We start from the raw sequence: 126,834 nt of genomic DNA, 5'->3' as shown, positions 1-126,834 counted from the left end.
GTGGCTCTGGCTCACCAGATGCAGCTTTGTCACGCTGGCCACGTGACCCGGAAGTGTCTCCGGACAGACCTGGCCCCCGGCCTCTTAAGTGAGATGGGCGCACAACCCTAGAGTCTGTCAAGACTGGCCCGTATGGGCAGGGGTACCTTTACCTTTACCTTTTTAAGGATAATAAGATGTCCAGAAAGACGTCTACTTCTGCTTCATTGACTATGCAAAAGCCTTTGACTGTGTCGACCACAGCAAACTATGGCAAGTTCTTAAAGAAATGGGAGTGCCTGATCACCTCATCTGTCTCCTGAGAAATCTCTATGGGGGACAAGAAGCTACAGTTAGAACTGGATATGGAACAACTGATTGGTTCAAAATTGGGAAAGGAGTACGGCAAGGCTGTATATTGTCTTCCTGCTTATTTAACTTATTTGCAGAATTCATCATGCAAAAGGCTGGGCTGGATGAATCCCAAGCCGGAATTAAGATTGAAGGAAGAAATATCAACCTCAGATATGCAGATGACACAACCTTGATGGCAGAAAGTGAGGAGGAATTAAAGAAACTCTTAATGAGGGTGAAAGAGGAGAGTGCAAAATACGGTCTGAAGCTCAACATCAAAAAAACTAAGATCCTGGCCACTGGTCCCATCACCTCCTGGCAAATAGAAGGGGAAGAAATGGAGGCAGTGAGAGATTTTACTTTCTTGGGCTCCATGATCACTGCAGATGGTGAGAGCAGTCACGAAATTAAAAGACGCCTGCTTCTTGGGAGAAAAGCAATGACAAACCTAGACAGCATCTTAAAAAGCAGAGACATCACCTTGCCAACAAAGGTCCATATAGTTAAAGCTCTGGTTTTCCCAGTAGTGATGTATGGAAGTGAGAGCTGGACCATAAAGAAGGCTGATCGCCGAAGAATGGATGCTTTTGAATTCTGGTGCTGGAGGAGACTCTTGAGAGTCCCATGGACTGCAAGAAGATCAAACCTCTCCATTCTGAAGGAAATCAGCCCTGAGTGCTCACTGGAAGGACAGATCCTGAAGCTGAGACTCCAATACTTTGGCCACCTCATGAGAAGAGAAGACTCCCTGGTGTTGGGAAAGCTGGAGGGCACAAGGAGAAGGGGACGGCAGAGGACGAGATGGTGGGACAGTGTTCTCGAAGCTACCAGCATGAGTTTGACCAAACTGCGGGAGGCAGTGGAAGGCAGGAGTGCCTGGCGTGCTCTGGTCCATGGGTCAGACGCGACTAAACGACTAAACGACAACAACCAGGATAATAAACTTCAAATGGTAAAAAATAAATAAAAATACTTCTTGACATAGTGCACTGTTGAACTATGGAACTCACTGCCACATGACATGCGATGGCCACCAACCTAGATAGCTTCAGAACAGGATTAGACAAATTCACAGAGGAGAATGCTCTTGATGGCTCCTAGCCAAGATGGCTCTGTCCTGCCTCTCCAGACAGAGGCAGCAACGCTTTGGAATGCCAGTCGCTTTGCGTGTGCCCCATGGGCATCCGGTTTTCCACTGTGAGAAGGGGGTGCTGCGCTAGATGGGCCTGATCCGCTGGGCTCTCCTGATGCCCTTAGGAAGATGGGCGTTGTCAACATCTGCAAACAGAGCTGCTTTTCGGGTCTCTGGGAGCAGTGGAGCTGTCCGGGAGACTCAGTGCCCCAGCGGTGCAGTAAAAATCATGGTTATCATTTCCTATTGCAGTAAAAATAAAAGGGCCTGCACTTGTTAAGAAATTCTTTCCACGAGTACTAGTGGTTTCCAGGCTCTGTGAGCTTATGACAGCTGCGTCCTGAATGAAGCTACTTCAGGAGATGGTGCTGGGGAGGGGAGGGGGGGTCCAAGCACACCCAGCCCCTCGTAGATGAGGAGGAATGTGGAGGATGATTTGCAGCAAAATGGAAAGCGGGAGAGGCACACGCAGCTGCAGCAAAAATATTAAAAGTCTAAAGAAGTGGTTCGCAAGGTTTGTGGTGCTACCCCCCAGGGATGACCTAGGGGGGCGCTAAGAAGCAAGGGGGCGTTGGGGCGGGATCAATGACTACCAGACTTTGAAAATCTGATTTCCCTGGATCAAGTCCACCAGCTTTGCTGAACTGATGAGACTAAATACAGTGGTACCTCGGGTTAAGTACTTAATTTGTTCCGGAGGCAGAGCTGTCAAGCGTCCCTTATTTGGCGGGACAGTCCCTTATCCCAGCGCCATGTCCCGCTGCTGTCCCTTATTGATGATGTCCCTTAAATAAGCTACTGAAGTTAATGGGGCCCTTTCTATGTCCAGCTGTCCTTTGTCAACAACAAATTATTGCTGTTTTTTTGTGTTGAATATATGCTATATGGTAATTTATGGACCTAATATGTATCTAAAGCCATTTGCATGCAACAAAATATGTATTTTATCAAAGTAATTGTTGATCCCTTATTTTGGCTGCTGATCCCTTATTTTCAAGGCTGCTGGTCCCTTATTATCAAATCTGTAAGTTGACAGCTATGTCCGGAGGTCTGTTCTTAACCTGAAACTGTTCTTAACCTGAAGCACTTTAGCTAGTGGGGCCTCCTGCTACTGCCGTGCAGATTCTGTTCTCATCCTGAAGCAAAGTTCTTAACCTGAGGTACTATTTCTGGGTTAGTGGAGTCTGTAACCTGAAACATATGGAACCTGAAGTGAATGTAACCCGAGGTACCACTGTAGTTTTAACTGGGTTTTGAACCAATGTGCAATTAATGGTTACAGTTTTGAATTTTATTTTATCTTCCTTGGGGGTGTTGTGCAAACCGCTCTTCTGAATAATGCTTTTTATAGGGTCAGGTAGAGGGTACTAGGGATGTGGAACAAAGGGGGAGGTGACCCGGAAAAGTTTGGGAGCCACGGGCGTGAAGTCTGGTTAGTGGCAACCAAGCAAGCGTTACGGTGGTGGCATTTTGTGAAAGAAGATTATTTTAGTTGGCTTCTCTGGGGACAATGGAAGTGTGAGCCTTTGGGGGTAGAGTCAAACCGCTGGAGATTCAGCATGATAAAATTAATTAAAACATACCTGGGATCTCTTCGGCAAGAGGGATGATCCAACATGATGATCTTTTCGGTCAAAAACGACATTAGAATATTTGCTGAGAATGTGGTATTTGCTGAGAAGGTCCACTGCAATGTTAATTAATAGCTTTCTCCTTGCAAGTTCTGTCTCTTTTCTTGCTCCCTGTTCAGCACCGCTGGGGGAGTTTTACGCAGAAAGGCTTCTAAGCAGCTCACAAAATATAAAAACCAATGACACAACATCACAGCTTAAACCTCCACAATTAGAACCACAATAATACGCGTTTCACAGTTCTAATAAATAATTATTTCAGTGTGGCAGCACTCCCTGCTTATTGACATCAGGCAGAGTCCTTCACCGCTATAGACATTTTTGTTTAGGCATCCATTTAGAATGTTTAAATGTCTTTTATACTGGTTTTTACCTCATTGTTGATTTTCACGTTTTATGTTTTGAATAGTTTTTTAACTGGTTTTAATTCATTGTATTCTTTTTGCAAATCCCTTCAAGGTTTTGTTTTTACACACAAGCAGCATATAAAGATCAGGCTTGCTAGCTGCTTTGCTTCTCAATATTCTCTGGTTGGCCTCTGTTATCTTCTCCTACCAATAGGGAACCTACGCAAGGACTCTATATGGGCTCTTGGAGACCCCCTAAGGCAGGGGTCTGCAACCCGCGGCTCCGGAGCCGCATGTGGCTCTTTTACACCTTTGCCGCGGCTCCGGGGCGGATACTAGCGAGGGGAGGAGGCGCATTGTGCGCCCCAACACTCCCCACTGTGGCAGGCGCTGTACTGGCTGTGACGTCGCATGGGGGCGGTGCGTGCGTTAGTCACACACCGTCCCGACGTCACCTTCCCGCCCACTGTCAGATCGGACATTAAGGTAAGAAACAATATATGCAGTGTTATATTTGTTTTAAATGTCGCAGTGGTTTTGCGGCTCCCAGTTGTTTTCTTCGGAAACGGGTCCAAGTGGCTCTTTTTGTCTTAAAGGTTGCAGACCCCTGCCCTAAGGGAAAAGGGCAGATTTTTGTTTACAACAGTGGTGATGCAGTAAAAGTGTCAGATCAGGATGGGGCAGCAAGCGGGCGGAGAGAGACCCACATTCATGCAGACAGAAGAAGAGCCTGTTGCAGGATCAGGCCTCCCCTCCTGTGGTTTCTAGCAACTGGGATTCAGAAGCGCCGCTGCCAGAGCCATCCTGGCTAGCAACCATCGATAACCCTCTCCTCCTCCACAAATTTGTCTAATCCTCTTCAAAAGCCGTCTAGGTTGGTGGCCATCACTGTGGCAGGGAGTTCCACAGTCTAACTGTGCGCTGCATGAAGTACAGGCGCCAACCATGCTGCACAACTGCCAATTGATGTGCCACTGCCAATGCCCGGGCCGATTTCAGCCACACAAGAGGGCAGAATGGGGCTCATGCACAACAACTGACGCACGTAATGAGCCCAAACAAAAGACTCGTGCGAACGGGAAGTTGCCTATACTTTCTCTCATCTGTCCTAAACCTTCCAACCTTTCATTGGATGTTCACTAGTTCTACCTCGGGTTAAGAACTTAATTCATTCTGGAGGTCTGTTCTTAACCTGAAACTGTTCTTAACCTGAAGCACCACTTTAGCTAATGGGGCCTCCCGCTGCTGCTGCGCCACCAGAGCATGATTTCTGTTCTCATCCTGAAGCAAAGTTCTTAACCCGAGGTACTATTTCTGGGTTAGCGGAGTCTGTAACCTGAAGCGTATGTAACCTGAAGCGTATGTAACCCGAGGTACCACTGTATAGGAGGGAGAAAAAAAATTTGCTCTCCTCTTTCTCTATCCCACGGATAACTTTCTAAACGTCTATCATGCCGCCTCTCCCTTGCCTTTTCTCTAAAAAGTCCCCAACTATGCAACTTTTCTTCATTGCTCCTTGCTCCTTTGAGTTGCCTTTTTCTGAACGTCTTCCAAATCTACAATATCCTTTTTCAGGTGAGGCGGCCAGAACGACACACATTATTCCAAAACTGCAGTTGCACCACAGATTTGTCTTTTTTTAAAAAACAACACACCATTTTTATTGATTTTCAAATAAAAACAGCCCATCAACATATCCACTTCATAATCCAATTAAAAACAATAAACTAAAATTTAAAAAACAACCAAATTACAGTCCAAATTGTTAATTACTAATTTTTCCGGGTGCCCCATAGTCTGGACCTCTGAAGAATATCTCCAATATTCCTGCCTCTTCTTGTTGCTTTCATATTTTCCACATTCTGATCTTAACGCTTTAAAGCTCTCTGTCCCTGGCTGCACCATAGATTTGTCTAATGGCGTTATGATTTCGGCAGTTTTCTTATAAATTCTCCACTCAGAGGGTGACCCTGGACCCCCCCAACCCCTTCCTCTCAGCCTAGGGTTGTTGTGAAGCCGAGACGGAGGGTGGGGAGAACCACACTGAAAAGGGGGTTGGATATTTTTGGGGGATGCCAAATGACTGATGAAACTGTAGAACAAAGCCCAGTTCTTTTCTGATTATGGGCCAACGCCCTTTTCTTTCTCCATCTCTGCTCCGACCTGGGATAAATCAGTTCCCAAAAGTAAGATATTCCTCCAAGACTAATTAGGTATTCCAGGCTGCACCCAGGATAAAGGGGGGGGGAGGGGATGATGGGAAATTCCACAGGATTCCCCCCCCCCCAGATGCTAAAGCCAGTCCCTGATATAGAGGAACAAAGGGATTCCTTTTGCAGGAAGGGCATGCATACAGATGAGGCCGGGGCCTGGGACATCTGGAAGAGCCTTTCTCCTGAGGGTGAAGACCACAATACTGTATGCATCTTCTCAAGGAAGATTAAATGAAGCTTCAGATAATGCTACTTATTTTTACAAGCCTGAGATGCAAAGCTGTCATGCAGATCCACATATTGCCCAAGGTGATCTATTTTACTTTTGCAATGCTCTTTCAGTTCACTGTTGCTGTTTTTCAGAAAGGGGGAGGTGAGCTTTGCAACATCCTGTTTTTTATTTTTCATAGTTTTTTTAAGGTTTCCACCTTATTACAAACAGAGTTTTGCCCTGTTGGAAGGATCCCCAAGGGAATCACAGGTAAAAATCCTTGACAGGTGACCATTCAGGTAAAGGTAAAAGACCCCTGGATGGGTTAAGTCCAGTCAAAGGCAACTATGGGGTTGCAGCACTCATCTTGCTTTCAGACTGAGGGAGCCGGTGTTTGTCCAGAGACAGCTTTCCAGGTCATGTGGCCAGCAGGACTAAACTTCTTCTGGGGCAACGGGACACCATGACAAAAAACAGAGCGCACGGAAATGCTGTTTACCTTCCCGCTGCAGTGGTACCTATTTATCTACTCACACTGGTGTGCTTTTGACCTGGCAGTTTGGCAGAAGTTGGGACAGAGCAATGGGCGCTCACCCCATCACGAGGATTCGAACCGCCAACCTTCTGATTGGCAAGCCCAAGAGGATTAGTGGTTAGGCCATAGCGCCACCCGCATCCCTTTGACCACCCAACCTCTGCTTCAAGACTTCCTCTTCTTCTTCTTCTTCTTCTTCTTCCTCTTCTTCTTCTTCTTCTTCTTCTTCTTCTTCTTCTTCTTCTTCTTCTTCTTCTTCTTCTTCTTCTTCTTCCTCCTCCTCCTCCTCCTCCTCCTATCCCACCTCTTCAAGTAGCGTAGCTCAAGGAGGCTCACATTTTATCCCCAGGGCAACAACACTGCGAGGTAGGTCAGGCGGTGTGATAGGAATTTCGAGGTCTTAGATATATGTTAGATGTTCATAAGTGTACCAACCAAGCACGTACATACATAGATCAGCACAGGAAGACTGACCTGAAACCATTTTGATTCCCAAACTGAGCAAATGTTTTCTCTGCAAGGTCAAAGGAAAATGGAAAAGCCTCCCCATTGTCTTTTCCTTCACAATTCCTGTCTTAAAGGCACATTTAAGATATGAATAGGGTGTGAGGCTGTGACCTGGTTCAGGAACTAAGTAAGACTAAGACTGGCCAGGCTCCCCAGGCAATTCAATCAAGTGACCATTAAACAGGTAACCTGCCAGGCAGGAGGTAAACAAAGCACTCAGATTTCTGCTGTAGACCGCCCTTTCTGTGATGTACGTATGATGTATCTGGAGAGGTGGTCTTGAGCTCCAGGGCAGGGAATTTAAAATGTCTATATAAGGCCTTGCACGCCATTGTTCTGGGTTCCTCCTCCCTCCTGCGTGTGGTGAGTGGGGATTCGAACCCTGGTCTCCCAGGTCCTGCTCTGATACCCTAACCACTACACTAGCTCTCTTATGTTCACATGAAGAAGGGACAAAGCAGTGTTACCCTACTAGTACAGGAAAACCTTCAACGACTTGGGACTTGTTTATCACCCCATACGCACCCAATCAGCTGCTTTGATTGGTGGAACTAGCACTCTAACGGGTGCCACACAATTCTCGCTTGTATTTGTAAGAATTCAAATTTTTAGCTTGGCAGCACCCATCCTGTGGAACTCCCTGCCTCTTGACACCAGGCAAACTTATTCTTCACTGTATGCTTGTCAACATTTTTTGTTTAGGTAAGCCTCTCCAGACATGTAGAATGATGGCAGGTGTTTTAATCTGGTCTTAGCTTATAGCTAATTTTAATTATTTTCTTAATGTTTTAACTTTTTGTTGTTGTTACTGATACATTGATTGGATGATTCTTTCTGTAAACCATATAATGCTATATAAATTTTATCAATCAGTCTATTAAAAGAATGCATGGGCTCAAAGTCGTGAAGTACAAGAGTTAGGCCCTCTGAGACAATTTCTGCAAATTTCAGATATACAAAAGATAAACACGGAACTGGTAACAAAATATTGGCGATAAAAATCTTAGCTGTTGCTGTGGTCCCATTTGCAGCCTGCAGTGGGGGGAAAGAGAGGGGAAAAGCACTTGATCTCCACTGAATCCTAAACATATTTGCTAATTAATTCTCATTCAGTAATTTCGCCACGGACCTCCTTTTGAAGACCTTTTATTGGAGAATGGCGCCTTTCACAATGTCCTGGGGAGGCAGAAATTCAATCTGCAATGAATGGGCACCAGCTAATCTCCCAATGTATACATTTGAGCTTGGAAATTTAAAAGACAAAAGAGAGTCGATAAGATTGATTTGCCGGGGGGGGGGGGGGGGACCAGGAAACAGGGATTGTCCCTTAGGAGAGCTGGACACTTGGAAAATATATGCCTAGGGTTCTGCTGGGAGGCACCAGGAATTAATTACCACCAGTTTAAGCACTTAGTAATTTAAGAGTGGCGCTGTGGGTTAAAGCCTCAGCGCCTAGGATTTGCCGATTGAAAGGTCGGCGGTTCGAATCCCCGCGGCGGGGTGCGCTCCCGTTGTTCGGTCCCAGCGCCTGCCAACCTAGCAGTTTGAAAGCACCCCCGGGTGCAAGTAGATAAATAGGGACCGCTTACTAGCGGGAAGGTAAACGGTGTTTCCGTGTGCTGCGCTGGCTCGCCAGAGCAGCGATGTCACACTGGCCATGTGACCCGGAAGTGTCTGCGGACACTGCTGGCTCCTGGCCTATAGAGTGAGATGAGCGCACAACCCTAGAGTCTGGCAAGACTGGCCCGTACGGGCAGGGGTACCTTTACCTTTACCTAATTTAAGAGTGATTGCATACAGTCCATAAAATTCTTTGCTCATATCAAGCCAAGAAGGCAATATTTTATTTTATTTTTAATTTTCATTGGTTTTTCACAAAAATTTAAACAAACAAATACACACATATAAACAAACAAACATAGATCATAGTCTTTATAAACCTTGATTTAATTAACATAGTTTAGTGACTTCCTCAATATATATCATTTTAACGGTTTTCCAAATCAGTGTTCTTATAAAATTAACTTTATCTCTTGACATCTTTCTTTCTTCCCAATTCCGTATTAAACATAATACGGAATACATATTGTAGTCCTAAGCCTGTCCGGTATTTGCAAGGTTTTTCCAACTAATTTAACTTAACACATTTAACTAAATAGTCATTAAATTTCTTCCATTCTTGCTGGAACTCCTCCTCCTTTCGGTCGCAGACTCTTCCGGTCAGGTTGGCTAGCTCCAAAAAATCCATCATCTTCATCTGCCACTCTTCCACTGTTGGTATTTCTTGGGTCTTCCAGTTCTTAGCTAGTAAAATTCGAGCAGCAGTTGTGGCATACAAAAATAATTTAACACCTTTCTTGGGCAACTCCAAACCTGTTTTCCAAGAAGAAAGGCCTCTGGTTTCTTTATAAATGTATATTTCAACATTTTTTTCAATTCATTATAAATCTTCTCCCAGAAGTCTTCCACCTTGGAGGGCAATATTTTTTTAACAAGATGATTAAAAGGGTGCTTGAAGCCTTATTTACCTAGGGATCCATCAGCCACGCCATCCCCGGACCTTGGAGGGAACAAAAGTACCAGGAAAGCAAAATCTTCTTTGGAGAAAAAGTTTATTGAAATCTGTGTACAGAGACATTCTGTACACAGAGACAGCCAGCTAGATAGCTCCTGAAAATAAACTGGCTGTAAAGCAAGACACTTCAGCAGACTTTCTTATACCCCCAGACTTCCCCAATCGGCTAGCAAATATTGCTTGCTTAACACATTTTATTGCTTGCTAAACATTCCTGTCTTTCTGCTAGCTAAGCATTTCCTCCTTTCCTTCGTACACGTGTCTTCATCTTTGCATTAGTAAGCATAAGGCAGGAAAAGGGGCCTCTTTAAGCAGCTGGGTAGGAAATGAACTTTTGACCTGCCCGCCAAATTTAGTAGGTCTGGTTAGTTACTGCTAACAGCAGCGGTTTCTTGCTAGCTGACTAGGCAGGAAACGACCTCCTGACCTGTCTGATTAGAAATAGCAAGAAACTGCTGTCTTTGCTAACTGTCTGGCCGAAATTTGCAGAAGTAAGATTAGCTCAGAGATTTACTTAGGAATTTACTGCAGATAGTATTCACAAAGTACAGAGCTTAGAAAATATTGAGAGAAACCTTTCCCATCTCCCTTTAATTGAGAGAAACCTTTCCCATCTCCCTTTACTCCCTCCTCTTCTTTTGAACAATCTATTACTTAGATTCGTTCTGGGGTAGGGGTCTATATTCTCTCATAAAAACAATCACACACAGATCCATTGTGCGAGACATCATCTTTTCCATCATATGTTGCAAGCATTGCATCAAGCAGGGTATACAGAAGCAGAAAAGCAATAGAAGCATTATTGGGCCTATCACCATAGTAAATATCCTCCCCATCCATCCACCTGGGAAGATGCCGTCCAACCAAGACATATCCCAGCCCTCCCAGGTTTGTACAGGGACATGTGCTACCTTTTCAATGCTTGCTGCCAGATCACGGATAGCCTCGCCATGGTCTGAAATGTTGAAGCAACATGCTCCATTTCAGCCATTTGTAACTACCTATTGTAGGGGTTATGAGCACCCCACTCAGTCATCAAACGGGAAATGTCGGCAAGGGAGGTCGGGGGACTTTTTCCTTCCTGTGCCAATACACATGTGGGCTCTCCAACTAAAAAGAAAAGGAGAATCATCAAAGGTATAGATGGATTACGTTTCTTCCCACAAATATGATACCGTTCATGCCAACAAAAATACAGGAGCATCCAAACAAGCAGGCCGGTACATATCACTCCTACCCACCATCCCCAATATCTCCATGGTTCCTCCCACCAATATTCAGTCATGGTGGGTATCGTGTCAGTCACTCAAGGGTATGTGTGTAACTACCTCTAAGGCCCACTGGGTGTATGGTACTTCGATGAGTGGGAGAAAGAGAAGCACCTCCTGGAGGGGGGTTTGGTGAGAAATAAAAAGCAACACACCCACAAGAATAGACTGCTGCTAAAACTCTAGCCTGGTGAGGAGTCAAATGCCCAATGGGGTGGTCCCCTTCCCAAATTATTGTAAGTCTCGCTCTGTCCCTATATTGTGGTAGGATATTCTCAGGTGGGTGAGTTCGTAGAACAGGTACGTTGGGAGCGCTGCCCGCGGGCGCCCCTCCCATCCAATTCTCCAGCTGTGCGTAGAGATATCAGTTTCCGGTGTGATATCAGCAGAGCGGTCGTCAGCGGAGGGTCTGGAGATGGTCAGCCGAAGGGGTTAATCAGGATTTAACTGCACAGTCCAATCTGTAGTGGTCACTCTGGTGTGGTGGACCCAAGGGGTGATGCCGGCGAATTTCACGGCAGTGGGTGTGGAGAGCAGGACGATATAAGGTTCCAGCACGGTTGTAGCTGCGTCCGTGCCCAATCGTTTACCCACACTTCATCACCTGGCTCGAACTGATGCAGCCAACACACAGGGGTTGCGAGCCTGGGTCCACCTGTTGAGACAAAAGAAAACTCGGAAGAACATCTGGACTTAATTATTCAATTGCATATCTTGGCTAGCATATGGAGTTAACATTCTAACATATGGAACTGGTCTTCCAAACAGAATTTCAAAAGGTGACAGGTGGGTTCGCTTTGACGGGAGACTGCGGACCCTGAGTAATGCCAGAGGTAACATTGTCACCTAATTAGACCCAATTTCCTGTGTCAGCTTGGATAGCTGATTCTTTAGAGTCCTGTTCATTCTCTCTACCTTTCCAGAACTCTGGGGTCTATAAGCAGTATGCAGCTTCCAGTTGATCTGGAGCGCTTTTGCCAGTCCCTGTAGGACTGCATGAACAAATGCTGGTCCATTGTCAGATCCTATGGACCTTGGCAATCCATAGTGAGGGATGATTTCCCTAAGCAGGCACCTGGTTACTTCAAATGCTTTTTCAGTCTTTGTTGGCCATGCTTCGGCCCTCCGGTGTAGGTGCACACTGCCACCAGCAGGTAGCGGTGTAGTCCACAACGGGGTAATTCAGTAAAGTCCACGACAAGATCTTCCATAGGTGCAGTTCCACTATGCTGAATCCCTGGGGGAGCCAGTGGTCCGGCTCTGGGATTATTCTTTTGACACAGCAGGCATTTCCTGGAAATCTGGGCTGCCAGTTGGTAGAGGTGGGCTATATAGAAGCATTTCTCCAGCTGCTTGGTTGTAGCATCTGGTCCTATGTGGGTTGAATCATGGTATCTCTGAGTAACCTGCCGAGAAAGAGACTCTGGAATCCATATCCTGTCATCAGGGGTAAGGTACCATCCTTCTTTGGACGATGTCAGCTCCTGGGCATCTGCAGTGTCCCTTTCCTGCTTCGTGTAAGCTGGCATGTCAGTGGTGCTTAAAATCTCTTCTGGGACTAGTGCTCCGATAACCGAGGTGGGGGCTAGTTCCCGAGCTGCTTCCTTGGCCACTCTGTCTGCCAATCGGTTTCCTCTGGCCACTTCTCCTGGTCCAGTCTTGTGTCCATAACAATGGATAACTGCCACTGCCTCGGGTTCCCATACAGCATCCAGAAGGTTCAATAAAGCTTGTGGGTGGGCCACCTGGCTTCCTCTGGAGGTAAGCAAACCTCTTTCTTTCCATAAGGCTCCATGGGCATGTAAAGTCAGGAATGCATACTTAGAGTCTGTATAAATGTTTATCTTCTGTCCCTTTGCCAGGTTCAGGGCTCTGGTAAGCGCAGTTAGCTCTGCCAGCTGGGCCGATGTTCCAGGCAGGAGTGACTTTGCTTCGATCACCTGGTCTTCCAGGGCTACCACTGCATAGCCTGCTTTCCGGTGTCCAACCTCAATGAAGCTGCTTCCATCCATAAACCATGATGGCCACTAGGGGTCTGCTTCATCTTTAAGGTCAGGTCTGCTGGAGTACACCTCATCCATTACTTCAATGCAGTCATGCGTGGGCTCCTCACCTACTCCTACCGGTAATAGGGCAGCTGGGTTGAGGGCTGTGGTAACCTGGAACTTCAAACGCGGGTGCAACAATAGCATCTGGCACTTTCTCATCGTTGCTTGGGAGAGGAAATAGGTACCCTTCATGTCAAGCAGAGCTGGGACTGCATGCGGGGTTACACAAACAGTGTCTTGGCCAAAAGTAAATTTGTCTGCTTTGTTCAGTAGGGTGGCTACTGCCACAACTGCTCTCATGCATGGCGGTAAACCTTGTTCTGTAGGCGTCAGGCGCTCAGATAGGTATGCCACGGGCTGCTGCCAGCTTCCCAATTTTTGGCATAGCACTCCCTTCGCTGTTCCCCGGTCTTCATCCACAAACAGGGAGAAAGGCTTCTCAGGATTTGGGATACCCAGCGCTGGTGCTTGCTGCAATGCCTTTTTCAAATCCTTGAAGGCATGCTGTTGCTCTTTTCTAAGCGGCCTCGCCCTCCTCTTCTTCTCCTAACGGTGGACTTCCCGTCTTCAGGGCCATCAACTTCTCTGCCTGGTACTTCTCCTTTTTTTTTTTTTCTGGGTCTCTTTTTCCCTCTGATTATAAATGGTCTGGGCTAATTCCAACATCCATTCAAGGGTGTGGCCCATAAAAAAACCTTCATTTTTCTTGGTGGATATCGGGCGCCGCTTGGGCTACAAAGGCAGTTTTTATGATAGGGGCATTGGCAGCCTCATCTGGGTCCACAGGGATATACTGGCGGTAGGCTTCCTTCAGCCTCTTTAAGTAGGCTCCAGGGGCCTCCTCTGTCCCTTGTACTATTTCTCTGGCCTCCACGAAGTTGGTGAGTTTTCTGGCTGCCCTCCTCATGCCTTTTAAGACATTCTGGCGATAAGTGGTGAGGGTATTTTGCCCTTCAATGGTCTGATAATCCCAATTCAGTGTAGTTTCAGGATATCCTGTTGCAACAGCTTGATCTCCTGCCCCCTGCGCTCTCATGTGTGCTCGGGCTTCAGCATGAATTCGCCTATCCTCCTCTGTAGCTAGCAGGGCATCCATCAAATATTGCACATAATAAAAAGTGGGGTTGTATGTTTTAAAAAAAATTTCCTCAAACAGCTTAATTATTTTGGCAGGGTTTTCTTCAAATGAAGGGTTTTGGTTCTTCCAATTACAAACATCTGCACTAGAGAAGGGGACATGTTGAACTGTATGAGTTCTATTGGGCACCACCCCATTAGGTCCCGCGGGGGTCGGAGGGTCATACACTCTATGGAGAGGCATCACTCTGGCCGCGCCCTTCTCCTGTGCTTTATGTGCCCTATGGAGGGTCACTCTTTTCACTGCCTTCCCCACTTTTTCTGCCACTTTCTTCTCTGTTCCCCTATACATCCCGCTGTTTTTAACATATGGGGACTGACGTCCACTTCTCATAAAGTTCCACATACTTTTTCAAACGTTTTGCCTGTTCCTCTGTTCATATCTTTCCATCACTTGTCAACTTAATCAATCTTCCTACAAATGCCTCATCCTCATCATCCTCTTCTCGTTCCTCCCTTTCTCCATCTTCGCCCAGGTCTTAACAATGCATTGTCCACGGGATTGGGGCTGGGCCATCTGCTCCCTGTGGCGGGGGTGGTGCCAGGGCTGTTGCCGGGGCATAAGGCGGTGGGGCATCAAAACTTTATCTTCTTCCATCTCTGAATCCTGGAGGACTGGGGGGTTGTCCTCCTGTTTTCCTGACTGAGCAGATACTGCTGCCTGAGACTTTTTGCAGCATGACTTCAGCCAGGGGGGGGGGTTTCTGTTCCACATTGGTCTTCCATGTGGAAATGTAGGGGATTTAATCAGAACGGACATTCAAAATGTTCTGATATAATGGATTAATGAGTTGCAAATCAAGGGTCCTGATGGACGGCCAATTTGTTATTTTGGGTGGGCCAATCTAATTCACAATGTCCTCATCTTCCCCTCTCATCAGCTTGAATCCCCAAAAGCATTTCAAAGGGGTACTTTTACTTTGGCCAGAACCCATTTCTTCCAGATCCTTCGCTCCTATTCACAGTAAAAATTCTCTCACACTACAGCCCTACAATCGCTCGGCCAAGGGGACACTAAGCCCTGGCCCACACTTGACAACAATTCAGTTACTGGAATATCTGACATGCAACATAACAACATACAACATACAAATCACATCAATATAATTTCAACATGTAACACACTAAACACACCAAAATAACTTCAGCATGCAATACACAAAACACACCAAAATAATTTCAGCATGCAATACTCAAAACACACCAAAATAACTTCAGCATGCAATACTCAAAACACACCAAAAAAATCACAACATATATATATCCCTCCCTCTTCTGTTCCAAATTTTTGCTGGTGGCACTCTCCTGCACAACCAGTCCCCTTTTTACCAAACCTTACTGGTGGCATAACACTGCCACGCCCTTTTTTCCCTTCCTGGCTGCACTCTACTGCATGACCAGGTGAGGCTGATCAGGCCTCGCCTTTTTTTCCCTTGGGCCCACGCCCTTTCCCTTGGGCTTACCGTTTTCCGCTGCGGACCTGTCCCCTCGGCGCTGTCCTCTTTGTTTTTCTCCCTCAACAAGATGTCTCCACTGCAGGACAGTGTGGCCGGCTTCCCCCACAAAACAGGTGGGGTGCGCGCTGAAGCCTGCAAACGCTGCTGAGCTGTTCACCTTGGTTGAGCCTGGCCCTCCGGTCCGTATTGGGGAGGGGGCTGATCCCGGCACGAGCCCCCAAAGAAATGAAGCCTTATTTACCTAGGGATCCATCAGCCACGCCATCCCCGGACCTTGGAGGGAACAAAAGTACCAGGAAAGCAAAATCTTCTTTGGAGAAAAAGTTTATTGAAATCTGTGTACAGAGACATTCTGTACACAGAGACAGCCAGCTAGATAGCTCCTGAAAATAAACTGGCTGTAAAGCAAGACACTTCAGCAGACTTTCTTATACCCCCAGACTTCCCCAATCGGCTAGCAAATATTGCTTGCTTAACACATTTTATTGCTTGCTAAACATTCCTGTCTTTCTGCTAGCTAAGCATTTCCTCCTTTCCTTCGTACACGTGTCTTCATCTTTGCATTAGTAAGCATAAGGCAGGAAAAGGGGCCTCTTTAAGCAGCTGGGTAGGAAATGAACTTTTGACCTGCCCGCCAAATTTAGTAGGTCTGGTTAGTTACTGCTAACAGCAGCGGTTTCTTGCTAGCTGACTAGGCAGGAAACGACCTCCTGACCTGTCTGATTAGAAATAGCAAGAAACTGCTGTCTTTGCTAACTGTCTGGCCGAAATTTGCAGAAGTAAGATTAGCTCAGAGATTTACTTAGGAATTTACTGCAGATAGTATTCACAAAGTACAGAGCTTAGAAAATATTGAGAGAAACCTTTCCCATCTCCCTTTAATTGAGAGAAACCTTTCCCATCTCCCTTTATGCTCTCTAGAAGGCTAATAGTGAAGGGACACAGCTCAGTGGGTGCAGCAGCTGCTCTGCATGTGTTGTTGTTGTTTAGTCGTTTAGTGGTGTCCGCCTCTTCGTGACCCCCTGGACCAGAGCACGCCAGGCACTCCTGTCTTCCACTGCCTCCCAGTTTGGTCAAACTCATGCTGGTAGCTTCGAGAACACTGTCCAACCATCTCATCCTCTGTCCTCCTCTTCTCCTTCTGCCCTCCATCTTTCCCAGCATCAGGGTCTTTTCCAGGGAGTCTTCTCTTCTCATGAGGTGGCCAAAGTCTTAGAGCCTCAGCTTCAGGATCTGTCCTTCCAGTGAGCACTCAGGGCTGATTTCTTTAAGAATGGAGAGGTTTGGTCTTGCAGTCCATGGGACTCTCAAGAGTCTCCTCCAGCACCAGAATTCAAAAGCATCAATTCTTCGGGAATCAGCCTTCTTTATGGTCCAGCTCTCACTTCCATACATCACTACTGGGAAAACCAGAGCTTGAACTATACGGACCTTTGTTGGCAAGGTGATGTCTCTGCTCTGCATGTAGAAGGTCCCAGATTCCCAACCCTTCATGGAGCTGAACCTGAGGCCTTCTACACTCAAGGCAGCTGCTCTGCCTTCCTCAAGTTCAGGAAGGGCCAGAGCTCAGTGGATGAGCCAAGGGGCAAAGACAAATTCAAGGAGGACTTGTCAAACATGTTCAGCAACATTTGCCGTCTGGAATCGGCATAGAATTGTAGAATTTTACACTTGGAAGGGACCTCCAGAGTCATCTAGTCTATCCCCCCAAAAGGAAGGAACCTGAGAGGGAGAGGAGAGCTTCTTTTTTACAACCAAGAGTTAGCATAAACCAGAAAAGTTCAGAAAAAGGCATGCAGCCTGCTGTAAACCCCAGGAAGCTTAACCATCACTGTAATGGCAGTGAAAGAAAAATTTTAAGGTCTTATATATATAATAGGTAAGGGGACCCCTGACCGTTAGGTCCAGTCATGACCGACTCTGGGGTTGCAGCGCTCATCTCGCTTTACTGGCCGAGGGAGCCGGCGTACAGCTTCCGGGTCAAGTGGCCAGCATGACTAAGCTGCTTCTGGCGAACCAGAGCAGCGCACGGAAACGCCGTTTACCTTCCCACTGGAGCAGTACCTATTTATCTACTTGCACTTTGATGTGCTTTCGAACTGCTAGGTTGGCAGGAGCAGGGACCGAGCAACGGGAGCTCACCCCATCGCGGGGATTCGAACCGCCGACCTTCTGATCGGCAAGCCCTAGGCTCTGTGGTTTTAACCCACAGCGACACCCGCGTCCCCTCTTATATATATATAATAAATGTTCATAGATGTACCAAGCACGTACATAGATACGTGGACCACATGTCTGGAGCATGGCTGCCAACTGTTCCCTTTTCTTGCAAGGAATCCTATTCAGAATAAGGGAATTTCCCTTTTTAAAAAGGGAAACGTTGATAGCTATGGTCTGGAGTAGCACAGGAAGACCGTCCTGAAATCATTTTGACACCCAAACTGACCAAATGTTTTCTCTGCAAGGAGGGAGGGGGTGAGGGAGCTACCCCATTGTCTCAGGAATTTGGTAATCACCATCTCAAAGAAATGACCAGACTACCAGGAAAGGCAATCAGATAAGACATTATCAGATAACCTGGCAGACAGGGAAAACTACATTCAAATTTCTGTTGTAGACCACCTTTTCTGTGATGTAGGTATGATGTTTCTGGGGGGTGGTCTTGGGTTACACCCCTTCTGTGATGTATGTATGATGTATGGAGGAGTGGTCTGGAGCTCCAGGGCAGGCAATTTAAAATGTCTATATAACGGCAGCCACACCTGGGTTCTGGATCCTCCTCCTCTCCTGCATGTGAGGGGAGCATCCTGTTACAACAGATCAATAAAGATCAGGTTTATGAGCTGCTTTGCTTCTTAATATTCTCTGGTTGGCCTCTTGTTATTTTCTCCGACCGATGGAGAACCTACAATGGACTCTATAAGGGCTCTTGTGTCCCCCAGAAGGCAATAAGGGCAGATTTTTGTAGAAGACACCTGAAGGCAGCTGATATAAGCAAAGCATTTCCTTCGACCTTGTAGAGAAATATTTGAGGTGACTGAAAGAGTCAAAATGGCTTTAGGATTTTTCCTATGGATTTCAGACATGAGGTTTATATATATATATATTTATGTATGTGTTTGCTTGGTATATTTATGAACATTTATTATATACCTAGACCTTAAAATTCTTATAACACAGCCCTGTATGGGGAAGTTTTTAAAAAAAGGTTTAATATTTTAGTATGTTTTTATATACATTGGAAGCTGCCCAGAGTGTCTGGGGCAACCCAGCCAGATGGATGGGGAATAAATAATAAAATTATGATGATGATGATGATGATGATGATTATGGAATAGGACGTCCCTATTTGAGGAAGATATTTGAGGAAGCCAAATAATATGTTTATGAAGATGGATTTTAATTAATTAATTAAGTGATAGTCAAGTGATGATCTGTTGTATTGCATGTTTCATATTCTTTTTTCTTTTTCTTTTTCCCGTTTCATTCTTTTCCCTTTATTATTGTCAATTTTTTCTTTTTCCATTATGTTCATGTATGAAAAATAATAAATATTATTGATATATATATATATATATATATATATATATATATATATATATCTCAAGCGTCAAGGGCCATGGCAAATTCTTACGAAGAAAACTGCAGAGTGAAGGAGCCAGACACACGTAGTGGAAGGGAGTTCCCCAGATTAGCCAAGTTCCTGTGGGTGGTGGAACTGCCGGGTCCCCCGCCACCTCTGATGATCTTATCTCACGAGGGGGTCTGTAGGGAGGGGCCTGTGACTGGGACAGGTGTGCGGAATGTACTGGGTTTGATTCTCAACATGGCCAGTTCATACGCCCAGGAAGCAGGTGTAAGATCTCTTCAAAGCATTCATAGAGCTGTGCTCATGCTAATCCTCTTAACTTATTGCATTTCTCTTATTTCCACTGACCCATAGCATAAGCATGCTTTGCATTCATAAGGTCTCAGTTTTAATCCTCAGCGTCATCAGTAAAGAATCTGGGGGAGTCCTTTGCGTATCGCCCTGGAGAACCACTTCCACGCAGAACAGGCAATCCTGGCTTATGCGCAGCGCTGGCCTCACAGCTTTCTGTACTCACAGCCAGGCAAATGTATTTGCTGCTGGACCTCATGGAAAGGAACTCTGCCCACGCTCAGAGAAACTAAGCTCAAGGTGCCAATTTTTGTGTGAAAGAAAGATGGCAGCCGTGTTTGGTTATGCTTTCTAGACCCTCACCAATTCCCACCCACAGAAAACCTTCCTGCAAAAATTATTATGAGCAGAAATTAAAAACATGGCATTTAGTTCAGGTCTTGGAAGATGCTGTCCCTCCAGATGTTGTTGTTCTGGCTGGATGATGGGAGCTGATAGCAACAACATCTCGACTACCACAGCTTCCCTGCTTGTCTTAGTTGTAAAAAGGTAAAGGTACCCCTGACAGTTAAGTCCAGTCGCGGAGCTCATCTCGCTTTACAGGCTGAGGGAGCCGGCATTTGTCCACTTCCACAGACAGTTTTTTCCGGGTCATGTGGCCAGCATGACTAAGCCGCTTCTGGCGAAGCAAGAGCAGCGCAGGGAAACGCCGTTTACCTTCCCGCCAGAGCGGTACCTATTTATCTACTTGCACTTTGACATGCTTTCGAACTGCTAGTTTGGCAGGATCGGCAAACCACAGCGCCACCCGTGACCCTGTCTTAGTTGTAAAGGTAAACAGACCCCTGGCCGTTAGGTCCAGTCGTGGCCGACTCTGGGGTTGCGGCGCTCATCTCACTCTATAGGCCAAGGGAGCCGGCATACAGCTTCCGGGTCATGTGGCCAGCATGACTACGCCGCTCCTGGCGAACCAGAGCAGCGCACAGAAACGCCGTTTACCTTCCCGCCAGATTTATCCACTTGAGCTTTGACGTGCTTTCGAACTGCTAGGTTGGCAGGAGCAGGGACAGAGCAACGGGAGCTCACCCCGTCATGGGGATCCGAACCGCCAACCTTCTGATCAGCAAGCCCTAGGCTCTGTGGTTTAACCACCCGCGTCTTAGTTGTACACCTAAGCTATTCAGAGTGTGCTGTTAAAAAAAAGCAACAACAAATGTGACCAATGCAGCAGACGATTAAACTGCGGAACTCATGTCCACAGGATGGCTTTGAAAGATAAGAGAAATTCACGGAGGAGAGGGCTATCGAAGTCTACTAGCCAGGACGGCTATTGCTCTGCCTCCACAGTCAAAGGCAATAATGCTTCTGAATGGAAAGCCCAGGAGGGGAGAGGGTTCTCATGCTCAAATCTTGCTTGAGGGCTTCCTGTTGCGCCATCTGGATGGGCAGCTGTGAGAGAGGATGCTCTGAGTCTGATCCAGCAGGGCTGTTCTTCTGGTGTCCTAGATGTGGTTCATACAGGGGAGCTGTGATCGACTGCCTCTCTCTGCTGAGTCAAACCAAGGCCAGTTTTTGCATACTGTGTGGTGTGATAAGAATTTTAAGGTCTTAGATATATATTAAATGTTCATAAATGTAACAATGTACCACATGTCTGAAGCAGTACAGGAAAACAGCCATGAAGCCATTTTGGCTCCCAAACTCACCAAATGTTTTCTCTGCAAAGTCAGAGGAAAATGGAAAAGCCTCCCCATTGTCTCTTTCCTCACAAATCCTGTCTTAAGGGCACATTTAAGATATGAATAGGGTGTGAGCCTGTGGCCTGGCTCAGGAACTAAGTATTTATCATTACAAAAGATAAATTTACAAAAGGCTCCCCAGGCAATCCAATCAAGTGACCATTAAACAGGTAACCTGGCAGACAAGAGGTAAACAAAGCACTCAGATTTCTGCTGTAGACCACCCTTTCTGTGATGTAGGTATGATGTATCTGGGGGGTGGTCTTGAGCTACGTCCCTTCTGTGATGTATGATGTATGGAGGGGTGGTCTTGAGCTCCAGGGAAGGCAATTTAAAATTTCTATATAAGGCCTTGTACACCATTGTTCAAGGTCCTCCTCTTTTCCTGTGTGTGAGGGGAGCACCCTGTTGCAACAGATCAATAAAGATCAGGCTTACTAGCTGCTTTGCTTCTCAATATTCTCTGGTTGGCCTCTGTTGTTTTCCCCAACCAATGGAGAACCTACAAAGGACTCTATAAGGGCTCTTGGATAAGGGAATAAGGGCAGATTTTGTTTACAGCAGCGCAACCACCCTTTAGAAGGTAGTTGTTCAGCACCAAGTGCCTGCAATGCGCTTGTCTTGCAGGCAGTGATTTAAGAACTGTGCCTCCTTTGCTTGAGCTCTTAACCCCGTGCTTCCCTGCCCTTAATTCCTCACCCTCTCTGGGTTCTGGGTGTGCCTGCATCTGCAAACCCCAACACAGCAGTTCTCTCTGCCCTGCAGCCGCTTTTGCCCGTCTGCTTGAGTCATCTTGCAGAAGGTGCTTGGACAACCCCACACACTGCCTCCATTCAGCGGCGCTTGGCTCCGAACACTGTTGCGCTTTTCACAGCTTCGATGCCCCTGGGATCTCTCTGGCACACTCGGATAACACTAGGTTCTTTTTCCCCCCTGAAGCAAATCACAAGGAGTGCATAGTGTGTGTGTGTGTGTGTGTGTGTGTGTGTGTGTGTGTGTTTTGCAGGGGAGGGGCAGAGGCTTCCACAAACAGCTGCTCTTTCTCCTTCAAAGCCCTCAGTCCCCATTTTAATGTTTGCAATCAGCGCTGGGACAACCAGCCAACCGGTTTGGCGCTTCTGCATCTGCGCACCTTCCAACGAAATCCAGAAATTTGCTGACACGCATCCTGTCTGTTCCACCGTACCCTTGACAGTACAAGTCAAAAGTAGCCCAATGTTGTCCCCATCCTGCCTTCTCCCAGTTCTTCGTTCTCTGCCAAGCATCCCAGCTCCTCAAACAGGGTTTGGCTATTTTCTCTGCTTCAGATGACACAGCTCCGCTATTCCCTGAAACAATAAAACGGTCTTGGTTTTCTAAAAGCGAACGAACTGGCAGCTGCGAGGAGTTTCCAGAAAGTGTTATCACATAAGCAAAGACAACCTCCGCCCCACCCTGTCACAACCGCCATAAGCCAGTTGCCCCTTGGTAATTACAAATGGGAAAATAAATATGCCCGATGCAACAAATGCCCCAGTGTGACTTCAGGGTTTAGGAGGGAAACGGCTCAGTCTCAAAGCTTTATTAAAAGGAGAAAAGCTAAGCTTGTTAGGACAGAGGAAAGCAGTTTGGCTTGGAACGCCTTTAAAACAGCTGCAAGTGCAGCTACCAAGTGTAATAAAAAATTTAAGGTCTTATATGTATAATAAATGTTCATAAATGTACCAACCAAGCCTCACAGAAACTGGCCTTTTCTGGGATGAATGCAAGGGTCACCGTGGAAATCGGATAGATGGAGAAACTCCACTGGCCAGGACAGTTACTCAGCAGCTAATCGTATGGGGGGCTGGATATATATTTTTGGGGGGAAATGAACAAATTCCTTTGCCCCACAAATAACCCAGAGATGCATTTTAAATAAAAGCACACATTCTACTCATGTAAAACACGCTGATTCTCAGACCGTCCGCAGGCCGGATTTAGAAGGCTATTGGGCCACATCCGGCCGCAGGGCCTTAGTTTGCCTACCCCTGCCATAAAAGATAACTGCAGTGCTCTGTCACTTTTTTGGAATTTTTAATAAACCTGTTATTCTTTACCCCATTTGTGTGTTCCCTGTGTTCTACCCACCAAGTGCCTCGAGTGTCAGGAAAGAGAAACGCATTGTTACTTACTCAATTTGATATTGCTGCTGGTTTAACCCCAGGGAGGTTTAATCCAGCCATCTTTGGAAATTTTACTATGGGCCCTGGGTGGGGCGAGGGAGTTCTTTGACAGCAAAATTTTGGCTTGGACCTGGGCAGCCCCATAGACTTTCCTCCCCAGTTAATTTCAACTTTAGGACAGCTGCTTAGAGGACCTGAGTCACTTTCGCTCACTAAATGAGCAGCATCTCTCGAAGGACAAAAGGCAAATTCACATTCCGTGGCCAGAGAGCGGAAACACCTGATCTCCATTTATTGTCTTCCTAGACTGTCACAGGACAAATAATCCACACTCCCTTCTCGCCAGCGGTGGAAATTTATTGCCTACTAATGCATTTCCTCCTTGCTTGGCAAAAAGAGCCTACGCTGGGGCCAACCAGTTCTCGCTGCCCGCCCCCTTTACACACACATATTACAGATTATAAAGCAGAACGATTGCAACAAGGCATTCAGGGCAAAGGCAGCAGGTCTTGGGGCAGAGGGTGGGGTTGGTCCCAAGTGCGTAAGGGGCACCTTGAAGCATGTTTGCCAAGGGCTTGCCCAGAGTGGTTGGGTGCCAACTCTAAGCCCTCTTGCAAATTACCTGCTCCCCGTACCCCAGGAGAGCAGGAAATCAGAGCAACTGGTGAGCAACTCTTTCCCCAGAAAATCACTTTGCGATGGGAATAGAGGGTTTGCTGCAGGGGTCCAGCAAACTTTTTCAGCAGGGGGCTGATCCACTGTCCCTCAGATCTTATGGGGGGGATGGACTATATTTTTCTGGGGGGGGGGATGAACGAATTCCTATGCCCCACAAATAACCCAGAGATGCATTCTAAATAAAAGCACACATTCTACTCATGTAAAAACATGCTGATTCCTGGGCTGTCCGCGGGCCGGATCTAGAAGGCGATTGGGCTGGATCCGGCCCCCAGGCCTTCGTTTGCCTACCCATGGTTTGCAGCGCGTCCACACCTGAAACCCCAACCCTAAAGTGACCTGGTAGGACGTTCTTTAGCCATATTCATTCCAGTGCTGGGAGAGGGGCAAAGGGACAACAGGCAGCTGGATAAAAGCACCTTGGCACAGCTATGCTCTGCTTGCAAATAAAAGCAAGTATTACAGAGATGCCCAAAGTCTCCAGTGTGTGCTCTCAACCAATGCAAACTGATCTTGGGCCACGAGCTATTGTGGCATTAATTAAACGGGGAAGTTTTTAGTGTTTGGTGCTGTATTGTGTTTTTTTTACTATTTTGGGTTGGAAGCCTCTCAGAGTGGCTGGGGCAGTCAGATGGGAGGCATATAAATAAATTATTATTATTATTATTATTATTATTATTATTATTATTATTAGCTATACCTGCCTTTTTTTAAAAAAAAAAGAAGAAGCGGCTATTAAAAGCCTAGAGAGAGACGGGTGGCACTGTGGGTTAAACCACAGAGCCTAGGACTTGCCGATCAGAAGATCGGCAGTTCGAATCCCCGCCACGGGGTAAGCTCCTGTTGCTCGGTCCCTGCTCCTGCCAACCTAGCAGTTCGAAAGCACATCCAAGTGCAATTAGATACAGTGGTGCCCCGCAAGACGAATGCCTCACAAGACAGAAAACCCGCTAGACGAAAGGGTTTTCCGTTTCGGAGGCACTTCGCAAGACGAATTTCCCTATGGGCTTGCTTCACAAGACGAAAACGTCTTGCGAGTCTTGCCATTTTTCCCCCCCGCTTCCCCCCCCTTTTCAAAGCCGCTAAGCCGTTAATAGCCTTTTAACAGCTTAGCCGCTAAGCCTTTAATAGCTGCTAAGCCGCTAAATTGCTAATAGCGCTAATCCGCTTAGCGCTAATGGGCTTGCTTCGCAAGACGAAAAAACCGCTAGACGAAGAGAATCGCTGAACGGATTCTTTTCATCTTGCGAGGCACCACTGTAAATAGGTACCACTCCGGCGGGAAGGTAAATGGCGTTTCCGTGCGCTGCTCTGGTTTGCCAGAAGCGGCTTAGTCATGCTGGCCGCATGACCCGGAAGCTGTACGCCGGCCTCCTCGGCCAATAAAGCGAGATGAGTGCCGCAACCCCAGAGTCGGCCACGACCGGACCTAATGGTCAGGGGTCCCTTTACCTTATTAAAAGCCTAAAGCCAGCTGACCTCCTAAGCTCTGCAAATTCTCCGGGAACGAACGGATGTCTTGGGAATAAGAAAACCCTTTCATCATGAACGCTCTGGAAAAAGATGAGCTGGGACAGGGAACAAGTTGCTGCAAAGGGAGGAGGAGGAGGCGGCAGGAAGAGAGGCCAGCAAAGGCATTTGGCAGTGAGAGGGTCCCCCTTTCATCACCACTGAAGTGTGCTGCTTCCTGCTATTGAGAACAGCAACGCTGAAAGCCAGTGAACAACACCAAGGGAAGCTCCACAATGCACAGGTTTGTTCCCCAGGAGCTCCCAGGCTCTGCCAAGGTCAGAGCGCCTGCCAGGCCCAAGATAAAGTCTAGCTTGTGCCGTGCCACATCTGTCGGCACAGGGCAGCGACACCCGGGTGCTCGTGCCATCCGCCGTTATCTTAGCTGCTCCCTGTTCCCAACAGCTTCTGCCTTGGATGGCACAAGGGGCTCCAGAGTTCTTTGGGGGGCAATTCCTTTATTGTTGTTGTTGTTGTTTAGTCGTTTTGTTGTGTCCGCCTCTTCGTGACCCCCTGGACCAGAGCACGCCAGGCACTCCTGTCTTCCACTGCCTCCCACAGTTTGGTCAAACTCAAGCTGGTAGCTTCAAGAACACTGTCCCACCATCTCGTCCTCCGTCGTCCCCTTCTCCTTGTGCCCTCCATCTTTCCCAACATCAGGGTCTTTTCCAGGGAGTCTTCTCTTCTCATGAGGTGGCCAAAGTCTTGGAGTCTCAGCTTCAGGATCTGTCCTTCCAGTGAGCCCTCAGGGCTGATTTCCTTCAGAATGGAGAGGTTTGATCTTCTTGCAGTCCATGGGACTCTCAAGAGTCTCCTCCAGCAACAGAATTCAAAAGCATCCATTCTTCGGCGATCAGCCTTCTTTATGGTCCAGCTCTCACTTCCATACATCACTACTGGGAAAACCATAGCTTTAACTATATGGACCTTTGTTGGCAAGGTGATGTCTCTGCTTTTTAAGATGCTGCCTAGGTTTGTCATTGCTTTTCTCCCAAGAAGCAGGCGTCTTTTGATTTCGTGACTGCTTTATTAGGTCAACCAAAAAGCTTTCAAATCCTCCAAAGCTGCTCATTAGGGCTAGACCTGGCTGGGGCAAAGCGGCTGGAGGGGAGCAGGCTGGGGGAAGGCCGAGCTAGATGGTCAGGGAAGCAGCAGAAGGGGAACTGGGCTGGTCGAAACAAAGACTCCCATTCCAGCAATCACAATGTTTATTTGTTTTGCTGTTTTTTCCAGCTCTCAACTGGCTAATCTGGTTTTAGCATCCACCGTGCCCCAGTCCATTTATGGTTAATAATAGTAGTAGTAGTAGTAGTAGTAGTAGTAATAATAATAATAATAATAATAATAATAATAATAATAATAATAATTTTATTTGTACCCTGCCCATCTGACTGGGTTGCCCCAGCCGTCCTGGGCAGCTTCCAGCATATACAAAAAGATAAAAAGGTAAAGGTACCCCTGCCCGTACGGGCCAGTCTTGCCAGACTCTAGGGTTGTGCGCCCATCTCACTCAAGAGGCCAGGGGCCAGCGCTGTCCGGAGACACTTCCGGGTCACGTGGCCAGCGTGACAAAGCTGCATCTGGTGAGCCAGCGCAGCACACAGAACGCCGTTTACCTTCCCGCTGGTAAGCGGTCACTATTTATCTACTTGCACTTAAGGGTGCTTTTGAACTGCTAGATTGGCAGGCGCTGGGACCGAGCAGCGGGAGCGCACCCCGCCGCAGGGATTCGAACCGCCGACCATGCGATCGGCAAGTCCTAGGTGCTGAGGTTTTACCCACAGCGCCACCCGCGTCCCTTACAAAAAGAAAATCAAACATTAAAAACCTCCTTTAGATTTATTTCCCTCAGACACATTGAATTCTCACAGCCACCTAGACCAGGGGTCTGCAACCCGCGGCTCCGGAGCCGCATGTGGCTCTTTTACACCTTTGCCGCGGCTCCGGGGTGGATACTAGCGAGGGGAGGAGGCGCATTGTGCGCCCTGACACTCCCCACTGTGGTGGGCACTGTACTGGCTGTGACGTCGCATGGGGGCGGTGCGTGCATTAGTCACGCACCGTCCCGACGTCACCTTCCCGGTTTTGCGGCTCCCAGTTTTTTTTCTTTCTTCAGAAACAGGTCCAAGTGGCTCTTTTTGTCTTAAAGGTTGCAGACCCCTGACCTAGACCTCTTTACAAGGTTTTAAAATTTTATTTATTTATTTCGACTGCGTCAGACCAACACAGCTACCTACCTGAATCTACGATATTAATATGTTTATCCACGTTGCATGTAAAATATAAAGGAAAGTGAAATAACAGTCCATTTGCTGCTCCCCAAAAAGGTATACATCAACAAGTGTTTTCCCCATGGCCTCGTGGAAAGAGCCCCATCTGTTCTCCCATCCTCGGATGAGAATCACAACTTCTGGTTTCAGAACTTGCTGAGATTCCGCAGGGAGACGGATCTGCTCACTGTATGAAGAGAAGGGAAAGGGAGTGAGGGGGCCGGGGACACCGTGGATCAAAGAAACGGGCTTCAGAGGTCGTGTGCCAGGGGCAAAGCGATCCTGGCAGCATCTGTGGGCTTCCTGGCTTCTCCTTGTGAGGAGGAAACGCAAGTCTATGGCCCACTCATGGGAAAGCACGAGTCATCAGAAGGGTTTTTAAAAACAGGAAGAGGACGACAACAAAGGGATGGAAGGGCAAGGGAGGAGGAGACTTCTGAACTCTGCACTTTAAACATCCCCAAAGCGGTGCCTTGCTTTCAAGATGCTCCAGGGACTATTTCTAATCTCTGGATTAAAACAACAACAGCCACCCCATCACATTTCTCCTTCCCTACTCAACTTTCCTCCCTTGCCCAAAATGCAAGCATTAACTTGCTTACCTGCTCTCTCTCTCTTCCACCCTCACTCCGTCTTTACACACCTTTATACCCCTCTCCCGCCTCGCCAGATGGATCAGCCGCACTCCAGGTGTCAGGAACAGGCCAATCGCATGTCACTGGGCAGCTAAAAGGTGAGTCAGGCCAGCTCTCTCCACTAGTGGAGGCTGCCCAGCAGCCTTCCTTATCCTCAGCCCTCCAAATGTTCCAGAAGTGGCCGACTTGGGTACCATGCTGCCGTGTGCAAGGCCAAAATTTGTCCCCTACCTGTCCTCACCCTACCTTCCCAAAAACGGGTGCCTGGCTTTGGGGAGGAAGTGCGAGGACTCAAGGACCCCGTCAGAGCCTCACGCCACCTTCCCAAAGGCCAGCGCCTTGCTTACAACTCCTGCTTGGCTCAGCGCACAGTGTGTGGGCACCAAACACAGTCCAAAATCTGCCCTTGGTTCTGGGCTGCAATGGCTGGGGCGGGTAGGAATTGTAGTTGGGGAAGGCTGCCCTATAGTTTCATGCAAGATCATTCCAAACAGTCTCTGGTTTTGATTTAGGGGTAGAGACTAATAATAGGTTAAAGTATAGCTCTGTTGTGGCAGATATTTCTATTAGACCAGGTCCTCCCATGTGATGCAGCTGCACATGTCTTTTAATGAACTGAACATACTGAAAGATTATGAGGGCTTGGGGAGGGCGAGAGAAGTTTGTGTGCGTGAACTTAATAGTGTTTGGCTTATTTTTTGGTTGCTATTTTGTTAATAGCTTTCCAGATTATAAATGCCTTTTTGATTTGTTTATCATACAACATGACACATGCTGTAACTGCGATGCTTAACTTATTTTTTACAGCGGGGGGGTGGGGGAGTATTTGATCCCCTGCTAAATTTGCCCATTTGCCCTCTAACAAAGAAATGACCAGTCCATAATTTCAATGGTAGGTTTATTGTAGCTGCGAGAGACAGAATAACAACAGGAAAACCCCCAGAAACCCAGAAGACAAAAGTCAGAGATTGATGTGCATTATAATGAGTGAAATAAGTATTTGATCCCTTTGCAAAAGGTGACTTAGTACTTGGTGGCAAAACCCTTGTTGGCAATTACAGAGGTCAGGCGTTTCTTGTTAGGTGGCCACCAGGTTTGCACACATCTCGGGAGGTAGTTTGTCCCACTCCTCTTTGCAGATCCTCTCTAAGTCAGTAAGATTTCGAGGCTGACTTAGCAGGGGATCAAATACTTTCCCCCCTCACTGCAGTTGCTGTTTTGCTAATGGTGTTTTATGGATAGTAATGGCTTCGCCGATTTGTTAATGGTATTCTATGATGTGCGCTGTGATGTTCTTTATGTTTTTGTCATTTATTGTTTGTAAGCTGGCATTCGTTTGAATGGAAAGCAATAAACCCAAATAAAATCATGAGAAAGGCTGAAGGTGGATCTGCGTCACAGGCAGACGGACGGAAAGAAAGCTATGAGGGCAGGAGGCTGGGTAAATGCACGAACGACGTAAGACTGCAGGGTCTCCACCAAGGATGCAAACAGGAGCAGACCAGCTACTTGCTGTAAGCTCAAGTCCCTCAGGACAACGGGGTGGGCTTCCAGTCTGTGTCTTTTGGCAAAAAGCAAGGGACTCCTGGACTGTGCATTTGTGCCTGGAAGCAGCGATGTCCAAGGAATAAAATGTTCCTCCAGGCAGAATCCTTCGGCCAAGTTAAGGTGCATCCCATCAGATAGCGGCTGAATCTCAGCGCATCCATGGCCCTTGTGCTAATAATCTCCCCCTTGGCTCCGCCGGCTGCTGCAGAAGCGAGGATCCCTGTTACAGGAAGCTGGTCGAGTCTGTCCTTAAGCGCTCGCTCAGACAGGTGATTCCTGAGGAAAGGATCTGTCCTCACTTCCTGGAAGACTGGCTGCCTGCAGAGGAGAGAGAGGGAGGGAGGGAAGCTATCAGCTAAAGCAGAATTCAGGACTCAGCGCCTCAGCATTGGGGGTGAGGCTGTGCCCACAATGGCCACGTCCTCTAGGGGAGTCTGTGGTGCCAGAGGAAGTGGACCGTTTACTGTAAGAGTCACAGTCACTTTGTTATTTACCTATTACACGTTACTGCTTCCTCATTCATGGCTTAGTCTCTTCACCAGCTAAGGACATCCTGGATGCTCAAAGGGAAGGGCTGCATACTTAAGAACACATCTTTGCCCATCACTATGGCAAAATCTCTGGGAGCAGCAGGGTTGCAAGCTGCTTCCCAAGTTTGCCTCTGGGCATGTGATCCTCAACAGCAGCAGCCGAGTCCTGAGGTTGGGGAAGGGTCCCGCTGCTTCTTTGCCCTTCCTCCAGTTCATAGCCCCCCCGCCCCCACCCTGCCTGGCTCCTTGCTGTCTCAAGACTGGGACCTCCCCCCTCCCCAAAAACAAATTCGCCCCTTTGCATTGTTTGCTAAGTTTCCTGCCTTCAAAATGGGGCTGTGCCCCCTTCAATTTGAGAATTAATCAATGTCCGTGAAGCCTTCAGCAGATGAAGGATGACTACAGGAGCCGCTTATTTTTTAAAACCAGGCAAAAATTTGGAGTAAGGCTCTGCAGCCTCTTATAGTTGTTTTATCTGCGAGTCTTTTAGTTCTTATGCTCTTACAGCTGTTTTAACTGCGTGTCTTTGTTGGTTTTTAGCTCTTATCTGTTTTAATTATTAGTTTTTTATCTATCCATTATCTGTGTTTAATCTTGTATTTTATTCGGATGTTTTATGCCTGTTTCCTTGTCCTCATTTGCCCTAACAATTATCGGTCAAAAATCCCAACTGCTATTTTATCTATATGCTTTTCTTAATCCTGATCTGTGACCGTAATAAAGTTCATTCATTCATTCATTGGAGTAAGGCTGCCTTCAAAGAAGAAGAAGAGGAGGAGGAGGAGTTTGGATTTGATATCCCGCTTTATCACTACCCGAAGGAGTCTCAAAGTGGCTAACATTCTCCTTTCCCTTCCTCCCCCACAACAAACACTCTGTGAGGTGAGTGGGGCTGAGAGACTTCAGAGAAGTGTGACTGGCCCAAGGTCACCCAGCAGCTGCATGTGGAGGAGCGGAGACGCAAACCCGGTTCCCCAGATTACGAGTCCACCGCTCTGAACCACTACATCACACAAAGCCCCATGAGATCCCTGGGCCACTTCCACCTGATCCAATTTGTATCCTGGAGCGAAATTTCCCTCTTTAGGGCTAGCAAGCCAAAAAGGTTTGAGGAAACTGCGCTCAGGCCTTTCTCTTTTGACCAGCACAAGACTTGCTTAGTCCGGTAAGAAATCTTACTGCTTAAAATGTATGGAAGGGTTAGAAATGTGTTATCTTTAAGACAATGGAGATGGTGGCCCAAACTGGGAAGGGCAACCACAAAAACCAAGTCATGCCACTAACAGGCAAAGGAAAGGGGAAGGAAGAAACTCCAGCTGCTATCAGAAAACATTTCTTGTAAGCCTCAGAGCTTTTTAAAAAAGCTATAACGATGTGGGTTTGCATTATGAGAGTGCCACAAACTCTCAAGTTGACACTGTATGGAGGACTGGGGCTTCCTATTCCACTCATGTGCCCAGAAGTTCAGTTCCACTTTCCCTGGAAAGCGGGGAGCACGGGGGGCTTCAGGGACCGCTTTCTTGGCCAGTCTGCCCTTTCCGCATTTCAGTCACGCTTCCTATTCAGCGTGACAATGAGCCAGCGGCAGGAGCGAAGCAGGAAGAGCAGGAGGACTCGTGTGCGTGATCGCAGAGCCCTCTTGATCCAGGCTGGACAGAGCTCCTATCGCAGGAAACAGAATGCAGAGGCAACAGGAGTAAACAGAGGATGGGGGGCGGGGGCGGGGGGCTGCAGGGAGGCAGCAAGGAATGCTTGACAGAGCGTGAGGCCAGAAGAAAAAAGCATCGAACCTGCCTGGAAAGCAGATCCTCGTTCCTAGCACCAGCTGTGCTAACCTTCTCATTTCGTGGACATGACGAGGATGAGAACACTAAAAAAAATCCACCCCCTTTCCCGTCCTTCCGTCTGCTGCATGGCGAAGGAAGGTGCCGGCTGCCATTCAAGTTGCGAACTTGGGCCCCAGGCTATGGGTGCTCAATGGTGCCGCTAAATGGTGCCCGCGACGTAACATGATGTCATGATGTCACGTTGTGTAGGCATGCCGCAGCAGCGCTTCTGAGGCTGTGTGGTGTAAAGCCAGTGTGGTGTAGTGGTTCAGAGCGGTGGACTCGTAATCTGGTGAACCGGGTTCACTTCCCCGCTCCTCCACATGCAGCTGCTGGGTGACCTTGGGCCAGTCACACTTCTCTGAAGTCTCTCAGCCCCACTCACCTCACAGAGTGTTTGTTGTGGGGGAGGAAGGGAAAGGAGATTGTGAGCCGCTTTGAGACTCCTTCGGGTAGTGATAAAGCGGGATATCAAATCCAAACTCTTCTTCTTCTTCTATGCGGGTCCCTGGAGGTCACGTCCAAGGCCTCGCCAGACGTCGTATCGAACATCGCCTCGGGCCTCCAACGCAGCTTCCGGTACCAAACTGGAAGTTGTGTCTGAGCCCCCACAATTTTTTTGTGTGGGTGCCCAGGCACCCAGGGCCCCTAGGGTTGGCACTGGTGCAGCTATCGCCAAAGCCCCTGAGAGGAGCTATCCCAGGGAAGCATGCACACTTCTCCAACACAATCCTTTTCTTAACCCGTCTGGCTGTGTGCCATCAAGCAATGAAGTATTATTTATCTGTTATCCACCCTAATACCTCAGAGCAGGTTACAGTAGCAAAGCACAGCATTAAAAACAATTTACCATAACAACCATAAAAAGAAGGTGAGTCCCCAAAACATACACTTCCCTCAGGTGGCAAGATACAGGGTCAAAGATGTTTCCTGGAAGCAGCCCAGACCATGCAATAAGGCAAATTTTGCTCTTACTCTGCCTGCTCCTTGATGAGGATCCAGAAGAGCCGGGGCGACTGGTTTGCTGGGGCCCAGACTGGGAGAACTGGGGAGCGATGGTTGGGATTTTGCCCCTTCCAGGCCTGGCACTCGGGAAGTCCGGGGAGCAAGGGAGCCTGGGTTTGCTGGGGAGGCCAGGAAGGAAGTCGCTGCAAGAGGGAGAAATGGAATTAAAAAACAGGGGACAGAGCAGCCTTTGCGACTAGGAGGAAGATGGGATATTAATCTTCTGAATTAATGAAGTCAACTGAGCACCACAAGACAACACAGAAGTTTGCAAGGAGTCTGGAATTCTGCAACAAATGACCCTAAATCCTACAACATTTTGAAAATATATTGGATTAGCATCAATTGACATGGCAGACTTTCTTCTGGCTGGCATCAGCCTTGTAACGAAATTGTTAAGTACCTGTTAAACAACTGACACGTTGGGAAGGAACAGCATTCATACCATTTATTCAGGCAGTCGTCTCACATAAATTCCTCCTCAAAATTCTCATTTCCCATTAAATACTTTAGCTTAACCTTCCTCAGTCTGACCCTACAGTAGCTGCCTAAGTAAACAGCCACTGAAGTGGATGCACATTCTCCACCTTCCTCTGGGGCTGTCCAGTGCTAGTTTGTAACCTCCTCAGGGCAGGGACCTGTCCTCTTGCACTATGTAAAGCAGTAGATGCATCATATAACAGCAGGTGTTGTTAATAGCTATGGAGAAGCTGCAGAAAGGAAGCCTGGGTCTTCCATTTGTCTCAGGGCTGAGTCCCAGAACTTCCTTTTACAAGGAAGGAGGAAGAGGCGGCTGCATCAGGCCCATGTCCCATCTAGTCCTTCCTCCTGTTCTCACAGTGGCCAATCAGATTCCTGTGGGAAACCGGAAAGCAGGATCCGACCACAAGGGCCCTCTGCCCACCTCCTGTGGTTTCCAGCAACTGGGATTCAGAAACATGGCTGCCTCCAAATGTGGCCATCAGGGCCAGTAGCCATTGATAGCCCTCTCTTACACGAATTTGTCTAATTCTGTTTTAAAGTCATCCCGGTTGGTCACCATCAATGCTTCCTGCAGAAGCGAGTTCCACAGTTTAGTTTAACTGCTGGGAAAAGCTCAGAGTCAGGCTGGGTTTACATGCAGCCTCAGGCCATGTGAAAACTTGCCTCTGGGCATGGACAAAGTGAACACACACACACACACACACACACACACACACACACACACACACACAATACTGCCTGTCTGCGACTTGGGGCTTAGGAAAAACCGATTTTGAAAATAAAACCCCAAGGTGGTTGTCACCGATGGAAGCGAAGGCTCAGAAAAAGCTCAATATGGAGGCCAAATGGCCGAAATATTGGGAAATTTTGGAACAAGAGGGAGATAAATTGAAATTTCAGAGCTTTGAAAAACTAAAAAATAAAGTGCGAGATTGGCTTCATTATTATCAAATAATGGAGGCATTCAATGTGGATAAGAAAATTGGCTTCCAGGTGGAAAAATCAAAATTGGAAACAGAACTGTTAGATCCCAAAACTAAGACTTTGTCAAGAATGTATAACTTGCTGTTGAAATGGAATACTCAGGATGAAATGGTGAAATCTGCTATAATTAAGTGGGCTCAAGATGTTGGACATAACATTATGATGGCTGACTGGGAACAGTTATGGACCACGGGTATGAAGTTTACGGCATGTAATGCCTTAAGAGAGAATATTATGAAAATGATATACAGGTGGTACATGACACCAGTCAAGCTTGCAAAAATCTATCACTTGCCCAATAGTAAGTGTTGGAAATGTAAAGAAACTGAAGGTACATTCTTTCACCTTTGGTGGACGTGCCCAAGAATTAAGGCTTTCTGGGAGATGATATATAACGAAATGAAAAAGGTATTTAAATATACCTTCCTGAAGAAACCAGAGGCCTTTCTCCTGGGCATGGTCGGCCAATTGGTGCCAAAGAAGGATAGAACTTTCTTTATGTATGCTACAACAGCAGCGAGAATACTTATTGCAAAGTATTGGAAGACACAAGATTTACCCACACTGGAAGAATGGCAGATGAAGGTGATGGACTACATGGAACTGGCGGAGATGACCGGCAGAGAAATATTGTAAAATTAATGAATGTTAGAATGATGTTGGAATGAAGTTAAGTGGTTTTAGCAGCAATGTTATTAAGGTTTATGTAAAAATGGATTGTTAATAGATGGGAACTCGAAGTAATAATATACTAAGATTAAGGATTAAGATAAGAACAAAAAGGGAAAGGATTTGCTGAATTAATTAACTGATCTGGGATGCAAAAAAGGGAGGTGTGAGGAGGTCCAGGAAACAAGTGAACGAAAGACAAGATATGGAAAGACTGATTTGTTTTTAATTGTTATTCTACTTTTTCTGTTTTTTGTATTTTATTTCTTCTTTTTTATTTTTGTTTGTTGTGTATTGTAATTTTGTTTGAAACTTTAATAATTTTTTTTAATTTTTTTTAAGGAAAAACCGATTTCTGGGCAAAGGAAGTGCTCGTGCCTTTCCTCCCCTCTTCTTGGTTTATTTGGTTTTTTAAAACTAAGCACAGAACACTCCGTTGTTAAGCGGTTCTCTGGCTGCCTTAACAGCGGCCCCTTTAACTACGAACCAATGCTGAAAAACAACTTCAACGGTTTGCAGGGGATTCCAAATTTTGAGATTCATAGTTAATGTTAAGTACAGACCCTGTGTTTCATATCGATTTCTCAATTTGTGGGGTGCTGAAAAACGCAGGGGTTTCGCTGCAAAAAAAACCAACTGCAAAACTTTGGCACAGGTTAATTTTCCTCTTAATAGCCAGGCGGTTGTGGCCCGACAGGCAAGGAGCAACTCAGGTGCGGGAAAGGAGTAAAAAGTGATAGATTCCTGAGATGTCTCAGTTATAGAGAAGTAATTAAAATGGGACCTCAAAGGGTCTCTCACAAACAGGCCAACACAGATGCCCCATCAAAGAAAGTCACTGTGAGGGGAAGGGGGGGGTGTTTGAAAAAAGCAGGACTCTTTCCTCTTGAAAGGAATGTGGATGAGTTTGCAGAGCTTCCTCCACAGCCACCTGCCAGAGAGGTGGCCATAAGAGTTAACAACCTCCCAGCTTCTCCATTTCCTCAAATTGCTCCCATTGTTTGAGACTTTGCTTTTGCAAACTGTTGCCATTGATGGCTCAGGCCTGCTAATAAGGCAGTAAAAACTCTCTTTGAACTGCCTTTCGGCCGCCCTGTTTGCTTGCTTCTTTTTACAGCCCTCTCTGCTATCTTTTCGGAAGATCTTGCCAACCCCCTTTCCAGTCCAGCAGGAAGCCCCTGGTCAAAAATAATAAATAATAAAAATACAGAGATCATTATCTGGTAGAATCTCATAGTTAGAAATTGAACTCAGAAGGGTCCAGAACCAAATGGAGCGGATTCTAAACGTTTCATTTAGCAAAACAGGCTGTAATGGCTTGTGGGCCATTTCTAAACACATGATCCCCCTCCCCGCAACTTTCATGATGCTCGCTTCTTGTGCAATGATCTATTGGTATCTGACAGGTATTATCGATGACATCTGGAATGTATACAGACATGGACACTTGCTAAAGAACTGACGGTTCCTATTTAAATTTCAGTTTGAGATGAGATAGGCCTTTTGCCCAACCCGTGGGAGCATCAGCCATGGAGCAGCCTTAGTAAATCTAAATTCCCTGGTTCTATATTTTGGGAATTGCCTCTAGCAGCTTGGGTGGGGGCAGTTGCTGGTGGAAATGGCACAAGGGGGAAAGGGTTTCAAGCCAGCCAGCCAGCCAGCTCGTTCTGCCCCCAGCCCCAGTTCCATTCAGGGGCCTTCGTGGTTTCTTTTAAGCTCAGAGAACAACCTGTTCAGACATCCTGAGTCACGTCTGGTCTGGCCAAAACGTACTCCATCAGAGAGCCCTTGTGGCAATCCCCTCTCTCCTTTCTTCAAACTCACAAAGTAGAGGGAGAATACAGGGGGCTGTCTTATTTATTTATTACACCTTTCCTCCAAGGAGCTCATGACGCTGTACATTGTTCTCCCTTTCCTCCATTTTACCCTCACAACCCTGCAAGGTCGATTAGGCGGAGAGAGAAGGAGCCATTTGCCTAAGGTCACCCAAAGAGCTTCACAGCCGGGCAGGGATTTGAACCCTGGTCTCCCCCAGGGGCTAGTCTGACACTCTGACCACTATCTCTTGGTCTGCCTTGATTAGTGCTGCCTGCTCTGGTCTCCCCCGGCCTGCCTGGTGCCCTCCAACGGCAGGTGCCAGGTGTTGAATCTTTGAGCCTTACACAAGGAATGCATGTGACATACGCTCAGTGGAATTTGCCTTCAGGGAAAACAGTTTTTATTGGGGATACACAAACCAGGGCCTCAAATCACACCCAGATATGAAGCACCTGACAAGGCCATCGCAGCATCTCCCTCGCTCTCCGTATGTGACGCAAGTCAGCATTAACCAACCGCAACATCATGACCCAACCACAACCGGAGGGCAAATCAGTCGAACTGGTGGTGGGAATGAGCAGGGCTTCCGCGATATGACGACGGCTAGGTGCTACTGTGGCAGGAAGAAGAAAGGCGGGCATGTGAGACATCTGCCACAGAGACATAAATCTTTATCTGCTGGCTCTCTGTGTTCTCTCGCTTTCTTGGGAGAAACCAGCTTGAAGGCACGCAAGCGGCTGAAAAGAAATGCTGCTCCGGTGACTCATAAGCCACAAATAGTTGGGGGAGAGAATAAAAGGCAAGTAGAACAATGTTCTCTCACCTTCCCACCCACGCCAGGAAACGTTTAGTTATCTTTCTAATATTACAACCAGGGAATCATTCAGGTATAGCATGGCATATACGGGGGGGACGGACGCACCACTACTTAGCTGGGATCCAAATGCAGCGTACCAGAGAATCACATAGCATGCCAGGGACCCAAGAACCTCAGGGCTGTATTCAACTAACTTTTGCTCAGAGTAGACCCTCTGGAATTAATGGCCAGGAGTAACTAAGTTCCATTAATCTCAGCAGGTCTACAGTGAGTAAAAGTTTGTTGAACGATCAGCTTCATTTCTATGAAAGTGTAAGCAGGTAATCCTCATGGATCCACAGAAAAAAAACATCTAAAGATGTAGAGACGTCACCTTGCCAACAAAGGTCCGTATAGTTAAAGCTATGGTTTTCCCAGTAGTGATGTATGGAAGTGAGAGCTGGACCATCAAGAAGGCTGATCGCCGGAGAATTGATGCTTTTGAATTATGGTGCTGGAGGAGACTCTTGAGAGTCCCATGGACTGCAAGAAGATCAAACGCATCCATTCTGAAGGAAATCAGCCCTGAGTGCTCACTGGAAGGACAGATCGTGAAGCTGAGGCTCCAGTACTTTGGCCACCTCATGAGAAGAGAAGACTCCCTGGAAAAGACCCTGATGTTGGGAAAGATGGAGGGCACAAGGAGAAGGGGACAACAGAGGACGAGATGGTTGGATAGTTTTTTCGAGGTTACCAGCATGAGTTTGACCAAACTGCGGGAGGTAGTGGAGGACAGAGGTGCCTGGCATGCTCTGGTCCAGGGGGTCACGAAGAGTCGGACATGACTAAACGACTAAACAACAACAACAACAACAAAGATGCACTAGCACATAAAAGCTTAAGAGAACACCTACCATCTCTGGTCATGAGGCACAGTGGGATCAAGCAGTCCATATCTATCTATCTATCTATCTATCTATCTATCTATCTATCTATCTATCTATTATCTGAACTCATCTACAGGTGACTGTGGGACAAAGGCAAGCCACTCAGGTATCTTACTGTCTTGGGAGAGAGTGTTCTTCAAGGATTTCCCTATCCAAGTAACCCTGCACAAATAGTTCATTGTTCTTACGGTTTCTCCAGATCACTTTCTTCCCTGCTCAAGAACCCGTGCGGCTGTTAACTCCGCTGTCGTGCAAGACTGAAAACTATGTGCCCAGCGCGGAGCTTCCTTTATGGGAGCTACCACGTTTTCAGAGCATCCACACACTGTCTTGCCATTCCCTCCCTTAACCACTGTGAGTATCTGCGTGGGCTGCGGCTGCACAAAAGGGCATCAGTGGATGGGAACACAGGCTGTGCCTGAAGAGGAACCCAGCGGGAGCCCTGCTGAAACTGCTTGGAAACTGCCAAAAATGAAGAGTGAAAGGTAAGTAAAATAAATAAACCCCCTCTTCACCAGAACCCAGGGGCCAAATGCAGCTCTCCAGGCCTCTCTGTCTGGGCACCCACCTCAGTGGCCCTGATCCGTGCCCTCTTTCAAGTGCTTTTGGTCAGCTGGAATGTATCCTTGAACTGCATTGTGGTTTAAAATGCCTGGAGAACAGAGGGGTGTTTGTGCAAAAACCTGAGTTTGGGCTGGAATGCAGCCTACAGAGCAAAGGCGATAACTGCCCCCGTTGCCCCCACCTGCTTGTTGTCTCTGTCCCTACACACCATTTGCATGCGGCCCCTGGAAAGTTGCCCACAAGGGAATGTGGCCCTTGGCTCCTCAACCCTGATCTAGCCCAATGCCTTGCTTCTTTTTTCAGCCAGTGCTTCTAAGAATCTTATAAGTAGGCATCACAAGGGTGATGGCCGTCCCGTGGGGTTCTGACTCCAGCAGGTGGGACTCGGGAGTTAGACTGCGATTAAACATGGAGGTTCCATTTCTCTACCATGGCTAACACCTGCTGATGATAGACTTCCTCAATAAGTTTTTATTAAGGTTTTCCATTAAAAACACCAAACATATCCATATACATATCACAAAATTTGTCTTATTTGGACCTCCCACAACTTCTCTGACAATCTTTCGTAGTTCAAATCTTATCTTCACATTCCTTTGTTTCAATATTCCCATTGTATTATATATTTCTATTCTTATTTACCTACTGGTCATATTTCCTTATATTTTCACAAAGCTTCTTTAAAACCCACTAGCGTTGTTCCCTCCTCACATGTGTTTTCCAAATATTCCGTAAATTTTCCCCAGTCTTCAAAAAATCTATGGTCTTTTTGATATCTGATTTTTCCAGTTAATTTGTCCAGTTCTGCGTAGTCTGTTAATTTTGACCTCCATTCTTCTAAATTCGGAACCTCTTCTTGTTTCCACCTTTGAGCTAACAATGTCCTTGCTGCGGTGATTGCATACTGGAATAGTTTCCTGTCTCTCCTACTTATATCCATTCTTGTTATCCCCAGCAGAAAGGTTTCTGGTTTCTTAACGAAACTGTATTTTAGCATTTTCTTTAGCTCAATATGTATCATCTCCCAGAACCCCCTTACTTTCCTGCAATCCCACCACATATGCATAAATGTTCCTTCTTTCTCCCTGCATCTCCAACACTTATTAGAAATTTTGTACATTTTTGCTAATTTTGCTGGTGTCATATACCACCTGTATACCATCTTCATTGTATTTTCTTTTAATGTAACACATGCCGTAAACTTCAGATTTTCATTCCAAATTTTTTGCCAGTCATCCAAATCTATATTGTAACCTAGGTCTTTGGCCCACTGAATCATAACTACTTTTACTTCCTCGTCCATTGTATGCCATTCCAATAAAATTTTGTACATTTTCGAGATTATTTTACAGTCATTATTCACAATTTCTGATTGGAATTTTGAATCTTTTTCTTTATAGCCTTTTTCTTTCTCTTCCTTTTTAAATATTTCATTTATTTGTCGGTAATGTAACCAATCATAGACATGTTCCTTTACTTGTTCATATGGTTTTAACCTCCACTTTCCCCCTTCCTTCACCACCAAATCTGCATAGGTAATCCAATCACTTCTCATATTAGTTTTCTTAACGCCTATGACTTCTAGTGGGGATAACCAATGTGGAACCCCGGTTTCCAGTATGTTTTTGTATCTGTCCCATACTTCCAGTAACGATTTACGAAAGATATGGTTTCCAAATGATTTATAACCTTCCTTCTTTTCTTTCCAAAGATGCGCGTGCCATCCAAACCTAGTATCGAATCCTTCCATGATGATAGACTTCCTCAAGGAAGGGACCATGGATCTATCTAGTTCAGCATTCTGTTTGCAACAGCAGCCAGCCAGGCGGCCTCCAAGAAGCTTGCAAACCGGGAATGAAGACACACACGAACACACAGACCTCTCTTTGTTCCTGATGCAGTTTATCTGCACCATTTCAAGACAACAGCTGTTTAACAGAAGAGGCCTAACTTCAGGGAAGTCAATTCCCACCCCAACCTCCTCTCCGGGCAACACTTGGACACCCTGACACTTTTATTGCCCTCCTAAAGTGAATGTCATGCTTTAGGAGAGGCAACCAGAACTATACACATGCAGGTTGGATTTACGTGGCACCTTCCAAAACACATTCGCCCCCTTGCAAAAAGGGGGTGGGGGACCTTCTCCCCCCTCCACCACTGCTGAGGGCTGCTTGCCCTTTGGGGACCCTCCCTTAACACCAGGCATAATTACTGTCCCAAAAATAACAATAAAAAAATGAACACCAGATTATTGCCTCTGCTCTGCTTCCACAGCTGGAAGCAGCGAGAGAGAATGTGCTCTTGTGCTCAGATCCTGCTTGCAAATTTCCCGCAGGCACCTGGTTGGCCACTGTGAGAACAGGATGCTGGGCTAGATGGGCCGTTGGCCTGATCCAGCCGGCTCTTCTTACGTTCTTAGTCTTCCACTTCGAAAGGGGGAAACACACATTGTGCAATGGAATGATTAACTGCGGCTACAGATTTTTGCCTTTGGGCTGCAAAACACAGGCTTCTGTTTCTTTAGCGCAGAAGTCCAGACTGCCTGCTTCGAGATGCTGGTTCCTGCAGCCAGGACGAGTCAAGAACATCTGCGGTTACAGCCCCAGAACTGGGAGACGTCTGGAAGACTTATGAGCAAGTGAATCTATCTTACACCAAATCATTTGGGCCATTAATATCATGATTCTTTATGAGAGTTGGCTTGCTTTTGGTACACTGCAGCTCCTACAAGTTTTAAATCACGTTTTGCAACTAAAGGCTCTGTAAACACACAGAAAAAGATATGGGTGAAATAACACCTTGGCCAACTTGGACGGCTTTAAAAGATTTTAGACAAATTTATGGAGCAAAAAGCTGCCAACAGCTACTAGCCACCGCCGCTATGTTCATAGAATCATAGAGTTGGAATAGACCACAAGGGCCATCGAGTCCAACCCCCTGCCAAGCAGGAAACACCATCAGAGCACTCCTGACATATGGTTGTCAAGCCTCTGCTTAAAGACCTCCAAAGAAGGAGACTCCACCACACTCCTTGGCAGCAAATTCCACTGTCGAACAGCTCTTACTGTCAGGAAGTTCTTCCTAATGTTTAGGTGGAATCTTCTTTCTTGTAGTTTCGATCCATTGCTCCGTGTCCGCTTCTCTGGAGCAGCAGAAAACAACCTTTTCCCCTCCTCTATATGACATCCTTTTATATATTTGAACATGGCTATCATATCACCCCTTAACCTCCTCTTCTCCAGGCTAAACATGCCCAGCTCCCTTAGCCGTTCCTCATAAGGCATCGTTTCCAGGCCTTTGACCATTTTGGTTGCTCTCCTCTGGACACGTTCCAGTTTGTCAGTGTCCTTCTTGAACTGTGGTGCCCAGAACTGGACACACTACTCCAGGTGAGGTCTGACCAGAGCAGAATGTTCTACCTTCCTTGCCAGAGGAGGTATGACTCTGAATACCGATCACTGGGAATCACAGGCAGGAAGAGTCCTGTCGCACTCGGGTCCAGGCTTGTGGGCTTCCCTTAGGCATCTGACTAGCCCCTGCGAGAACAGAATGCTGGACCAGCCGAGAGCCCTGCTGACGTCCATGGCACTGATTCACACCCGTGAAATGTCACTTCTGCCCATTTGCCTCGGAACTTCCCCATTTGCAAGAAACACATTCAAAGAAAAACGCTATGAATTATTATTTGGCCCCGAAGGCTAATTGCAATTGATGGACAAAAGCTACAGTGGAATGTGAACATTTAGAGGAACAGACAACCTCAGAAAGTGGTGGACTCCCCTTCTTTGGAGTTTTCTAAACAGATGTTAGATGGCCACCTGTTAGGGATTCTTTACCTGTGATTCCCGCATTTAAGGGGTTACTCTATTCCAAACTTAAAAATGGAAAGCGTAATGCTGGTGGTCAACAAAAGAGGGTTAAAGACTCTCTCAAGGCAAATCTAAAAAAAATGTAGTATAAACACTGACAACTGGGAAACACTGGCCTGCGAGCGCTCCAGCTGGAGAACAGCCTTGACCAAAGGTGTTGTGGGTTTTGAAGATGCAAGGGAGAAACGTGCTAAGAGGAAGGCACGCTTGGCAAACCCTCACCGTGATCAACTCCCGCCCGGAAACCAATGTCCCCACTGTGGAAGGACGTGTGAATCCAGAATTGGCCTCCACAGTCACTTACAGACTCAATGTTAAAACCATGTTCATGGAAGACAATATTACTTGGCTATGAGTGATCGCCAAAGAAAAATAAAGAAGAAATAGGGGGGTGAACCTTGGGGTCCCTTCTGACTTTATGATTCTGCAATTCTATGATAAACACGCTACAGTGGTACCTCGCAAGACGAATGCCTCGCAAGACAGAAAACTCGCTAGACGAAAGGGTTTTTGGTTTTTTGAGTTGCTTCGCAAGACGATTTTCCCTATGGGCTTGCTTCGCAAGACGGAAACGTCTTGCAAGTTTGTTTCCTTTTTCTTAACACCGTTAATACAGTTGCGACTTGACTTCGAGGAGCAACTCATAGAACGCGGTGTGGTAGCCTTTTTTGAGGTTTTTGAAGACTTTGGTGATTTTTGAAGCTTTTCCAAAACTTTTCCGAAACCGTGCTTCGCAAGACGAAGAAAATCGCAAGACGACAAAACTCACGGAACGAATTAATTTCGTCTTGCGAGGCACCACTGTACTTAAGAATTTGCAGGCCACTCTTTCAATAGACTTACATACCTGTCTGACAGTCGGTCTACGCTGTCCTGGGCAACACTGAAGGACTGGAGAGTCAGGATCTCAGCAGCCGATGGGGGTGAACCAACCATTCCAAGACGCCCCAGGGACCCCTCAGAGGTTTCAGTTTCAACTGCTGTTTTAGAAAAGAAAGGCTTCAAGATTTGGGAGGTGGTGCTTTTTCTGCCAAATGTTTGGGCCCACATCTCGCGTCCCGTGCCCCGCCTGCTGGTCCACCCATCTTTCAAACCCTCTTGTGGCAATAACGTTCCCCCAACCTGATGCCCTGCGGTGGGTTTGGACTACAACTCCCATCATGCTGGCTGGTGCTGATGGGAGCTGTAGTCCAAAAATCTAGATGACACCAGATTGGGGGAGTGCTAGCAGCGTAATATCTAGACCAGAGCAGCATGTTCACTGATATGCCTCGGAATGGCCGACTTCAACCTAAAATTCGCGGACTTCCATCCAATTCTTACACGATGAAGAGAAGCAGAGCTCGGAATGGCTGGGTCTCTTGCCGCTGCGGGTGGGGGGACGGGAGTTCTGCTCAGACTGGAGATGGCTCTCCCTGCTACAGGAAGAAAGGGCATCATTTTCTGGCCTGGCAAGGAAAACGGAAAGTCAAAGAACGGTGAATGCTTGTAACTGAAAACTATTATCGTGCAAGAATTCTTGCCTCCTGCATTTCCTGTAATAGAGAGGCATTTTGCATCGCAAGCTGGCTTGCCAGCACCAAAGCAGCCTTGCGGTGCAGTTTTCCCCTTGTTTACCAAAATCAGGACTTTTTTGCGGAGGAGAACTCTGGGATTATGTACGCAGCTCCTTAGCAAAGCTGGGCAAAAGCCTCCTCTCAACTCATTCCACTGTGTCAGATCAAGATTTCCATTTCCGTTTGATTCTGTCCCTTTTATAGTAAGCTGAATGCCTGCACCTGCCTTATAGGAAGTCTTCCATTGGCCCATTAGCTCATTACGGTCTTCTCCAGGCTTCCCTGATCTGGTGGCTCCCTCCCATAGGTTTGCGGACTGCAGCTCCAAACATCCCTGACCATTGGTCATGCTGGCTGGGCTAATGGGAACTGTAGTCCAACCATACGCCCAGAGATCTGCACTGGTTGCCAATTTGCTACTGGGCCAAGTTCAAGGTGCTGCTATTAGTATACAAAACCTTCATCAAGTTGGGACCAGTTTACCTGCAAGATTGTCTTACCCCACATACGTCCCCCTGGCCACTTCAATGGAAGGAACTAGCACTGTTTTAGGTGCCACACAATACCCGTTCCGCCTTTGTAAGAAATCTTTAGTGTGGCAGCACCTACGCTCTGGGACTTCCTGCCTACTGACCCCAGGCAGACACATTCCCTGTACTCTTTTGGGTGCCTGCTAAAAACAGTGTTGTTTATAGACAAAAGTCTGCACAGAAATGAAGAATGTGAATGTATGTTTCAGTCTGTTTTTAGTAGATTGTTGACTTTATCTTTTGATTATTTAAAAGTTGTTTTTATGTATTTATTTTATAAGTAAAATAAATTGATAGAGTGGCTGGGGAAACCCAGCCAGATGGGCGGGGTATAAATAATAAATAATAATAATTATTATTTATTGAATTTATATACCGCCCTATACCCAGACATCTCAGGGCGGTTCACAGAATAAAATCAAAATATAAAACCACAGAATACATAACCAAAATAAAAAAGCAACCCACTCGTAAACCACTTTGATGGTGGGGTTGTTGTTTTTTTTGATGTTTTGTTTTTTGTACAAAAATCAACCAGTGTATAAATTTCAGGAAATAAATACGTTTCTGTCCTTGGTATGCCTTTTCCCCCCCTTCTCAGTTTGATTCCCTGCCACCATATTTGTATAAATTAACTATCCCAAAATACAGACGTGCCTTCACACTGGCCAGATTGGATGTGATGCCCTCTGCCGTACTTGAGGGAAGATACCAAAAGATTCCAACTGAGAAACGACTCTGCCCCTGTGGAGATGGCAATCTGGAAACAGCGGCTCATGTTCTCCTGTCCTGTCCCCTTTATAAGATCTGAGGAATGAGATCATCACCCCACTCTTACTTACCATCCCAGGCCGCCCATCTGCGGCCACATTGTTCTTTCTTTTATCAGATCAAAATGATCAGACAACAGCAAAGGTTGCTAGGTTTATCGAGGGTGCAATGAGATTAAGGGCCACTATCTGAACGATAATCTTGGTCATTTGATTGCCCTTTTTACCCAATGTTGTCTTTTTAATTGTATATATTGCTTGTTTTATGTTGCTATGGCCGTTGGCTAATGCGAATAAAGTTTATCTATCTATCTATCTATCTATCTATCTATCTATCTATCTATCTATCTATCTATCTATCTACGTTTCTGGATGGCACCAGACTGGGGAAGGCTGAACTCCATTTTGATGGGTAACAGCTCTGTTATTTGGATAGGAATCTTCCAGCACCAATATTTCAGAGGTGTGGGAAACTGACCATGGGTCCTTCCGCACCCAAATCATATGATCTACTCCTGAGCTACAGTCTCTGGGCTGCCAGTTCAAATCCCTGAGGGTGACAGTGAAGAAAGCACAGTACTTGTGTTGTTGTTTTTTGTTGTTTTTTGAGATGTCCACATTTGGTTGCTGCTATTTATATGCACTTGCACTTAGAACTTTGCTTTTACCACGCTATTAAAATGCGACTGAGAAATCAATGTAAATGGCAGAGATGCCGCATTCTGATGACAGGGCCTGATCCAGCAAATGGCAAGGGCTTTCCTCAAATCCAGCTGAGAAAGAAATCACGATTCCCCCTGGTCTGGAGAACGCCAAATTAAATTGCCAGGTCTGAAATGTGCCTTGCAGGAAGTGGCAGGTGAAATCTGAGGCTCCCACGAGTGGCACCTGGGGCTGGTGCCCACATGACGCATCAAAAGGCCTGTGCAAGGGATTATCGCACTGCTTGTGATGTTATCTACGGATGCAGCAGCTGCGGCAGAGGTGGTACACTACAGCCACTCCATCCGTCTGGCTTGGAGCAGCTGCTATTTGGCTATTCCTGCTCCAGGACTTCACAAAGTTGGTCCAAGGCATTTTGCAGCCTGTGGCAGCAGTGGCGTAGCGTGGGTTGTCAGCACCCGGGGCAAGGCAAGTAATTTGCGCCCCCTAACCCGTGGATTTGCGCCCCCTAACCTGTGGATTTGCCCTAACCCCAGATGTTGCGCCCGGTGCGGCCGGCCCCCCCTGCACCCCCCACGCTACGCCACTGTGTGGCAGAGCAGCAAATGCTCCCTGCCCGTCTCTTCCCAGACATAATAATTTAATAAGTTCTTTTTTAAAATCAAGGTGCATAGTACCCGACAGTAGCAACCCTCATTTACCTACTTTCTTTTTCTTTGCTCCATTCAAACCACCACCGCCCGCACCTCCCTGTCATCGTTCTTCTCTTGGACTACTGCAATGCGCTCTACGTGGGGCTACCTTTGAAGGTGACCCGGAAACTGCAATTAATCCAGAATGCGGCAGCTAGACTGGTGACTGGGAGTGGCTACCGAGACCATATAACACCGGTCCTGAGAGATCTGCATTGGCTCCCAGTACGTTTCCGAGCACAATTCAACGTGCTGAGGCTGATGGGAGCTGGAGCCCAATGACTTAAGCATGGGCACAGGTTGCTACCTTAGGCTATTATTTACCATTTCCCAGTTTGCGTGTGACATGGCGTGCTCCAAGGGAGCCTGTCTCTGGCATAGAATATTACATCATCATCATCATCATTATTATTATTACTACTACTACTACAGCAACCTTTAGTTAGCTGGAGCCTTCCAGTTGTTTTAGACTCCCAGCAGCCAGCTCAATGGTTAGGGATGACCAGAGTGGTACTCCTGCAATATCTGGAGGGCACCAGGTTGGGAAAGGCTACATTACGGTACTGTGCTGGGGGAAATGCTTTCATCATCAATTCGTTTCCCAACGCCTGGGTCTGAGAGTGCTTTGCATCTCATCTCTCTCCCACCCTGAGTTTTCACAGTCTTGTGAGTGAAAATTGAGAGGGGAGAGAAAAAGGAGCAAAGAGGGGTAATTTCATGGCACTTATCCAGCGCATTGTTTAAATCTAACCACTTCCCTATTTCCACGCTGGCTGTTTCTGTTGCTAAGTTCTGTTAGGTCTTGCAAATGGTGACAGCGGGGGGGGGGGGGGGGAGCAGGCAGAAAAGAAAGAGAAGCGGCAGAGAGTTTTTGAAAGCTATTACCTCTCTGCAGTGGTTGTGTGCTGTTCAAAAAGTAAAGGGAGGGAGCGACAGCAGGTGGAAAGCTTTAGATCTCACTATATTTTTAGAAGCATAATCCACCATATTGTAATAAGGAGGACTTCTCATTTTATCGTACCCGAAAACACCTAGAAAACGAAGAAAGCCCCACCTGCTAGGAAGGGCAATGAAAAGCCTGCTATTTTGCAAATGCCTCTTCTTCACATTTATGCAGTTTAAAAGCTTCCTGCCACGCACGCTGAGACGAAACACCAACCGTGGCTGGAAATGTCACAAGAAAACCAGCAAGGGCGCTTAAAAAACCAAGCAGACGACAGCCATTCCTGCAAACCAGGCCGCTCTTCCCAACGGTTCTGGCTGGCTCCCATGCTGGCTCCCTAATTTGGGTAATAATGCAAGAAGGGCTGTTGAGCCTGAGAAACAAAACCGGCTCCTTTGAACAACTTTGTTCGTATTGGTCAGATTTAGCTGCAATTCCTGCACTGCAAGGGATTGAACCAGCTGACCCTTTGGGTCTGTTCCAGCTCTACAATTCTATGCTTCTGAGATGACGATGAGGATACCATATCACATTTTTGAGCGTCCAAAGCTTATCTGCATCATCTTGCCAGCCTTACAACACCTCTCTGTGCTTTTGCCCTCTGCACTCTTCCTGCTTCCTCCTGACCTTTACGCATTGTCTCCAAGTGTTTCTTTTGGATGGAGGTTCTGCCTCTTTCTCCATACAGATTTGTACAAACATTGACACAGCATGGATGTGAACCTGTGGCCTTTCAGATGCTGCTAGGTGACAACGGCAGGAGAGAGACGCTAACATATGGCTAGGAACACAGGGCAGGCGGGGAGAGGCCTTGTGATTTCCCCTGCTCCTTTCCCTGAGTCACTGGCTCTTAAGAGTTGTAGCTTGAGGAAGCAGCTCCAGGGAGGGCGTAGGAGGGCCTAGCTAGCCCAAGGTCTTTATAGGAACATGCACAGCAAAGATGGAGGTCGACACCAAAGGCAGGGCTTTGCCTATTCCACTCTGTTTCAAAAAATCTGCATCTAGAAACAGTCTAAATATTACAGCAAAAAACTTGCAAATTGTGCCTGCATAACTTCACCTGGATTTACTATGTTTTTGCTAGTTATGGGGAGATGCAAGGAGCTACCGCACCCCGACGAAGGGCATGTGTTGCTCTAAGTGAAAACTCCTTTTAAAAAACAAAGCAAGGGCAACGTCCTGTCTAATGCTGTTTTATTTCGTCAGAATCTTTCCATCAATCTGAATCGCATTTTCTTTGTACCAAGGTCAAAAGCAAAAGGCCTCCCAGCTTTTGGCTTGTTTGCCCAGACTTACGTTGGGTAGGCAGCCCTGTGATGGCCGGGTGTCACAGGTCTCTGGAGGGGCTCGTCAATGCTTTGCGGGATGCTGGGGATCGGCTTCTTCTTCGCTTTCGGTGTGTTGGTCATGATCTGAAATGAGGAGGAGAGATTAGCTGCACTAAGCAGAGACCTCAGGAGGGGGACGCATCCTGAGTCCATGCTAGTGGTTGTCCAAAGGCCAGGTGCAGTGGGAGGAAGAAGAGGGTCAAGTCTTGTCCCGCCTCCCCAGCCTCCCCCAACACATGGAGGCAACGTTCTAAGGCTTATTAGGCAAATCAGAGCCTTTTTTTAAAGAAAAAAAAGAAGGCAATGTTCTAAGGCTTATTAGGCTATTGCTACTAAAATCTGAACTATGTCTTCAGGTTGGGTAAAAGAGAGGTAAGGATGTTCAGTTTATCATTTTTCTCTTTTTGATACATAACTCAAAATACAAATTTTGGGTGAGTATATTACCCAACACTTGTCTCCAAAGCCACTACTTACCCCCAAGTATTCCGTGGTCAGGAGCTTCTCGCCCGACAACTCCCCCTGTTGAGGCTGCAACACTTCGTCTTTGTCCAGGTCGGCCTCCATGCTGTTGTGGTCTTCCTGCCAGGACATGAGAGCAGAGAGTCAGGGACCCCCAAGAGCCGGGACAGTTCTCCGGTCACGGGAATAAACCATGTGACAGGCAAAGCCAATGAGATGCAGTGCATGGCTCCCAACACCGTGCAGTGTCTTCATCAGGCAAAAGCTGCTCAGCAATTACGGCAGACACAAAATTACAGCTGTCAGCTGAGAGTCGGGCAAGGTGTCATCGTGGTTCTGTTCCTACCTAGAGGGTCATCTCCAGAGCACAGAAGCAGGTAGCCACTCTTCAGTCCACAACAGTTAAGTTATGGTGTTCCATAGGGTTTCATTCTGTCCCCAGTGCTATCCACCAAGTCACTGAAGACAGCCATTAGGAGATCTGAGGCAAAGAGCCATCAGCTAACTGATGGGACCCAGCTCTGTTTCTCCGTATTGTCTGAGTTGGGAGATGCTGTGCGGGTTTTGGACTGGTGTCTGATCAGGATCAATAAAGTGAAACTGGATCCGAAGAAGGTGGAGGCTCTGTGGAGAGGTGGTCCCCTTGTCCGGGGCGTTGGAGAAGTTGCCTGTTTGGGGCAGGGCTGAGCTCACTCTGAAGGAGCAAGTGCATGGTCTGGGGTGCTCCTAGCCCCTATGCCACACTGGTTCTCTGAAGTTACCGGAAGCAGCATGGAAGCAGCCATGGAAGTAGAGGCAACCATGCCGCCCAGACAAAAGCGTTTGGGAACCACTGATTTGCAGGGTGTTCCCCTTGCCAGCCACCTTGCATTGAGCTGACACAACCCCTGCAAATCAGTGGTTCCCAAACGCTTTTGGTCCACCACCCCTTTGGTTCCATAAACACACCTCCAGTACCCCCTACCCTATAAAAAGCATTATTCAGAATACAGTGGTACCTCTGGATGCGAACGGGATCCGTTCCGGATTCCATTCCATTACTTCTGGGTTGCCGCGGAACGTAACCTGAAAACACTCAACCTAAAGCATATTTAACCCGACATATGACTGTAGCAGTTTGCATGACCCACTAAGGAAGCTTATGACTTAATAAAATTCAGTAACAATTGCACATTCGTTTAAAATCCAATTAGAATTGGATCTAGTGATACAAGTTTTTCAATGTCTGATAGTCATTGACACCTTCAGAGGTCCCCTGCTGCTCGCTTGTCTCTTAGCACCCCTCTAGGTGATCCCACACCCCCAGGGGGCAATGTGACCCCTTTGGGAACCACCGCTGTAAATGATCAAGGCAGCCGCAGACTTTTGAGTATGGCATGCTTGGATTTTACTGTGCCTTTTACACGAATTGCCCAAATCCATGCTGAAAGGAAGCAGAAAGCAATAAAACTGTAGTGTCATCTCCAGAGTAACAAAGGCCAGAAGAAATAAACCCAGAACACTGGTATCACTGTTCACTGGGAGTAAACCGTCGCTGATGCAAGGAGGGGGGCTGAAATCTGCCCTTTGGGCTGCAGAGGCCAAACTCTGTATAGGCTTCCAAAATAGGGGCTGTTTGCAAAGGTGAGCTTTGCAGGAAATAGGAACAGGAGATCCATACAAGGGAAACCGGCCAAACAAATCCCCACTGAAGCTAACTCAATTCCGCTGCAGCTCTGACAAAATGTTCTTTCTAAACAGTTAAATGAAATTAGCCAAATAAATTGCCACCAGAGTTTGCAGGCTATTTGTACAATGAAGGCATTGAGCAGACATGCAAAGCCCATGATTTTCATTCCCTGATTTACACCAAATACTACACAGCATCCTTGTGAGTCTCCCTCGGTGCAGGGGGTGGGAGGAATTAAACTCACCAACTGCTGCAGCGATTAAAACAAATGGGCAGGATTAACGAGCCCCAGGAGTGGAAGCCCTGCACAGGGACTCCCACTTGAGCAAAGGGGCTCTTCCCAGCGTTGTGCCCCAAAATTGGCTCAGCGGAGGAAAGGAGATCATTCTGTCTGAAAAGCTGAAACGCTTGTGTAGACATCATGGCGTAATGCTGAATTCCACCGATTTTTAAAATTAATAACAATTATTATTTATGTGGTGGCACTTTAGAGAGTTACATAAGCGAAAACCTGGCAGGTCTCTGCCCCAAGAAGCTTACAATTTAAAGTTCAATTGCTGCAGGGAGGGCAAAGATGACACAGACGGAGGGAGGGAGGAGGCAACCATAACCAAGGAAGATCATGTGAAGAAAAAGAAGAAAATTATAACTTAATTCAGGCTATCGGCTCAAATGTGATTTGGAAGATCACGAAAATGTTGTGAGCTCATCCTTCCTTCCTTCCTTCCTTCCTTCCTTCCTTCCTTCCTTCCTTCCTTCCTTCCTTCCTTCCTCTCTCCTGTCTTCTTTCTCCATTTCCTGCTCAGCACCAACCATAGTTTTTCATGAATTCCAAAATGGCACACCATAGATAGCGCTTGCTCTCCAAAGCAGAATCCGAAACAAACCACCTGGCATTTAAGGCGCCGCCTTTCCCACAGGCCTGGGACTTGTCCAGCCTCAGTATCAGAGGCTAAACTCACTGGGGGTGCAGATGGGCTTGTTGCAGGATCCTGGCTCCTCACCCCAAAGGTGAAGCCTGACCTAGCGCTTGGTGCAGGTTCTCCTGGTCTTCCTCTGACGAGGACTCCCCCAGCTGATCCATGCCACTCTGCTGTGTTTTACTGCATTTTAATAATAGAACTTTTTATAGGATATTGTTATTTTAAACTGTTCCAAGGCACCTGTAAGTAGTGAGCAGGCACTAGAAGAAAGGGGTAGAAAATGTTACGTCAATAAGAAATAATCACGGGAACAGAAAGCCTCCTCCTTGGCACAGTTTGGGAGGATGGCATTTTGTTTCCTGGGTTACGGAAAGAATGTGTTGACATAAACTCACACCTTTCTTGACACTGACAAAGGGAGTAGGTTTGTGGTTTCAGGATCCTTCTACATCCTTTAGCTCTTCCTCTTGCGGGCTAAGACCTTGGTAGACACAGGTCTGTCCCTTACACAATTTCACCACCTCACAACAGCAGATTATTCCTTCCTGCATTCTGAAAGGAGAAGGGGTCCAACCGCTTGCCGTGTGTCAACAAACGACTATTTGCTCAAAACCCAGGAACAATATCCTGCAAGAAGCTGGTACCGGTAAGTATCCCTGGTGACATTCAGGAGGTCATGGCCTGCAAACCCATTTTGCAATCCAAGGATTAAACCTGCCCAAGCGGAGGAATAGAATTACAAGAACAGAAAAGGCCTGGCTCTCAACTGGACGGAGAGAACTCGGATTTCAGTCTCTGCCAAAATCGTTAATGCTTAAATCATTACGGGGCAGAGGCAAGGCTTAAAGGCACATTAGGTGAATTGCATGGCTGGAGGCAAGCTAAGAAGTTAACAAGCCACATGCCACCCTGCCGCTTCCTTTTGAAGCGTGGGGTGGGCACAACCTTTGGTGCAGCCAATGACAGGGGTCCTGACACTGGGCAAGCAATTGGGTGCTCTGTGACCTAGCAGGCGGAGATGGTTCCAGTGCCCAATTGGCATCCGGACTGTCACCAGGGACATCACTGATAGGAGGAAGTGCTGGAGGTGGCTCCATGGTGGGAGGGTCTTTGGGAGGGTCCTGGCTCTCAGGGTGTGGTTGCAGAACAGTACAAGCATGCTATAGTCCGATGGATAATTCAACTACAGAAGACGACAGCGGCAGCCTTGCTGGTTCAATCAGAAGTCTATCCACTCAAGCATTCCCACTTCTCCCCTGCCCCTCCATAAAAGGAATAACTCTCTAGTCTTGATCAACAAAAGCAGATTGCCCACAGGGCAAAGGTCAAACACATGCATCTCTTCACACATGCAAAGGGGAAAGAGTCAGTGTGGGCAGTGTGCTCTATCTGGATTCAAACCACTTCTCAGCTACGAAGTTACTATCTCTCTGTCAGGAGCCAAGTTGCACCATGGGCCTCTTGTGTAGGCAAGAGGAGATTAAGGTGCAAGAGTTCAGTGGTCTATGTATGCTAGACATGAGCTGTGGACCTGATTCAGGTCATACCCATAAGTCAAGGCCAAACAGCCCATGTGCAGAAGAGCTGGTCAGCTGTGGGCAAACATCTCCCACCCACCCCAACCAGAAAAAGGTCTTAGTCCTCATTCTACAAAAAAGGCAACCTGTCCAGTACTGTTAAAAGATGTACCAGGGAACTGAAACTCACAGCCTAGCTGAAGGCAAGCAAAGAGAATCAGGATCCTGGGTCATTGTAGCAGTCTGCAAGTCATACTTCACACATTCGGGTTTGGGGTTCCTGTGCCCCCCCCCCCAACTGTCACTCTATGTTCGCTAATCAGGCATGTTCTGCAGATCTTCACAGTGCTTCAAAAACCTGCCAAACCTGCTTGACTAGAGATCAGAAAGGTCAAGAAAAAATTGACATGCATCAGTCAATGATGCTTCATTCATACTATCTACAGTCCTGTGAACAACAACCATTGCTACACAGCCAAAGAGATAGACCCACAGCAATTGGGGTGTGGGTGTGGGTGACTTCTGTTACACAAATAAGTAAACTGTAAAGCTTAGAATTGCTTGCCTTTCCACTCTGGTGAATGAAAGGTGCTCTGTAACTTGGAAGGTGAAATGGGAATGCGCTCTTAGGAATATTTTACAATCCTCCCATCTGTCGCAAGGGGCCCTAAACAGGAGACCTTCTCAGTGGGCTCTGCCCCAAGTCTTTCGGGTATTTCCAGGTAATCCCAAACTACAGCCTCATCTTCCCTTTAAATAGCCGACAGAGCTTGTCCTTTTTGCCTTGCTGAACATGAGACAGAGACATTTGCTTTGGCAAATGATCCTTTCAAGACCACAAATTTCACACTATTTATATCCCAGTATTTTTCCAGGAATTTCTCACCAGTTGTAATCGTGCTGGCACAGATGCACCAGTGGAGGAATGCAAGCAGGGCGGATGGAGGCTTATTATCAGAGCATCTTCTTTAAAACGTGCTCTGCAGGTTGGCCTGGTCATTAAGACAGGTCAGCACGTCCACATAACAAGCCCAAGGATTAGGACCGAGCTAAAACTGTTTCACTTTTTTGTGCATGCTTTGGCAGTGTCAAAAAACACCTCCCCTTTCTGATGATTTTTCAACACTCCTTGCCAACATGCTCATTTATTCATTTGAATTGTCCCTCACTTGCCTCACCAAATTGCCTTAAGTGACCCGTCCAAGGCTAATAAAATGCTTTGTGATTTCACTTCATGCTGTGACCTCACCAGAACTGATAAACTATGCCATCCCACTCAATATAGGATTCCTAACTGGATGGAATGAGCCATGTGACTATATTCAGGAAGAAGACTTGGGGAGGGGATGAAAAGGAACAGTGTGACAGGGAAACACCTAGGTCCAAATCCTGATTCTGTGGCTTCAGGGAAGTTTCTCTTCACCCCACCCCATAGCATCTCAGATGCAAAAGTACAGAGTTTTGTCCATCTTGTTTTGGAGAGTAAGCCCATTTCTGGAGGTCCAGGGTACCTAAGGGATCGCCCAAACCCTTGGACCGCAGCTCAAACACTCAGATAACCCGCAGGAGCATCACTGGTCATTCCCTGAGTTGATGAGGCTCCACTATGAACCCCCAAATTTGGGATCCCCTCCAAATCTGTGCCAAACTTTTGCAGCGTTTTGCAGCAAAAAACACCCCATTTTGCAGCGCCCCACCAATTCATCAATTGCTACTCAAACCTGGGGTCATAGCTATGAACCCTAGGTTTAAGAAGCAATTGCTCCATTTGTGGTGAGTGGCAAAAGACAGGGTTTTCACTGGGGGGGGGGGGAATCACCCTGCAAAACTTTGGCACGGGTTTGCAGAGGATCCCAACTTTTGTAGTTCGTATTTACTGGGCCCATAAACGGAGCCTCCGGTGTCGCTGGCCCAGTCCTGTGGAATACTCTGCCTTCTGTGCCAACTTTTAAACATCTGCTGAGAAGTTTTCTAGTCCGCCAGGCCTTTGCAGGCAATTAGGAATACATCCAGCCACAATGGTTAAGTGTTACGTCTTTTTTTTATGCTGCTTATATTGTATGGTTTTGTTTTTACTGCTGTAAAACCACTGTGACGTGTGACACAGTGGTACAGAAATATTTTTATCAATAAACAAACCCAGCCACCAAGTTCAGCTGAAGCCTTGGCTTTCTTTGGCCTCTGCAATCGTCAGGTGAAAGTGCAGAGCCAAGGTGGGTCTCTGCTCCCCGACTGCAGCTCAGAGTTGAAAGCAGGAGACAGAGATTCACTCCTCTGAGCAGCCATCAGGTGTAGAGAGGGAGAAAATAGATGCAACTCCAGCTCCCATCATCTCTAGCTCCAAACTGGAGGATGTAGGTGCCCCAGGACTTGCTTGGTAGAGCAAGTGGACCTGCCTCCCCACCTCCAGCTTGCAAAACCCCCCCGCTCTTGGCAGCTTCCAGCCAATAGGTGGACAGAGGGGCAGGAAATCCCCCTGCCTAATGTCATGCTGTGTCCCACAGGTAGAGGAAGAGGCCAAGGCAAGAACCTGCCCTTCCGGGAAGCAGGACCAGGCAACACAAACTTTTGGTTGGCTAGAATAGCTAGCCAAAATTGATCGACCCAGAAATGTTATGGGGCGCAGAGATATTATGACGGTCAAGTATTCCAGCCTTAGTGAGCTCTTAAGAGATCTTAAGAGATCTGCATTGGCTCGCAGTACGTTTCCGAGCACAATTCAAAGTGTTGGTGCTGACCTTTAAAGCCCTAAACGGCCTCGGTCCTGTATACCTGGAGGAGCGTCTCCACCCCCATCCTTCAGCCCGGACACTGAGATCCAGCGCCGAGGGCCTTCTGGCAGTTCCCTCATTGCGAGAAGCGAGGTTGCAGAGAATCAGACAGAGGGCCTTTTTGGTAGTAGCACCCGCCCTGTGGAACGCCCTCCCTTCAGATGTGATGGAAATAAGCAGCTATCCTATCTTTAAAAGACATCTGAAGGCAGCCCTGTTCAGGGAAGTTTTTAATATTTAATGCTGTACTGTTTTTAACACTTGATTGGGAGCCGCCCAGAGTGGCTGGGGAAACTCAGCCAGATAGGCGGGGTATAAATAATAAATTATTATTATTATTATTAAGACTTTCAGGCATCCAGCTTATAAAACTTACCTCGTCATTATCTTCCTTCTCCTCATCATCAGACTCAGCGCTATCATCCAATGGATCTTCTAGAAGGAAACAAGATGAAACATAAGAGAAAATGAGCGCAGCAGTTTGCTTCAGAAGAAGTTTTATTTAGCGGGTCCCCGTCCCCCCACCACTACCCTCATTTTCAACACTGACTGATATTTTTACTCTCTTTGGGCACGTTCCAATGAGGACATTTCCCCGCACACGCCATAATGAAAGCAGTGCTGTGTTAAGACATTTGGCCCAACCATTTTCCATCACTTTATAGAGGGGTGGCCTTGAAATGGCCTCGGAAGTTCTTTGCAATTGGGGTGGGGGGCTGGGCAAAGCTGTAACATTTTGTGTTGGGAGAGGTGAGGTAGCAGACAGACGCAGTCTTTCTCTTGCAGAACAGTGCCTGGGGCAACAGCGGGACTGCGGGGAGTAGGAGCTTGGTGACATTCCTCCTGGCAAACCTCCAGGGGAGAGGGTTTAAAACAACAACAACATCCAAGGACGGCCACATAAAACTTGAAATCTTGATAAGCATCGCTCCCTTTGGGACACTGGCATTTGCAAGGAGGAATGCTGCCAAGCTGCTGCTTCTTGTCCAAAGTTTTTCAAGTAAGAGGAAGCCTGAGCCTCTGCTGCCTTCTTATAAGAAGAGCCCATTGGATCAGGCCAATGGACCGTCCAGCCCAGCATCCTGTTCTCAGAGTGGCCAACCAGATGACCACCCAACCTCTGCTTAAAAACCTCCAATGAAGGAGAGAGTCCACTGCTATCAGGTGCTGGTGTGGTTCCTCGGGAGCAAACAGGCAAAACTCCAACCTGTCTTTTCCAGGCTTTATTATCTGTACAAACTATTTACAGTGCAGAGTATTGCAAGTCCATGTCTGCTCAGTCGCTAGCAGAATCTGGGAGTGGGCGGTCCTTATGCTTTCCCCAGCATAACAGCCGTGTGACCCCCAACCTTCTCCTCCCCTCTCTGCGCCGAAGACTACTGCGCAGAACAGGCGCTGGCAAAGGGGGACTCGCCTCCCCTCCGCTTTGCTCAGGCTCAGTGTTGAGGCTCTCCTTAGCATCTTCTGATCCTTGCACCCCCTCCCCACGAGGTGTGGCTTCCCTCCTCGCCAGAGGAAGAACTACTTCGCAAGACCTTCAGAGGCTCCCTGTAACACAACTGCCCTTCCACCTCTCGCCTCTGAGCTGATGGCAGTTCCCTGACAACTGCCTTCCAAGAAAGTCCATTCCACTGTCAAACAGCTCATTGAGGAGATTTCACCCCTCCCATATCCAAGAATCTGCTGATGTTCTCTGCTGATTCTCCAGAGAGGAGGGGGTGGTTTCTGCTCTCTACTTATTTCGCTCCAGCCTCACATCAAAGAGAGAGAGAGACTGAGTGTTAGAGAGAGATCATGTGTATAGATAAGGTTGCTGCTAACAGCAGCTGCAGACACTCAGTGCAGTTCAGCATTTTCGCTTAGACCTCATTTAGCTCTGTACATAAAAAGGTAAAGGTACCCCTGCCCGTACGGGCCAGTCTTGCCAGACTCTAGGGTTGTGCGCTCATCTCAATCTATAGGCCGGGAGCCAGCGCTGTCCGCAGACACTTCCGGGTCACGTGGCCAGCGTGACAAGCTGCATCTGGCGAGCCAGCGCAGCACACGGAACGCCATTTACCTTCCCGCTATAAAGCGATCCCTATTTATCTACTTGCACCCGGGGGTGCTTTCGAACTGCTAGGTTGGCAGGCGCTGGGACCGAACGACGGGAGCGCACCCCGCCGCGGGGATTCGAACCGCAGACCATGCGATCGGCAAGTCCTAGGCGCTGAGGTTTTACCCACAGCGCCACCCGCGTCCCTTCAGCTCTGTACCTAGTTGTGTATTATAGTTGTAGATATTATAAAAGAAGATATTCTACAGAGCTGCTCTCCGAGTCGTTTATGCTCTGCTATACTCTGCTATACTCTGCTGTGCGACGACTGTCTTCTTGTTGGAGTGAATCCGGTGCTCACAACTCTAAGCTGTGAGTCCACAGCACTTTGACCTGTTCCTGTGCAGAAGGTGGTCTCTGGAAGTGCTACCCAGCTCGCCTGGCCCAGTCGGCGCTGAGTGGATGAGTCCAGTTGGTGACACTGGCTCAAGGGCGATGCTGACACTCATGCCATCAGAAAGTTCTTCCTAATATTTAATGTCCCTAATATATGTGTGCTTCTAGATGAGTGTTTATTGAGAGAAGGGTTCTCCACATGCATGTAAACTTTCCAGGGAAGATCAGTTAAGTTTAAAAAAAACACATTTATAGTAACTCAACAACCGCAGTAAGATCCTGCCTGTAAGTACTCTTAAGACACCTAAACCCTCCGTAATTTGTAATCTAAATGTATTTGCAAGCGGAGAAATGGCTAGCTGAGTCACAATACAGTTCAGCTCACAGCTAGTGGCTATTTTGCTCGTGGCCAAACTATAGTATTCAAGCACATCGCTGCAAAATTTCCACTGATATGTTAAATGAATCGTGCTCTGCAGCTGACCACACAGAACAGTCACATGACTACCTCATGATGGGCTGAAAGGCGACAGAGATGAAATTGCCATGCTAAAAGCTGCAATCCTAGTTCACTTACCAAGAAGTAAGTCTGGCTGAAATAAGTGGGCCTTATTCATGAGTAAACACAATTACTGCGATGCTGTAAGGCTGCAATCATAAGCACAATTACTTGGAAGTAAGCGCCAATGAACTCAGTGGAGTTTACCTGCAAGTGAACAGGTTTAGGAAAATGCTGCCAGGCTGCAATCATCTGGAAGTCTTTCCAAATGAAATCAGGGGGGTTTACTTCTATCTATACGTGGTTATCATTGCAATCCTAGAAGACGCACCTTCTGTTTCAGCTTTAAACATCTGCTGAAAAAGTTTCTATTCCAGGGAAGATCAGGTAAGTTTAAGAAACATGTTGCCAACAACCCATTTGTTTTAAGTCTATTTCCATTAGGCTTATGCAGGGAATTAAAAGCACGTGTTGTATTGTATTGTATTGTATTGTATTGTATTGCATTGCATTGCATTGCATTTCTATACCCGAAGGTCTAGGGCAGTTCACATAAAGGACCACATACATAAAATCAAAATACAAACAGCAACCCAGTAAAAAAAACAAAACTCCTAAAAAGAGCCAGCATTTCAAAAAAGTTATAGGATGTAGAATTAATTTTATAATGAAATGATTTTAGAATGTTGTACTATTTTATTGTTGTTAGCTGCCCTGAGCCCGGCTTCGGCTGGGGAGGGTGGGATATAAATAAAAAAAAAATATTATTATCAGGTCAGGCAAAGGCCTGGTTAAAAAGGAACCTTTTCGTCTGGCACCTAAAGGTGTATAGTGAAGGTGCCTGGCAAACTTCCCAGGGGAAGTTCCATAATATTTCCATAATAGCTAGCTTATTTCTGATCTTAACATTTTAAATGTTTTTTATTGCATGATTTTGCATAAAATTATAAAGACTTATGATTTTAAAAAAAATGAATAGTGGTAAATAAACATTTTTATAAAGACTGATGTTCTCGGTCTGAAACCCCCTGGCCTGCCTTCACTTCTTCTGGTCCTCTGCCTGAGAGCAATAAAAGGCTTTTTAAATAAAGATTTTCAGCCCAGATGCGACTGTGTGTCCCTCTGACCTGATTTAAGCTGCTTGATAATAAACTCAATCTGCTGGATCATATCAGCGTTTCCTTCCTCGATGTAGCAGCGCAGAATGTCTTCCATTTCCTGGACGGGTTGGAAAACAGAGCTGTGTCAGTGGATCATATGGGTGACCTCAGCAAAGGGTCATTTCACTGGTTTGTTTAGCTTCAGAAAAGAACGTTGCGGTGGGAGAGCTGCGCCCAACTGCAGACATTCTGTTCTCTCCATCCATCAGAGCAGTGCCTGGCCATGGGAGAGGAAAAGCCTTCCACAACATCCACAGCAGACATATTTCTGACACCTAAGTCAAACACAGAATGATTTAAGACTGGGTGTGCTGACCCCTGCAATTTCTCCAAATGTGGGAAACTCGACTGCATAATGTGTAAAAGAGAAAACTCTCAAACAAATGTGGTTCACAGCTTCTCAAAGTCTTCCATATCTCACAGAGGCCAAACCAGAACAGTACCCAAATAGCACTTTGGGTAGGGCTTTTTTCCAGCCGGAACTCACCAGAACTCAGTTCCGGTACCTCTCAGGTGGGTGCCACTGCCATTCTAAGAGAACAAGGGAGGTGTTCATGGTGAGTTCTGGCACCTCTTTTTCTAGAAAAATAGCACTGCGTACACAAACTTATTAAAAGTCACCAAGTAGCAAGCTAGCCTTTAGCTGCTCCTAATAAAAGTATAGTATTAGGTATTGTATCCCATTTGTCCTCACTGCCTTGTTGTGGCGAAGGGGCTTGAATAACTCAGAGAAGCTATGAGCTATGCCGTGCAGGGCCACCAAAGATGGACAGGTCAGGTCATAGTGGAGAATTTTGATCAAACGTGATCCACCTGGAGCAGGAACCGGTAAGCCACTCCAGTATCCCTGCCAAGAAAACTCCATGGACAAAGACAACAGGCATATAAAAGTTATGACGCTGGAAGATGAGCCCCTCAGGTCGGAAGGCGTCCAACGTGCTACTGAGGAAGAGCGGAGGACAAGTACAAGTAGATCCAGAGCTGATGAAGCGGCTGGGCCAAAGCCAAAAGGACGCTCAGTTGCGGATATGCCTGGAAGCGAAAGGAAAGTCCAATGTTGTAAAGAAAAATATTGCATAGGAACCTGGAATGTAAGACCAATGAACCTGGGTAAGTTGGATGTGGTCAAAAATGAGATGGCAAGAATAAATATTGACATCCTGGGCATCAGTGAACTAAAATGGATGGGAATGGGCGAATTCAGTTTGGATGACCATCATATCTACTACTGTGGGCAAGAATCCTGTAAAAGAAATGGAGTGGCCCTCATAGTCAACAAAAGAGTGGCGAAAGCTGTACTGGGATGCAGTCTCAAAAATGATAGAATGGTCTCAATACAAATCAAAGGCAGACCTTTTAACATCACAGTAATCCAAGTTTATGCACCAACTACCGGTGCTGAAGAAACTGAAATTGGCCAATTCTACGAAGACTTACAACACCTTATAGAATTGACACCAAAGAAGGATGTTCTTCTCATTATAGGGGATTGGACTGCTAAAGTAGGGAGTCAAGAGATAAAAGGAACAACTGGCAAGTTTGGCCTTGGAATTCAAAACGAAGCAGGGCAAAGGCTAATAGAGTTCTGCCAAGAGCAGTGTTTCCCAACCTTTTTTGGGCAAAGGCACACTTGTTTCATGAAAAAAATCTCGAGGCACACCACCATTACAGCCCCGTGACGTCAGCACGCAGCGTCACGCCGGGAGGGACGCACGAAAGTGTAAGTTTCAATTTTTCCCCCTCCCCCTTGCCTTCCTTCTGTGCCAACCGCCAAAAAGCCAAGAAAAAAGCCAAGACTTTAGGGCAGCAGGTCAACACGGAAGAAGCTCCTACCTAAGGACAGGTGCGACGGCCGTGTCCTCTTCTGCCACACTTGGCAGCCCTGCCTCACGGTCGTGACTCCCACCCTGATTTCTCCCCGCAGGTCGAGCGGCACAGGCAGCCCAATGTGTCCAGCCCAGACACAAGCCCCGCTTCCCCACTCTAGATCCTGAATGCGACCAAGTGCTCCGGGCTCCTCGCCTGCTCGAGGGATGGCATTGCAGGCAAGCTGCCGGCCGTCGCCATCGCCGCCCCCTCATGCGAGTGGACCTGCCCGGAGTGGTGGGCCGGGGGAGGCTCGCTCTCTGTGGGGATGTGGCCCGCACGCGCGGCCCCGCTTCCTCCTGCCCAGGGCTGAGCTCCTTACCCGCGATCTCGGTCTCGCGCACGCGGATCCCACTTATTCCGAAGCTCGCGCCACTAGCCGGGGCTCTCACACCGTGCCAGGGCGAGGCGGCGCGGCCCACTGAAGTCATCGCGGCTCGCCGCCGCCCTCGACTTCCCTGTTCCCTCCCCTCCCTCGGGTCGCCGTGGTTACCGAGGACTGCAAGCTGCTCGGGCGAGTGTGGGGCATTAAGTGGGAGAAGGAAAATTAAAATTAAAACTCGCCTGAAGGCCGCCTCTCCGGATATCTTTCGATTTTTTTAATTTTTCCCGCGGCACACCAGGCAACGTCTCGCGGCACACTAGTGTGCCGCGGAACACCGGTTGGGAAACACTGGCCAAGAGAACAAGCTGGTCATCAAAAAAAACTCTTTTCCAACAACACAAGAGATGACTCTACACACGGACATCACCAAATGGGCAGCATCGAAATCAGATTGATTATATTCTCTGCAGCCAAAGATGGAGAAGCTCTATACAGTCAGCAAAAACAAGACCTGGAGCTGACTGTGGCTCAGATCATCAGCTTCTTATAGCAAAATTCAAGCTTAAACTGAAGAAAGTAGGAAAAACCACTGGGCCGGTAAGATACAATCAAAATAAAATCCCTTATGAATACACAATGGAAGTGAGGAACAGGTTTAAGGATTTGGTGGAGAGAGTGCCTGAAGAACTATGGATGGAGACTCGTAACATTATACAGGAGGCAGCAACGAAAACCATCCCAATGAAAAGGAAATGCAAGAAAGCAAAGTGGCTGTCCAATGAAGCCTTACAAATAGCGGGGGAGAGAAGGCAAGCAAAATGCGAGGGAGATAGTGAAAGATACAGGAAATTGAACGCAGATTTCTGAAAAATAGCAAGGAGAAGGCCTTCTTAAACGAGCAATGCAAAGAAATAGAGGGAAACAATAGAATGGGGAAAACCAGAAATCTGTTCAAGAAAATTGGAGATATGAAAGGAACTTTTTGTACAAAGATTACCATAATAAAAGACAAAAGTGGTAAGGACCTAACATAAGCAGAAGACATCAAGAAGAGGTGGCAAGAATACACAGAGGAATTATACCAGAAAGATATGGATGTCTCATACACCCCAGGTAGTGTGGCTGCTGACCTTGAGCCAGACATCCTGGAGAGTGAAGTCAAATGGGCCTTAGAAAGCACTGCTTTCTAAGTGATGGTATTCCAGCTGAACTATTTAAAATTTTAAAAGATGATGCTGTTAAGGTGCTACACTCAATATGCCAGCAAGTTTGGAAAACTCAGCAGTGGCCAGAGGATTGGAGAAGATCAGTCTACATCCCAATCCCAAAGAAGGGCAGTGCCAAAGAATGCTCCAACTACTGCACAATTGCCCTCATTTCACACGCTAGCAAGGTTATGCTTAAAATTCTACAAGGCAGGCTTAAGCAGTATGTGGACAGAGAACTCCCAGAAGTGCAAGCTGGATTTCGAAGGGGCAGAAGAACCAGAGACCAAATTGCAAACATGCGCTGGAATATGGAGAAAGCTAGAGAGTTCCAGAAAAACATCTACTTCTGCTTCATTGACTATGCAAAGCCTTTGACTGTGTCGACCACAGCAAACTATGGCAAGTTCTTGAAGAAATGGGAGTGCCTGATCACCTCATCTGTCTCCTGAGAAATCTCTATGTTGGACAAGAAGCTACAGTTAGAACTGGGTATGGAACAACTGATTGGTTCAAAATTGGGAAAGGAGTACGGCAAGGCTGTATATTGTCTTCCTGTTTATTAAACTTATATGCAGAATTCATCATGCGAAAGGCTGAGCTCCATGATCACTGCAGATGGTGACAGCAGTCACAAAATTATAAGACGCCTGCTTCTTGGGAGAAAAGAAATGACAAACCTAGACAGCATCTTAAAAAGCAGAGACATCACCTTGCCAACAAAGGTCCGTATAGTTAAAGCCATGGTTTTCCCAGTAGTGATGTATGGAAGTGAGACCTGGACCATAAAGAAGGCTGATCACTGAAGAATTGATGCTTTTGAATTCTGGTGCTGGAGAAGACTCTTGAGAGACCAATGGACTGCAAGAAGATCAATCCATTCTTAAGGAAATCAGCCCTGAGTGCTCACTGGAAGGACAGATCCTGAAGCTGAGGCTCCAATACTTTGGCCACTTCATGAGAAGAGGAGACTCCCTGGAAAAGACCCTGATGTTGGGAAAGATGGAGGGCACAAGGAGAAGGGGACAAGAGAGGACGAGATGGTTGGACAGTGTTCTTGAAACTACAAACATGAGTTTGACCAAGCTGCGGGAGGCAGTGGAAGACAGGAGTGCCTGGCGTGCTGTGGTCCATGGGGTCACGAAAAGTCAGACACGACTAAACAACTAAACAACTAAACAACAACAACAACAACATCCCATTTGTCCATTAGGGAGGAAAAATCCAAACATGTCTGCTTGCATTTTTTGCCTATTAGAAGTTGCCAAGCCAATAATAAGATTCTCTTCTAAGTTAAGAACATCAAAGCTTCTCCTGGGGAGATTCTTCCATCTTTCCTTCTCAAGTGATACAGGATGAGTTGATGTTGAGTAGCAATTTAAAAACAAAGCCGTTTGATCCACCAATTTAAAAACCCTGCTGCAGTGTGTTCACAGATAGCTTTTTAGAATAGGCTAGGGGAGATAAGATAAGAATCACAGGCAAGAACACAAACATCCATCAGGCTTACACTTAAAACGGATTTCGTATAATGGCACAGAATCAGAGTGAGAGCTAGCACAAATCAGAACAGATACCAGCTTTTGTTGGGCTGTTTAGTTGTGGTGTATTGTTATCTCCCACCAAAACATTTCTGCAGAAGGCAATTCATCACCTCTTCCCATTCAGCAAGACCAACTTACAAGGATGGCGTACTGCCTCTTTCACAATGCCCTGTGGTTCCATTAAAGCCCTAATTTAACACAGATAACTTCTTGCAAGGGATGGAACTGATTCAGCCTACACCATTCTGTGACCTTGCAAATGTTCCTTAGGAAGCAGCTGGCAAAACTCAGCCTTGGCCCAAGCCCACTGGTCTTTCTCCATTGTCCTGAGCAGCACGGCTGCAGCTGCTGGCAACACGCTCAGCTCCTAAGTGGACAGAGCACCAGTTCAGAAAAAGGCGAGAGAGAAACAGAATGCCAACTCAGGTGTGCTTGCGTTGTCATTTTGCTATGCATTTACTGAAAGAACTACCATCCCTGGGAAGGCCCATATACCTGGAGGGTGGGACCATTTCCCCCCTGAAGATGCGCCTTATTTTGGTTGCAATCTGATGTGCACATGCTTAGAAGAAAAACCCAGTGACAATGAAGTCAAAGGGACTCCCTGCTGGGTAAACTTACTTCAAACAAAGCTGTTAATTATCAACAGATGGTCCACTTGCGGTTCTGAGCAATGAAGGAAACAAATTGCCACAGGCATCTTGATGTCCAGCATGAGAAAAGATTGCTGGACTGGATGGGCCTTCAATCTTATCCATCAGAGATATTCTGAATGTTAAAGGGACAAGGTGGAGAGCTCTGGGATTTGGAGTAAGTGCTCCTGTCCTTCTGAAAGGACAGATTCGGAGTGAGCATAGCTAACTCACTGGGAATGGGTACCCATTAAGGAAGACCTTAATACAGAATGTGTGGGTTAACCAAGTAGTTGCTCTGGAAATTAACATGGAGGTAAATTGAATTTCCCTTACAAAGTAGCATGGGATCACATCATGGGGAAACAGCACCCATGCTACTGGGGGCATAGTATCATTCTGTCAGCACACCCACGAAGGAGGGGGCTGAGATCTCCTTCAGAAACCAAGTATCCCATTGAGGCATGAGACCTTTTCAAGGAAGGAAAAAATACAACTTAAAAGCCAAGCATTGCAATTGAAAGTGAGGCAATTATTAGGACATCCTAGCTTTCTCTCATTCACTGCTGCTGACTTAGCCCCTTGCTTTGTTACGAGCAAATAAACAGCAGCCCAGGCTCTCTCACCATTGCTCGAGCTTCCTCTCGTATGGACGGAATAGCCAGGATGCTGTAAAGTGCCCCATTCACGTACGGATGAATCTGCAAATGAAAAGCAATGGATAAGCTCATTCCTCACCACACCGTCTAATGTTCATCCTCTCCCTCTTCTGTCCCACCTCCCCTCTGTTGTAAATAAAAACCTGCCCTTTTCCCTTATGGGGTATCCAAGAGCCCACATAGAGTCCTTACATAGGTTCCCTATTGGTAGGAGAGAATAACAGAGGCCAACCAGAGAATATTGAGAAGCAAAGCAGCTAGTAAGCTTGATCTTTATTGATCTGTTGCAACAGGGTGCTCCCCTCACACGCAGGTAAGGAGAAGGAACCCAGGAAAATGGCGCGCGAGGCCTTATAAAGACTTTTGAAATTGCCACCCTGTAGATCAAGACCACCCCCAGAAACATCATACCTACATCACAGAAGGGGTGTAACCTAAGACCACCCCTCAGATACATCATACCTACATCACAAAAAAGGCGGTCTTAAAACAGAAATTTGAATGTTGTTTTTCTCCTGTCCTTGTTTATCTCCTGTCTGGCAGGTTACTTGATTGGATTGCCTGGGGAGCCTGGCCAGTCTTTTGTAGTGATAAATACTTAAGTTCCTGGGCCAGGTCACAGGCTAACACCCTATTCAAAACAAAAAAAAAAAAATCCTTCCAGTAGCACCTTAAAGACCAACTAAGTTAGTTCTTGGTATGAGCTTTCGTGTGCATGCACACTTCTTCAGATACCCTATTCAAACACAGACATACCCTTAAGACAGGATTTGTGAAGGAAAAGACAATGAGGAGGCTTTTCCATTTTGGCCTTGCAGAGAAAACATTTGCTCAGTTTAGGAATCAAAATGGCTTCAGGTCGGTTTTCCTGTGCTGATCTATGTAAGTGTGGTTATGAACATTACTATATATCTAAGGCCATAAAATCCCTATCACACCTCAAGAACCACATCTTCAGCAATGCCTTTCCAAGCTGCCCTGCACCTTCGCTTGCTCTTCCTTAACTCACCATGCAGTATTATGGCTAAAAGTGCAATGTACAAGCCAGGAAGTCCCCAGGTCATATTTCACTTCCACCATTAACTCAATTGGAGACCTTAGGCAAGCCAACCTCTCTGAGTCTCTATCCCCAGGGTGCAATTTGGAGGGATTAAGCCTGACCTACCTTGCAAAGATGTATAAGATCAGAATACAAAGAATAAGATAAGAATATGAAACCCTTTGAATACGAAACACTATCCGTTTTAGTCATGAGATGTTCCACACAAGTGTTAAATAAAAAGTGAACACACCATAAAAACACAGCAATAAAAAATAATCATGTTTCCTGTCGCAATTGAACTGATTTATCTACAAAGTCCTAAATGGCTTTGTGACCAGGATGCTTAAAAGACTGTCACTACCACCTGACCCTTGTCATTCACCAAGGTGGTGGTTCTCAAAACGTGGGGGCTAGCCGGAGAAGAGAGGGTGAGCCCCCTCCGCTCTGGCCCTAAATAGGGTAAGCCACGCCCCCCAGCCAGCCAATTGGCTGGCTGGGAGGCGTGGACGGTCGGGATTCCCCTGTTCTCGCGGGGGCTGAAACCAGCCCCCGCTCACGTGGGGAGGGCGTGATGCCCGCAACCCCACCTCTTGGGGCAGGCCCAGAAGTAGCTTTCTCAAACTTTCTTCTCTGGGCCACACTTTCAGAAAACAATTTGCTTGTGCTACACCCAGCTTTTTTATTGATAAAGAAATATATTGGGAAACAAAAAAAACACCCGCTAGCAGTGCTTCATTTATAACACAGAACACAACTATTTTATAGGACATCCAGAAAGTATAAAACAATTTAGCTACATAAGAACAGGAATCATTCTCAAAGTACATGTATGCACCTTAAGTATGTACACAAATGCAATGAGAGTTGTGAGCTTGATTTTGCTGGGAAATCTCATTTATATATCAGGTCTAATTTGAGACAAACAAACTCTCATCTCCTCATCAACACAAAGAGGCCTTTCTCTTTTCTGATATTTCACATTTGTCACGTTGAAAGTACTTGTTCACAACAGTATGTCTTGGAAAACTGCAAAAGAATAGCCAATGCTCATGAAGAGAGGCATGGATACTATATGATACGTCATTGAAATGATCAATTTTTTCTTTGATTGCCCTTGAATCTTCCCACCATCTTCTCCTGCCAAACCAGTGTGGTGCAGCACACCCTTTGAGAACCACTGCACCGAAGTTAGGTGGGGAGGCCCTTCGGCATGTCCTGCCACCATCTAAAGCAGTAGTGGCCAAACTTGGCCTTCCAGCAGTTGTTGGACTACAACTCCCATCATCCTTAGCTAACAGGACCAGTGGTCAGGGATGATGGGAACTGTAGTCCCAAAACAGCTGGAGGGCCAAGTTTGGCCACCACTGGTCTAAAGTGTGGTCGACAGGAAGGGAGGAGACAATTTTCCACCACTGAACCCAGGCTGTGGAATTCTTTGCTCCACAAGAGTTCTCCAGTTGTACAGTTCCAGGTACAAAGGCAACCTTCTCCAAACCGGAGACCGCCAGCTGTTTTGGACTGCAGTTCCCATCAGCCGCTGCCACCAAGGCGCTGCTGCTATTAATGCAATACTTTCAGTTTGCAAATTGCCCTCCAAAGCCACGGAAGCCGGTGGCTCTGTGTCCTGACATCTCCAGAAGCTGAGATCTGGAATCGTGAGAGCAACATGTGCGTTTCTGCAAGAGGACCGCATGACACAGAGCGTTGTGACTCAGGGTCAGAGAGATACTTTGAAGATAATTCCAGGAACTGGCAGTCTGGAATCCAAATGGGCTTGGTAAGAATGATACAGCTGTCTGACATTTCTTACTTTTTCTGTTACCCTTTGAGAATTCTAAAAAGAGGGTGGAGGGAAGAAGAGTGCCTTTGCAGAGTCCAGATACCGTATTTTTCGCTCTATAAGACGCACCAGACCACAAGACGCACCTAGTTTTTGGAGGAGGAAAACAAGAAAAAAAATATTCTTAATCTCAGAAGCCAGAACAGCAAGAGGGATTGCTGCGCAGTGAAAGCAGCAACCCCTCTTGCTGTTCTGGCTTCTGGGATAGCTGTGCAGCCTGCATTCGCTCCATAAGACGCACACACATATCCCCTTATTTTTTTAGGAGGAAAAAAATGAGTCTTTCTTATAGAGCAAAAAATACAGTAATTTCCCAAGATGAAGAACTTCAATTCGCCACCAAAGTATTTCAGAAACAGTCACACACCCAGGTTTTTATTTGCAATAAATAGAAGATGTTCTGTTTTGATTTCTAAAAGTGTTTTATCTTTGCCTCCTTCCTTCTTTATACCTGCAAGTATTAGCTATAAAATTACCTCGTGGTTCTCGTGGCCAAGGAGATCTGAGAGAACTTTGAGCACCTCGTTTGCAATGTTCACACACATTTTCTTCCCTGTGGAGGTTCAAAACACAGAGACAAAATTCCATCGAGTCAAATGCATTCCTTAGAAGAAGAAGATGGCATTTTGAATTTCTGACCCATTAATATGACCTGGGCTACCCTTCTAGATCTGAACTGCCTTGAGTCCTTGTCAGGGAAAAATGGGAGGTATAAATAAATATAGAAGAAGAAGAAGAAGAAGAAGAAGAAGAAGAAGAAGAAGAAGAAGAAGAAGAAGAAGAATTAACGACACAACCTTTGGGATTTTTGAGATTTAGACCAAGAAGAGCCTGCTGGATCAGGCCAAGTTACAGGGAACCAGGCAGAGGGCCTTCTCGGTGGTGGCACTGGCCCTGTGGAACGCCCTCCCACCAGATGTCAAAGAGAACAACAACTATCAGACTTTTAGAAGACATCTGAAGGCAGCCCTGTTTAGGGAAGCTAAATACATTACTGTATTTTAATATTTTGTTGGAAGCCGCCCAGAGTGGCTGGGGAAGCCCAGCCAAATGAGTGGGGTATAATACATTATTATTATTATTATTATTATTATTATTATTATTATTATTATTACCCATCTAGCCTAGCATCCTGCTCTCACAGTGATCTACCAGATACCTGCAGGAAGAGCTGGAAGACATCATTTTGGCTACCACAGAAGTAAATGCTACTGAGTTGGATGTGCTGATGGTCTGCCTCAGTAGAAGGCACCAGGGAGGGTGGGAGGTGCTTGTGGGGTTTTCTGCCTCAGGTGCCAAAGAGGTTGGCTGCTATTAGGAACCGGGAGCAGGACTGCAATTTGCTTCAGGCAGCAAAATCTATTGTGCTGGCACTAGGTCAGCATTGTCTAGGGTTGAGTCTTTCCCACTCTCTGCTTAAAAAGGTAAAGGGACCCCTGACCATTAGGTCCAGTCGTGACCGACTCTGGGGTTTCGGCACTCATCTCGCTTTACTGGCCGAAGGAGCCGGCGTACAGCTTCCGGGTCATGTGGCCAGCATGACTAAGCCGCTTCTGGCGAACCAGAGCAGCACACGGAAACGCCAATTACCTTCCCGCCAGAGCGGTACTTATTTATCTACTTGCACTCTGACTTGCTTTCGAACTGCTAGGTTGGCAGGAGCTGGGACCGAGCAACGGGAGCTCACCCTGTCGCGGGGATTCAAACCACCGACCTTCTGATTGGCAAGCCCTAGGCTCTGTGGTTTAACCCACAGCGACACCAGCGTACCTTCACTCTCTGCTTACCTGATCCAATTTGGATAATATACAAGCCATTTTATCTGCACTGTGTTTCCAAACCAATTCACAACAGACATCTGAGCAAACTAACCCAAGTCCTATCAGGCCACCTTTGACATGTGTGTGATTGAAAGGCCTTTGCCCCACAGATTCCTGCCCCTGGACCCCCTTACCACTGGGAGGTGCCCCACCACACCCCAGAAAGCTCACCATGGGGAAATGCAGTCCCCAGGCTAAAAAAAAAGGTCTCGATGTTAGGATATTTCCGTTCCACCTTAAAAGGGAGCAGGCTTTGTGAGTCACAGAGTCTGCGTATTTCCTGTTCACAGGAAGTTTATGTTTTCTATTGCTTTCGTTTCTCTCTCTGTGCCTGAGACACCAAAGCAGGCAGTCATGTTTTCTTTGTTCTGACCAACGCTGAATAAAGTTGTAAATAATGCTCTCCTGCGTGCATCTTTCGCTGTGCATTTTCTGATGATAGAGCGTGCAAGAGCTCTGGAATGTGAGAAGCTATTTCTGGGGCTCGTGTCGCTAATTGAATGATACTGCGTGTCTACGGGAGATCGATGGATCGTCCGGAATCGACGTGGGGCCTTGATGGATGATGTCTCCCTGGCAGTATCCCAACACTCCCATCCCCGCTGCACATAATATTTCCTTACACGAACTGAAAGATACCTGAGCTCCGAAGGCAGAGGTTCATGAGCAAGGCTACGGAGTAGGCCAAAGTGTAATCTGACATGCTGTCTGTATCTTTGAGTGCATCCACCAACCACAGGATAAGCCCATCTTTGATCATAGTCGACTGCAGAGCCCGCCTGGGAATTCAAAGACAGCGACAAACGTTTGTTTGTGGATTATTATTAATAATCAATTAATAATCTCTGTGAGAACAGGATTAGATTAGATTAGATTAGATTCTTTATTGTCATTACACAAGTGCAACATTGCACAAGTGCAACGAAATTGGATGCCATCCCTTAAAAACAACAAAAGCAAAACAACAACAACAACCAAACAAACCACATTCCAGCCACACCCACACCAACACCCATCAAACTCCCAGGTCACACTATCGAGTTACAGCATTCAAAAAGGCCACAGCTCTTGGACAGAAACTGTTTTTCAGTCTATTTGTCCTTGACTTGATGTTTCTATATCTCCTGCCAGAAGGCAGTAGTGCAAACAGACTGTATCCCGGGTGAGATGAATCCTGCAGGATGTTGTTTGCTTTCCTAAGACAACGGGAACCGTACAGTTCTTCCAAAGATGGGAGAGGATGACCAATAATCCTTTGGGCTGTGGTTATGACCTTCTGGAGCACCTTCCTCTCCCTAGCTGTACAACTGGAGAACCAAGCACAAATACAGTATGTAAGAATGCTCTCTATGGAGCCTCGGTAGAAGGACACCAGCAGTCTCTCACTCAGATTGTTCTTCTTCAAAAGTCTGAGGAAATAAATTCTCTGCTGGGCCTTCTTCACCAGAGCAGTGGTATTTGCGCTCCAAGTCATGCCCTGATCGATAGTTACTCCCAAAAACCTGAATTCCGCCACCCTCTCCACCCGTTCCCCGTTGATATACAAGGGCTGAATGTCCGCCTTTTTTTTCCTGTAATCCACCACCAATTCCTTGGTCTTAGCCGTATTAAGAGCCAGATTGTTCTCTCCACACCAAACACAGAGCCGCTCCACCTCGTCCCGATAGGCGGACTCATCCCCTCCTGAAATGAGCCCTACCACCGTAGTGTCATCAGCAAACTTGATGATTTTGTTGCTGGAATAGATGGCTGTACAGTCATACGTATAGAGAGCATAGAGCAGGGGACTCAACACACAACCCTGTGGTGAGCCGGTGTTAAGGCTAAGGGCTGTGGACATATGTGACCCTACTCTAACCCTCTGAGAACGTTCTGACAAAAAATCCAAAACCCAGAGACAGGTGGAGTTGGAGAGTCCAATCGCCTCTAGCTTGGACACCAGTCTATGGGGGAGGATAGTGTTAAAAGCAGAGCTAAAATCCACAAACAGCAGCCTCACATAACTCCCCGGCTGCTCCAGATGGGACAGAGCAGCATGGAGAGTGAGGTAGGTGGGCCTCTGACCTGCGGGGCTCCTCTTAACATTCAAAAATCTGCCACTTGAAATCCATCACCTCCACACAGCTTGCTTCCAATGAGAAAATTTGCAAGATACAATCTCCTGGAATAACTAATTTGTGGCACATTGTGATCCCATCGCACAGTGAGGCATTTCACAAGACTGCTCCGCGTGCTAACTGCAGGAAAAGCCAGCTCATGATGTCTTAAACTGCGTACAAAGTGGTCCCATGAAATAGCCCTAAATCAGTTATCAGGGTGAGAAGAAGGAAAGATAGAGCTTTTTTTCTGTTTTTAAGCTACGAAGCCATAAATAGTCCTGATAGCAAGGCAGTTAATGTTTCACTCCCTTCTTTATGCCTGTTGCTCTCACCCCTTTCTTCAAATGCTAAAATAAACCATGACCCATAAAAAGAGCTAATGAAGGGATGTATTTATGGTTATTGCAGCAGCTGATACTGCTGGGGTCTATTTTCTCCTTTCTCCAGACAGACCCTTGGCTTATTTAACTCTTTCTTCACCCAGCTTACTCTGCTTGGCGTAAGGTGCCACCACTGGACACTCTTGCCAATTACTCAAAACTCAATGTAATCTGTATGCACCTGACCTAACATATTCCCCCCAACAAATGAAGGAGGCAGCTGAGAAACATTCGAACAAAATGATTCCAAAGTTGGATACAAACATTTGTGCCCTGTCTGCTTTTCAAAAAGATTGGAAGCTTCAGCTGCCACAGACATAGCAGCCAAGGACGAAGGCAGTCGGATCGTTACTGTCATGAAGTAGTGATCCTGTGAGCAAGTATTGCTGGAGGGGGAGGGTCAGGCATTTGGTAACAATTAGTCCCCAAAGTGGGAATATGCGATCGGGCTGGCTGGTTGCCAGCATTCCCCAGCCCCTATAAATCTTTGCTGTACTGTTTTTAACATTTGATTGGGAGCTGCCCAGAGTGGCTAGGGAGACTCAGCCAGATGGGCGGGGTATAAATAATAAATTATTATTATTTATTATTATTATTTCTACCTGCCAGGGAAGGGAGAGAAAACACAGTGTTTTAAACTTGCAGTTTGATGTTCTGTAGCTGGCGCCAGCCAGTAAAGCCTGGTAACCCGTTTGGTGCCTGTGTGTGACTGATTAGTAGCTTGGAGGGAGGACTCAGGAAAGCGGCCCCCTCCCTTGACAATTGTCACCCTAGTGATGTTTCAGCTACGCTGGCTCAGAATTGGCTTTCAAATCCGAATTCACAGTGCCCCAAACAGTCTGGGACCAGGATACAGTGGCGCAGGGAGTCCCAGTGGCACCTGGGAATGGCGCCCGCAAGTGCCACTCCATAGGGTGGGACATTCTTGTGGCGGGGTGTGCCACCGAAGCTGCGTCCCTCCCAGGCGTCCTCCACCTAGAGGGCAGATGCCAGCCCCGCGCTGCCTTTTTGGGACAGCTGAGGGGGAGGCAGTAGGCGTGGGGCTGGAAGGTGCTGCACCTTTGGGTCTGGTGTGCCACCCCCGAGGTAAGTGCGGCCTGGTGTGCCCCACTCCTTCCTCTGCTACTGCCAGGATACCTTAAGGACCGCCTCTTTCTGTGTGAAGCTGCTCCTGTACTCAATAAATGAATGAAGGCCCTGTTGGGTCTCCTCCGTCCCCCCACTGTCTCAACTCCTAGGCTGCGGAAGGCCCCTTGCAAACAGGCCTGCATGTCTAGCTCATTTCCCAGAAGGTGAAGAAGTAACAAGGGGATCCTCTATCTTGGACCTGGGCCTCACCAACAAGGAGGAACTGATCTAAAGGGCCATCACATGGAAGATGTAGAAGCCTTTTTTCTGCCGCTCCAGAGGCTCGGACCCAAACTGTTGGATTCAAGTTACAAGAAAGGAGATTCTGACTAAACATCAGAAATAACTTTCTGACAGTAACATAAGTTCAACAGTGGAGCAGGCTACATTTCAGTGCAAAAGACAACAAATCCAGCCCCTCCCTGGATTATAAGATTTGCATCATATAATCACTTTATATTTAAGAATAACAGATAATAGTTCAGTCAAGTATGTTTATTTCTTTGTTAGATATCATGTCACTGATTCTCTCTAAGGCAGGCTTCCTCAAACTTGGCCCTCCAGATGTTTTGAGACTACAATTCCCATCATCCCTGACCACTGGTCCTGCTAGCTAGGGATCATGGGAGTTGTAGGCTAAAAACATCTGGAGGGCCGAGTTTGAGGAAGCCTGCTCTAAGGCTTAAAAAAGGTTAATTTCACAAGTCTACTGCTTTAATCAATCCTCTATTGTTTGGCATCTATAGATACATTTTCCCCAAAGTGTGTAATGAGGATGAATGGTTCACTTACGTATTTCTCCCCAATATGGTTTGTTTTAACGTTCTGTCTGTATAAATATCAAAAAGTATGCGCAATGATCACTAAAATGAGATAAAGGGATGCGTAAGTTGAGCATGATTATGCGGGAAAAGGCAAATCACTTTGCCAACCAAGCTCCCTCTGAGCTCCCTTCCTCCTCCAGCTCTAAGCGATGCTCCTGTCATCAGCTCTGGAGTGCTCTGATGACAGTTATATGAAAATCAGGCCTTCTTTCGTCCCTGAATGCAACCTAACAAGCCTGCATTTCCTTTCCTGCCGCCAGCAAGGCCCCTCTGCTTTCATCACCTGAGGCTGAGTTTCTGCAAAGCCCCCAGGACGTTCTCTCGGGTAAGGGAATACTTGTCTTCGGCTTTCAGCCTTTCTTCCAGCATTCGGAGCAGCCGGGGATTCTGGGAAAGGTAGATCCGGCCTGGATAAAAGAGGACGAAGAATGAGACAGAGGAGAGCATCTCAGGGAAGGAACAGGCCCCTGAGATACAGTTTCTAAACGATTCTTGCAAGATTCATCCCAAATTGTTTATATTACCCTTGCTGGGTTTCCCCCCTTAGATCTTGTTTCTCTTTCTTGTGCGTTGCTGGGAACGGACGGACCATTTCTACAACCAGAACTTGAGGATAACCTTGGCTACATCAGAGGGAAAAGTGGAACAGCCTGGCTAGGACCAAGTCTTCTCCACGAACTGCCCCCACCTCCACTTGGCCATTCCACTTGGTTGCATTGGAGAGGTGAGGCTACAAGGCCTCTTCCACTGGCTTGACTAGAACCGTGCCATCCGTCTCCTTCTGTCTAATAACCATCCCCATTAGGAGCCATTCCCACCAGGTGGCATCCGAGGGAGAGCTGGGAGAGTGAGCCCCCACTTCACCCACCTGGCTGGGCCAGCTGCCATGTGATCCTTCCCTCCCAGGACTGTTTCATTCGTTGGTCACAGAGCTTAGATTTAATTACTTTCCTCTAACCTCACTGCCCCCTTTCCCTTTCGTAAGATCTATATTAAATGGTAAACCATCATTTTAAAACTGTGAGCCGCCTTGGCTGAATTGACAGAAAGCCCATATATAAAGGCAATAAAAAATTTAGAACGGCAAATCAGCTGTACCTGGGCAAACGTAAGAGTCTCTCTTTAAACATTTATTCTCTTTCTATTGGCCTTACGGCCGCCTCACCACCCAACGTCACCTCCCTGCCCTCTGTTTTATGGGAAACCCTACAGCTGATGAAAACAAGTTTTGTGCAATTTAAAAGCCTGCTTCCAGCACTTCTGGCTGCCCTTTGACCCAATAAAAGTATTGCCTCATGTGCTTTCCAGTTCTTCTTCTGCAGTCAACACACCTCTAGGGTACCCACCAAGGAGCTGGACTTTAAACAAGCCCTCAATAGGGACAAAAGATAATGAACTTCCACGCACAAGAACAATGAACATTGTTTTGACTCTTTTCTCACAAGCACCCTGCCCCATAATCCTAAGCTTCTCCGATCTCAAGCCAAGATCTGTATGCGTGTGTGCACATGCACCGCAGAATCCTGGATTGCTCTCGGCTGTGCCATTGAGACAGCGTGCCTGTGCAGGCAAAGTAGCCATGCTGCACATACAGTGGTACCTCGTGTTACATACTTAATCAGTTCTGGAGGTCTGTTCATAACCGGAAACAGCTCATAACACGAGGTGCGCTTTCACTAATGGCGCCTCCCGCTGCTGTTGCGCCGTTGGAATGCAACTTCCGCTCGCATCCCGGGGCAAAGTTCGCAAAAGGGGCATCTACTTCCAGGTTAGCCGAGTGCATAACCCAAAGCATTCGTAAGGAGGACGGTACATAACACAAGGTACCACTGTATACAGTTTCATCCAAGATGTTGGCTGACAGATGCCACGTGCAATGGCATTCCGTCAAACTGCAAGATCTACAGCGCAGTCCAGCCACAGACCTTGATGCCACATATCTCTGCATGACACTGCACCACACCAGGCTGCCCGTCCTTATGTCCTGCCATCTCAGAGTGCCTTCACTGCTTTATGCCAGTTTCCCACAAAAAGGCATAAAGGGCATAAAGTGAAGCCATCAGATGTCAAGGAGATAAAGAACTACACAACTTTTTAGAAGACATCTGAAGGCAAGTTCTTAATATCTGGCATTTTATTATGTTTGTGCTGGAAGCCACCTATTATCATTAGTAAAAAAGGTAAAGGTACCCCTGCCCGTACGGGCCAGTCGTGTCCGACTCTAGGGTTGCGCGCTCATCTCGCTCAAGAGGCCGGGAGCTGGCGCCGTCTGAAGACACTTCCGGGTCACGTGGCCAGCGTGACGAAGCTGCATCTGGCGAGCCAGCACCAGCGCCGCACACGGAAACGCCATGTACCTTCCCGCTATAAAGCAGTACCTATTTATCTACTTGCACCCGAAGGTGCTTTCGAACTGCTAGGTGGGCAGGAGCTGGGACCGAACGACGGGAGCTCACCCCGCCGCAGGGATTCGAACCGCTGACCTTACGATCAGCAAGTCCTAGGCACTGAGGCTTTAACCCACAGCGCCACCCGCGTCCCTTATCATCAGTAGTAGTAGTATTAATTTAGGGATGCTGAAAATAATTATGAATGTGACAATTCTATCGATACTAAAATCGCTCTGAGTTTGCCACTTAATAAAAGGCCTCATCCAAAAGGCCTGCAAGTCAGGTACTTATTGGAGGAGAGAGCCTGCATTACAGCCAAGTCTCCTCCTGGGCTGGAAACCACGTGAGCTTAAGAAAGCCAATCCACTCCCCTGCCTGCTGTTTGGCTCCCAAGACCTGCTATATGGGCAATTAATCACTAACAGGGACCACCTCTTCATTGCACCTCGGGGGAAGTATGCATGCAGAGGGTGCTATGCCATTCCATGTCTGCGAAAGTCCTCATCTCTGATCCTGGAGCACTGCTGCTTGTCAGTGTAGACTGGGATGGCTAACCTGTGGCCCCTCCACATGTTGATGGACTGCAACTCCCATCCCCCCTGACCATTGCCTATTGGCTGGCTGGGGTAAGAGTCAAGCAACAGCTAGAGGCCTGCAGGATAGCCACCTCTGGTGTAGACAATACTGAGCTTGGTGGGCTGATGCTCAGCTTCAATATATGGTGGGTTTCTATGATAGCTTCAGAGTGACTGGTGTGTTCCACTTCCTTGCCAGCACTGGGTCTTAAGCACTGGGTCCCTCGGCCTGAAGCGAAATGTGTGTCGCGCCCCACAGTCGCCTTTGACTGGACTTAACCGTCTGGGGGTCATTTACCTTACCTTAAGCACTGACACAACCCATTAGGACACTTACATATACAGTGGTACCTCAGGTTACATATGCTTCAGGTTACAGACGCTTCAGGTTACAGACTCCGCTAACCCAGAAATAGTGCTTCAGGTTAAGAACTTTGCTTCAGGATGAGAACAGAAATTGTGCTCCGGCGGTGCGGCGACAGCAGGAGGCCCCATTAGCTAAAGTGGTGCTTCAGGTTAAGAACAGTTTCAGGTTAAGAACGGACCTCTGGAACGAATTAAGTACTTAACCCGAGGCACCACTGTAAATACTACGAGCCAACAGAGTTGAAAAACAGCTACCTTGGTAGCTGTTCTCTTCTTACCTTCAGCCAGTGAAGCAAATGCATTGATAAGCCTGGCTGTATATTGACGGACAACCTCGCTCTTTGATTGTATCAGCATTAACACGCTTCTCTGCAGGAGACAAAAAGACAACTCAGTGCTTGAGTCTTGAAATTGTATCTATCTGTAGATATATCTCAATGAGATATATATCTCGGCAAAGACTGTGTCACAAGTAGCTTAGTTGTACAATACACAAACTAGAGAGAAGCATCTCTGCTGATTATTAGGCAAATGGGTGCCACGCCCTGGTCTGATGCTGGCTTGCGGGGAGCTAGATTCCTAGGACAGGGGGCTGACTAAGCTCAGGAGGGTTAAGGTAGCAGTCGGATATCAGGGCACCCCAGAAACGAAGAAGCTGGGGTCAGGCCCAGTGAGGCAATCTAAAAGCGGGTGGTTCCCATATCTGTGAGGCAAATCCAAGGACACAGGAGAGCAGTCCAAAGGCGTGTGGGGTTTTCCAAGGGCAGGGCGTGAGCAGGGATCACGAGGAAAGGGCAGGAAGCCGGAACAAGAAACTGGGCTGCACTGAGCTAAGGCCTGTGTTGTTATTCCAACAACAAGCAGTTTTCAAGTGGGAACTTGTGTAGCCTGATCTTCCAGAGTAACAATATTTAGCCCAGCCACCAAGTTTCTCTGCTTCTAAGCAGACCCTCTTCTTCCCAAGAAAGTCGGTTCTGATGGGCCTTGTGCCTTCGATGGGTGGCTTCCTGTGCCAGCACCTTCTGACACTGGCATTCCCAGAAAGCTAGCTGTGGCTCTCCCACTGATCTCCCACTGATTGCCACTGCTCACCTGGACATTGCTGTAGCAGTCCAGAAGGTCGTTGTTGATATAAGCCTGGAGAACGGTGTCTCTCTGCTCACCAGGGTGGGATGTTGTCAGGCGCTATAAAAGAAGCACGGAGGAACAAGCATCAAGCGCACAGCTAGATCATCTATAATCAGAGAAATTGTTTAGGCACAAGAAGGCAGCACTTCCTCATCATCTTTCTCTGCTAAACAATCATCCTCCAGGGCCGGCTCAAGACATTTTGTTAGCTGAGGCCGAAGTCAAGATGGCACCCACTCCCAATTCCTACAGAGGCCAACCAGGCTTACAGTTCAGTCCTACATCAATGCTGGCAACAGGGCAGCATCCTCACTCCTTTCATCTTATGGAAGAAGGCTAGCTTGTAGGTTGCAGGCCAGGCCAGGCATGGTACGTACAGCTCTATCCTCCAACACCTCACCCCCACTCTTGGCCCCTACCCACAACTACTGCCACCTGAGGCAGCTGCCTCAGTCTTCTAAACAGCAGGAGTTATGCAGCTTGCCAAAGGTGTGGACCTTCTGCATTTACACCAAAAGTACGTAAGCTGGTACTGGGCTGAGAATTCAGCATCAAAAGAAACTCAGATTTTTCTTCTTCTTTTGGTTAAAAAATAAAATAAAGCCCTCCTCACTCAGAATTACACTAAAATGACAGACTTATGAGAGGGTCTAGGCAGTAACAACACAGGAACATTTTGAGAGAAGGTCTACCTTCCCTCCAGGGTCATCAACTTGATTGCTCTGTTCCTTCCCAATTGGGTCGAACAACCACAAGGGAAGGGTGGATGCTCTAGGAAGCAGCACCAGCCCTGCGTCAACTGGAGGCTGGTTTGTTAGGGCTCACTGCCCCACTGATGTCAGTCTGCCCTTACCCAGTTCACACCCAGCAGCAGAGAAAGAAGAAGAAGGAGGGGGGGAGGAGGAGGAGGAGGAGTTTGGATTTGATATCCCGCTTTATCACTACCCGAAGGAGTCTCAAAGCGGCTCACAATCTCCTTTCCCTTCCTCCCCCACAACACTCTGTGAGGTGAGTGGGGCTGAGAGACTTCAGAGAAGTGTGACTAGCCCAAGGTCACCCAGCAGCTGCATGTGGAGGAGCAGGGAAGCGAACCCGGTTCACCAGATTACGAGTCCACCGCTCTTAACCACTACACCACACTGGCCCTCGGGCACCTGGGGCAGTGTGCCTGGGGCGGCGCAGGTCGCCCATAGGGACAGGGTGCACTGTGGGACCTCCAGAGCCTGCCTGCCTCCTCACACTCAGCCGCCCAACAGCTGGGGGGAAGGGAGCGGGCGGACTGTTTGGGCAGCGCAGAGCCTGCACACGCCCAAGCCACTGCGTCTCTCCCAGGAGACACGTGTGGCTTGGGCGCGCTGCAGGTCCCGTGGTGAGTGCTGCCCGGCATTTTGTCGCCCCTCCCCAGTGGTGATACCCGGGGCAGCGCACACCCACCACACACCCCTTCCTCTGCCCCGTTCACACCCACCTGCCTTCTTATTTGTAACCAGTTCAGGGGGTGGCCCTGCCTGTCAGCTTCCTCCCCTTCCTTAGTCTCCGTGCTGCCCTTGTGAAACTGAGCAGGGAGAGCGGGGGAAACTCGAATTAGTTGGCTCCGCCTGCCCGTGTCTCCGGCTCCACCTCCTCCTGGTCTCTCCGCCTTCTGCCCTTCCACTTCCACTGTACCAGCCAGCACTCTCTGTTGCTCAAACTTAATTTCAGTGGGCGCTACGTCACTAGAAGCCTCTCCGTTTTCCCCCTTAACCAACCTCCCTTTTCAGCTCCTCAAATGGTTTTCTGCGACATGGAATTCAAATTTCCCCTCTGCACGTTCAAAGACTGGAAAGGGGCCAGAGTGAATTCTCAACCCTGAAAGTCAAACGGGGTGAGGCAGTGCAGCCTAGAGAGGGCAAAGAAAACAGCAAGCAGAATTTGGGACAGTCAAATTTGTCAAGAGAGACCAATTAATGTCCAGGACTTGGAATGCTGCAACATCCTTTGGTGAGGATGGGGTGAGGTCATATTCCTTGCAAGAGATGCACCTCTCTGTTCTCTAGCTCACCCACCCAGCGCAATGCCTGCAGCAAGAAGGTTTTCAGGCGGTCGCTCCCTTCAACCAGGTCTTTCTTTAGCTTCTCGTAATCCAAAGATGGCAAGAGCGGCACCTCCTGCATTTTCCTGCATGGCAAAATGAGAAAAGATGCACTCATGAAAAGCGTAGTGACTTCTTTCAAAGTTGCACGTTGATCCCAGCCAAGTGAGATGTTTGGAAATGGAAAACCTGTGCAAGGAATGCACCACTTCAGATCAAAGGTGGGGGTTCATGTTACTGAATATACCTCCACATTAAAAAATGAATTCTTGCACATAAAAAAGTAAGGGGAAAGATAGCCAGTGTGGTGTAGTGGTTAAGAACAGTAGACTCGTAATCTGGGGAACTGGGTTCGCATCTCCGCTCCTCCACATGCAGCTGCTGGGTGACCTTGGGCCAGTCACACTTCTTTGAAGTCTCTCAGCCCCACTCACCTCACAGAGTGTTTGTTGTGGGGGAGGAAGGGAAAGGAGAATGCTAGCCACCTTGAGACTCCTTCGGGTAGTGATAAAGCGGGATATCAAATCCAAACTCTTCTTCTTCTAAGGCAGGGCTAAAAACCCATCTCCATGACCTGCTAGCTTTCCATGTGCAGGGATTTAATTTTTTTTCAAGGAGGAACATTCCATCATGTGAATGCCCACCTGCCTTTTGAAGTGGTACAGCCCACAGAGGCTTACCACTTTTGTCTGAATTAGTGCACAGTATGTCCCCAGACGTGCTCTGGTCCATGGGGTCACGAAGAGTCGGACACAACTAAACGACTAAACAAATGTCCCCAGACCTATCTTTTCATTGGGGTTAGCTCCATCCCAAGATGCAGACTCTGCTCCTTTACAGATAAGCACAGTCCCGTGATCCTCTGCCCTGCAACCCACGGTGTTTGAAAGGTTCTGATTGTTTCAAGCACCTTGGCAATAATGCTGCAAGGCCGTGTGGTCATATCCCCTATGACCACCACTGACACTAGTTTTTCAGGTTACCCTAAACTGGTTTCCACTCAAGTGGGATTAGAAGGGCAGGTAGCTGTGGAGTACACTCACTTCCAGGGCCATCTTACCCATAGGCGCCAGGGGTGCGAGGCACCCAGGCGCCGGGTCCTCAGGGGCGCCAGGCCGAGAGTTTGGGGCCCAAGAGTTGAGTCCGGGAAAGAGCCCACCCGTCAGTCGGAGCACTGTGGTGGGCTCTTCTGCTGTGTGCGGCTCTGCACCACGTGATCAGGGGCAACCAAGCCAGCGAGACGCTGAGGCAGGCGGCCGGCCAGCTCCACCCTCTTGCGCGCCTGGGACTGGGCAACCTGGGGGGGGCACTCGGCAGATCTTTGCACCCTGGCACCGCATATGCTTAAGACAGCCCTGCTCACTTCCAAGAGGGTCAGATGAATGAAAGGAGTCTCCATTTCAGCTTTGACTTCTCAGTGCATTTCAGGTTACTGCCCAAATTATGCGTTTTAAAAAGGAATAACAAATTTAAAAGAAAATTACTTACACGGGAACTAATGATGCTCTTAACATTGTTGAGGCCTGTAGTTAAAAAACAGAGAGACAGAGAGAAAGGGAGATTAAAAAAATAATAATCAAGATTTTCTTGGTTTACGTGCATTGTCTCTTTTTCAGATTGTGTTTTCTACAGATCAATTACATTTGTTGTGAGACATTAGTGCTGTATGCAATATAAAGTTGGGGAAGAAAAGAGGGGGTTGCGGTGGTAAACCGTACATTCTTTTATTTAGTTTATGTTTGGGGTTTTGTGTCTGCATCACTTTGGTAGGAGAGAGAGAGAGAGTGAGAGAGACTAAAGCAAAACCAAACCTTGGGTTTTTCCCGTGGCTACCAATACTCTTCCAAAATACAGTTTGGAAACCTCTATTAAAAATGTAGCTTGAGTCCAAGGCAGTTGTGATAAATTTAAAAACACCATAAAAGATCTAGGATGATGAAGGCACTGCAAAAAAACACTGCTAATCAGTGAAATAAGCAAAAAATAAAAGTCACCATTGATCATTACCATGAAATGGAGAGGGAGGAGGGCACCCTCAGCATAATCCAAAAGTTTTGAGGGGGGTGGGGTATTTTAAAGACCTAAAGACAAGAAGCCTAGCTGAGGTTTCTAAAAGTCTCAGACTAGCACCACCACTACCCACAAATCTGGCCTCAGATAGATTTCACTCAAGATTACTTACTGCAGATTAATTATACGGTCTGCTAAGAGATCCCGAGTATGCAATCTTGTTTTATGAATTTAAGGACAAAGGCATGCTATATATATATATATATATATATATGCGCAGACCAGGGTATTACTAGCCCAGAGATGGAAGAAAGAGACAGCCCTGACCAGAGAAGAATGGCAAACCAAGTTGATGGACTATCCAAAATGGCAAAATTAACTGGGAAGCTCAGGAATCAAGAAGACAAGAAATTTGAAAAAGAATGGGAAATGTTTATAATGTATATACAAAATCACTGTAAACAGGTCAAAACATTAGCAGGATTTTAAATACACTTGTAATGTAACAGAATGTATAGATAATTTAGGAAGATGAAAAATTGGAGAAGTATTGATATGCAGTTGAAAACAGAATCTAAAGGACGCATGGAAGAGATGGGGGAAGTCAGGAGATTCAGAGTAATCTCGATATTTGGATTTTGTACTGTTTTTTGAGGTACCGTACTTTTCCGTGTATAAGACTAGGCTTTTTTCTTTTAAAATCATGCTAAAAAATGGGGGTCGTCTTATACATGGGTAGTGCATAGTGTGGGCATTTGATTGGTTGCTGCTGCGGCTGTTAGTGGCTATTGTGCGTGTTATTGGTTGCTGCGTCAATGGGTGGTGTTGATTGGTTGATGATGTGGCAAATCAGAGTCCCCCAAAATAGGGAGCGTCTTATACATGGGGGCATCTTATACACGGAAAAGTATGGTATGTTTATTCTCAAATAAAAAGATTATGAAAAAGTGAAAAATAATAATAATAATCAGACCACACAAGACTCAGGCCACACATGCATGCTCATTGCTCTATCATATGGAGGACTCAAACAGCCAAGGACTCTGAAGGCCACTTCAACTGGGAACTGTTAAGCCCTGGGAACTCAAGTGTAATACAATCCCAGCAGCTTGTTCTGGGGAACAGCTTGAACAGAATAAGCTTCAGGATCATCCTCAAGGTCCTGCGTGTTATTAAGGGAACAAACTCTACTCACAGGCTTAACAAACATCTATCAAACAGGACAATTTTGGGGAACGAGAGGTTGGAAACAGAGTTAAGAAAGGTCCAGGAGAAAAGATAAGCTTTTCCAGATGGGGTTTAAATACTTGCAAGGAGGAGAGAGGGGTGTAAGTGTTGGAAGCAGGAAGGGGAAGAGTTTCGGATAAACTGAGCATCCAAACAGAACGGATGGAGATTGAAGATGGAAGGAGCCCAAGGCTTAGGGCCAAAGAAAAGCACCAGGACAATGACGACAGGAGAGCAAGTAAAGAGAAAGAAGGCGGAAAAAGAAGTGACCAAAGCAAAAGCTTACGATTTCAATTGACACAAACAAACCAGAAATTCTCCCAGAGTAAAGGTACCCCTGCCCGTACGGGCCAGTCGTGTCTGACTCTAGGGTTGTGCGCCCATCTCACTTAAGAGGCCAGGGGCCAGCGCTGTCCGGAGACACTTCCAGGTCACCCTGCCCACAAATCCATAACTGACAACAGAAGCATTACTGGTTTTCAAGATGACTTGGGACTGTAAAGTTAGGTGCCTGACAAAGGGAGGACCTTTCTTCAATGCATAACATGCAGCGATCCCAAACTATAATAATAATAATAATAATAATAATAATAATAATAATAATAATAATAATAATAATAATAATAATAATAATAAATTATTTGTAGCCCGGCCACCTGGCTGGGTCTCCCCAGCCACTCTGGGTGGCTTCCAACAAAGATTTAAATTAAAATGTCACACATTAAAAGCTTCCCTAAACAGGGCTGTCTTCAGATGTCCTCTAAATGTCAGGTAGTTGTTTATCTCTTTGACATCTGATGGGAGGGTGTTCCACAGGGCGGGCACCACTACTGAGAAGGCCCTTTGCCTGGTTCCCTGTAACCTCACTTCTCGCAGGGAGGGAACCGACAGAAGGCCCTCAAGTGCTGGACCTCAGTGTCTGGGCAGAACGATGGGGGTGGAGACGCTCCTTCAGGTCTACTGGGCCGGGGCTGTTTAGGGCTTTAAAGGTCAGCACCAACACTTTGAACTGTGCTCGGAAACGTACTGGGAGCCAATGTAGGTCTTTCAGGACCGGTGTTATATGGTCTCGGTGGCTGCTCCCAGTCACCAGACTAGGTGCCGCATTCTGGATTAGTTGTAGTTTCCGGGTCACCAAGCCCAATATCATTCTTTATTCAATCAATCAATCAATCAATCAATCAATCATTGTGTTTGACTAAAAGCCATTACAGATCATTTTTTATTAGAATAAAATTAAAAGTGGTATGGGCACTGGTGACCAGACAATCGCCACATACACATCCCCAATGCATGATCAAATAGTGGCCAATGGTAGCTTAAAAAAAAATGTAGAACAATTTGCTCAAATCGAACAATCCATAACAGAGTGAATATCCCAAAAAATGCCTCTTCCTGGAGTTGATTAAAACCTCTGGAGTCAATGCAAAGTCAGAAAATCACAGCGAACTATATACTTTATGCAATCATTTTATCTCCTCTACTCTATGCAATTGTGAAATGTGATGATTGTGCATAGGTTGATCAAACAGCGTAATGGTTGCAAGGTCTGTAAAGTTTCAAGCTGCTGTTATAGGGCATGATTACTGCCCTGTTATGCAGTTACACCCAACAGGCTGCCCGTGTACAATTATGGACTTTTACATCATGGGTGTTGCTGACCTCGATATAGTTTCTTCTTTGAGACTATATTGTTTTATTGGAAAAAGAAAGTTCCCAATAAAGGCATTTTTCTCACTTGCAAATGGCGCCACACATAACACATTTCCCACGTACTATTGTACCGTGGAAGCCGAACGGAATCTGTTCCAGAAGTCCATTCAACTTCCAAAACGTTTGGAAACCAAGCTTCTGATTGGCTGCAGGAAGCTCCGGAAGCCGCACCGGATGTTCGGGTTCCAAAGAACGTTTGCAAACCGGAACACTCACTTCCGGGTTTGCGGTGTTCAGGAGCCAAAATGTTCAACTGGCAAGGCGTTCGTCAACCAAGGTATGACTGTAGTTTATTCTTACAGCTTTCCTAGGGTACGTCTGACCTCCAAACCAAACTGATACAGTACTTTTTTCTACTGACAAGAGGCTTCATTAAATCGAACACCGTTTAGCCCATCAAAAGCAGTAATGTCTTGCCACGTTTTAATAAGATGCATCTGTTTCAATGTAGGGACTGAACTGAGATTACTTGGAGGCGGTCAAAAGTGGAGGAAAAATATTCTGCACAGATCTTCCCATTACCCACTTCAACTATGTCAATGGGCACCATTTATTCCCAGAATATTCATCACCATCTTTTTTTGGTTAGAATTAAGACTCCTCACTTTGCAAAATCATTTTCAGGCCCACTAATACCTTTAAAGACTGGCCTTCTTTCATAACTGCGGCTTCTTTCATGGCAGGCTCTATAATCAGCGCCTATTGTTAGGCGTTTGAGCTGGGGAGTTTTAGAAGACAAAGGGCACGAAATGTCGGGGAAGATTGTATTACTCCATTTGACATACCTTCCGAGTGCTTGGGAATTTTGCAAAGCTGCCCTATGTAACACAAGGAGCATCTCTGCCACAAACGAATAAGTGTATACCTGCATAGGGTGTCATTTAATATTATGCTTAAATCAATGAGTGATGATACATAATAGCCAATTAAAAAGCCTTAAAACTAAACATTTCTCTTACAGTACAGGGGCTTCCTTTCACAGCAAGAGTGGCATCCAGACGCATTGTGTTCTACCTAAATCCACTTGCCTTGCACTCTTTTTTATTCATTTTCCTAGGTACTTTTGATTCGTGGTGGCAGTCTTTTTGTTTCGATGAGACATCGCTGCCGCCTCCCCATCAAAAGCTATCTAACTCAATGAAATCATGCTGATTCGTTCCATCCTAGGCAGTTACCTATCCTGAAAAATATATGCTTGAAGCCTTTAAAAAGCCCAAAAAGAGAGATGTGAAGGATAAAGTGCAAATGTGGCAGCCTGTGGACATTGCTGAGAACCATTCTGGTCCAGTCAGTGGATTTTTATTTTTTAAGACTGGATTAAGCATCTGGAGAGGGGACGCGGGTGGCGCTGTGGGTAAAAGCCTCAGCGCCTAGGGCTTGCCGATCGAAAGGTCGGCGGTTCGAATCCCCGCGGCGGGGTGCGCTCCCGCTGCTCGGTCCCAGCGCCTGCCAACCTAGCAGTTCGAAAGCATGTCAAAGTGCAAGTAGATAAATAGGGACCGCTTACTAGCGGGAAGGTAAACGGCGTTTCCGTGTGCGGCTCTGGCTCGCCAGAGCAGCGATGTCACGCTGGCCACGTGACCCGGAAGTGTCTCCGGACAGCGCTGGCCCCCGGCCTCTTGAGTGAGATGGGCGCACAACCCTAGAGTCTGTCAAGACTGGCCCGTACGGGCAGGGGTACCTTTACCTTTACCTAAGCATCTGGAAGATACGATTAGTTGTAACGGGTAGGATCTACAACAAAATGTGGCAGTGTGGAGTGCTTCTTGTTCAGGATTCTAGCCACTTTCTTTCATTCCCTTCCCCAGATTTGCGCATCTGTATATACGTGTATGTATAAAAGACTGTGAGCATCCTGTGGTCATAGGACATACTCAGTCCTCATTGGATGGTTTGGAGGGGGGTTCTCCTTATTTCCCCCACTAAATATATATATTTTTATATACAGCAACCTTGTGGGTCCCCATAAACATGCGGATGCGGCCCACTTTGGATAGCCATCAGCACTCAGCACAGCTATTGGAGGGAATAATGGAATCATGTTATTTGTGCTCAAAAGCAAGAGTACCCTACGTACACAGAGTAGCTCCCATCCTTGGGAATGGGAAAAAGCATGTTTCGCACGCACACAGTCCCAGCTTCAACCTCTGGTTTCACTAGTTAAAAGGATTAACCCAGGCACCCCCAAACTCGGCCCTCCAGCTGTTTTGGGACTACAACTCCCATCATCCCTAGCTAACAGGACAAGTGGTCAGGGATGATGGGAACTGTAGTCCCAAAACAGCTGGAGGGCTGAGTTTGGGGGGTGCCTGGATTAAGCGGAAATCCTGAAGCCTCACTGCCACAGAGCAAATGATTCTTCCCATGTTTCTGGATGCACATGCAGGAGGCACAGGCCTCAGCCTGAGATTATGTTTGTGTACACTGGGGTGCAGTTGGGCGCTACGCAAGCCTGTCAGTGAATGGGAAGAATCAGAATAAAAGAGTTTGGATTTGATATCCCACTTTATCACTACCCGAAGGAGTCTCAAAGCGACTCACAATCTCCTTTCCCTTCCTCCCCTACAACAAACACTCTGTGAGGTGAGTGGGGCTGAGAGACTTCAAAGAAGTGTGACTGGCCCAAGGTCACCCAGGAGCTGCAGGTGGAGGAGCGGGGAAGCGAACCTGGTTCACCAGATTACGAGTCTATCGGTCTTAACCACTACACCACACTGGCCCTCCCTGGGAAGGGAAAGATGAAGGGATATTGAATGGGGATCCACTTCCTCTGTACACAAGGGAGGAGATCAGCTGGGCTTGGGTTTCCTTGGGGCAGCAATGCAAATGGAGACCCTCAGGAAACTGAATTCTGCACTATGAATACCACATTCTGTGATTTCCCGCCCCCCTTTTCTATGCACAAGCTCCTCTAGGCCTCACAGCATTGGGGAAAGCTTGTGCCTAATGTATGAAGGGTGTCCGCTAGAAACAGCCTTAAGAGACCATTTCAGCAGGAGACTGGAATCATTCTAAACAGGGCGGCAGTTGTTGTTTTTTCCTATTCCCTAACTCCGCTTGTGTCTGAAGCCTAGAAAGCCAATATCCTCTCTCCCTGCAAAGAATGCACTGGCTGTGGGCAATCTGGAATGGTCATAAAGGTCTCTTGGCTAGGAGGCCTGCCTGCAAATGGCCATCTGGGCTGCAGAAGGTGCAGCCAGAACCTGCCTCTCAACAAGATGTGCTTTAAGACAATCTGCCTCTTCCAAAAAATGCCATCTGACTCATCATGCACAGGCAAAGATGGACTCCTGAGCTCATAGCCATTACTGTAATCATTTCCAGAGAGGTAGCCTTGTTAGTCAGCGGCAGCAAAAACAAACCGTCTTGTGGCACCTGAAAGACTAACACATTTATTATGGCATGAGCTTTCATGGGCCACAGTTCACTGACTCAAATGCATGAAGCACTGTCCAGAGTTGCAGGTAAATACAGAAATGCTTTGGTGGTTGCAGATGTCCGTGCCATCTACAAGTGTTAATAATGTAATCACTGCCTGTACTTATCTGCATTTCCTTTCCGTTCAATCCCTCCATTTACATCTGCCACAAATATGTACAGTGGTACCTCGGGTTACATACGCTTCAGGTTACAGACTCCGCTAACCCAGAAATAGTACCTCGGGTTAAGTACTTTGCTTCAGGATGAGAACAGAAATTGCGCAGCAGCAGTGCAGTGGCAGCGGGAGGCCCCATTAGCTAAAGTGGAGCTTCAGGTTAAGAACTGTTTCAGGTGAAGAACGGACCTCCAGAACGAATTAAGTTCTTAACCCGAGGTACCACTGTATCTCCGAACTCAAGTTAACACCATGCAGTGCTGAAATGGACTGTAGTCGGCAGAAGGCTGATGTAACTCTATTCTAAAGGCTTGTTTTCCCTCAATCAGACTTAGGCCAGTTCAACCAGAGGTAGCCCCACTGCTGAACAGAGTATGGATCTGGCACACTTTGCATCAGTTTTGCTCAGCATAACTTACACTTTCCATTCTTCCGACTGTTCCCTAAGAGGTCTTTAATCGAGTTGCTGGCATCCATCTGTCTCAAGAGACAATGGAGTGCACCTCCGGGGGTGAAGTCTAACCGCTGGAGAATCACAGCGCCTGCTGTGGCTGCAGTGACCGGTAACTTGTAACTGCTGCCTCCCAGCTTGCTTTTGCTGTGTCAGCAGCACCAAAGTGACCTCCCTGGGGCGCAAGGCTGGGCAGCGGGTATGGAGGTCCTGGGCTGCCCAGATGGCAAGACCCTCCCCTCTCGGCCTTTGGCACCAGCTTGGCTACAGAAGTTGACAGAAGGAGGTGTACAAGGTGCCATTCAACCGCCTTAGGGACTCCACTCTGGATTTGTGCAGGGTTTACTCCTTAGTCTGCCAATTATAAGGCACAGGCTTAATTTGACTTGTAGTTGTGCTGCACTTTCCCATGCAAGCATTCCGACAGATTTTCATGCAAGCATTCCAATAACTTTTGCCATTCAAAAATGTCACTGGTGCACAGGCAGAGCAAAGGGCATGGGCTAAAGAGCCCGCGAAGGGGAGAGAGGACAGGAAAAGGATGCATAAGGCAATGTGGGAAAGATAATAAAAGAAAATGCAGGAACTTACATATTCATCATCACAGGGGCTCATACAGCAATATCCCTTTAGGGGTAAACAGGCACACATTAAAATAAAAGAGACGAAGAAAAAGAAGAGAAAAAGTTAACAGAAATGACACAGAGATGATCAGCAGTTTAAAGAAAAATACAACACACAAAAATAACAATAAAATTAAAGTTTGTTAAGGAGTAAGAGAAAACAGATTTTGGAAAGGGACAGGCGCCTGAGCTTTGACCATCTTAAAACCTGTGCTATTTCCACCAATATTCTTGTGTGTATCCGCAAAAGACCAAGGAAGGTCTGGAAAAGAGGGTGTAACAGACGACTTAAATTCATAGCTGTCAAGGTTTCCCTTTTTTAAAGGGAAATTCCCTTATTCCAAATAGGATTCCTCGCAAGAAAAGGGAAAAGTTGACAGCTATGCTTAAATGCCAAATTGAAATTGGTAGTGGGAAAGACAGAGAGAAAGAGATATCCGTGAGTTACCAACTATTCAAGGCCGGCCCATCCATTAGCCTTGGTAAGGCAGTAGCCTCAGGCGGCAGGCTGTGGACAGCTGGGAGGGAAAACAGTTCCAGGCCCCTAGGGAGTGTGCTGCTCGCTGTCTCCTGCACTTGCCTTCATCATGCCAGGCTTCCCCAGACAACCTCCAGTCACCTCAGGCAGCAGAGGAGGATGGGGAGGTGGGGAGGGCGCCATTTTCTGTTCTGCCTCAAGCAGCAAAATGTCTTGCGCCAACTCTGCCACTGCTTATCTTGATTTGAAGCAAGATGCTGCAACCGACGGAGCTATTGAAACAGACCTTACGCTTGCAAACAGCCTGACCTTACTCAAACTGCAGAGCGAGAAACTGGGAAAGGATCTGCCTCTCGCCAGCCAGTGAGCAAATATCCTATGGCACCTCCAGTTAACAAGGAAAGTTCCTGGTTCCTGGAGGCTTCCTTTGGCAGTTCAATGCCACTCTTAGTTTAAAACAAGTTAGGCTGTACTCCTATACCCACTCACTGAGATGCAAGTCCCGTTGAACTCAATGCAACTGTCTTCTCAGTTTCGTTCCCCCTCCTTGAAATAATATCTTCATAACTTCATGTTGTTTCATAAATGCCAAGGGAGAATATCAACCTGCTCTGGAAATCCACAAATAATAATCCTACTGTTTATGTTTTAGGTAGATTCGGGCCTATGCATGCATTTATAAAAGATTTGATTATTGCTATTTAAAAAACAAACAAACATGTGAGTAAATGTCTTAAGATGACATGGTTCGATTAGAATTAAAAGGTCTTTGCAAGTGCACCACAATAAAGGATTAAACGCCCAAAATGTGGGACGCCCCGTGGGCTTAGTCAGTCATGAAAGCAAAAAAGCAGAAACCAAAACAGTATCCGAGAGGCTGCAGCAAGAGGGTATTTCTGTTAAAGCAATTGTCGCTGATTTTATGGCACTTCCTTCTCATCCTTCGTCCAAGGAGAAGTTCATGGGAAAGCCCAAGAAGGATCCTGGAAATGGCCACATTCAGGCCTGCTTAGTTCCAGAGACAGCACCACAGCAAGTCTGTACACAATCTGTGCTAAAATAAATATTAGAGCTCTGCGCCAGGCAATGCAAATTCTTCACCAAAACCACTGAATTCTACAACCAGTAAAAATCATGCAAAGTGAACATGAATTCCCTTATATCTAAAAAATTAATCTTCCTGAACAGCTCATTCTGGCTGTGATCATGACAGGGAGGGACAAAGAACTGCGCAGAGCACCCTGCCCACTGAACATCTTGGACAACCACCTCCAGCTTCTGAGCAGCCCTGCACCACCAAGTGAGAGCTGGAAGTGAGAGCTGGACCATCAAGAAGGCTGATCGCCGAAGAATTGATGCTTTTGAATTACGGTGCTGGAGGAGACTCTTGAGAGTCGCATGGACTGCAAGAAGATCAAACCTCTCCATTCTTAAGGAAATCAGCCCTGAGTGCTCACTGGAAGGACACTGGAAGCTGAGGCTCCAGTACTTTGGCCACCTCATGAGAAGAGAAGACTCCCTGGAAAAGACCCTGATGTTGGGAAAGATGGAGGGCACAAGGAGAAGGGGACGACAGAGGATGAGATGGTTGGATGGTGTTCTTGAAGCTACCAGCATGAGTTTGATCAAACTGCGGGAGGCAGTGGAGGACAGAAGTGCCTGGCGTGCTCTGGTCCATGGGGTCACGAAGAGTCAGACATGACTAAACAACTAAACAACAAACAGCACCACCAAGGCAAATGCAGCTGTGTATTATGGTACGTTGGGAACTTGAGGAGTACTTCTCAAGAAGATGTCAAGAATGGGAGATCTACTAGCCAGGATGGCTATGCTCTGCCTCCACAGACCAAGGCAGTAATGCATCTGAACACCAGCCGCTGGAAACCAGAGGAGGGCAGAGTGCTGCTCTTGTGCTTAAATCCTGCTTGCAAGTTTCCCACAAGAGGCATCTGTTCAGCCACTGTGGGAACAGGATGCTGGACTAGGTGGGCCATTGGCCTGATCCAGCAGGCTCTTCTTATGTTCTTATGAGAACCTGGTGGGCTGCTTTTTGCTTGCCAGGACATACGTGACAAGCTCCAGCAGAATGAAGCAGCAGAATCCTGACATCATTGAGTAGATTTGCCAGTCCCTAGTCTTCCCCCTTGTGAAAAACCTCCCTGCACATAAAAAACTAGCAGAACAGGGAGAAATTTCTAGCTCAACTCACTCCCTGCTGTGTTAAGTTTTCTACCTGGAGGCAGTTTTAAAAAATGGAACCTCACATCTGAAGCCTCAAGTTTCCCCATTCATTCTATTATCACATTTTCATCTCATTCTGCTGCATAGGTAGACAAGGCTATATTGCTTTCTGAAAAGATGCAGTATGTACTGTGAGCAAGCAGATCCTGAAGCTGAGGCTCCAAAGTTTGGCCACCTCATGAGAAGAGAAGACTCCCTGGAAAAGACCCTGATGTTGGGAAAGATGGAGGGCCCAAGGAGAAGGGGGCAACAGAGGACGAGATGGTGGGACAGTGTTCTCGAAGCTACAAACATGAGTTTGACCAAACTGCGGGAGGCAGTGGAAGACAGGAGTGCCTGGCGTGCTCTGGTCCAGGGGGTCACGAAGAGTCGGACACGACTAAACGACTAAACAACAACAACAACTGTGAGCAAGGCAAGCTGCTGTGTTTTGTCTACTGAAGAGTTCTGTGTAACTTGAAAATTTACACTCTCCTGCATCAATACATAAAAACTCAGAAGTTTGCATTTGGGGTAGGGAGGGGGAGAGACTGAAAGCTTCTAAAATACTAGGTGGTGATTTCCATCTGCTTATTAAAATGTCTTATAAAAATGTCTCTGTGAAAAGTAAAAATAAGGGAGTTTCCTCATTAAATTGCAAAGCAAACTTACTGTTTGCCAAGTGGATGGCAACCACACAATTGGAATTCTAACCATTTGCAGTAAACAGAATGTACAAAAAAAAATAAACAACGCAAGAATGCGTCCGGCTCCTTTGAACAAAAGATTAAGAGGTTTATACAATAATATGAGAGCAACACAAGTTTCACCTGCGGACACCTTTAATTGCAAAAGCAACATATGACAGTATGAGTGTCACACCTTTTAAGCTCCCAAGCCCCAACAATCTCCTTCACTTCACTGCCTCTGGAACTTAGGAATGTCAAAGACTCACCCAGTGCAAGCGTCTTTACATCACTGGCTGTCTTTGCTTTCATTGGGTGCCGCACCCTCTATAGCGGCAGCAGGGGGAGCAGGGGGGACTAAGATGCAGGGCTGAATGTGGCTTCTCTCTTTGAGCCTCAGGATCAGGACTCCCCCTCCCCAGCACCAGATTTAGGGCGGTGCAAGCGGTTCCCACCCGCCCCATGGCACCAAGCCGAGGGGGTGTAAAATAATATTATTATTAATAATAAAACCTATATTTATGCGGCACGGGGCCCGCCCTGTGGAACGCCCTCCTGTCAGATGCCAAAGAGATAAAGAACTACACAACTTTCTGAAGACATCTGAAAGGAGCCCTGTATAAGGAAGTTTCTAATGTTTGGTGTTTTTGCTGTACCTAAGGGAGCGCCTCTCCCGGTATGCCCCGCGGAGGACCTTAAGGTCCATAAATAGCAACACCCTAGAGGTTCCGGGCCCTAAGGAAGTCAGATTAGCCTCAACCAGGGCCAGGGCCTTCTCAACACTGGCCCCAGCCTGGTGGAACGCTCTGTCTCATGAGACCAGGGCCCTGCAGGATCTGATTTCTTTCTGCAGGGCCTGTAAGACAGAGTTGTTCTGTATGGCCTTTGGCTTGGAATCAACTTGATCCCCTCCTCCTCTTTCCTTTTTCCTTCTGTGATGGAACTCCTATTTCGGGACTTCCCTGGCTTTTTCTGGCCCACACAGGACCAGTCTATTTAGTTGGCCTTGGTGAAGATTTGACGTTTTCATCCCCAAAAAGTTTCTGATTTGAGCTTCTATTGAAATGAGGCTGCATTTTAATGTTGTATTTTAATCTTGTTTTTAAGTTGGATCTTAATCAATTGTTTTATATATGGTGTTAGCCGCCCTGAGCCCGGTCTTGGCTGGGGAGGGCGGGGTATAAATAAAATTTATTATTATTTATTATTATTATTTTATTATGCTGGAAGCTGCCCACAGTGTTTGGGACAACCCTGTCAGGAGGGCAGTGTATTATTATTATTATTATTATTATTATTATTATTATTATTATTATGTGGTGGCAGCAGCAGCTGTGAGGCTGCAAAAGGTGCAACCCGCCAACAAACCTGTTGCTTGTCTCGCCACTTTGGGCAGCGGCTGATCTCCTCATCCTCTTAGGATGAAGAAGAAGAAGAGAAGAAGAGTTTGGATTTGATATCCCGCCTTTCACTCCCTTTTAAGGAGTCTCAAAGCGGCTAACATTCTCCTTTCCCTTCCTCCCCCACAAGAAACACTCTGTGAGGTGAGTGGGGCTGAGAGACTTCAAAGAAGTGTGACTGGCCCAAGGTCACCCAGCAGCTGCAGGTGGAGGAGCGGAGACGCGAACCCGGTTTCCCAGATTATGAGACTACCGCTCTTAACCACTACACCACACTGGCTCTCAAGCAGTGAAGCAGCTCACTTCAGACTGCTTGGCCCTCTGGCCCCAGCTCCCGCTGACATGTGGCACCCAAAAGGAGGATGAAGCATCCCAGCAGAACCATTTGAGTGGCAGCTGGATAAAGCATTGGACAGAGGACAGAAGATGTGAGATGCAGCTGGGTGCAATCAGTGTTTAAGTGGTACTGGAAACCCCTAGAAAATATGAGGCTATCCAGGGACAAAGTCTATATAGAGTGGGGGGGGGGGGGAGAGAGAGGGAGTGAGTGTTGTGGCTCTCCAGATTATGTGGGCTCCAACTCCTTTTATTCCTCATCATTGGTAGTCCTGGCTGGAGCCAATGGGAGCTGTGAATCTCTGAAAAGCCAAAGGTTTTCCTCCCCTGATATTCAGAGGATAGGAGAGGGCCACACACAGAGCCCAATGGAGACAGGGAAAGCAAAGGAAGAGAGTGTCCCCTCTTCTTCTTCTTCTTCTTCTTCTTCTTCTTCTTCTTTCCTCTTTGGCGATCGCTCGTAGCCGAGTAAGGTTGTCTTCCAAAAACACGGTTTTAACAATGAGTCCGTAAGTGACTGTGGAGGCCAATTCTGGATCCACATGTCCTTCCACAGTGGGGACATTGGTTTCCGGGCAGGAGTTGTCCCCTTACAGAGAGCTTGAAAGGGCAATTATTCAGACAGGTTGGAAGAGAATCGGCTGATGATGGAATCACGAGGCATAAAGGGAATCAAGTAGGAGAGAGAGAGAGATCAACTGTATCGGAGGCAGCAGAAAGGTCACTGATAAGGAGGACTAAGGACAGGCCCATAGGTTTAGTGAGAAGTGAGAAGGTTGCTAGTGGCTTCCGTGAGAGCAGTTTCTGTGGAATGCAAGGGGCGGAAGCCAGATTGTAAAGGGTCAAAACAGAGTTGGAGGAGATAAAAATGAAACAGCAGGAGTAAGCAGCATGCTCCATGAGCTTTGAGGAAAAGGACAGAAAGAAAATTGGGTGGCAGTTGGGGGAGGAAGGGAGGGTCAAGGGATTAGAACCAAAATTCTCAAGAAGTTTAAATCTGATCCCATTATTACAGTCTCCAGGTTTTCTGCACTTGCTGAGAATCACAAACTGCACACAGAACCCAGTCCATATTTCCACCAGATAGGGCCGGCTGGATTTGGAAGACCTGGTTCAAAGAGTCACAAACTCACTCAACAGATGGCCTTGCTAAAGCGCTCCCTTGCAACTTCAGTTTCCTGTCTGTAAAAATGAGAACAAATAGTGCCCTACCTCCCATTCATGTTTTATAAGCAAGCAAATTAAAAGCTTTAGAGCAGTGGCTCTCAAACTTCTTGCGCGTTGGACAACTTGAAAATTGCCAAGGGTCTTGGCAGACCACTTAATGATTTTTCTGCCTGTTGTTTAGCCATTGCAAAGCGCTGTGTTAAATATTAAATATTTTTCTTCAAAAAAATTAGGAATTCTTTTTGAATACAATAATATACAATTAAAATACAGTGGTACCTCAGATTACATAAGCTTCAGGTTACAGACTCCGCTAACACAGAAATAGTGCTTCAAGTTAAGAACTTTGCTTCAGGATGAGAACAGAAATTGTGCTCCGGCAGCGCGGCGGCAGCGGGAGGCCCCATAGGCTAAAGTGATGCTTCAGGTTAAGAACAGTTTCAGGTTAAGTACGGACCTCCGGAATGAATTAAGTACTTAACCTGAGGTACCACTGTACAATTAAAAATCAATCTGAATATTTTTAGGAACAGGCTGCTATCCTTTTTGTTTATTAATGGAGACCTCCCACTCGGAGTCACTCTCTTTCTCTTGCATTAGCTTGGCTCCTTCCCTCTGACTTTTCCACTCCTTTCCTATTTCCCCCCACTCAGGAGCTTCCCCAGATGTCATAAACTGGTTGAATACAGAAGTATGGTGGAGGAACCAGCTGGGAAACCACCAAAGAAAAGGCTCAGAGTCCGGGGTGTGGTGGTAGGACAACAATGAGTGGTCAGAGGGAGAAGTCTGGGAGGAGGAGGTGTCAGAAGGTGGAGAGGTAACAGGGCTCAGTGAGCAGGGGAATCTGTGGCAGAGAGAAGTCCAGCATCAGAGGCAGAAGCTGAAGAGGCCAAGAGGCAGAGATGAGTCAGTATGGTGAAGAGTCGTGGGTGTCTCTGCCTGCTGCTGCGACAAGCTCCCCTCCTGCCTGGTCTCCCAGAACCAGAAGAGGCATAAAAAGGGCGGAGCAGCGGTTGACTGCATGCAGGTACAATCTCTGACTGCTTGGAAAAAGCCCTGGTGAGGAGGCAGGGACTTTTAGTCTCAGCAACCAATTTTCATGGAGAAAGACCTGCTCTGCTCATTCGGCCTGGCACTCAACCAAGTCTGTGAAGGTCATGTTTTTGCTCATAAAGAGTTACCATATTTTTCGCTCTATAGGACGCACCAGATGATAAAGACGCACCTAGTTTGGAGGGGAGGAAAACAAGAAGAAAAATATTTTGCATCCCAGAAGCCAGAACAGCAAGAGGGATCTGGTTTCTGGGATACTGTGTGGCTGTTCTGGCTTCTGGGATAAACGCGCCAAGCCTCTTCAGGGCAGCGGGATGAAGGCTCCCCCTGCCCAAAGAGGCTGCGCGCGGCTAAGGCAGAAGCCAGGGCAGGCGCGTGGCTGAAGGGTCGCTGTGCAGAGAGGGAGAACTGTGCAGTGCCCCTTCAAGCGAAGCTGGAGAAGGAACAGAAGGAGACCCTTCTGTTCCTCCTCCGGCTTCCAGGCAGGTGCATGGCTGAAGCCTTTGGAGCACAGCGGGACCTCGCGCTGCACCCCAAAGGCTTTGGGTTCCTTTGGCTGAAGCCAGGAGAGTCGGTGCGCACCGACCCCTCTCGCTCTCCAGGCTTCAGCGAAAGCAACATGAAGCCTCCGGAGCGCAGAGGGAGCGCTCCCTCTGCGCTTCGGAGGCTTCGCGTTGCTATTGCTGAAGCCAAGGAGCCTGCATTCGCCCCATAGGATGCACACACATTTCCCCTTAATTTTTGGAGGGGGGAAAGTGCGTCCTATAGAGCGAAAAATACGGTAACTCCCTCTTTGTGATTACTGGTCTATGCAATTGTGGCATTCTCCTTCGACACCAGCCATGGCTTTGTTCCTCTGGGGAAGGCAGAGCACCCTGCCATCACAACTGGCCTGTCCTACCCACCAAGGTTCTAAGGGGCCACTGTGCCCACCATTCTCAACACACCTGAGCCCCCCCACCTCCATGTAGCGACACCACTTTGCAGAGCTGCCACTGCAGACCACTTCAGTGAAGCTCATGGGCCACTGACAGCCTTTGGGAACTGTTGCTTTAGAGAGTGCTCCGCACATGTAAAAGTGCTGCCAGTGCACCACATTCTCCTTTTTGAGAACTGGCAGAAACGACCTTCCTCAAGGCCATCAGCACATGACAAAACCATCACAGACCTATGCACCGCTGGGGAAGTGTACTGGTTAGGTGGTACATCCTTGTACGGCCACAGAGTCGTAGTTTTATCTTTTAACAAAGACAAGCGCCAAAGGTTATACTCACAGTTCCAGGCCTTGTGAAGTCTATGCTATGCGCTACGCTCTGCCTCATCTGGTTGCTAAATAAACGAACACAAACGCTCTGCAGATCTTCTGGGGTGATCTACCAAAAAAAGTTAACACATCAAGTCAGCGGGAAATTACATTTTCTTTTGACCTCGGCTACTTATTTGCACAAGGAGGTGCCAAAAGGGACAGAATGCCACCCTGCTCTTATAGGTGTGAGGGCCAAAAACGGGGCAGGAGAAGCTAGGAATGCTTGCGTCATGTCAGTAAAAGTACAGCAGAACAGCCATTCTGTGCTGTGCAAGATCCCTGCAAAGCCCCTTTTGTGCAAGCCCCACATTGACTGCCCCCACACCAGACACCATCTATGTCATGCCTGGGGCAGGGGGGTGTAGCTCAGACAAAATAGTCTGGCAGGCCAATACAGGCCTGTGTGGGCCAAGGTTTCTCGCCCCTGCATTAAGCTGTCTGGTCACAACTGCCTCCAATTTCATTTGGCTGATTGCTCACATTGCTGGAAAAGGTCAATAGCTATACAGTCATACAGTGGTACCTCGGGTTACATACGCTTCAGGTTACATACGCTTCAGGTTACAGACTCCGCTAACCCAGAAATAGTGCTTCAGGTTAAGAACTTTGCTTCAGGATGAGAACAGAAATCGGGGTCCGGTGGCACAGCAGCAGCAGGAGGCCCCATTAGCTAAAGTGATTCTTCAGGTTAAGAACAGTTTCAGGTTAAGTATGGACCTCCAGAAAGGAATTAAGTTCTTAACCCGAGGTACCACTGTACCTTGTTTTGCAATCAGGATCCGTTCTGGAGCCCCGGCCGCTAGCCAAAAAGGACGCAGGACAAAGCGACGCATCTGCGCATGGGGCGGTTTGCGCTTCTGCGCATGCGGCAAACCCGGAAGTAACCTGTTCTGGTACTTCCGGGTTTGCCGCGGACATTCGCCAGAATGGATGCTAGACGAGGCGGACGTTCACAGAGGCATTACTGTAAACACCATGTAAAGCTTGAATGAGTTTTAACGTAAGACTCGAATCCTAAGTTGTACTCGGGTCCCACTGGAATCAATGGGGCAAGGTTTGCAGTGTGACCTAAGTCTGGATCTAACCCATAATCACTCTGGACTCCAATACTGTACATTTTTGTTTGTTTGTTTAGGAAGGTTCACATCAATGGATGAGTTTTGCTTTATGCTCATTGAACAGTGATAATACCTGGGACCAGAAAAGATTTTTCTCCCTCACTTGACTGTCTTAGTAACCCCTTGGGATTTTGGAAGTGGGGAGGCAGCTCCTGTCCTCGCAAGTTGAGGTTTATATGCTTTCTTGAGTCACTGGGAGCCAACTGCGCAGGTGCAGCATATTCCTGTTGGCTTCTGCTCTTGTCAGTGGGATTCTGTGTGATGCAGATTCTATTTATTATTAGATTTATATATACCACCCTGCATCAAAAGATAAAATTCTGTGGCTTCCTCAACTTGGAATGCGGGGAAAGGGGGGAGAAGGGCTGGGCTTCATTTAGCCTTTTCTGCCACTGTGATTGTATCATTGTATGAAACAACTGTATGAAATCCAAGATCATAAAATGCAAAGTCAGATAAGCTCACAGTTCGTCTCCAAAACTCCTTTGAATGCAACGCTCAACTAAACAGCGCCACCACCTGGTAGAACTAGAGCAAAACCGTAAACAGATTCGCAAAGAATGGGTGTCCAATTTTCTTGGAGCCCCTTGGGACAAGGCTTGTTAGCTTAGAAAAAGAGCAATTGAGAGGAACTAAAATTAGTTAGGGCGTGGAGAAAGTATATAGGGAGAAGATTTTCTCCCTTTCTCTAGAGCTTGCGGTTATTCACTGAAACTGAGTGGTGGGAGATTCAGGACAGGCAAAAAGGAAGAACTGCATCTTACAGTGTATCATTAAGCTACAAAACCTTTCTTCATAGCGAAATTTTTCCTGCCCCGTGAACATTCTGGCTGCCCTTTTCTGAACATTTTTGAGCAAACCCATACGCAGTAACAGCACAGATTTGTCATCACAATACTGGGAGTTTGATTTTCAATCCCGTTCCTAATGGTCCCTAAAATGGAATTTGCCTTTTTCACAGCTGCCACTCACTGGAATGACATCTTCATCTGGCTATTCACTGCAACTTCCATGGTCTCTTTCTTGGTCATCCACTGCCAGTTAAGGCCTCAACTGCATAAATTCCAGTTTATGTAGCCATGCCACTTCACAGGCAAGAGCCTCCTTCATCAGACCCATCTGAATAAGAAGTATTTGGCAATATGGAAATAAGGTTTATCCCAACCGCCAAATGTGGATGCTTTCAAGTTCCCCCTTACCATTTTGCCACTGACGGTGGCCTCAAGGGAATCCACCAGCTCGGCTGTGACCCCAATGAGGTTGTGGTAGTCGGCTTGGATTTTGTTGAACCGCTTGAGGTAGGTCATGGTTTTGCGTTCAGACTCCACCAGCTGCTGATGTAGCTGCTGCAGCATTTCTGTGGAAGAAAGGGAAATTATGAGCCTTTCCCCCTTGCCATCTGCACTGACATACTGAGGAATGGCACAGTCCTGTTTCCTTCATAGCACTCCAGCTAATGCAAAACACACACCCACACTCACACAATGCCTTGCACATGGTGTTGCTCATGAATTCTAAGTAACAAAAAAGCGCAGTTTTGAAATCTGCGATTAAAATAAGTGCTGTTTTGAATGGTTCAGTGTGCCATCTCTGCATTTTAAACTGCATTTTAACCTGTATTTTAAATTGGTTTCCCCCCCCCCTATTATGTTTTTACTGTATTTTTACTGGTGTTAGCCGCCCTGAGCCCGACTCTGGCCAGGAAGGGTGGGGTATAAATAATTTATTATTATTATTATTATTATTATTATTATTATTATTACTATTATTATCATTATCATTATCATCAACATCATCATCTCGATCCAAAATGGTGCCTATTTGTAGCCAAGCACAGCCAGAGACTTGCTCCTCGATCTCATCAACCATCATGCAAAATTTGGTCACAGTATCTGAAGAAGAGTCCAAATGCATAGTGAACAAACTATATATAACATCTGCATGGACACACGGAATATGCTGTTGGCGCCTACTTTGGCTAACAATACAACGTGGTGACGAAAGAGCAGGAGGTAGCACTTACTCAGTTTTGCAGCACCAAGTATAATTGTCAGACAATATCCTCCCCGTCATAAGACATAGACCAGGAGAGGGAGAATGTCCTCTGTCACCTCTAGATTACATCACTACCCTAACAGTGAAACAAAACATGGGAGAGCGGGCAGAGAATATTTGCCTCTAAAACTAGACAATTTAACGGTCTTGCTAGAACGTTCTGTCTCAGCAACTATTGCTCAGGATAGTTAAGGTGGCACTTGTAAACAGAGCTGAGTATTTACTGGGGAACATTCAAATGAGAAAGAAAATCACAGAAATCAACTTTACAACAAGGCATTAAAACAGAACCGGTGTTTTCATTTCCCAGATGGAATCACTTCATGAGGAAATACTTGAAAACTCCTCTGCTAGGATATAGCACTGCTTTAAGAATGTGCATTTGAAGCCATATATATTCTCAGGAATCACCATCCCAGTACCAAAAAGGGACGTGTGTTTGCCTCTTCCAACAAACACCCAGCAGTTCCTTTATTGGGGGGGTGGGGCAATGGGGGGTGGGGCAATGGGGAGAGAAGCATTGCAACCTACTTTAGGATCCATACAGACATACGCAACTTGATTGATGGAAGCACTCACTGTTCCTTACCAAATGGACAATCCTCTCCACGGTTCTGCTATTTGAGCGCAGAAATCAGCATTGTACAGCACAGCACAGATGTCTGGATGCTGCACCATCACAAATCCACTCACATCCCTACCCTCTAGGATGCTTGTACTTTTCTTCTATTTTTACTAAATTTGTTAAGCTATTTTATCTTGCCCAAAGAAACTCAAAGCGACTTACAACCAACCCAAAAAGCAGAGATACATGAAAACCAAGTAGGGGAACGGAAACATCCCACCCACTTCTAAAAGGCCCCAGATAGTTAAGCATCAAAGGGCCTGGTTGCAAAGAAAAGTTTTTGACTGGTGCCTTAAGAAATTTAATGATGGCACCTGGCAAGCCTCCCTGGGGAGAGCATTCCACAAACAGGGAGCCAACACTGAAAAGGCCCGTTCTCATGTCGCCACCCTCCAGACCTCTTGCGGAGGTCGCACACAAACAAGGGTCTCAGAGGATGACTGCAGGGTCTGCATTGGTTTATATGGGGAGAGGTGGTCCCTGAGGAAGGTCTTGAGCTGCATTTCACTTATATATGGCACCAATTGAGCTTTTAATTTCATGAATATACAAGAAATGCCTTAAATATTTCCCCCCAAAGTCGGACCACTGCATCACACTTGCATTTCTTCCCAGAAAATGTACAGAGCCCCTTCCGTAGAGGTAGCTCACTGGCCACTCACAAAACCACTGTGACTAGTCTGAATCTCAGCCTCCGTCTTCCCCACCATTACTGAACCTGAAACTTTCTCAGCTGTTGGAGTTGCTGCAAAAGGAGGCAAGCAAAAATGAAATCATTACAGTACTAGGCTAGTTTTCAATCTTGCTTCTGTTGACAATGATAAGAGACAGCTCTGGAGAGCTCCTAAAACTCCAAATCTATTGAAGAAACTCTAAAGTAAGGTCAAAAACAGCTTTCCACTCCCAGCTTTGCTGTTTTAGTTTCATCAGCTTCAGCAGACCAGAAAAATTAAGAGGATTTCCAAGGACATTTCAGTCAAATTTTCCCCCCAGTTGAAAAGCATTTCGTTTTGATTTTGTTCCGACAACAAAATGAACCATGCAACCGCAGCCATCAATTGCCGACCAGGTATTTTGTCCTACACAACTGAGAAACTTGATTTTTCCAGGCTCCCCTAGTCTTGGCAAAGCTCGGAAGAACCTACTGCTTTCTAAACCAGATTTCATTTGTGTCTCGGGCTTTTATAACTATTGACAAAAACAATAGATTGGATGGGAAGGGACATTTTCCATGGAAAGAGTCACACTATACAGTAGTTATCAGAGAATTAAAAGTTACATATACACATCAATAATTAAATGCGCTTCTGAACACGTTTAAAGGCTTAGTTGGGTCAGCTCCAGACATTAATGCATATTAATGGAAGGGTTTCCCTGCTGCATTAGATTAGGAGTCCACCATTTAGTCCAGTGTTGTGTTTGACTGCTTATATATAGTATTTTTATTTTTTTTATTTTGCTCATCAGCCAAAATTTGTTCTAAGGTTTATTAATGTAAAAGGTGCAACACAAAAGAAAAATGGATAGGGAGGGAGGAGGAAAAAGCAAACTCACCCACCAATTCCCAGTCGCAATGTTTTTGTAAGTGCTCTTTTTGGAAGCTCAATTGGAGGGAATGCATTATTTGCTGGGTGGTGGGGTCCTGCAGGCAGGCAGGCAGGCAGGCAGGCAGGCAGGCAGGGTTTTGCCGTCTGGAGCAGATCTGGGCAAGGTGCAGGGTGTGCAAATGGGGGAGGGGGTCCATTGCACAAGTGTACATTCTTGTGCTGATGGAACACTTTAACTGGATACCGCCCAAACATTTTAGCCTCATGTGTAAAAATGCTCAGAGCCTAAATATAATCACCATTTTAATGCCATATGACAGGCATTCTGATTCCAAAAGAGAATATACATGTCATCTCCAGAAAGCCTGCTTATTTACCTTGGCTGCACTGTGCGTTCTCCTTCTGCCGTGGGAGAGAATGAGAGCTAAGGAAAAGAAGCGCTCAGTGAACAGTGAGAGAAAATGGACTGGTGCCTCGTTGATCTCGTAGCACTTTTTAAGGACAAAAAACTCCTGTAAATCCTACAGATGGAGAACCAAGACTCAGCAAGACTATGGTTAGTTCAAAGCCCTGCGAGAACGCTGGTCCACGCCAGCTCCTTCACACATTTTCAACATCTGGGGTTAAGTGAAAGGTGTTGCACTATAGCTCAACTCAGTTTCAAATGATCTGTCCCCCCCAGACTCTCTTGTCGTTCTTATTCTTTTGTAAACGTCTGATGTCTGCTTCTGGAAAACTTGCAGGGAATAAGAGGTGGATGTTGTCGACCCAAGCAAGTTTAACGGACCTTTGCATGCAGTCAGCCTTTGCCAACCTGCTGCTGTCCAGATGTTTTAGTGTGGTCAGCAATGGTCATGCTGGCCAGGGTTGACAAGAGCTGTAGTCCAAAACATCTGGAGGGCACCAGGTTGGTGGTCACCAGAGTTCCAGGAAGAGGAAGGCCTTCTCACCACCTGGCCCTGGGTCCTTGTAACAACAGATGCCAGGGACTGAAAGTGGAATCCACTACTGCATGCAAAGCGTAAGCTACAATATCTCCACCTGACAGTATTGGCTAATGGGCCCCCATGAATGAAGTGATAATTAAGACAAAACAGAGAAGAATGAAGCTCTTGCAACTGAGGTATGAAACAGCTGGAAGACACGCTAGAAATTTGCTTTTAAGTGTGAGAAATAACAACTGAGACAAATGCAAGGAGCCTTACGCTCTGCCAGACCACTGGCTGGTTCACCTAGACTGGCAGACTCTGCTCTGACTGGCAGCTGTTCTCCCTGCTCTCAGTCAGCCCTGCCACTAGAGAACTTGATGCAATGGGAGTTCAAATTGGGACCTTCCGGGTTCAGCTGTACAAGATCTAGGTTTCAAAAAGAAGTGATTGAAGGGAAAGTGAAACTATTGAAGGCCGCATACAGCATACTGCTAGAATGGGAGACGAAAGATGAAGAGGTAAAATCAGTCATGATCAAATGGGCACAAGATATAGGTCATAATATTATGATGGAAGATTGGGAAAGGTTATGTAAAATTGATTTAAAATTTACAGATTGTTCTTTGTTGAAAGAAAATTATATGAAAATGATGTATAGATGGTATATGACACCAGTGCAGTTAGGAAAAATGTACAAAACCAGTTCAAGTTTATGTTGGAAGTGTAAGAAAAAGGAGGGGACATTTTACCATATGTGGTGGGATTGTAATGAAATTAAGAAATGTTGGGAAATGATATACAATGAATTGAAGAAAATGTTCCATCTAACATTTGTTAAAAAACCTGAAGCATTTTTGTTAGGAATTATAGGGAAAGACCTGCCAAAGAAGCGGAAAAACATCTTCATGTATGCGACAATGGCTGCAAGAGTTTTAATAGCACAAGGATGGAAGACTGAGGAAATCCCGACTAAAGAATTATGGCAAGAGAAACTGATGGACTATGTGACTGGGAACGGTTATGACTGGGAACGGTTATGGACCACTGGTGTGAAATTCACGGCATGTAATGCCTTAAAAGAAAATATTATGAAAATGATATACAGGTGGTACATGACCCCAGTCAAGCTTGTAAAGATATATCATTTGCCAGACAATAAGTGTTGGAAATGTAAAGAAACTGAGGGAACATTCTTTCACCTTTGGTGGACGTGCCCAAGGGTCAAGGCTTTCTGGGAAATGATCTATAATGAACTGAAAAAGGTATTTAAATATACCTTCCCTAAGAAACCAGAGGCCTTCCTTTTGGGCATTGTTGGCCAAGTGGTGCCAAAGAAGGACAGAACCTTTTTTATGTATGCGACAACAGCAGCAAGAATACTCATCACAAAGCACTGGAAGACACAAGATTTGCCCACTCTGGAAGAATGGCAGATGCAAGTGATAGACTACATGGAATTGGCAGAAATGACCGGCAGAATCTGAGACCTGGGAGAAGAGACAGTGGAAGAGGACTGGAAGAAATTTAAAGACTATTTACAAAGATACTGCAAAGTGACTGAATGTTAAAATGATGAAGGAGATAAAGATAATATGGCATTAGTGATAAAGCTGAAAGGAATATGTAAAAGTATTGTACAAGATATAAGGGTGAAAAAAGTCAGAATAACATTATGTCAGAACTAAACGAAAAGATATGAAGGGAAAAAATGGTGACATAATAGTTGAAATGTATAATAGATAATAAGATTTAAAAGAGGGTAAGATATTGCTGAATATGATTTTGTAAGAGAGAACACAGAAAAGGGAGATGTGAGGAAGTCAGGAAAGAGGGTTATGAAGGTAACAAGCTGGAAACAGGATTTTTATGTTTTTCTTTTCTTATTTATGTATTTCTATGTATTTTCTTTTGTATTCTTTATGTTTGTGAAATTTGTTTAATTGTTCAAAAATTTTAATAAATAGCTTTTTTAAAAAAAAAGAGAGAAACTGATGGACTATGCAGAACTGGCAAAATTGACACATGAACTACGGGACAAGGATAACTGTGACTTTAAAGAGGAATGGGAACCTTTTACAAAGTACCTAAAGATGCAACAAAGTGAATTGGACTCCTTGGCAGGCTTTGAATAAACACTCATTTTTTTTTATTGATAATAATTAGTTAGATAACTTAAGGTAAAGGTAAAGGTACCCCTGCCCGTATGGGCCAGTCTTGACAGACTCTGGGGTTGTGCGCCCATCTCACTCAAGAGGCCGGGGGCCAGCGCTGTCCGGAGACACTTCCGGGTCACGTGGCCAGCGTGACAAAGCTGCATCTGGCGAGCCAGCGCAGCACACGGAACACCGTTTACCTTCCCGCTGGTAAGCGGTCCCTATTTATCTACTTGCACCCGGGGGTGCTTTCGAACTGCTAGGTTGGCAGGCACTGGGACCGAGCAGCGGGAGCGCACCCCGCCGCGGGGATTCGAACCGCCGACCTTTCGATCGGCAAGCCCTAGGCGCTGAGGCTTTTACCCACAGCGCCACCCTAAGGACATACAATTCTGTAACATGCAGAGAATAAACAAAAAAATTCCTTCCAGTAGCACCTTAAAGACCAACTAAGTTAGTTCTAGGTATGAGCTTTCGTGTGCATGCACACTTCTTCAGATACACTGCACGAAAGCTCATACCTAGAACTAACTTAGTTGGTCTTTAAGGTGCTACTGGAAGGAATTTTTTTGTTTTGACTATGGCAGACCAACACGGCTACCCATCTGTATGCAGAGAATAGTATTTATAGAGAAACCAGAGATTGGAACTGAGGGAAGTCGGGGGGCGGGTTGTTTATGGGAGGGGGGGAAATGAGGGGGGATTAAGGATGATATGTTTTAATATGTTTTGTTGAAGTACCTAATAAAAAAATTAAAACAAAAGACAAATTGGGACCTTCCATGCGGTTCACTGCTAAGTGACAACCTCTCCCTAAGGATGCAGCAAACTTTGCATAATAAAATGAGGAATGCATTGGGATCCTTGGTTCTCCCTATGTATGTAAACAAGCCTGAAGGCTTGGGAACTGTCTCATAAAATTCCACCAGACAATGGCTGGGATCTGAGCAGCCAACAGAAGGTTCATGCAGGGACACTTGTCTCAGGCAAAAGCCACTCGATTCTAAATCATGGCAACCCACTATAAACAAACATATAAGTACGTGCCAAACATTTAGAAGTATATACCTTAACAGCATGTTTCTCTTTGGAGGGTGAACGAGAGGGAAGACATACAGCAGTGCAGTCCCAGAGGCTTTTAATTCAGCTCTGCCAGTTTAAGCAGTCGTTGAGGTTGGAACTACGTGAGCATCGTATCTTTGAAAGGCTACCTGCCAGTTCTCTTGTGCAGATCAGGGATAAGTAGGCATGATTTATAGCAGAGAGGTTTTTGGTGGGCAGAGAATGGTCAACTTTTTCTTTACAAAAAGGAGGCCTTCTCAGTGGTGGCCCCATGGTTATGGAATCCCTTCCAAATTAACTATGCTTGACTCTAAACCAGGGATGGAGAACCTCCAGTCCGTGAGCCAGATCTGGACTGCGTGGCCATTTCAGTCAAGCCACGCTCACCTGCCCTACACCAGACATCATATTTCAGCTTGGCCAAAAGGGGTTTTGCAGGCACTGCTGACTGCGAGTGCCTGCAAAGCACCTTGCACAGTGCCTCCCAAGCACTTGGCAGCCAGCTGATTGTCAGGTGCTCCGTGCAGGGCGCTTTGCAAATGCTGTGCTCAGTGCTTCCCAAGAGCCTGACAACCAGCTGGTGCTTAGGTGTTTGGGAAGCACTGTGCAGAGCTTTTACAAATCTCAGCTGTCTAACATCATTATGGCATCAGATGATTGACCAGTAAGTGGTCCTGCACACCTGCCAACACTGGTCCAGGAGGAGATAAAATATCTGGCCCACTGGGCCAAAAAGTTTCCCCACTCCTTGTGTAAGTTGCCCTCAAGTGCTTCATAAAGCATTCAAGGTATGGATGAGGCCCAGATTCTGAAAAGCTTATGCAATGATTAATCAATACAAATATATCTAATTAATCATCTAAAAATACACCAGATTGCAGCCTACTTGAAAGCAGTATAATGCTGATCCCAGCAGAACTTTCCCCCAAGTAAATATACATAGGCTGCAGAGTATCATTAATTGGCTGACAGCTCCACTAATTTCACTGCTCCCCTGAAAGGGATTAAATTGCAGCGAATTATCTTTAGAGCATTTTGCAAAGGATACATAGAGAGTCAGAAGTCTTGGGGTATTGCTGGCTTTTAGAGATGCAGACAGGAATTCTTCCAGCCTCATTTTTAGATCAGACTCCCAAGAATCCTAGAAAAGCAACACACAAATCAGAACTGTTTATCAAATATGTACAGCAATTTTCTACAACACATACCAGCATTTTGCAAGCCAAAAAGCGAGGAATATGTCACTTAAAACATGGCTCCTGGTGAAATGCAAAGAATAGCAGACACTTTGGGGTAGTTTTATGTAGAAGCCATGGTAGTTTTATTAAGAGGATAGCAAACGTGGATGGGCCACTTAAGCTACAGTAGGGCAATTCTGTAGGAGCAGAAACCACCATGAAGTTCTCTTTTGCAAACTTTGTTGAAATGATAAGAGCTGCACAGAAGCCCTTGCATAGGAAAACCTTGTGGACAGTTGTGTATACCGAAATCTAAGTGGATTGTGTCCTAATGAGTCACAGTCTTTATATTCTTAGTAACAGCTAACTTGGATAGGGTACTGTGGTCTCTGTGAGGCTGCCCTTGAAAAATACTTGGAAACTGGTTCAAAACAGATCCATCAGAGTTTGAATTGGGAAAAAGCAGATTGAACATATTCCTTCAATATTAAACCATCTGATCTGATTACCAAATTGTTCGCAAGTCCAAAAAGTGCTAATTTTAACCTGTCAGACCCTAAACAGTCTCGAATCAGGAGATGGACTCATATGTACCTAGCCAGCTATTCAGATCAGCATTTTTAAGTTCTTGTCCATGTTCCTAAACCTAGAAAACACGGGTCAGAGAAGTTTCCCCCTTGCCCCGCTCCTTTCCCAGGGAAAACCCACTCTTTAGTGCTAAACTGGAGCAAACGTCCATCTGAAGAAAACCCAAATTGCTGTTTGCTCTGACTGAGCGCTGAAGAGCAGTTTTCCCTGGGGGAAAGCAGCAGGACAAAAGGAAGTGTGAGTCCTGAGACGCAACAGTTGAGCATGTGGGAAAAGGCCTTTCTGGCTACAACGCCAGATGCTGAATGCCCTCCAGAGAGAGGTCCTTCACATCCAGTCACAGCTGGCCTTCTGACATACTGACAAGAAGAGGTGGCCATTTTTGCAGCAGACTCAACAAGCGGATTTTAAAGGCAATGGACAGCTTGCACCCTGGCTGTTTTTCTCTCTTCTTTGGCAACTCTTTTAACATATTTTGATCCGTCAGGCACCTGGGGTTCTTCAACAATTTTGGGGATTCCACAATTTTAAAGTATTGCTGAGCTAAAAATTAATACTGCATCCCTCACTCCTGACAGAGAAGCCATCATTCATCATTCCTTGTGATTTGAGCCAACAGTGTGACGCGGCAGCTAAAAAAGCCAATGCAATTCTGGGCTGCATCAATAGGAGTATAGCATCTAGATCAAGGGAAGTAATAGTGCCACTGTATTCTGCTCTGGTCAGACCTCACCTGGAGTACTGTGTCCAGTTCTGGGCACCACAGTTCAAGAAGGACACTGACAAACTGGAACGTGTCCAGAGGAGGGCAACCAAAATGGTCAAAGGCCTGGAAACGATGCCTTATGAGGAACGGCTAAGGGAGCTGGGCATGTTTAGCCTGGAGAAGAGGAGGTTAAGGGGTGATATGATAGCCATGTTCAAATATATAAAAGGATGTCATATAGAGGAGGGAGAAAGGTTGTTTTCTGCTGCTCCAGAGAAGCGGACACGGAGCAATGGATCCAAACTACAAGAAAGAAGATTCCACCTAAACATTAGGAAGAACTTCCTGACAGTAAGAGCTGTTTGACAGTGGAATTTGCTGCCAAGGAGTGGGGTGGAGTCTCCTTCTTTGGAGGTCTTTAAGCAGAGGCTTGACAACCATATGTCAGGAGTGCTCTGATGGTGTTTCCTGCTTGGCAGGGGGTTGGACTCGATGGCCCTTGTGGTCTATTCCAACTCTATGATTCTATGATTTGGAATGTAAGATTAGACCAAAGGCCTCCCTAGTCCAGCATAATGTTTATTACAGCTTCCTCGCAGGGACTGGGGGCAGCTTCTACACTGTGGAACTCCCTGCCTGCTTACATTTGGTAGACACCTTCGCTGGAATCCTTTCGTTGCCTGCTAAATACCTTTCTGTTTAGGCAAGCATACCCAACATGTAAAGGTGACATGTATTTTAATCTATAATGTTCACTTAGAATATATATATATTTGAATATTGGTTTTACTAATTTTGCTTTTTTATAATCTCATTTTTAAGAATTTGAAAGATTTGTCATGACAATTTTTAAAACATTTATATTTTCACCTATTTATACTGAAGTGCAGCAATCAACCTTCAACAATCCCATCCACCCGTAGCAGCAGATTTTATTGATAATTTGTATATTTTGTATTCTTTGAAAACCTTTAAAGCATTTTGGGCTTTTCTGCAGTTAAGCAGTATAGAATTTCTGTTAAATGAGATAAACAAATATCCACATCCTATTGCTGCTGATCCTGAGGGTAGGATTCAGCCACCATGACTGGAAGCCACTCAGTACATACCTGGAAAAGTTCTTTGAAAGATGGGTGGATCATAGGGTTGGGAACAAAAGGCAGGGCATAGAATGGAAGGAATTCTGTAGTTTGGCTCAGTGCTGCCCCTTTGGTCTCCAAATAGGTTTTAAAACGTGTAACCCTTTCATCCAAAGCTGATTTGTTCTAAAAACAACAACGAAGAAACACAAGTCAGCAACCTAGAAAGCAGCATGACGGAACTCGCGGTGGGAATCTTGGTTTTATATATCAGTTGGTGCAGAGGTCTCCAAACTTATTTTATCCTCAAACACCACACCAGATGCTTGGGTTCTATGTGAGTCACTCTTTCCCATAAGCGATGTGCATGGAACCAGGATGGCAGAAATGGAGGAAGCAGATTGCACTACTAAAGCACAGGGGCTGCATAGCCACCAATCAGGAAGTCCACCATTCCAATCTCTCTCATCTACCACAAATTCACTAATTAGTCTCCCTCTCTTAGCCTCAGTCCCCTCAACTACAAATGCAGTGTTAATCAAAAATTCTGGGTTGTTGGAAGCATTACTAAGATAATATACGTCAAGTAAGGTAAAGGTAAAGGGCCCCCTGACCATTAGGTCCAGTCGTGACCAACTCTGGGGTTGCGGCGCTCATCTTGCTTTATTGGCCGAGGGAGCCGGTGTACAGCTTCCGGGTCATGTGGCTGGCATGACTAAGAACCAGAGCAGCGCAAGGAAACACCGTTTACCTTCCCCCCGGAGCGGTACCTATTTATCTACTTGCACTTTGATGTGCTTTCGAACTGCTAGGTTGGCAGGAGCAGGGACCGAGCAACGGGAGCTCACCCCGTTGCAGGGATTTGAACCGCCAACCTTCTGATCGGCAAGTCCTAGGCTCTGTGGTTTAACCCACAGCGCCACCCGCGCAACAAACCTAAAAGACTATGTAAATCCTAAGTATTATTAAACACAACTACTGTGTTTTCTTCTGCAACTTGCATCTCGCCTATTATCAAGTTTCTACTCTCTGACGTTTTTCTGGTTTCAGAAACGGCACAGCACTCTTCCAGCAAAACCAACAATGGGATTTTTTTTTAGTATTATTTCAGATCTACTGGGAGCAGTAGAGATGCAGTAAGTATTTTGTTCTCCAGCTTTTTTGACAAAGTATCTTTAAATACCTGCAATTTTGAGTAGCCAATAGCACTATAACACCTGTCCAGCAGTTTAAATTGAGCAGGGACCCAAACAAAGAGAAAGCAAAGGATCACACAGCAAGACTCTCTATTTCTAGAAGACATCAATTCTCACCTATTAAATACTGCAGGCAGCCTGCAGGTGATCTTATTGAGCCATCCAAACTGACTCTTCAGAGCCACTGGGATATTTTGGTGCTTTATTGCCAAAACAGACTGCCCTAATTTTTTCCCCTGTATGCTACACAAGTACTATTAAGCTTATATTGCTTCCTTTCAAACTAATCCTAAACAGTTGGTAAAAACTTTATCTGTCCATTGGTCACTGCTGCGCAAGCAGTGACTCCTGTGGAGACACAGTTACCTAACCATCTCCCCATCCAGCAGGGCATGAAGGAGCAAGAATTTGGGAATGCAACTCACCCAAAAGTACTGTACGCTTGCAGAATGGGCAACAGGACTCGGTGAAATCCGTTGCATGCTTACTGTGTTCAGTGCAGCTTATTCCCTAGTGTGTTTGAGAGTGCATCGTAAGGTTTGTTACTCACATGGTAAACCCATGGTTTTGAGGATCAGGAATGGGCACCATGGAGACGAAGGTCTATGTACTCGCTTCTCTCCTTATCCACAAAGCAGGATGCCCCACTAGGATCAAAACAGCCTCAGTCCTGTATACCTGAAGGAGCGTCTCCACCCCCATTGTCCAGCCTGGACACTGAGGTCCAGCTCCGAGGGTCTTCTGGCGGTTCCCTCACTGCGAAAAGTGAGGTTACAGGGAACCAGGCAGAGGGCCTTCTCGGTAGTGGCGCCTTCCCTGTGAAATGCCCTCCCAGCAGATGTCAAGGCAATAAGCAACTACCGGTATTTTACTTTTAAAAGACGACTGAAGGCGGCCCTGTTTAGGGAAGTTTTTAATGTTTGATGCTGTATTGTTTTTTATATTTGGTAGGAAGCCACCCAGAGTGGCTGGGGAAACCCAGCCAGATGGGCGGGGTATAATTAATAAATTATTATAATATTATTATTAACCATAGTCTGGGAAATCTGTTGCATCTAGACATTAATGGCTGACTATGATTTGTTAGTAGCCAGAAGCAGAAGCTTCTGATCTCCTCCTCTCCTACACACAAGAAGGGGAGGAGTAAGCCCATAAGCCTGTGGCTAGGAGCAGTTCATTCCTGAATGCAGTCTAGATCTGGACTGAACCATCATGAACTACAGGTGAGAGCTCCCAACTGAATGATCCTAAAAAAAATAAAAATAAAAAAATCCCTCTACAAAGAAAGCCAAGCTGTCAGGGTTAGCTAGAACCCTTCTCCTTGACATCTAATTTTCTCTACAGAGGGGTTTTTAATTTTATTGTTCGTATAGAGGAGCACATAGTCAGAAGACCTAGCTTGGACACTCTAACCATCTTAGTGAGAACTAGGTGAAAGCCACAAGCCTAGCTGAAACTGGAAAAGGGGTGAAAGCAATGGGTTATTTATCTCAACTGCTGGGTTATTTATCTCAGCTGTTGACTGAAACACAGCCTTCTCCACTCACTTAAGAAAAGATAAGAGTAAAAATCTACAAGGACAAATTTATTTAAAAAAGAAACATACAGGTTTTCCTACACTGTGCTTTAACAGATAGATGGCAAAATGGATGTGAAGGTAGAACTCTAGCTTCTGAGCGACAGCTTCGTTGTCTCGGATTGAGGAGGGAATGTTTTCTTCCCACAGTTCAAAGAAAACATCCTGGTCTCCATCAGCAAAGGACGTTAGTAGATCCTTCCAAAGAGAAGAAGAAGAGAGAGAAGTTACGTATTTAATATCTCACTTCCTACGCAATGTTAAAGATGAAATCACTTATACTGAAACTGTTCAGTTCCAGAAAATCCCCTTCCGAGATTCTTCATGGACCAATCCGCTCAACAGCGTGAAGGCTGATCAAGAGCACCTAAGTCAGGGCACCATTTCTGTGCCAAATCCAAATAGTACAGGTAGCACAATGTGGTACAGGCACTTAAGAAACCCCTGGGCAAAGCAGAGCTGACCTCACTGCTCCCCACCTGATGGGCACAGAGTTCAATTCTGCTTGGTTCAGAGCCCTTCCCTGAGCTCATCTGGCTGGGTATCTCCCCCACCCACCCCAGAAAGGCCAACTTTGACAGGTGGGCGGGATCCTCCCACCTCTCAACCACCTAACAAAAATGTTCCTCACTCCTACAGTACATGCTCACAATTACTACTACCATTACTATTATTATTATTATTATTAATTAATTAATTAATTAAATCTGTAAACCACCTGAAGATCCCAGGGCAGTTCACTACTTGGCAGAACTTAGGAGTGGGCTTTAAGGGATGAGCGAGGACATCCCAAATGGGAATCCCTTCCAGCATGGACAAGGGAAAGCAGATTTGAACTAAGGGATCACACTCAATGTAGTGAAGTGTGGACTGCCACAGACAAACCTGAGCAGAAAAAAACTTGGATTTCAACTGCAATAGTGTTTCCATATAGATGAAGCACTAATTTCACAAAAAAGAGAAATGTTACCTGAATTATCAGAGCCTTGGAGTCCTTGACTGAACTACCCCCAGTTTTAGGTAATGGTTTCCCTTTTATTTTGCATTCCTTTGTAAAAGTTTTCACTGTATCTTCAAATTCTGCAAACTCCAAATACTGCAAACAAGAAGTAATAATTCCCATTAAAAGACAACCAACAATGGATTAAGGCAACAGAACAGAAACCTGTTTGGATGCCTGACCTTTGATAACTAGAAAACTGGAGAAAGCCCTAGCAACACACATGACTGGGCACTAGAAAAACATGACCTCCATATCAACCTATACATTTTCAGACTTATTGTACGTGCACACAAATTCTATGGATTAGATAGGTTCAGAGCATGATGTCTATACAGACCAGTCTAATGATTCACTTCCAGTGACTGCATTGAGGTTTATATATTGACCACTGAGGAAGATCCCTAGTGAGTTGAAATGTGTCTGGTTCTCAGTATTATTGCTGGTCATAAGAGCTTTGGTTTTCAGGATTACTGTTGGTTCTTTGAATTTGATGGCTGCGTTTCAGACTTCATTTATATGTTATAGGCCTCATATATGTCCCTATTCTGGGAATGATTAAAATTCCATATTTATATATATTGCAGTAGTGGTCAGCATTTCCACCCCACATACCCAATTTTCTGCCTTAAATCTACTTTTTGAGGTTCAGTTCTGTATTTTCTGTTATTAGTATCTTGATTATCTTTTCAAGAGACGTTGTAGGACGATTTCACATCAACAAAAATTTTGCTGATTTAATGTGAATTTTACTATCTAACGAGACCATTGATCCATAAAATGAAAGCAATAACCAATGTACTGCACTACAAAATAAATAAGACAGTATTGTAGATGATAAAAAATAAAATCACTTTTTTTCTTAGAAAAACCAAAAAAAAAAAAAAACCCACCAAAAATTGTGCTGTTGACTTTTTAAGGTTTGATGTTTTAATATGCTTTTGACTGGCAACCCAGCCAGGTGAGCAGGATACAAATAATAAAATTATCATCATCATCCCAGCAATTCTGGACCAAACTGCACAAGTTCAGCAAATGTTAAACAAGCAGTCTCTTCGAAGAGAAAAACATACCTCCTTCACCATTCCAAGAAGCTCCGCTTCGTAAGCAAGGACGTCTCCCATCATAAATGTCGGACGACTCTTGTAGTAGCGCAACCTGCAATTACAATGTGAAGGGCTATACAAAACACTGCATAAGAAATAAAGCGTTGCTTTCAATCAAAATTAGCTTTTCCAAATCATAAAAAATGATCTCGCTTCGGAATCCAGCATCCTGCTGGCTCCTCCTGACAATTCTTTATTTTTATAAATCTATTTATTTGGGTTTTTCAAATTAAAATTTTACAATAACGTATCGACATACAATATAGAAACAAGATTCCACAGAATCTCCTGGACTTCCCTCCTCCCCCTTGTGGCTCCGATTGTTAGCACTTTTCTCCTGCATCTTTTATAACAATCCAGATCTTTTGCATCTCCATTAGGTCCATAATTCACCATTAAACTACAAGTGTTATTCCGATCCCACTAACAATTTTAGCTTTCTACAATGGTTTTTAGATAGATGATAAATTTCCCCATTCCTTATGAAAATCCTCCTGACAATTCATAATGTCAGGGTGACCATGCGTGCCAATGGGTGAGCATGTTCTCCCTAACTAAAGTCTAGTCCCATAACCACAGCCAGGGGATTGATTGCGGCTTGAGCTGGGCACTACATTCTGACCCTCCCAGCTACTGTTTAGAGAATCAGAATGTGCTTTGAGTTCATGAGCTCTTCCCTCCATCTGTCAACAAGCTGCTCCCTGGCCGGGTTTCCTAGAACCAGCTGCAGAGTTGGAAGGGACCCCAAGGGTCATCTAGTCCAACCCCCTCAATGCAGGGATCTTCAGCCCAAGGGGGAGCTCGAAAACCCACCAACTCTGTCTGTTGCAGGGGGTGCCAGCTGCTCCCAGGCTGCGACTTTCCAAGCTTGGCGGCAGCACCATTTCTGCACAGGCAGAAACCCAGCAGGTGAAGCTCCGCTCCGCAGAGAGAGGCTATACCTCACCTGTTGAACTTCTTGCCCGTCGTGGAGCAGTTTTGAGGCGAGAGGAAAGGGGCGGGAAAGGTGCCTGGAGGAAAACCAACACCCCTCTGAGCATGTGCAGAGTGCCTTTCCCTTCTCCCCCCCCCCCCCACCACGTCACAGCCACCGGGGTCAGCAGCCCGCAAGACGGAGCTTTCTTTCGGGAAACCCTCTCCTGCTCCTGCTCCCAATTCCCTCGGGCTTCGGGGGGAGGGGAACCCACCGACCCGGCTTACCTGCTCCGCTTCCCGAGGTTTCGGAGAGGACTAGGCCGCGCTCCCTCTCCCCGTCGCCTAGCAACGGCAGTCCCGCTCCGGCCCCTCCCTTCGGGCTTCCACCGGGTCGAAAGCCACGCGGCTCCTCCGAACCAATGGCAAGGGAGCGCTGAGTCACGTGGGCCTGTCAGCCAAACAGAGGCCGGGAGGAAGGTGGGGAAAGAAGCGTCCTAGCAACGGGCTGGCTGAGGGGAAGGAGAGAAGGCTGCGAAGGCAGAAGCCCCAGAGGGATGCTGGGAAATTGCCTCTTGCCAAGGATGCTGGGGAAGAAGGGCATGATGGGAAATTCCCTCCCAGAAGGTTCTGGGAAAGATGGGGGAGTGAAGGGGCGGCCATTTTCTCACTTGGGCACAGATACTTTTAACTTTAGAGTGTTTTAAAAGTGTGGCTGTTGGCTTTCCTTGATTTTAATGTTTTATCTTTTTGTAAACCGCTATATAAATATTATTATATTATTATTATTATTTTATTTGCGTTTCTAATACAATTCTATATCTGGGAAACGAACGAAAAAATACAAAGACCAGAAAGAAGAAAACTCTGAAATAGAAAAAAAATAACAATTTTAAGATATTGTTTTCCTCCTCCGATTTCCCATCCTCTCCTTCCATGGTTCCTTTTGCCTCCTCTTTTTCTCACGTTTCTTGGTTCACGCCATCTGTTGCAACTGCTTATATACACATTAGTTTTTTCTTACCCTGCTGAAAATCTTACCATCCTGCTAGGTTAATTGTTTGTTTAGAACTCATTTTCATATATTCATTAAAAAATATCCAGTCCTCCTTATATTTTCCATCATTTTGATTTCTTCTTCTAGTGGTCATCCCTGCTAACTCTGCGTATTTTAACTGTTTAACAAAATTGTGTGCATTTTAAAAAATGTATACATTTTATGAAATAATAAAATGAGTAAATACTTGAGAGCAAATACCTTGCTGAACTCAGTGGCGCTTGCTTGTCAATGGGCACTCACAGGGCACCCGCAGAATCAGTGTGTGCAAAGCACTGAACTAGAACTGGGATTTCCTCCCCACACCATTGGAAAGGCACACAGCCTCCTCCCCTGTCAGGTAGGTTGGGCCAGCCACTGACTCTCAACCCAGAGCCTACCTTACAGGGTTCTCATGGGGATTAAATGAGGCGAGCAGAAGGATGTACGTTACCTTGAGCTCCTTGGAGGAAAAGGTGGGATATAAATGCAGTTATTAAAACAGTAATTAATAATAATAATAATAATAATAATAATAATAATAATAATAATAATATATAAACAGTTGCACTAGATGGAGCCAGCCCAGGTTTTACTAACATAATGGGGATTTCCCACTCTCCTCCCCCATGTGTCATAATGTTCCTCCCCACCAAGAAACCCTGAGGGGGTCAATAAAAACCCCAGAACAGCATGCAAGAAATGCTTGCTCTGATGGAACTATCATAGTGTGACATGGTTGGGGGTTGGACTAGGGATCCTTTCTGATATAAGTATAAAAACTGCTCCTTTTCCCATATAGAGTCCTTGCGTAGGTTCCCTATTGGTAGGAGAAAATAACAGAGGCCAACCAGAGAATATTGAGAAGCAAAGCAGCTAGTAAGCCTGATCTTTATTAACTGTTGCAACAGGATGTTCCCCTCACACGCAGGAGAGGAGAAGGACCCAGAGCCATGCGTGCAAGCCCTTATACAGTGATACCTCTGGTTGCAAACGAGATTCATTCCGGAGGCCCATTCGCAACCTGAAAAGAACGCACCCCACATCCGCGCACGCACGGGTCACGATTCGCCGCTTCTGCACATGCACGTGACGTCATTTTTGCGCATCTGCGCATGCATGAGTGGCGAAACCCGGAAGTAACCCTTTCCGGTACTTCCTGGTCGCCGCAGGACGCAACCTGAAAACGCACAACCTGAAGCAAACATAACATGAGGTATGCCTGTATAGACATTTTAAATTGCCCACCCTGGAGTCCAAGACCACCCCCAGAAACATCATACATACATCACAGAAAAGGGGGTCTACAACAGAAATCTGAGTGTGTTGTTTATCTCCTGTCTGGCAAGTTACCTGATTGCATTATCTGGGTTTTGGCCACTCTTTTGTTATTATAACTACTTATTTCCTGAATCTGGGTCACAGGCTCACACCCTGTTCATATCTTGAATGTGCCCTTAAGGCAGGATATGTGAGGAAAGAGACAATGGGGAGGTTTCCCACTTTGACTTTGCAGAGAAATATTTGAGGTCAATTTGTTCAGGACCCAAATCTGTGGTGTTTCAGACATGTGGTTTATATATACAGTTATGAACATTTAATTTATATATATATCTATATATGACCTTAAAATTCTTATAACAATTTCCAACCCTACAATTCCATGATTCTATGATTCCTTCCTTTGTTCCATTATTTTATTGGTTTTAGTTAGTTGCATCTTTTTTTTGTAATAAACTTGATTGTTATGCAGTATTGTTAGGTGTGATGCCATTGTTAATTTATGCCCATTGTAAACTGCGTTTGAATGCAGTATCTGCAGGAAAAGAGCATTTCAACAAACCTGGCTTGACAGCCTTGAAATATGAGTATCTCACCAGTTCCAATGATTAAGCTGTTTAAAGCCGTGCTTGGCTGGGACCAATTTAAACTATTTTATTGGGTGATTAAAGGAAAGTAGTGAAATAAAAAATATATTAAATGTTCATAAATGTACCAACCAAGCTCATACATAGATGTGTGGACCACATGTCTGGAGCAGCACAGGAGGACCACTCTGAAACCATTTTCATTCCCAAACTGGAGGTGGGGGAGCCTCCCCATTGTCTTTCTGTTCACAAATCCTGTCTTAAGTGCATATCTGTGTATGAATAGGGTGAGCCTGTGACCTGGCTCAGGAACTAAGTATTTATCATTACAAAAGACTGGCCAGGCTCCCCAGGTAATCCAATCAAGTGAGCATTAACAGGTTACCTGCCAGGCAGGAGGTAAACAACACACTCAGATTTCTGTTGTAGACCGCCCTTTCTGTGATGTAGGTATGATATATCTGGGGGGTGGACTTGAGCTACACCGCTTCTGTGATGTAGGTATGATGTTTCTGGGGGTGGTCTTGGACTCCAAGGCGGGCAATTTAAAATGTCTATATAAGGGCGGACACACCTTTGTTCTGGGTCCTCCTCCTTTCCTGCATATGAGGGGAGCACCCTGTTGCAACAGATCAATAAAGATCAGGCTTACGAGCTCAGTATTCTCTGATTGGCCTCTGTTCTTTTCCCCGACCAATGGAGAACCTACAAAGGACTCTATAAGGGCTCTTGTGTCCCCCATAAGGGAATAAGGGCAGATTTACGTTTATTACAGTAGCCAGGGAGATCTCTGGGCCTCCAGTTCCTGGGAATCACAAGAGGGGAGAGTGTTTTGGGGATTTCCACAGGCGTTTGGCCACTGTGAAAACAGGATTCTGGACTAAATGGGTCTTTGACCTGATTCAGCCGGCTCTTCTTATGTTCTTATTATTGCACTGTGCTCTCTTCTCATACGTCCTCATTTGAGGGGAATCAGCAACATCCTGCATACGTATATACAGGATTTTTAAAAATACTGATTTCGCACAGCGCCATGGCTCCCCTTGGCTATGCCACAAAAGACTGAATGGTGCTTTGGGGCTTTGTGACCTCTGCCACAGCGTGACTGTTCAAACGGGGCGTTAGCCTTTGTCCTCTTCTGTTTATTCAAAAACAGGGTTGCTTTTTCTTGAAGACACAGAAATCTGCCTAACCTTCTGGTTTCTTGGAGAGTCACAAAGCCAAAGGCTTTGTTTTATGTAGCCGACATTGGCAGAGACTTTAAAGAGAAACAGTGGTTCGAAGACGTTTTCTCACAGAAGCGTGTGATAAATTGTAAAGACTTCTGGGAAAATTATTTTTAGAAAAAGAAGCCGCTGCCCTGGATGGCAGTGATCCATTTGTGTCCTCAAGCTGCGGCGCAGAGGAGAATTACAGCAAAAGGTTATCTTTAAAGTAAGATGAAGAAGCAGACTTGGACAAAGTTTCGCATCTGGTACAGCTTTTCTTTCATACAGCAGCCAAATGACTTAAAAGCAGGGAAATGAAGGGGAAATTATCTTCCCCATTGTTTGTCCCCAACAATTAACATTCTGGTGGTAGGATAACCAGCCTCATACAACCAAAATGCTTAAGTCCAACTAATGCATGAAGGGGTTAATGCCATAGAGTAAGCTGTCCTGCCTGGCTTGGCTAGGTCATTCTTCCTCACCTTGGGAGGGAGGAAAGAAAGTCTATTGTTTCCCTCTGTCTGTCCATGTGCAAAGAGGTCTGAGCTGGTTGCTCCAAGCTTAAACTGCATGGCTTTTCTACAAAGCCATTCTTGTGTTCCTATACCAAATAATTTAGTACCTTTCACCACTTTGGAACTAACCTAAGTTTTGCTGCCTGTGTTTTTTGATTGCTGTATGGTAAAGCACATGAACCTGACCTTCGAAGAGTTTATAAGTAAACCATTTTTAACTTTCATAAATTTAGCGTCATTTCTATGCTAGCGCAAGTGGGAAACTTTCGAATGAACTTAGAAGATTATATTTTAAAGGTCTAATAGCCTATACAGTCATACCTCGGGTTACAGACGCTTCAGGTTGCATTTTTTCGGGTTGCGGACCGCCGAAACCCAGACGTACTGGAATGGGTTACTTCCGGGTTTCGGCAGTCGTGCATGTACAGAAGTGCTATATCGCATTTTGCGTATGCGCAGAAGCGCCGAATCGCAACCCGCATGTGCGCAGACACACCACTGTGGGTTGCAAACATTCATCCCGCATGGATCACGTTCGCAACCTGAGCATCCACTGTATTTCCATGCTTTACTTTGCTGCATATTTTCCCAAAATTTTCAGTCTGCTGGGGTTTCATCACCACAGAGTACTTATCCCAAACCTCCTTAGGAAACATGGGTTGGGCCCACAAATTAAAGTCCACAAACACAGCTGCATGTAATTGGTGGCACATGGCAGCAATGGCAGTGGTGCGCTCCTCTGCTACCTCTTTGGCAACCTCCCCCCACCCCAGTGCTGCTGGTCTCCTCCCACGCTTGTGGATCTTTATTTCCCCCCTTGTTCCTGATGGAGATCTTCACTCCTCCCTTCTTCCCGGGCGGGGAGGGGCAGCTCCATTTTGTGGTTTGACTCAGGTGTCAAAATGTCTTGGGCCGGCCTTGCCTAGAGACTTTGCACTACATTGGAAAAGTGGCCCAGTCAGCAAGCATAGCTGTCAACTTACAGATTTGAAAATAAGGGACCAGCAGCCTTGCAAATAAGGGATCAGCAGCCAAAATAAGGGATTTTCCAAGCAGAGGTATGTTCAACTTCTGAGCCCCCCGAGCCAAAGGCAGAAAGCCCAGCCAGCAGCCAAACGAAGCCTCAAGCGGTGGTTCCCACAGCGCAGCAACCCGGCAAAGGGGATGCAGCAAGGAAAACCACCATCACCTTTCCGCTGGGAAGTGCTGAGCAAAGGCAAGTCCCCAGGCAACACGGCCGATTTGATCGGCACAAGGCATGCAAGCTCCACCCCCCAGTCGTTCTTAGACTCCTTATTGGGTGAGCAATGCAGCCAAGCAACACAGTTGGAGCCTCCCTCCTCCCTGGCCGGCAGACAGGAAGGGAGGGAGAGGAGCTGCTTCCTTTGAAACCCAGGAAATTTAAGGGACATCATCAATAAGGGACAGCAGCAGGACACGGCGCTGGGATAAGGGACTTTCCCGCCAAATAAGGGACGGTTGACAGCTATGCCTTGGGGATGAATTGGAAAATGCATATATCCTAGAAGGGAAAGTGAAGCTGCTGAAAGGTGCATACGGTATTTTACTGGAATGGGAAACAAAAGACGAGGTGGTGAAATCGGTCCTGATCAAATGGGCGCAAGATATAGGGCATAATAATACATTTTGAAGATAGGGATAAACTGTGGAGAACAGGTTTAAAATTTACAGACGGTTCCCTTTTGAAAGAAAACTATATGAAAATGATGTATAGATGGTATATAACTCCAGTACAGATTGCAAGAATGTATAAAACTGGGTCAAATGTATGTTGGAAGTGTAAAGAAAAAGAAGGGACATTTTACAATAAATTCTGGGAAATGATATATAATGAGTCGAAGAAAATGTTTAAATTAACTTTTGTAAAAAAAACCAGAGACATTTTTGTTAGGTATTGTAGGAAAAGACCTGCCAAGGAAAAGAAAGAATTTATTTATGTCTGCCACAACGGCAGCAGGAGTCTTAATAGCTCAAGGATGGAAGAATGAGGAAACC

The 126,834-nt window shown here is 46.4% G+C and overlaps 1 protein-coding gene across 6 annotated transcripts; it reads right to left on the bottom strand.

Annotated features, from left to right (window-relative positions):
* Nucleotides 1-29,130: 29,130 nt before the first annotated feature.
* ARMC9 (armadillo repeat containing 9) lies at nucleotides 29,131-120,689 on the bottom strand. Of its 6 annotated transcripts, none has more exons than XM_028731936.2 (26): nucleotides 120,480-120,689; nucleotides 119,247-119,331; nucleotides 118,144-118,269; nucleotides 117,216-117,371; nucleotides 114,432-114,587; nucleotides 111,899-111,991; nucleotides 107,084-107,108; nucleotides 103,679-103,836; nucleotides 101,330-101,428; nucleotides 92,684-92,719; nucleotides 84,585-84,619; nucleotides 83,071-83,182; nucleotides 80,990-81,082; nucleotides 80,176-80,266; nucleotides 76,850-76,973; nucleotides 72,775-72,914; nucleotides 70,792-70,868; nucleotides 67,401-67,475; nucleotides 61,170-61,260; nucleotides 57,489-57,547; nucleotides 50,248-50,352; nucleotides 49,739-49,854; nucleotides 44,612-44,736; nucleotides 44,136-44,268; nucleotides 33,129-33,301; nucleotides 29,131-30,115 (listed from the first exon to the last, which is right to left on the bottom strand). In XM_028731936.2, the coding sequence occupies exons 2-26, from the start codon at nucleotides 119,298-119,300 to the stop codon at nucleotides 30,093-30,095; spliced, it is 2,475 nt and encodes an 824-aa protein (XP_028587769.2). In that variant the 5' UTR covers nucleotides 119,301-119,331; nucleotides 120,480-120,689; the 3' UTR covers nucleotides 29,131-30,092. The 6 variants fall into 6 exon arrangements, with proteins under 6 accessions (XP_028587769.2, XP_028587766.2, XP_028587767.2 ...); XM_028731933.2 differs by having other exon boundaries at nucleotides 117,204-117,371; nucleotides 120,480-120,623; XM_028731934.2 differs by lacking the exon at nucleotides 120,480-120,689 and adding an exon at nucleotides 120,371-120,473 and having other exon boundaries at nucleotides 117,204-117,371.
* Between the last annotated feature and the right edge of the window lie 6,145 nt (nucleotides 120,690-126,834).

This window comes from Podarcis muralis, chromosome 6 (assembly GCF_964188315.1).
Source record: "Podarcis muralis chromosome 6, rPodMur119.hap1.1, whole genome shotgun sequence".
Lineage (NCBI taxonomy): Eukaryota > Metazoa > Chordata > Lepidosauria > Squamata > Lacertidae > Podarcis > Podarcis muralis.
Note: the sequence above shows the minus strand (reverse complement) of the source record. Positions and strands in the feature narration are given on the sequence as shown.

Bases quoted from the DNA above. Each gene is read 5' to 3' on its own strand.
- ARMC9 (XM_028731933.2), bottom strand. From the start codon at position 119,300: ATGATGGGAGACGTCCTTGCTTACGAAGCGGAGCTTCTTGGAATGGTG. The intron at 67,476-70,791 runs GTAATTTTATAG...TTTCATTTGCAG, and splicing joins TTGGCCACGAGAACCACGAG to ATTCATCCGTACGTGAATGG. The intron at 30,116-33,128 runs GTAAGAGCAAAA...TCTCCTCTGCAG, and splicing joins CTCATCAAGGAGCAGGCAGA to GCAGCCAGTCTTCCAGGAAG.